Source organism: Chiloscyllium punctatum, chromosome 50 (genome assembly GCF_047496795.1).
Source record: "Chiloscyllium punctatum isolate Juve2018m chromosome 50, sChiPun1.3, whole genome shotgun sequence".
Lineage (NCBI taxonomy): Eukaryota > Metazoa > Chordata > Chondrichthyes > Orectolobiformes > Hemiscylliidae > Chiloscyllium > Chiloscyllium punctatum.
Genome location: NC_092788.1, coordinates 15,901,329 through 16,024,127, shown reverse-complemented (window position 1 = coordinate 16,024,127; position 122,799 = coordinate 15,901,329). Strand labels below are relative to the sequence as shown.

Sequence of the window (122,799 nt, the reverse complement as noted above, 5' to 3'; positions counted from 1 at the left end):
TGTGTGCGTGTGTGTGTGCCCCTCCCTCGCTGTGTGTGCACGCGTGTCCCTCCGTCTCTGTGTGTGTTTGTGTTTCCCTCCCTCGCTGTGTGTGTGTCCCTACCTCGCCGTGTGTGTTCGTGTCCCTCCCTCGCCGTGTGTGTTCTTGTCCCTTCCTTCACTGTGTGTGTATGTGTGTGTGTGCGCACGCGCGCCTATGTATGTCCCTCCCTTGCTGTGTGTGTGTGTTTGTGTGTGCACGCGCGCGTGTCCCTCAGTCGCTTTGCGTGTGTGTCCGTCCCTTTGTGTGTGCGTGTGTGCATGTCCCTCCCTTGCTCTCTCTCTATGTGTGTGTGTGTGTGCGCGCGTGTCCCTCAGTCGCTTTGTGTGTGTGTCTGTCCCTTGTGTGTGCGTGTGTGCGCGTGCATGTCCCTCCCTTGCTCTGTGTGTGTGTGTGTGTTTGTGTGTCCCCCTCAGTCGCTTTGCGTGTGTGTCAGTCCCTTTGTGTGTGTGCGCGTGTGTGCATGTCCCTCCCTTGCTCTGTGTATATATGTATGTGTGTGTGTATGTTTGCGTGTCCCTCCCTCGCTTTGCGTGTGTGTGTGTCCGTCCCTTGTGTGTGTGTGTGCATGTCCCTCCCTTGATCCGTGTTTGTGTATGTGTGCGTGTCCCTGCTTCACTTTTCGTGTGTGTCCATCCCTTGTGTATGTGTGCATGTCCCTCCCTTGCTCTGTGTTTCTGTATGTGTATATATGTGTGCGTGACCCTCCCTCGCTTTGTGTGTCCGTGTGTCCATCCCTTGTGTGTCTATGAGTGCATGTCTCCCCTTGCTGTGTGCGTGTGTCCTACCCTTGCCGTTTCTATGTGTGTCCCCTCGCTGTGCGTGTGTGTGCCCCCTCTCAATTTCTGTGTACATGCCCTCCCACTTGATATGTGTGTGTCCTTCCTTTGCTGTATGTGTGTGTGTGTCCCTCCCTCACTTCGTGTGTGTTTGGGTGTGTGTCCCTCCCTCACTGTGTGTCTGCGGGTAGCCCCTTCACTGTGTGTGTTTGTGTGTCACTCCCTCGCTGTGTGTTGGATGTCCCTCTCTCTCTGTATGTGCATGTGTCCCTCCTTGCTTTGTGTTTGCGTGTGTGTAAACCTGTGCGTGTCCCTCCCTCACTTTACGTGTCTCCTTCCCTTGTATGCATGTGTACATGTGTGCATGTCCCTCCCTTGCTCTGTGTTTGTTTGTGTATGTATGTATGCGTGTCACTCCCTCGCTTTGCGTGTGTGTCTGTCCCTTGTGTGTGAGTGTGTGACCAGCTTGCTGTGTGTGTGTGTCCTACCCTTGCCGTGCGCGCGTGTGTGTGTGTTTGTGTGTTTGTGTGTGCGTGTGTCCCTCCTTCGCTTTGAGTGTGTGTGTCCCCGTCCCTCACAATTTGTGTGTGTGTGTCCCTCCCTCGCTGTGTGGCTGCATGTATCCTCCTCGCTGTGTGTGTGTGTTTGCGTGTCCCTTCTTTGCTTTGCGTGTGTGTGTCCCTGTCCCTCGCTGTGTGTGAATCCCTCCGTCGCCGTGTGTCTGCGGGTAACTCCCTCACTGTGTGTGTTTGTATGTCGCTCCCTCGCTGTGTGTGCACGCGTCTGTCCCTTGCTCTGTGTTTATGTGTATGTGTGTGTGTGTGTGTGTATATCTGTGTGCATGTCCCTCCCTTGCTGTGTGTGTGTCCGTCCCTTGTGTGCATGTGTGCATGTCCCTCCCTTGCTCTGTGTTTGTGTGTGTATGTATGTGTGCGTGTCACTCCATCGCTTTGCGTGTGTCCGTCCCTTGTGTGTGTGAGTGTGACCAGCTTGCTGTGTGCGTGTGTACCACCCTTGCCCTGTCTGTGTGTGTCCTCTCTCGCTGTGTGTGTGTGTGTCCTCTCGATTTCTGTACACATTCCCTCCCCTCGACTTGTGCACATATCCCTCCCTTGCAGTGTATGTGCGTGTCCCTCCCTCACTGTGTCTGCGTGTATTCCCATTATCGTATGTGTGTGTGTTTGTCCCTTCCTCATTGTGTGTGCGTGTCTCTCCCTTGCTCTGTGTTTGTGTGTGTGTGTATGTGTGCGTGTCACTCCTTCACTGTGCGTGTGTGTGTCCCCGTCCCTCGCAGTGTGTAATGCCCCTCCCTTGCTGTGTGTCTGCGTGTATCACCCTCACTGTGTGTGTGTTTGCGTGTCGTCCTTCGCTTTGCGTGTGTGTCCCTGTCCCTCGCTGTGTGTGTCCCTCCCTCGCTGTGTGTCCGCTTGTATCCCCCTCACTGTGTACGTGCGTGTCCCTCCCTCGCTTTGCGTGTGTGTGCCCCCTCTCAATTTGTGTGCACATGCCCTCCCCCTCGCGGTGTGTGTGCTTGTCCTTCCTTCGCTGTGTGTGTCCATGCTCCCTCCCTCGCTGCGTGTGTCAGCGTGTCCCTCCCTCACTCTGTGTGTGTGTGTCCCTCCCTCACTGTGTGTGTGTCCCTTGCTCTCTGTGTATGTGCGCGTGCATGTCCTTCCCTCACTGTGTCTGTGTGGGTTTCCCTTCACTGCGTGTCCCTCCCTCGCTGTGTGTGTGGGTGTGTGTGTCCCTCCCTCGCTGTGTATGTGTGAGTTTCCCCCTTTCTCTGTGTGTGTATCCCTCTTGCTGTGCGAGTGTGTACTTGGCCTTCCCTCGTTGTGTGAGCATGTGTCTCCCCCCTCGCTGTGTATGCGCATGTCCCTCTCTTGCTCTCTGTGTGTTTGTGTTTGTCCCTCCCTCGCTGTGTATGCATGTCCCTCCCTGGCTGTGTGTGCGTGTCCCTCTCTCGCTGTGTGTGTCTGTATTTGTGTGCTCCCTCATGCACGTATCCCTCCCTCGCTGTGTGTGTGCGTGTGTGTCCCTCCCCTTGCTCTGTGTGTGTGTCCCTTTTGCTGTGCGTGTGTGTGCGTGGCCCTTCCTCGCTGTGTGTGCATGTGTCACCCCCTCGCTGTATCTGTGTGTGTGTGTGTGTGTGTGTGTGGTCGGTCCCACCCTCGCTCTCACTATGTGTACGTGTCCCTCCCTCACTGTGTATGTGTGAGTTTTCCCCCTTTCTCTGTGTGTGTGTGTGCGTGTGTCCCTCTTGCTGTGCGTGTGTGGGTGTGTGGGTGTGGCCCTCCCTCGCTCTGTGTGCATGTGTCGCTCCCTCGCTGTGTGTGTGCATGTCCCTCTCTTGCTCTGTGTGTGTGCGCATGCGCATGTCTCCCCCTGTCTGTGTGAGTGCGTGTCCCTCTCTCACTGTGTGTGTCTGTGTTTGTGTGCTTCCTTACACGCATGTCGCTCCCTCACTGTGTGTGCGTGTCTCTCCCTCGCTGTTGGTGTGTGTGTCCCTCCCTTGCTCTGTGTGTGTGTGTGTGTGTGTGTGTGTGTCCCTCTTGCTGTGCATGTGCGTGTGTGGCCCACCCTCGCTGAGTGTGCGGTGCCCCTCTCTTTTGGTGTGTGTGTGTGTGTGTGTTTGTGTGTGTCCATGTCCCTCACTGTCTGTGTGTATACGTGCCCCTCAAGCTGTGTGTCTGTGTTTGTGTGCTTGCGCATGTGTGTGTTCTTCCCTCACTGTGTACGTGTCCCCTCTTGCTGTGAATATGTGTATCCCTCTTGCCCTCTTGCAGTGTATGTGAGTGTCCTTCCCTCACTGTTTATGTATCAGTTTCCTGCCGTGTGTGTGTGTGTGTGTTACTCTTGCTGTGCGTGCGTGCGTGTGTGGCCCTCCCTTGCTGTGTGTGCATGTGTCCCCTTCTCGCTGTTTGTGCACGTGTCCCTCCCTCGCTGTGTGTGTGCGTGTCACACTCTCACTGTGTGTCTGTCTGTGTTTGTGTGCTTGCGCATGCGAGTGTCCCTCCCTCGCTGTGTGTGTCTCCCTCTTGCTGACTATGTGTGTCCCTCTTGGAGTGTATGTGAATGTCCCTCCCGCGCTGTGTGTGTGTGTATGCGTGTCACTTCCTCACTGTGCCTGTGTGTCCCTCCCACGCTGTGTGAGTGTTTGTGTCCCTCCCTCGCTGTGTGTCTGCGTGTATCCCCTTACCTGTGTGTATATGTGCATGTCCCTCCTTCGCTTTGTGTGTGTGTCACTCCCTCGAAGTGTGTATGTGTATATGTCCCCCTCCCTTGTTCTTTGTGCATGTCCCTCCCTCACTGTTTCAGTGTGTGTCCCCTCTCACTGTGTGTGTGTGCCCCATCTCACTTTCCATGCATATTTCCTCCCCCTCGCTATGTGTGTGCTTGTCCCTCTTTCCCTGTGTGTTTTCGTGTGTGTTTGTGTGTGTGTGTGTATGTCCCTCCCTCACTGTGCGTGTTTGTGTATGACCCTCCATCACTTTGTGTGTGTGTGTGTCCCTCACTTGCTCTGTGTGTATGTGCATGTCCTTCCCTCACTCGCTGTGTGTGTGTGTGTGTGTGTGTCTGTGTCCCTCCCTCGCTGTGTGTTTGTGTGTGTGTGTGTGTCCCTCCCTTGCTGTGTGCGTGTGTCCCTCTCTCGCTGTGTGTACATGTCCATCCCTTGCTGTGTGTGTACATGTGTGTGTGTACGTTCCTCCCTCGCTCTGTGTGTGTGTGTGTGTGTGTGTGTGTGTGTGTGTGTGTGTGTCTGTGTGTGTTTCACTCCCTCGCTGTTTGTGTGTCCCTCGCTCGCTGTGTGCGCGTGTCCCACCCTTGCCGTGTCTGTGTGTGTCCCCTCTCGCTGTGTGTGTGCGTGCCCCCTCTCAATTTCAGTGCACATGCCCTCCCCCTCGACGTGTGTGTGTGTCCCTCCCTTGCAGTGTATGTGCGTGTCCCTCCCTCACTGCGTGTCTGCGTGTCTCTTCCTCGTTGTGTGTGCGTATCCCTTTCTTGCTGTTTGTGTACGTGTCCCTCCCTCTGTGTATGTGTGTGTTTGTGTGTCTTTGCTGCATGTCTGTGCGTGTCCCTCCCTCGCTGTGTGTGTGTGCGTGTCCTCCTCGCTATGTGTGTGTGTGTCCCTCCCTCACTGTGTGTGTGCATGTCCATCCCTCGCTACGCGTGTGTGTGTCCCTCCCTCGATTTGCGTATGTCTCTGCTGGTATCCCCCTCACTGTGTGTGTGCGTGCATGTCCTTCCCTCGCTGTGTGTCTGCGTGTATCCCCCTCAATGTGTATGTCCTTTCCTCGCTGTGTATCTGCGTGTATCCCCCTCACTGTGCGTGTGTGCATGTCCTTTCCTCGCTGTGTGTCTGCGTACATCCCCCTCACTGTTTGTGTGTGTGCATGTCCTTCCCTCGCTGTGTGTCTGCGTGTATCCCCCTCACTGTGCGTGTGTGCATGTCATTCGCTCGCTGTGTGTCTGCGGGTATCTCCCTCACTGTGTGTGTTTGCGTGTCGCTCCCTTGGTGTGTGTGTGTGTGTGTGTGTGTGTGTGTGTGTGTGTGTCCTAAATTTGCACCATCAGTGGATTGGCCATCATAAATTGACTGTGGTATTCAGGACTGTGTGGTTTAAGTAAGTTCACCACGAGAAATGCAGGGTTTAATGTATAGGTAGAGGGGTTGGTCTGGGTAGGATGCTCTTCAGAGTTTTGGAATGGACTGGTTGGGCCGAATGGCCTGGTTGCACACGATGGCGATTCCATTGAGGTTATTGTCCAGCCCTATCAACCATCCCCGTCTCTTGCACCTGGCCTTATCCCCAATATTCTCCTTAACACTGTAATCTCCTCCAGACTCTAAAACACTCTTTGCCGATGTAACCTTCTCCAGTCCCTACAAAGATCGATATATCTGACACCTCTTCCTACTTTTCGAACCCTCCCTATAACTATTACCATTTGGTACAGCACTCCCAATCATTGTTCCCTCTTGAAACTCCCATAAACATTTGTATCTCTGAAAACTCATCTGGACTGTCTCAACTTCCCTTTGACAGTTACGTGCTGAGACCTCCTCTATTTCAGTGAAATAATTAAGTCTTGGCAACACTCACTGTTATAACCTCCCTCCAGCCTGACAGCATTGAGGATCTGTAGAAGGTCTTTTCAACCCGACAGCCATCTCTGTGTCTGTAATCTCCTCCACTCCCCATAATACATTCTCTCTTAGCTCCTCTGTAGTCCACTAAACACTCCCTAACACTGTCTGTATCAGTGTAACCTTCTCCAAAAACACAAACTTCCCTATCTGTGTAAATCCCTACACCAGTCCCGATCCCTCTAAGCTCCGTCTAACAATACAACCCTCCATGTCTGTGTATTCACCTTCAGTCCCTACTCACCTCCCTATCTGTGTAACCTTCTCCATGCATTTTTACTTCAGTCTCTTAAACTGTCCCTGTCAGTGTAACCTCTTCCAGATGCGAAAACTCTCCTCTTTTTGACTTACTCAGACCACACAACCCTCACTATCTATAACCTACTCCTGTCTGAGAAACCTACCTCTGCAAATTGCTCCAACTCTTCAACTCTCCATAAGCTCCTGCAGCTCTTACTTCCCTCCCTATCTACCAAATCTCTTCCATTCCCTAAACACCAACAGTCTGTGGAGACCCGACCACCATCCCTATCAGTGTAATCCTCTCAGGTCTCTGCAGTAATCCTGATCTGTCGAACTCACTCCATGCCTGTTCCTCTCCCAATCCAGTCCCTACAAAACTCACTATCTATTTAACACCCTCCTGTCACTATCACCCCCATGTCAATGTAAGCTCCTCCTGTGCCTCCACCATCTACCCATCTCCATAACCTTGTCCAGCTCTTACACCACTATCTGGTTAAACAACACCTTTCTCTACAACTTCCTCCTGTTTGTGCGATTCTCCCTTATCTGTGAAACTGTCTCTGACCAAAATTGTTATCCCACTCTCTGAAAGAAATCCAGATTCCACAGCCTCCATAACCCCCATAACGTAAGCCTCCCTATGTCTATAAACATCTTCAGTCACGACTACCCTGCATATCTCAGTTTGTTCTTCCAGTCAATACAAATATCTTTATCTCTGTAATCTGCTCAGCTCCCTAAAACACTCCCTGTCTGTGATCCAGCCCTGTCCTACAAACATCCTTATCCCTATAAACTTCTCTATCCCTCCCAACATTCCCATCTCCATGAACCCCTGTCAGCCCTACAGCTCTCCACATTTCTGTAACCTCCTGTGGGTCTATGGTCCTCCCTCCCTGTGAAACCACCTCCAGTCCCCACATCCCTCCCAATCCGGGTCCTCTGCTCCAGATCAGGCCATTGCTGTCTCTGTAAACACCTCCACTCCTGACAACTCTTCCCATTTGTGTAACTTCGTTCAGACCCCATACTCTCCAGCTTCCTGAATCCTCTTCATGCATTGCAACCAAAATCACATGTTTATGTAATATCCACCAGTGCTTACACCCTCCCCAACTCAGTAACCACTTACAGCCCTAACAAAACACCTAAACTGTGAAACCTCTCATTTCCCTACAATCTTCCCTCCCTCCCTCCCTCCTCAAAGGCTTCATCTCCATGAAACCTCACAATTACTGAAGCCTCCTTGTGGCACTGCAAACCTCCTAGTATCTGCAAAATCCTCCTGTCCTGATATTCCTCTCTATCTCTGTAACCCCCGCCACCCTCCAGTGCCCTTCTGGGGATCATGGCAGAGGAGGGAAGATTTGTAAAGTCCAAACCATCTTACGGTGGTAGAATCCTGGGAATTACAGATTTGGTCGAATGCCTGTGGTGTTGAGATTATGGGAGACGGCTCTAAAGACAGGATTTATGACTACTTGGAAAATGAGAGTTAAATTAGCCACAGTCAGTATGGGTTTGTGAGGGGTCAGGTCATACCTCACAAACCTTATTGAATTCTTTGAGGATATGGCAGAATATGTTGATGGCTCATTCAGGAAAGAAGGAAAACTGGGATACAGGGAAATCTGTCTGACTGGATACAGGATTGGATGGCGTAGAGAAGACAGAGGGTGACAGCAGATGGACAGTATTGAGCCTGGAGCTCAGTGACCAGTGGTGTTCTGTAATAATCGACTCTGGGATCCTGCTCTCTGTGATTTTTTGTAAATGACTTGGATGTGGATGTTGGAGAGTGGGTTAGTACGTTTGCCAATAACATGAAGGTTGGTGGAGTGGTGGGGAATGTGGAGGGCTGTTGTAGGTTGCAATGGGACATTGACAGGACGCTGAGCTGGGCTGGAAGTGACAGATTGAGTTCAATCTGGAAAAGTGTGAAGTGATTCATTCTGGAAGGTCGAATTTGATTACAGAATACAAGGTGAAAGGCAGAATGCTTGGCAGTGTGGAGGAACAGAGAGATCATGGGGTCCGTGTCCATAGATCCCTCAAAATCACCACACACGTTGGTAGGGTTGTTAAAAAGGCATATGTTGTGTTGGCTCCCCTTAGAAGGGGATTGACTGTAAGAGCCGTGAGGTTTTACCACATCTTTATAGCGTCCTGGTGAGACCACACTTGCAATATTGTGTTCAGTTCTGGTCCCCTGTTTACAGGGAGGATGTGCACATTTTAGAGAGTGTACACAGGAGATTTACCAAGATGCTGCCTGTAATGGAGGGCAGTTCTTACGATGAAAGATTGAGGGAGCTAAGGCTTTTTTCATTGGAGAAGGGGGCAGGGCGGCTTTGTGGAGGTGAACAAGATGATGAGAGGCACAGAGTGAGTGAATAGTCAGAGACTTTTCCTCCTATCGCATAAATGGCTATTACAAGGTGGCATAAAGTTTCAGGTGAATGGATATGGATAAGACGATAGAGAATGGTAGGTGTTTGGAATGCACTGCCAATGGTGGTAGTACAATTAGACACATCTGGGACATTTAATAGACTCTTGGACAGACACATGGATAATAGTAAAATGAAGGGTATGTAGGTTAGTTTGATCTTCCAGTTGGATAAAAGTTTGTCGTGAAATCATGGCCGAAGGGTCTTGGGTTGAACTGTTCTGTGTTGTGTGTTCTGTCTGGTAAACGGGGTAATAAGCTCAGATCAATGTAAAAGGTTATGGCATTCAGGAGGAGCTAGTGAACTGGATACAAAATTTGCTTGATGGTTGTTGACAGAGGGTGATGGGAGACATGTTGTTTTTTCTGACTGGAGGCATGTGACCAGCGGTGGAGTGGGTCCACTGGTGTTTGTCATTTGGATAAATGGTTTGGATGGGAATATTGGTTTCCTGGTAAGTAAGTTTTTTGGGTGACACTGAAATTGGTGGTAAAGTGGTCAGTGAAGAAAGTTATCTATGATACAACAGGATGAACAGTCCTGCTGGGATAGTGAGCTGAAGAATAGCAGATGGAGTTTAAGTAGATAAATTTGAGGTGCTCCATTTTGAAACAAACCAGGTTGGGGCCTGTACAGTTAATGTTCGGGCCCAGTGTAGGGTTTTCAGTCAGAGACCCAGGGATGCAGGTACACAGTTCTTTGTAAGTGGTTGTCACAGGTAGACAGGTTGGTGAAGCAGGCCTTTGGGATGGTTACCTTCATTGGGGAGAGCAATAAGAGTAAGAGTCGGGATGTCATGTTGTATCTGTAAAAGACATTGGTGGGGCCACCATTAAAACATTGTTGATCAGTGGGAAAAACTCATCTGGTTCACTCACCTCCTTTAGGGAAGGACATCAAATATTCTAACCTGGTCTGGCCGACATATGACTCCAGACCCACAACAATATGGCTGACTCTGAGCTACCCTCTCAGTAATTAGCAGAGGGGTCAAAGAATGTTGTTCCAGGCAGTGACACCCACATCCCATGAATGAATATATAAAAATACCGATGTCCCTCCCTACCTCTGCAAACACCTCCAGCTGCAGCAATCCGTCCTGGTTTGTAACACCCTGACCACTCTCTGTAACACTCTCACCACCTCCAGCACCTTCACCTCTCCCTGTTCCTATCGTGTCAATGAACCCTGACCATGGTTCCCCTTCCCCCAGCCCTCCTCCTGCTAGCAGACCCATTACAATCCATTAACATTTACGCCTAAAGCACACTCTCATTTCAGGATTTTAAGTACTTTTTGATGATCTTCTCAGCCTCATAATCTAGTATGATTCTTTTTGTTATGAGTGAGGGATCAGTGGGAATTTCTTGCTGAGGTTTTTACTATTTCAATCGAATGTCCTTTTGTTGTGTATTTTGCATTGTCCCTTCAAATGTTTTCCACTGTTCATTTACAGACACATATTTCAGTCTGTTTAGCCTGTTTACCTTGGTCAGTTCTCCTCTCAAACTCAAATTTCCTGAAGGATCTCTCCAGGTGACATTACTCATTCACTAAGTTTCTTTACACAGTCGCTCTGCGATAGTTATGTCCCTTAACAGTTGCACAATGTGTTTTTCAAAGAAACACTGAAAGAAAAATTAACCGAACTCCTCTTCCAATATCAATGTTGACCGTGTGATTGTCCCAGATTATACAAATATTGAGGTTTTCCAAAATTATCACAATGCCTTTGTTTAAAAATTCCAATGAGTTCCTGTTTAATGCAGTGGTGAGCAATGGAATGCTGTTCAGTGGCTAAAACTGTTCTGCTGTTTGTGTCCTTGGCAAGTAGTAGCCAGAATTTACATTCAGACTGACTCTACTTCATGATCTGCAGCCAAATGCTTTCTCTGTAATGCCTTTTTTTATCCATTATTGTTAGCGTTGCCCATTTTGCCTGAGTTTGCACAAGATTACGAACCACTGAATATTTTTGTTCTCCCTGGTGTCTAAATCTCTTTTATCTCTGTGTCACAAATCCATCGACCTTATTGCAGCAACGTTGTCCATTAAAAAAAAACATAATCTACTCTCTTCCACAATTTTCTGTCACAAATCTTTTTCCTGATGTACGATTTTAGTTAAACTCTGTCCCATCCTGTTCCTTTCTGCTTGTCTTCAGCCACATTCCCATTCTGTTCCATTGCTTCACCTTTTCCCTTTGGATTTGGAAAGCTCCTTTCACCTGCATCCTCTCTGTCAGTTTAATGCCCTGTCCATAAACCTACCGACATGATTGGCCAGGACACTGATCCCAGAACAATTCCAGGGGGACCATCCTCATAGATTTTTTAAAAAATCCGGTATGGGATGTGTGAGTCTCTGGATGACCAGCCTTTCTTGCCCAGTCCTAGAAGCCCTTGAACTGAGTAACTTGCTCGGCCATTTCAGAGGGTCATTGAGAGGCAAACCCTTTGCTGTGGGGATGTCGTGCAGACCACGTGAGGATGGGCAGATGTCCTTCTCTAAAGGACAAGGGTTTGGATTTGTTGTACATCAGTAATGGTTTCATACTTATTTGTGGATTGTTAATTATTATTTTTAAAATTATTGATTTCAAATGTCTCCTTTTCAGATGGTGAGATTCAATCCTGCCTCCCCTGAACATGAGCTGAGGTTTTGGATCCATTCTCTCGCAATAATACCACTAGGCCATTACTTCACCTGCTCACTGGGTGCTCATCCCTGAGCACTGATACCAGGGCATCATGAAGCTAAACCCATTCTTCCCACACAATTGTGTGATCCTGACATCTTCCAGCAACCTGGAACTATTACTTAATATCACTCCATTTTCCAGATCTCTGTGGAACTCAGTGCCATTCTCCATGTGTAACCCTCACTGCATCTGTTTAATTTCCCATTCTGTCTATTTCTCTGTCTCCTGTAGGTATTCAGGAAAGTCCTGACTCAATAGCCTTCCCAGCTGCTGGGTGGATCGTCCATCACCTCATTGAATGCAGTTGGTCTGCCAGAGAGAGACAAAGGGAAAGGAGATCTGGAGCCTTCAATAAATCCTGTAGTGAGGTAAGGTCACCCACAGTGCACAGAGCAAAGAGCAATGAGAGGGCTCCAAACATCTGTTAACACAACATGACATAGATACAGTGCTGGAGGGGAGTACAGTACACACACACACCCCAGGCTCAATCACCACCCCAATGTAAGTTCTGTTATATTAAAACTCACTACTCTGCAACAGTGTATCTATGGCATGTCTTGTGGTCCAGTGTCTTTCATAATTTTTAATTCCTATAACAGATCCTATCGCTGTAACCTTCTCCCTTCCCGATAGTCCCTCCACATATGTGAAATGTACTGCATTCCAGACTACCATCCCTATCCCTGTAACTTGGTTCAGTGTCTATAACATGCCTTACTTTGGTAGTCTCTTCCTCCAATAAGGTAAAAACAAGGACTGCAGATGCAAGAAACCAGAGTCTAGATTAGAGTGGTGCTGGAAAAGCACGGCAGGTCAGGCAGCATCCGAGGAGCAGGAAAATCGGTGTTTCGGGCAAAAGCCCTTCATCAGGAACAGAGGCCGGGAGCCTGCAGAGTGGGGAGATAAATGAGAGGGGGGTGGGGATGGGGAGAATGTAGCATAGAGTACAATAGGTGAATGGGGGTGGGGATGGGGGTGATAGGTCAGAGTGGAGGATGGGGGAAGGTAGCAAAGAGTACAATGGGTGAATAGGGGAGGGGATGGGGGTGATAGGTCAGAGAGGAGGGTGGGGGCAGGTAGCAAAGAGTACAATGGGTGAATGGGGGTGGGGATGGGGGTGATAGGTCAGAGAGGAGGGTGGGGGAAGGTAGCAAAGCGTACATTGGGTGAATGGGGGTGGGGATGGGGGTGATAGGTCAGAGAGGAGGGTGGGGGCAGGTAGCAAAGCGTACATTGGGTGAATAGGGGAGGGGATGGGGGTGATAGGTCAGAGAGGAGGGTGGGGGCAGGTAGCAAAGCGTACATTGGGTGAATAGGGGAGGGGATGGTGGTGATAGGTCAGAGAGGAGGGTGGGGGCAGGTAGCAAAGAGTACAATGGGTGAATGGGGGTGGGGATGGGGGTGATAGGTCAGAGAGGAGGGTGGGGGCAGGTAGCAAAGCGTACATTGGGTGAATAGGGGAGGGGATGGGGGTGATAGGTCAGAGAGGAGGGTGGGGGCAGGTAGCAAAGAGTACAATGGGTGAATGGGGGAGGGGATGGGGGTGATAGGTCAGAGAGGAGGGTGGGGGCAGGTAGCAAAGAGTACAATGGGTGAATGGGGGTGGGGATGGGGGTGATAGGTCAGAGAGGAGGGTGGGGGCAGGTAGCAAAGAGTACAATGGGTGAATGGGGGAGGGGATGGGGGTGATAGGTCAGAGAGGAGGGTGGGGGCAGGTAGCAAAGAGTACAATGGGTGAATGGGGGTGGGGATGGGGGTGATAGGTCAGAGAGGAGGGTGGGGGCAGGTAGCAAAGAGTACAATGGGTGAATGGGGGTGGGGATGGGGGTGATATGTCAGAGAGGAGGGTGGAGTGGATCGGTGGGAAGGGAGATAGGCCATTAGGACAGGTCATGGGGGCGGGGCTGAGCTGGAAGGCTGGAGGTGGGTGAGATGGGGGAAGGGGAAATGAGGAAACTGGTGAAGTCCACATTGATGCCCTGGGGTTGAAGTGTTCCGAGGCGGAAGGTGAGGCGTTCTTCCTCCAGGCGTCGGGTGGTGAGGGACCGGTGGTGGAGGAAGCCCAGGACCTGCATGTCCTCGGCAGAGTGGAAGGGGGAGTTGAAATGTTGGGTCACAAGGCAGTGGGGTTGATTGGTGCGGGTGTACCAGAGATGTTCCCTAAAGCGCTCTGCTAGGAGGTGTCCAGTCTCCCCAATGTTGAGGAGACCACATCGGGAGCAATGGATACAATAAATGATATGAGTGGATGTGCGGGCAAAACCTTGATGGATGTGGAAGGCTCCTTTAGGGCCTTGGATAGAGGTGAGGGGAGAGGTGTGGGCGCAGGTTTTGCAATTCCTGCAGTGGCAGGAGAAGGTGGCAGGAAGGGAGGGTGTGTTTTTGGGGGGTGTGGAACTGACCAGGTAGTCATGGAGGGAATGGTCTTTGTGGAAAGTGGAGAGGGGTGGGGAGGGAAATATATCCCTGGTGGTGGGGTCTTTTTGGAGGTGGCAGAAATGGCGGCGAATGATTTGGTTTATGCGAAGGTTGGTAGGGTGGAAGGTGAGCACCAGGGGCGTTCTGTCCTTGTTACGGTTGGAGGGGTGGGGTTTGAAGGCGGAGGTGCGGGATGTGGACGAGGTGCGTTGGAGGGCATCTTTTACCACGTGGGAAGGGAAATTCCGATCTCTAAAGAAGGAGGCTATCTGATGTGTTCTGTGGTGGAACTGGCCCTCCTGGGAGCAGGTACGGCAGAGGCGGAGGAATTGGGAATAGGGGTTGGGAATTTTGCAGGCGGTAGGGTGGGAAGATGTGTAAACTAGGTAGCTGTGGGAGTCGGTAGGTTTGTAAAAAATGTCGGTGTCAAGTCGGTTGTCATTAATGGGGATTGAGAGGTCCAGGAAGGGGAGGGAGGTATCAGAGATGGTCCAGATAAATTTAAGGTCAGGGTGGAATGTGTTGGTGAAGTTGATGAATTGCTCAAACTCCTCGAGGGAGCACAAGGTGGTGCCAATGCAGTCATCAATGTTGCGGAGGAAGACGTGGGGAGTGGTGCCATTGTAACTACGGAAGATGGACTGTTCTACATAGCCAACAAAGAGACAGGCATAGCTGGGACCCATACGGGAGCCCATAGCTACCCCTTTGGTCTGGAGGAAGTGGGAGGATTCGAAGGAAAAATTGTTAAGTGTGAGGACAAGTTCAGCCAAACAACTGACAGTGTTGGTGGAAGAGTACTGTTGTGGTCGTCGGGAGATGAAGAAACGGAGGGCCTCGAGGTCCTGGTCATGGTGGATGGAGGTGTCGAGGGATTGGATATCCATGGTGAAGATGAGGCGTTGGGGGCCAGGGAAATGGAAGTCTTGGATGAGTGGAGGGTGTGAGTGGTGTCTCAAACGAATGTGGGTAATTCCTGGACTGGGGAATAGGACAATGTCGAGGTAGGTAGACATGAGTTCGGTGGGGTAGGAGCATGCTGAGACAATGGGTCGGCCAGGGTGGTCAGGCTTGTGGATCTTGGGAAGGAGGTAGAACCGGGCGGTGGGGGATCCCGAACAATGAGGTTGGAAGCTGTGGGTGGGAGATCTCCTCCTGAGGTGATGAGGTTCTGTATGCTCTGGGAGATGACGGTTTGGTGGTGGGAGGTGGGTCATGGTAGAAGGGGGTGGTAGGAGGAGGTGTCTTTGAGTTGGCATCATGGCTTCAGCGGGGTAGAGGTCAGTGCACCAGACTCCCACTGCACCCCCTTTATCTGCTGGTTTGATGGTGAGGTCGGTATTGGAGCAGAGGAAGTGGAGGGCTGTACGTTGTGAGGGTGAGAGGTTGGAGTGGGGGAGGGGGGAGATAGGGTGAGGCGGTTAATGTCTCGGTGGAAGTTGGAAATGAAGAAATCGAAGGCGAGGTGTCCAGGTGGATGGAGTGTATTGGAGGGCGGCAAAGGGGTCCTCAGAAAATAGGCGGGAGTCTTCATTGTAAAAGTAAGCTCTGAGGTGGAGGTGGTGGAAGAAGTGTTCGATGTCACGGCGTGTATTAAATTCATTGATGTGTGGACGGAGGGGGATAAAGGTGAGGCCTTTGCTGAGGACTGATCATTCGTCCTCAGTGAGGGGGAGGTCCGGGGGAATGGTGAAAACTCGGCAGGACTGGGAGCTGGGACCAAGCGTAGGTGTGGAGCTGGGGGAGGCGACGGAGCCTGTAACTGGAGTGGGTGTGGTGTTAGGGGGAATCGGGATGGAGTCATGAGCAGGGGTGGGGTTCCCCTCAGGGTTCTGGGGGCAGGGATGATGACGGTGGGACCTGGGGGTGGTGTCAGCAGAATGCAGATGAGTGGCGTTGGTGAGGGTGGAAGTGGTGGCAAACACGGCAGTGGGGGGGGCGAGGAAGTCACTGAGTGTGTGACATCAGCGATGATGTGATGGGCGGAAATGATGTCACTTGTGGTGTATAAGGAATTGTGAGGGGTGGAACTGGCATTTACTTTATTTTAACCAATAATTTCCTGTCACAAATCTGTTTGACAATGTCGTATTTTAAATAAACTCAGTCCCTTACTGTTTCTGTTGGTCTTCATCCACATCTCCATGGTGTTCCAATATTTCAACCGTTCTCTTTGGACTTGGGAATTTCCATTCACCTCAGACCTGTCCCCCTCCTCATCTGTGTCCGTTTATCGCACACTGTATAATCCTGGTACCAGAGGAACCTATCCCAATAAAATAGCTCAGTCCTCCCTGAGTACTGGTAGCAGTGCTCACTGGTCAGAACCACTTCTGATGGTACCATTGTGTGATCCTGATACATTCCTGCACTCTGCTGATATCACTGTCTCTCTCCATGTGGTATCCCTCACTGTGTGGGTCTAATTGCTGCCTCTGTCAGTGTCTCTCGCTCTTACAGCTACTCCAGATCCTGAGCCAACAGCATTCTCCACTCAAGAGGGAAGCAACTGCACAGGCCATGGATGGAGACTGGGATTTTCCATATCTCTGTGGGACTCAGTGCCATTCTCCATGTGTAACCTTCGTTACAGCAGTGTAATTTACCATTCTGTCTATTTCCCTGTCTCCTGTTGGTATTCTTGATGTCCCTGACTCAGCAGAATTCCCAATTCCTGAATCGTCCATCACCATATTGAAGACAGTTGGTCAGCCAGAGAGAGATGGAGAGGGAGATCTGGAGCCTTCAGTAAATCCTGCAGCCGGTAAGATCACTCACAGTAAACAGCACAGGGAGGAGGTAGTGGACTTTAATTCAGACCCTGAGGGGATGATGTTGGAACAATGCTGGGCAAGGAACATGAGAAAATTCTCAGGCTTCATTATCACCATCTTGTCTGTAAATTCATCTGTTCCACAGAACCCTCCCTACGTCTGTCAGTTTCTCCATTGTCTGTTTCATTGATACCACTTCCCCTATCTCTATCAGCCCCTACAATCCTACCTATCCCTGTAAACTCCTCATATCAGTAAAACTCTCCAAGTTTCTGCCTTTGCCTTTAATCCCGGGTTCTGTCACATCTCTCCTTAACTGAAGAAAAACAACTCTTCAGTTCCTTAAGCCATCCTGGTCAGTGTAGTCCTTTCCAGACCTGAAAGACCTCCCTGCCTTTGTGACTTTTTTGAACTCCTACTATCTTCATGATCTCTGTGACCTTCCCCGTCACAACAACAAAAAAGCTCTGTACCTTAGTAACCTCCTCCAGCTGTGAGACTCCTCCTTGTCTCTGGGCACAGTGCAGAGTGACCCTGCTTCTCTCATAAATTAGTTTCTGCATTTCTTATGATGACTATGAACTCTTCCTGTCTCTAAAATGCACTCAGTCTCTGTAAACTCTGCTGGTCCCGATTGATGTAATTTCCTTCGGTAACTACAAACCTTTATAGCTTTAGTCTCCTCCAGACGCGACCACACAGTTTATTTTTATAACCTCTATGAGTGATAGAGTCATAGATGTGTACAGTATGGAAACAGACCCTTCAGTCCAACCCGTCCATGCCGACCAGATATCCCAGCCCAATCTCGTCCCACCTGCCAGCACCCGGCCCATATCCCTCCAAACCCTTCACATTCATATACCCATCCAAATGCCTCTTAAATGTTGCAATTGTACCATCCTCCACCACATCCTCTGGCAGCTCGTTCCATACACGTACCATCCTCTGCGTGAAAATGTTGCCCCTTAGGTCTCTTTTATATCTTTCCCCTCTCACCCTAAACCTGTGCCCTCTAGTTCTGAACTCCCTGACCCCAGGGAAAAGACTTTGTCTATTTATCCTATCCTATCCATGCCCCTCATAATTTTGTAAACCTTTGTAAGGTCACCCCTCAGCCTCCGACGCTCCAGGGAAAACCACCCCAGCCTGGTCAGCCTCTCCCTGTAGCTCAGATCCTCCAACCCTGGCAACATCCTTGTAAATCTTTTCTGAACCCTTTCAAGTTTCACAACATCTTTCCAATAGGAAGGGGACCAGAATTGCATACAATATTCCAACAGTGGCCAAACCAATGTGCTGTACAGCCACAACATGACCTCCCTTCTCCTGTACTTAATACTCTGACCAATAAAGGAAAGCATACCAAATTCCGCCTTCACTATCCTATCAACCTTCGACTCTACTTTCAAGGAGCTATGCACTTGCACTCCAAGGTCTCTTTGGTCAGCAATACTCCCTAGGACTTTACCATTACGTGGTAAAGTCCTGCTAAGACTTGCATTCCCAAAATGCCGCACATCGCATTTATCTCAAATAAACTCCATCTGCCAGTTAGCACATTGGCCCATCTGGTCCAGATCCTGTTGTCACCCTCTTCACTGTCCACTACACCTCCAATTTTGGTGTCATCTGTAAACTTATTAACTGTAACTCTTATGCTCGCATCCAAGTCATTAATGTAAATAACAAAAAGTAGAGGGCGCAGCACCGATCCTTGTGGCACTCCACTGGTCACAGGCCTCCAGTCTGAAAAACAACCCTCCACCACCACTCTCTGTCTTCTCCCTTTGAGCCAGTTCTGTATCCAAATGGCTACTTTTCCCTGTATTCCATGAGTTCTAACCTTGCTAATCAGCCTCCCATGGGGAACCTTGTCGAATGCCTCACTGAAGTCCATATAGATCACATCTATCATCTGCTCTCCTCAATATTCTTTGTTACTTCTTCAAAAAACTCAATAAAGTTTATGAGACATGATTTCCCACGCACAAAGCCATGTCGACTATTCCTAATCAGTCCTTGCCTTTCCAAATACATGTGCATTTTGTCCCTCAGGATTCCCTCCAACAACTTGCCCACCACTGAGTTCAGGCTCACCGGTCTATACTTCCCTAGCTTGACCTTACCACCCTTCTTAAACAGTGGCACCACGTTTGCCAACCTCCAGTCTTCTGGCACCTCACCTGTGATTATTGATGATACAAATTTCTCAGCAAGAGGCCCAGTAATCAGTTCTCTAGCTTCCTTCAGAGTTCCCGGGTACACCTGATCAGTTCCTGGGGGTTTATTCACCTTTTACCATTTCAAGACATCCAGCACTTCCTTCTCTGTATATCTGGATGTTTTGCAAGATGTCACCATCGATTTCCCTACAGTCTATATCTTCCATATGCATTTCCACAGTAAATACTGATGCAAAATATTCATTTAGTATATCCCCCATTTTCTGCGGCTCCACACAAAGGCCGCCTTACTGATCTTTGTGGGGCCCTATTCTCTCCCTAGTTACCCTTTTTTCCTTAATATATTTGTAAAATCCCTTTGCATTCTTCTTAATTCTATTTGTCAGACCTATCTCATGTCCACGTTTTGCCCTCCTGATTTCCCTCTTAAGTATATTCCTACTTCCTTTATACTCTTCTAAGGATTCACTCGATCTATCCTGTCTATACCTGACATATGCTTCCTGCTTTTTCTGAACCAAACACTCAATTTCTTTAGTCATCCAGAATTCCCAATAATTACCAGCCTTCCCTTTCACCCTGACAGGAATATACTTTCTCTGGACTCTTGTTATCTCATTTCTGAAGTCTTCTCATTTTCCAGCTGTCCCTTTCGCTGCGAACATCTGCCTCCAATCAGCTTTCAAAAGATCCTGTTTAATACCGTCAAAATTGGCCTTTCTCCAATTTAGAACTTCAAATTTAGATCTTGTCTATCCTTTTCCATCATTATTTTAAAACAAATTGAATTATGGTCGCTGTCCCCAAAGTGCTCCCCCACTGACACCTCAGTCACCTGCCCTGCCTTATTTCTGAAGAGTAGGTCAAGTTTTGCACCTTCTCGAGTAGGTACATCCACATACTGAATCAGAAAATTGTCTTGTACACACTTAAGAAATTCCTCTTCATCTAAACCTTTAACACTATGGCAGTCCCAGTCGATGTTTGGAAAGTGAAAATCCCCTACCATACCTACCCTATTATTCTTACAGATAGCTGAGATCTCCTTACAAGTTTGTTTGACAATTTCCTTTTGACTATTGGGGGGTCTGTAATACAATCCTAATAAACTGATCATCCCTTTCTTATTTCTCAGTTCCACCCAAATAACTTCCCTGGTTGTATTTCTGGGAATATCCTCCCTCAGCACAGCTGTAATGCTATCCCTTATCAAAAATGCCACTCCCCTCCTCTCTTGCCTCCCTTTCTATCCTTCCTGTAGCATTTGTAACGTGGAACATTAAGCTGCCAGTCCTGCCCATCCCTGAGCCATGTTTTTGTAATTGCAATGAGATCCCAGACCCATGTTCCTAACCATGCCCTGAGTTCATCTGCCTTCCCTGTTAGGCCCCTTGCATTGAAATAAATGCAGCTTAATTTATTAGTCCTACCTTGTCCCTACCTGTCCTGAATGTTTGACTCACTTCTGTTTTCAGCTGTACCCGTCTCAGATCAAACTCCCAAATCCTCCCTGTGATTGTTATCACGTCCCATCCCTGCATTCCTCCGAATCCCTGTAAAGTCCTCCCATTCCTAAAACCCGCCCTGTATCTGTCACCTGTCCTAGCTTCCACAACCCTCCCTATCTCTGTAAGACACCCCCGACACCCCTGTCCCAATTACTACAGCCCCCTGTATCACTAAATGCCAGTAGTCACTATAATATCAGAGTAAGGTGTGAAAGCAGGAATACAGTACTGGGTTAAATGATCAGTCGTGATCATATTGAATGGTGGGACCGACTCTGGTCAAATGGCCGATACCTGGTCTTCTTTCCTGTGCTTCTCTATAAACTTACTATCTATATAACCTCCTTCAGTCCCCACAGCCCTCCCTCTCTCCATAAACTCCTTCAGTCCCCACGACTCTTCCTATCCATGTAACCTGAATCATTCCCCACAAACCTCCCTAACTCCATAATCTCCAAAAAGCCCCACGACCCTCCCTATCTCCATAATCTCATTCTGACCCAACGACCCTCCCGTTCAGAGTAACCTCCTTCAATCCCCATGATCCTCCTGATCTGTGCAACCTCCTTCGGGCCCAACAGCCCTGTAGATCTCTTTGGCCCCTTTCAGGCCCGACATCACTCCCTATCTCCATAATGTTCTTCAGTCACCACTGCACTCTCTGTGTCCATAATCTAATACAGTCCCCACATCACTCCCTATCTCCATAATGTCCTTCAGTCCCCACGACCCTCCTTATTTCCAAAACATGTATTACCTGTTGAACCTGTAAGCTACCTTTGTCAGATTGATAAACATGAACTCCCATAACCCTTTCTGCTGCCAGTCTGAAACCAAATCGTGTTAACCTGATAGTAGGTCGGGAGCTGAAATATGTTTGAAAGTATATCTCAGTGAACAATAACTGGACCCTTAGAAACACTTTTAATAAAAAGAGAATGTGTTTTAACCTGTTGGATTTCATTTTTATTGGTGTGAATATCAATGGCAGAATAGATACGGTGTAGGAGCGGCTGTACCGAGGATATGGTTTATTTGAATTTTCAGAAACCTTCACACAAGTTTCACTAAAGGCTAAAGAGTAACTTGGTAGAGAATAGGGCACCTTAACTGTCAGGAGGTGGGTGAGATATTAGACAAAATAGTGTTGTTAGCATTTACTGTGGAGAAAGACAGGGAAGCTCGGGAACTTGGGGAAATAAATAGTGATGTCTTGGAAAGAATCCTCACCAGAGAAGAGAAAGTGCTGGAATCTTAAAACAAATAAAGGTAGATCAATCCTCAGTAGTTCATTGGGTCAATCCTAGAATATTAATGGAAGCTAGAGAAGAGATTTCAGTGTCTCTAACAGAGATACTTATACTATCAACAGACACAGTGAGGCACTGGAAGACTGGAGGTTGGCTAACGCTGTTTCATCACTGAAGGACTGCAGGGAAAAGCCAGGAAATGACAGCCCAGTGATGGGGAAGTTGTTGGATGAGATTCTGAGAGAAAGGAGCTCCTTACATTTACAAAGGCAATAGCTGATTCGAGATGGTCAGCATGGCTTTGTGAGTGGAAAACCATGTTTCACAAACCGGATTGACTCTTCAAGGAGGTGGCCAAAGATAGATGAAGGCAGAGCAGTCAAAGTTGTCCACATGGACTTTAGCATCTCGTCAAGAGGAAGGAGGAAGTTTACTTAAGGTTGAGGAAGCAAGGATCAGACAGGGCTCCAGAGAGTTGCATTGAGTGGCACGATGTCTCTGTGGTTAGCACTGCAACCTCATAGCGCCACGGACTCCATTTCGATTCCAGCCTCAGGCGACAGTCTGTGGGGAGTTTGCACATTCTTCCCATGTCTGCGTGGTTTTTCCTCCAGGTGCTCTGGTTTCCCACCACAGTCCAAAGATGTGCAGATTATGTGACTCAGCCATGCTAAATTACCCATAGTGTTCACGGATATGTAGGTGTGGTGCATAGGTCAAGGCAAATGGAGAGTAATAGGGTGGGGAATGGGGCTGGGTTGTTTACTGTTTGGAGGGTTGGTATGGAGGTGTTGGGCCAAATGGCCCATTTCCACACAGTAGGGATTCTCTGAAGGTACCAGGAAGGAACCATGGAATGGACTTAGGGCAACGAGAAGAGGACGTGAAAAAGCATTGTTGGGAAGAATGAAGGAAAACCGTAATGTATTCTCCACTTAATGGGAGCAACAAGAGCAAGGCCAGAGTGAGGATAGGGCCGGTCAGGGATAGTGGAAGGAACTTGTACCTGGAGTCACAGGAGGTAGGCAAGGTCCTTAATGAATACTATGCCTCAGTATTCACTGCTGAGAGGGACCTTGTCATTTGTGAGGACAGCCTGAAACAGGCTGATGTACGTGAACAGGTGGATGTTAAGAAGGAGGATGTGCTGAGAATTTTGTAATGGATGGATGCGTCCAAAGTTACCATACAAAGTGAGGGAATGGATTGCTGCGCACCTGGGTGATGACCTTTGCACCCTCACTGTCCACTGGAGTCGGACCAGATGATTGGAGGCAGGAAAATATTATTCCCTTGTTCAGAAAAGGGAATAGGGATGATCCTGGGAATTGCACACCTGTCAGTCTTATGTCTGTGGTGTGCAATTATTGGAGAGGACTCTGGGAGACAGGATTTATTATTCCTTGGGAAACCATAGTTTGATCAGAGACAGTCAGCATGGTTTTGTAAGGGGCAGGTCATGCCTTACAAGTCTTATTGAATCTTTTGAGAATGTGACGAAACACCTTTATGGCTCATTCAGAAAATACAGAGGCATGGGGTACAGGGAAACCTGTCTTTCTGGATACAGAATTACTGGCCCACAGAAGACAGAGGGCGATGATAGAAACCATTCATCCTGGAGCTCAGTGCCCAGTGGTTTTCTGCAGGGAGTGGTTACAGGACCTCTGCTCTTTGTGATTTTATGAATAAGTTGGATGTGTGAGCGGAAGAGTTGGTTAGTAAGTTTCCCAATGACACAAAGGTCGGTGGAGTTGTTGATAGTGTGGGGGGCTGTTGTCGGTTTCAATGGGACATTCACAAGATGCTGAGAAGTAGCAGATGGAGTTCAATCTGGAAAAGTGTGAAGTCATTCATTTTAAAAGCTTGAAGTTGAATGCAGAATTCCTGGTTAATGGTAGGATCCTTGGCAGTGTGAACGAACAGATTCATAGATCCCTCAAAGTTGCCAATCAGTGTTGCAGCTCGATAGAGCCCTGGTTAGACCCCATTTGGAATATTGTGTTCAGTTCTGGTCCCCTCATTACAGGAAGGATGTGGAAGCTTTAGAGAAGGTAAAGAGGAGATTTACCAGGATGCTGCCTGTACTGGAGAGCATGTCTTATGAAGAAAGGTTGAGGGAGCTAAGGCTTTTCTCATTGGAGTGAAGAAGGGTGAGGGGTGACATGGCAGAGGTGAACAAGGTGATGAGAGTCATAGATAGGGTCAATAGAGAGAGATTTTTTACCCTGACATAAATAGCTATTACAAGGGGGTATAATTTTCTGGTGATTAGCAGATGGTTAAGGGGAGATCTCTGAGGTAGGTTTGTTACATGTAGAGTGGTGTATGTGGAATGCACTGCCAGCGTTGGCAGTAAAATTAGATGCATTAGGGACATTTAATATACTTCTGGATAGGCACATGGATGATAATAAAATGAAGGGAATGGAAGTTAGAGTCATAGAGATGTACAACATGGGAACAGACACTTCAGTTCAACCCGTCCATGCCGACCACATATCCCAACCCAATCTAGTCCCACCTGCCAGCACCTCGTCCTAATCTCTCCAAAACCTTCATATTCATATACCCATCCAAATACCTCTTAAATGTTGCAATTGTACCAGCCTCCACCACTTCTTCTGGCAGCTCATTCCATACACGTACCACCTTCTGTGTGAAAAAGTTGCCCCTTAGGTCTCTTTTATATCTTTCACCTCTTATCCTAAACCTATGGACTTCCCAACCCCAGGGAAAATACTTTGTCTATTTACCCTATCCATGCCCTTCATAATTTTGTAAACCTCTATAAGGTCACCCCTCAGCCTCCGACACTCCAATGAAAAAAGCCCCAGCCAGTTCAGCCTCTCCCTATAGCTCAAATCCTCCAACCCTGGCAACATACTTGGAAATCTTTTCTGAACACTTTCATGTTTCCCAACATCTTTCCAATAGTAAGGAGACCAAAATTGCACGCAATATTACAACAGTGGCCTAACCAATGTGCTGTACAGTCTCAACATGACCTCCCAACTCCTGTATTCAACACTCAGACCAATAAACGAAAGCATACCAAACACCTTCTTCATTATCCTATCTACCTGCGACTCCACTTTCAAGGTGCTATGAACCTGAACCTCAAGGTCTCTTGGTTCAGCAACACTCCCTTGGACCTTACCATTAAATGTGTAAGTCCTGCTAAGAGGTGCTTTCCCAAAATGCGGCACCTCGCATTTATCTGAATTAAACTCTATCTGCCACTTTTTTTTAAACTTACTGTCGGATAAAAGATTGGCATATCATCATAGCCGAAGGGTATGGTAAACTGGGTAATAAGCTCAGATCAGTGTAAAAGGTTATGGCATTCAGGAGGAGCTAGTCAACCGGACAGAAAATTGGGCTTGATGGTAGGAGACTGAGGGTGGTGGGAGACATGTTGTTTTTCTGACTGGAGGCATGTGACCAGCGATGGAGTGGGTCCCCTGTTGTTTGTCATTTGGATAAATGGTTTGGATGGGAATATTGTTAAGTAAGTTAAATAAGTTTTTTGGGTGACACTGAAATTGGTGGTAAACTGGACAGTGAAGAAGGCTATCTATGATACAACAGGATGAACAGTACTGCTGAGATAGTGGGCTGAAGAATAGCAGATGGAGTTTAATTAGATAAATGTGAAGTGTGCCATTTTGGTGAAACAAACCAGGGTGGGACTTGTCCAGTTAATGTTAGAGCCCTGGGTCGTGTTGTCGATCAGTGACCCAGGTACACAGTTCTTTAAAAGTGGTGTCACAGATAGACAGGCTGGTGAAGAAGGCGTTTGGGATGGTTTCCTTCACTGGGCAGAGCATTGAGAGTAGGAGTTGGCACGTCATGTTGTATCTGTACAAGACATTGGTCAGGTCACCATAAAAGCATTGTTGATCAGTGGGAAGAACTCATCTGGTTCACTCACCTCCTTTTGTGTAGAACATCTGACATTCTAACTTGGCCTGGCTAACATGTGACTCCTGACCCACTACAACATGGCTGACTCTGAGCTGTCCTCTGTGTAATTAGCAGTGAGACCCACATCCCATGAATGAATAAATAAAAATACATATGTCCCTCACTATCTCTGCGAACACCTCCAGCTGCAGCAATCCGTACAGGCTTTGTAACACCGTTCAGTCCCTGACCACTCTCTGTAACACTCTCACCACCTCCAGCACCTTCACCTCTCCATGTTCGTATCGTGTCAATAAACCTTGACAACGATTCCCCTTCCCACTGCCCTCCTCCTGCGAGCAGACCCATTGCAATCCCTTTAAAACTTACTCTAAAACTCTCTCACTTCAGGATTTTCAGTACTTTTTGGTGATCTTCTCAGCCTCATAATCTAATATGATCCATCTTGTCCTGAGTGAGGGTCTGGTGGGAATTTCTTGCTGAGATTTTGTCTGTTTCAATGGAATGTTCTTTTGTTGAGTGATTTACACTGTTCCTTCAAACTGTCCATTTACAGGCACATATTTCAGTCTGTTTCGCCTCTTTGCCATGGTCAGTTCTCATCTCAAACACATGTAATTGGCTGTTTTTATTTTGAGTTGTAGCTTATACTTTCTGTGGTTCACTTTAAAACTTTATATTTCTTTAAACTGCACTTTATCACAATTTCCCCGAGGATCTCTCCAGGTGACATTACTCATTCACTAAGTTTCATCACACAACGGTCGCTCTGAGATAGTTATGTCCCAAGCCAGTTGCACAATTTGTTATTCAAAAAAAAACACCGAAAAAAAAATTTTCTGAACTCCTCTTCCAACATCACTGTTGTCAGTATGACTGTGCCAGATTATGTGAAAATTGAAGTTCCCCAAAATTATCACAATGCCTTTGTTAAAAAAAAATTCCAATGAGTTCCTGTTTAATGCAGTGATGAGCAATGGAATGCTGTTCGGTGGCCTAAAAACTGTTCTGCTGCTTGTGTCCTTTGCAAGTAGTAGCCAGAATTTACATTCAGACTGACTCTACTTCATGATCTGAGACCAGATGCTTTCTCTGTAAGGCCTTTCTTATCCATTATTGTTAGTGTTACCCATTTTGCCTGAGTTTGCACAAGGTGGTGAACCATTGAATATTTATGCCCACCTTTTGTTCGCCCTGTAACCACGTCTCTCTGGTGTCTAAACCTCTTTTATCTCTTTGTCACAAATCAATCTACCTTATTGAAGAGACATTATCCATTCCAAAAAAACATACTTTATTCTTTCCTACAATTTCCTGTCACAGACCTATTCCCTGATGTACATTCCCTGATGTAGTTACACTCTGTCCCATCCTGTTCCTTCCTGCTTGCCTTCAGTCACATTCCCATGCTGATCCCATACTTCACCTTTTCTCTTTGCATTTGGAAAGCTCGTTTCTCCTGAACCCTGTGCCAGCATCCTCTTTGTCAGTTTAAAACCCTGTCCCACAAACCTATCGACATGATTGGCCAGGACACTGGTTCCGGTACAGTTCCAGTGGGACCATCCTCATGGATTATTTATTAAATCAGGTATGGGATGTGGGTGTCTCTGGCTGACCAGCCTTTCTTGCCCAGCCCTAGCTGCCTTCGAGCTAAGTAACTTGCTCGGCCATTTCAGAGGGTAATTGAGAGTCAAACACTTTGCTGTGGGGATGTCGTGTCGACCTAGTGAGGATGAGCAGATGTCCTTATCTAAAGGACAAGTATTTGTTTTTTATTTGTACATCAGCAACGGTTTCATATTTATTTATGGATTGTCAATTCCTATTTTTAAAATTATTAATTTCAAACTCCTCCATTTCTGATGGTGGGATTCAAACCTTCTTCCCCTGAACATTAGCTGAGGTTTTGGATACATACTCTAGCAATAATAACACTCAGCCATCACTTCGCCTGCTCACTGGTTGCTCATCCCTGAGCACTGATACATGAAGCTAAACCCATTCTTCCAACATGATTGTGTGATCCTGTAGTCTTGCAGCACTCCAGTGATATCACTCAGTCTCTCTCCATGTGGTATCCCTCACTGTGTGGGTCTAATTGCTGCCTCTGTCAGCTCCTCCCGCTCTTCCAATTACTCCAGATCCTGAGCCAACAGAATACTCCACTCCAGAGAAGTGCAACAGCACAACCCAGGGATGGAGTGGGATTTTCCAGATATCTGTGGGGCTCATTTCCATTCTCCATGTGTAACCCTCACTGCATCAGTCTAATTTTCTATTCTGTCTATTTCTCTGTATCCTGTAGGTATTTAGGAAGTTCCTGACTCAGTAGACCTCCCAATTGCTGGGGGTCTCGTCCATCACCTCATTGAAGATGGTTGGTCAGCCAGAGAGACAAAGGGCAGGGAGATGTGGAGTCTTCAATAAATCCTGCAGTGAGGTAAGATCAATCAGAGTGCACAGAGCAGGGAGCAATGAGATGGCTCCATATATCGGCTAACAGGACATGATATAGATACAGTGCTGAATGGGGAGCACAGTACAGTACAGACACACCCCAGACTCAATCACCACCTCTACTTTAATTTACGTTGCACTGAGACAGCATGGCGAGTTCATAGTTATCAATCCAGGCCTGCGCTGTCTTAGTGAGCATCAGGACAACAAAGGGGAGAATAGGCCTCCGATGAGAGGTTGGGAATGCTGCCTGGGATCTTTCTGTTCTGTGTTCTCCCTCCATCACTGTGCAAAGACTCACGACTCTGCAACTTTGTGCCTATGGCATGGTTTGTGCACCAGTGTCTTCAGTAAGTTTTAACTCCTATAATAGTTCCTGTCCCTGTAACTACCTCCCTTCCCGATCGTCCTCCACATATTTGAAATGTACTGCATTCCAGACTACCATCCTTATTGCTGTAAATTGCTTCAGTGTCTACAACATGCTTTATTTCAGTACTGTAATCTTCTTTAACTGGATACAGAGTGATACAGCACGGAAACAGAACCTGTGGTACAACTCATCAATGCTCTCCATGTTTCCTATAATGAATGAGTCTCATTTGCCTGCGTTTGGCCCTTATCTCTTCAAACCTTCTCCCCTCCATGTACCTGCCCAAATGTCTTTTCCATGTTGTCATTGTTCTTGTTTCTCCCCTGTTCCCCTGGCAGTCCGTCCTGTCTGTGCACCATCCTCTGTGGATAATGTTGCCCCTCAGCTCCCTCTTTAAATCTTTGCTCTCTCATGTCCCGTTTGTACTCTCGAGTTTTGGACTCCCTTACCCTTGGCTATTCACCATTCTTAGGTCCAATCCTTGTGGCACTCCACTGGTCACAGACCCCCAGTCTGATAAGCAAACCTCCATCACCACCCTCTGCCTTCTACCTTTGAGCCAGTTCTGTATCCAAATACCAATCCTCCCTGTATTCTGTGAGATCGAATCTTGCTAATCAGTCTCCCATGGGGAACCTTGTCGAATGCCTTACTGAAGTCCATATAGATCACATCTACCGCTCAGCCCTCTTCAATCCTCTTTGATACTTCTTCAAAAAACTCAATCAAGTTTGTGAGACATGATCGCCCACGCATAAATCTCTATCTCTAATCAGTCTTTGCCTTTCCAAATACATGTACATCCTGTCGCTCAGGATTCCCTCCAACAACTTGCCCACAACCGACGTCAGGCTCACTGCTCTATAATTCTCTGGCTTGACCTTACCACCCTTCTTAAACAGTGGCACCACGTTAGCCGACCTCCAGTTTTCCGGCATCTCACCTGTGACTATCGATGATAAAAATATCTCAACAAAAGGCCCAGTAATCACTTCTCTAGCCTCCCACAGGGTTTGAGGGTACACATGATGAGGTCCTGGGAATTTATCCACCTTTATGCATTTCAACACATCCAGCACTTGCTCCTTTGTAATATGGACATTTTGCAAGGTGTCACCATCTATTTCCCTACATTCGTTATCTTCCATATCCTTTTCCACAGTAAAAACTGATGCAAAATATTTGTTTAGTATCTCTGTCTTTTAAACGTTGTAATTGTAACCACGTCCACCCTTCCTCAGGAAGTTCATTCCACAATCAAAACACCCTCTGTGTAACAATTTGCCCCCATGTCTTTTTTTTTGAACATCTCTCTATTCTGACCTGAAAAATGTGGTCCCTCCTGTTGAGACTCCCCCATCCTACGGAAAAGACAACTCGATCTATACCTCATTTTTAAAAAATAAACTTTTACAACATCACATCTCAAACTCCAGGCTTCAGTGAAAAAAGACTCAGCCTATCCAGCCATTTTTCAGAAATCAAGCCTTCCATATCCAACAATGTCCTGGTAAATCTCTGCTGAACCCCCTGCAGCTTAATAATATCCTCCCTATAACTGGGCGACCAGAACTCGACAGAGGAGTGCAGAAGATGCCTCATAAATGTCTGCACAATCTCAACATGACATCCCAAATCCTCCACTCAATGGACTGAGCAATAGTCAGGCATGCCATATCCTGCGGTTCCACACACCAATGGTCTCATTGATTTATAATGGACACTATTTTGTCTCGAGTTACTCTTTTATTCTTAATCTATTTATACAATCACTTTTGGATTCTCCTTCTCATTCTCTGCTGAGGCTATTTCATGTACCATTTCTGCATTCCTGATTTCTATCCAAAGTGTATTCCTAAAGTCCCTGTGATCCTCAGGGATTCCCTTGATCCATCTGGCTGTACCTGACATGTTGCCCCCTTTTCCTTGACCAGACCCTCAATAGACAGCCAGTGTTTCCGAATGCTGTCAGCATTGACCTGCACACAAACAGGAACATGCTGGCGCTGATCGCTCAGCTTATCTCACTTTTAAAATATTCTCACTTGCCCGACTTCCCTTTCCCTGCAAATAGACTCCCTCGTCACCCTTTGAGAGTTCCTGGCTAATATTATCAAGATGAGTCTGGCCCCATTTTATAACTTGAACCTGTGGACCAGCCCTGTCCTTTTCCATCGCTATTTTCAAACTAATAGACTTGAGTCACTTTGGCAAAATGCTTTCCTACTCACACCTCAGTCCCTTTCCCTAACTTGTTTCCCAAGGGGAGGTCAGGTTTTGCCCCTTTCTCTTTTCAGGCCATTTACATATTGATTGGGAGTTTTCTGGAAGACAATTACCAAATTCCTCCCTTGCAAACACTGAACACTGACAGTCTCAGTCTAGGATTGGAAAGTTTAAAAACCCCAAAGATAACAGCCCTATTATTATGATTGATATTTGAGATCTCCTGATATGTTTGTTCCTCAGTCTGCCACAGATTATTCGGGGTCAGTAGGACAATCGTGTCAGAGTGATGACCCATTCTTATTTCTCAGTTCCACTAACATAGTGTCACTGAGTGATCCCACAGGAATATCCTCTCTAGGTGCTGATGTAATGATTCATGCAATGAAAACCCACCACCACGCGTCCTCTCCTGCCTCCCCTTCGATGCTTCCTGTAGCATCTCCATCTTGAAACAATGAGCTGCCAGTCCTGCCCTCCCTCAGCAGTGTTTCTGTAATAACTATAATATCCCAGTCCCATGTTCCAATCCATGCCCTGAGTTCATCTTCCTTAGCTGGCAGGCCCCTTGCATTGAAATCAATGCAGTTTAATCACCAGTTCCCCCTCCCCCATTTCCTGCTATGGTCTCGCCTGCCTTGTCTGCGGAAATTGCTGTCTTTAACTTGTGTACCAAGCTCAATCTTCTTTCTGGCCTTATGACTGTTTAAGGTCCAACACCCTGCCAGATAAGATTATATCCTCTCAAGCAGCTCTAACAATTCGCCCCATCAGGATGTGGGTCCCCCTCCTGCTCCCAGTTCAGGTGCCTTCCCCACCCTGTCAACCTGTGCTGACACCTTCAGACATCCAGGGACTTGCCCACCAAGGTCCCGGTGTTACTCAGTTCTCCAGGAGGACCTACCCTTCATGATGTATACCATTCGTTTATGAGACTTCCCACAGTGCATTACCTCACAGTGATCAGAAGTAAACTCCATCTGCCCTTACTCAGAGTGTGTACAACTCTGAGTATGACTAACTTCATCCAGTCTCCCCAACCGTCCCTACCTCAAATTGTCGAGAGATAACCCTCCCTAATGCGTTAACCTCCTCCAGTCCCTCTCATGGACACCATCTATGTAAGCTTCTAATGTTCCTTTATATATTTTCCTCCTGTTCTAATAAACCCTTGTGAACTTTGTGAAATTGTCCAATCTCTGGAGTGCTCTGTATAATCAGCCTCACTGTGACTGGAATCTGGCTTCAATACCAGCCTTGGCCGACTGTCTGTGTGGACTTTGCATGTTCTCCCCCAGACTGTGTGGGTTGCTTCCAGGTGCTCTGGTTTCCTGCCACAGTCCAACATTTGCACGATACGTGGATGGGCCGTCATAAATTGACTGTAGTATTCAGGCAAGTGTGGTTTAGGTGAGTTCACCATGAGGAATGCAGGGTTTATTGGACAGGGAGAGGGATGGGTCTGGTTAGGATGCTCTTTAGAGAGGTTGTTTTGGACTTGTTGGGCCGAATGGCCTGTTTCCACACTGTGTGAAGATTCTATTCAGGTTATTGTCCAGTCCTGTAAACCATCCCTGTCTCTTGAACCTTGCCTCATCCCCAATACTCTCCTTATATGTGTAATCTCCAACAGTTTCTAAAACACTCCTTGGCGATGTCAGCTTCTCCAGTCCTTACCACGATCGATATGACTGTCACCTCCTCCTGCTTTTAGAACCTTCTCTATAAATATTGCCATTTGTTACATCACTCCCAATCACTGTCCCATCCTGAAAGCCCCAAAAACATTTATATCTCTGTCAACTCATCTGGACTGTCTGTACTTCCTTTTGACAGTCCCGTTCTGAGACTTTTTCTATATCAAAAAAGTCATTAAGTGTAGGTAACCCTTATTATTGTAACCTCCCTTCAGCCTTACAGCACTGAGGATCTGTAGAAGGTCTGTTCAAATCGACAGCCATCTCTGTGTCTGTAATCTCCTCCACTCCCCATAATACATTCTCTCTGAGCTCCTCTGTAGTCCATTCAACACTCTTTAACACTGTCTGTATCAGTGTAACCTTCTCCAACAACACAACCTTCCCTATCTGTGTAAATCCATACACCAGTCCCTATCCCTCTCAGCTCCGTCTAACAATACAACCCTCCATGCCTGTGTATTCACCTTCAGTCCCTACTCACCTCCCTATCTGTGTAACCTTCTCCATGCATTTTTGCTACAGTCTCTTCAACTGTCCCTGTCAGTGTACTATCTACCAGTCCCGAAAACTCCCCTCTCTTTAACTTTCTCCGGCCACACAACCCTCACTATCTGTGACCTACTCCTGTGGGAGAACCCTCCCTCTGTGAACTGCTCCAACTCTTCAACTCTCCATAAGCTCCTGCAGCTCTTACATAACCTCTTCCAGTCCCTAAAACGCCATCAGTCTGTGGAGACCCTACCACCATCCCTATCTGTGTTATCTTCTTAGGTCCCTGCAACACTCCCGATCTGTAGATCCCACTCCAATGCCTGTGCCTCTCCTGATCTTGTTCCTACAAGACTCATTAACAATGTAACATCCTCCCGTCACTATCACCCACCCTGTCAATGTAAGCTCCTCCTGTATCTCCAAACATTTACTCATCTCCATAACCTTCTCCAGCTCTTACCCCCATCTGTGTAAACATCACTCTCCACTCAAACCCTCCCTACTGCAGGAACTTCCTTCTATTTGTGCTATGCTCCCTTATCTGTGAAAATGTCTCCAACCAAACTTGCTACCCAATCTCTCAAAAAAGAATCCAGATTCCACAGCCTCCATGTCTAAATAACCCCGAGAACCTAAGCCTTCCTATCTCTATAAACATCTTCAGTCACGATGACCCTCCATATCCCTGTTTGTTTCACCAGATGATACAAACCTCTTTATCTCTGTAATCTGCTCAGCTCACTAAAACAGTCCCTGTCTGTGTAATCCAGCCCTGTCCTACAAACATCCTTATCCCTGTAAACTTCTCTATCCCTCCCAACGTTCCCATCTCCATGAACCCCTGTCAGCCCTACAGCTCTCCACATTTCTGTAACCTCCTGTGGCTCTATGGTCCTCCCTCCCTGTGAAACCACCTCCAGTCCCCCCATCCCTCCCAATCTGGGTCCTCTGCTCCAGATCAGACCATTGCTGTCTCTGTAAACACCTCCACTCCTGACCACTCTTCCCATTTGTGTAACCTCGTTCAGACCCCATACTCTCCAGCTTCCTGAATCCTCTTCCTGCCATTGCAATCAAAATCACATGTTTATGTAATATCCACCAGTGCTTAAACCTCCCCAACTCAGTAACCACTTGCAGCTCTAACAAAACACCTAAACAGTGAAACCTCTCATTTCCCTACAATCCTCCCTCCCTCCCTCCTCAAATGCCTTCATCACCATGAAACCTCACAATTACTGAAACCTCCTACTGTCTGCAAAATCCTCCTGTCCTGATATTCCTCTCTATCTCTGTAATCCCCACCACCCTCCAGTGCCCTTCTGGGGAACATGGCAGAGGAGAGAAGATTTGTAGCGTCTGGACCATATTACGGAGGTCGAATTCTGGAAATGACAGATTTGGTCTGATGTTTGTGTGGTGCAGATTATTGGTGAGGACTCTAAAGAAAGGAATTATGACTACTTGGAAAACCATAGTTAATTTAGTGACAGTCAGTATGGGTTTGTAAGGGGTCAGGTCATGCCTCACAAACCTTATTGAATTCTTTGAGGATATGACAGAATACGTTGATGGCTCATTCAGAAAAGAAGGATGATTGGGATACAGGGAAATCTGTCTGTCTGGATGCAGGATTGGATGGACCAGAGAAGACAGAGTATGGCGGCAGATGGACAGTATTGAGCCTGGAGCTCAGTGACCAGTGGGGTTCTGTAACAATCGGCTCTGGGACTCTGCTCTTTGTGGATTTTGTAAATGACTTGGATGTGGATGTTGGAGAGTGGGTTAGTAAGTTTGCCAATAACATGAAGGTTGGTGGAATGGTGGGTAATGTGGAGGGCTGTTGTAGGTTGTAATGGGACATTGACAGGACGCCGAGCTGGGCTGGAAGTGGCAAATGGAGTTCAATCTGGAAAAGTGTGAAGTGATTCATTCTGGAAGGTCAAACCTGAATATAGAATACAGCGTTAAAAGGCAAAATACTTGGCATTGTGGAGGAACAGAGAGATCATGGCGTCCATGTCCATAGATCCCTCAAAATCGCCACGCACATTGATAGGGTTGCTAAAAAGTCATATGTTGTGTTGGCCTTTCTCAGCAAGGGGATTGATTTCAAGAGCCGTGAGGTTTTACTGCATCTTTATAGCGACCTGGTGAGACCACACTTGGAATATTGTGTTCAGTTCTCATCCCATCTTTACAGGAAGGGTGTGCAAGTTTTAGAGAGCGTACACTGGAGATATACCAGGATGCTGCCTGGAATGGAGGGCATTTCTTATGGAGAAAGTTTGAGGGAGATAAGGCTTTTCTCATGGGAGAGAGGAAGGAGGTGGGGCGACCTGGGTAGAGGTGAACAAGATGATGAGAATCACACAGAGAGAGGGAATAGTGGGAAACTTTTTCTCCTATGGCATAAATGGCTGTTACAAGGCGGCATAATTTTAAGGTGATTGGAAGATGGATAAGAGGATCGAGATGGTAGGTGGTTGGATGGACTGTCAATGGTTCTAGTAAAATTAGACACATTCGGGACATCTAATAGACTCTTGAACAGACACATGAATAGTAGTAAAATGAAGGGTATGTAGGCTAGTTTGATTTTACAGTCGGATAAAAGGTTGGCATAGCATCATGGCCGAAGGGTCATGGGCTGAACTGTTCTGCGTTCTGTATTCTGTCTGGTAAACAGGGTAATAAGCTCAGATCAGTGAAAAAGGATATGGCATTCAGGAGGAGCTAGTCAACTGGATACAAAATTTCCTTGATGGTTGTAGACAGAGGGTGATGGGAGACCTGTTGTTTTTCTAACTGGAGACATGTGACCAGCGGTGGAGTGGGCCCACTGTTGTTTGTCATTTGGATAAATGGTTTGGTTGGGAATATTGGTTTCCTGCTAAGTAAGGTGTTTGGGTGACACTGAAATTGGTGGTAAACTGGACAGTGGAGAAGGTTATCTATGATACAACAGGATGGACAGTACTGCTGGGATAGTGGGCTGAAGAATAGCAGATGGAGTTTAATTAGATAAAGGTGGGGTGTTCCATTTTGGTGAAACAAACCAGGGTGGGACTTGTACAGTTAATGTTCAGGCCCTGGGTAGTGTTTTTAGTCAGAGATCCAGTGACCCAGGTAGACAGTTCTTTGAATGTGGTGTCACAGGTAGACAGGCTGGTGAAGCAGGCGTTTGAGGTGGTTACCTTCATTGGGGAGAGCATTAAGAGTAAGAGTTGGGATGTGATGTTGTATCTGTAAAAGACATTGGTGGGGCCACCATTAAAACATTGTTGATCAGTGGGAAGAACTCCTCAAGTCACTTACTTCCTTTGAGGAAGGGCATTAAATATTCTAACCTGGTCTGGCCAACATTTGACTCCAGACCCACAGCAATATGGCTGACTCTGAGCTACCCTCTGGGTAATTAGCAGTTGGGTCAAAGAATGTTAGCCCAGGCAGTGACACCCACATCCCAGGAATGAATAAATAAAAATCCATATATCCCTCCCTACCTCTGTAAACACATCCAGCTGCAGCAATCCATCTTGGCTTTGTAACACCGTTCAGACCCTGACCCCTCTCTGTAACACTCTCACCACCTCCAGCACCTTCACCTCTCCCTGTTCCCATTGTGTCAATAAACCCTGACCATGGCTCCCCTTCCCACTGCCCTCCTCCTTCTAGCATACCCTTTGCAATCTATTTAACATTTACTCCTAAAACACTCTATCACTTCAGGATTTCAAGTACTTTTTGGGGATCTTCTCAGCCTCATAATCTAGTATGGTCCCTTTTGTCCTGTGTGCGGGACCAGTGGGGATTTCTTGCTGAGGTTTTTACTGTTTCAATCGAATGTCCTTCTGTTGAGTGTTTTACACTGTTCCTTCAAATGATTTCCACTGTCCATTTACAGACACATGTTCCAGTCTGTTTAGCCTGTTTACCTTGGTCAGTTCTCCTCTCACACACATGTAATTGGCTATTTTTGTTTCTAGTTGTAGCTTGTCCTTTCTTTAAATCACTTTAAAACTTTATATTTCTATAAACTGCACTTTATCACAATTTCCCGAAGGATCTCTCCCGGTGACATTACTCATTCACTAAGTTTCATTACACGGTCGCTCTGCGATAGTTATGTCCCTTAACAGTTGCAAAATGTGTTTTTCAAAGAAACACTGAAAAAAAATTAACCGAACTCCTCTTCCAATATCAATGTTGACCGTGTGATTGTCACAGACTATACAAGTATTGAAGTATTCCAAAATTATCAAAATGCTTTTGTTAAAAAAATTGCAACGAGTCCCTGTGTAATGCAATGATGAGCAATGGCATACTGTTCAGTGGCTAAAACTGCTCTGCTGCTTGTGTCCTTGGCAAGTAGTAATTACATTCAGACTGACGCTACTTCATGATCTGCAGCCAAATGCTTTCTCTGTAATGCCTTTGTTATCCATTATTTTTTAGTGTTACCCATTTTTCCTGAGTTTCCGCAAGATTGTGAACCACTGAATATTTTTGTTCACCCTGTATCCATGTCTCCCTGGTGTCTAAATCTCTTTTATCTCTGTGTCACAAATCCATCGACCTTATTACAGTGATGTTGTCCATTAAAAAAACATAACTTACTCTTTCCCACAATTTTCTGTCACAAATCTTTTTGCTGATGTACAATTTTAGTTAAACTCTGTCCCTTCCTGTTCCTTTCTGATTGCCTTCAGCCACATCCCCATGCTGTTCCATTGCTTCACCTTTTCTCTTTGGATTTGGAAAGTTCCTTTCACTTGAACCCTGTCCCAGCATCCTCCCTCTCAGTTTAAAGCCCTGTCCATAAACCGACTGACATGATCGGCCAGGACACTGCTCCCAGCATGGTTCCAGTGGGAAAATCCTAATGGATTATGTATTAAATCAGGTCTGGGATGTGGGTGTCTCTGGCTGACCAGCCTTTCTTGCCCAGTCCTAGCTGCCCTTGAACTGAGTCACTTGCTTGGCCTTTGAAGATGGTAATTGGGAGGCAAATACTTTGCTGTGGCTATGTCGTGCAGACCACGTGAGGGTGGGCAGATGTCCTTTTCTGAATGACATAGCAGCCTGGGATACATTTCCCTGGGCACTGGGGATTTCTCCACCTTTATGCCTGTGAAAACATTTAATACCTCCTCCTTATTGATCTTAACATATTCTGGAACCTCAGCATCCCAAATGAAATCCCCGGCAATAATGTCTTTCTCCTGTGTGAATACAGATGGGAAGTATTCATTGAAGACCTCACCTGCTTCCTCTGGCTCTATTGTCCCTTTGGTTTCTCACAGGCCTCCCTCTTTCGCTGGGAATCCTCTGACTCTCACGATGCTGATAAATTACCTGTGGCTTTTCCACAATTGTATCTGCCAAATATATTTCATGACCATTGTTTGTCCCTCATTTTCCACAATCCCCTTGCACTCTCTATACTTGTGAAGGGCTTCACCTGATTTTATTGCACTGTATTTTCTTTATCAAACTCACGATATCACTTGATCAGTATCCCCTGGACTTGCTGCCTTTACTATTCACTCTTCAAGGAGCACGCTGCCCCTGCGGTCTCACTGCATCATTTTAAAATACTCCACTTTCCTAACATGGACCCAACTGCAGGGAGTTCCTCCCTGTCTCTGTTTGCCAGATCCTCTGTAATGATCGTGATACTGATAGGAGGCTCAGTTGTGAGGGGGACAGACAGGAGACTGTGTGGCTCCAGAAGAGACCACAGGATGGTGTGCTGCCTCCCAGGTACCAGGGTCAAGGATGTCTCTGAGTCGTTATTGAACATTATGAAGGGGGAGGGTGAACATCCAGAGGTCATTGTGAACATTGGTCCACATGACAGAGGTAGACAAAGGGATGGGGTCCTGTGAAATGAGTACAGGGAGTCAGGTGAGAAGTTAAAAAAAGCAGGATATTGACCTTAATGATCTTCAGATTACCCCCAGTGCCAAGTGCCAGTGAGGATAGAAATAGAAAGGTAGTCTGGATGGATGTGTGGCTGAGGAACTGGTATAGTGGGCAGGGTTTTCAGTTCATGGGTCATTGGGATCTCTTCTGGGGTAGAGGGGACCGGTACAAAGGGGATGGTTTGCACTTGAAGCAAAGGGGCACAAGTATCCCAGGGAGGAGATTAGCTAGTGTTACCCAGGAGGATTTAAACTAGTTTGGCAGGGAGTTGAGACTCTGAGTGAGAGAGGGACCATCGAAAAGTCAGGGGAAATACATCAGCATTCAAGAGCAAGTTACCTATTCAGGATATCCATGGGCACAGTCGAGGGAGGGAAAAGACATCTGGTTTTAAAGGGCATTTATTTCAACACACGAGGCCTGACTGGTAAGGCAGACGAGCTCAGAGCATGGATTAGCTCTGGGGACTGGGGTATTATAGCCATAACCGAAACATGGCTGAGAGAAGGGCAGGACTGGCAGCTCAGTGTTCCAGGATACAGAAACTACAGGCGTGATAGAAGGACAAGTAAGTGAGGAAGGGGAGTTGTCCTTTTGATTAGGAAGGACATAACAACTGTGCATCAAGACAATTCTGTTATGCAGTCATCAAATGAGGGCATAAATTTAAAAGTTATAAACAAAGAGGGGATGGTCAGTCTGCTGGGATCGTGTTCTAGACCCTCAAATAGCCAGCGGGGACGAGAGGAGTAAATGTGTAGTGAGTTTGCAGGTACCTATGAAAATAATAGAGTAGTATTGGATGGAGATTTTAACTGTCCCTGGATTGATTGGGTCACCCAGAGGGTAAAAGGCCCGCACTGTGTGGCATTTGTAAAATGTGTCCAAGAAAGTTTCCTAAACCAAGACGAAGAGGGCTCTATGCTACTCAGGCGGGTGCAACACTGGACCTCTCCTCAGACAACCAGGTCAGGCAAGTGACTGAAGTATCAGTCGGAGAGCACATTGCGTCCAGTCACCACAACTGTCTTTGTTTTAACATAGTTGTGGAAAAAGATCAGACAGGTTGACAGATTTACGTCTTAAACTGGAACTTAAGCCCATCCCCAAACCCGTTCAACACCGCCCCCCCCCGCCCGCCACACCCACCGTCCAATCCATGTCCACGCCGATGCCCCTGTAAGTGTTACCTCGGTAAGTGGATAGTGAAGAAGGTGTTGGTATGCTTTCCTTTATTGGTCAGAGCATTGATTATTGGAGTTTGGAGGTCATGTTGCAGCTGTACAGCACACTGGTTAGGGCACTTTTGGGATATTGCATGCAGTTCTGATCTTTTTCCTATTGGAAGGATGTTGTGAAACTTGAAAGTGTTCAGAAAAGTTTTACAAGGATGTTGCCAGGATTGGAGGATTTGAGCGATCGGGAGAGGCTGAAACGACTGAGACTGTTTTCCCTGGAGCGTCAGAGGCTAAGGGGTGACATTCCTGAGGTTTATAAAATCATGAGGGACATGGATAGGATAAACAGACAAGGTCTTTTCCCTGGGGTGGTGGAGACCAGAAATGGAGGGCGTAGGTTTAGGGTGAGAGATGAAAGATTTAAAAGGGACCTAAGGGGCAACCTTTTCACGCAGAGTGTGGTTATGTGTGGAATGTACTGCCAGAGGAAGTGGTGGAGGCTGGTATAATTGCAGCATTCAAAAAGCATCTGGATTGGTATATGAATAAATCCGGTTTATTGGGATATGGGCCAAGTGCTGGCAGATGGGACGAGATTAGGAAAGGATATCTGGTCGGCGTGGCCGAGTTGGACCGAAGGGTCCGTTTATGTGCTGTACGTCTCTAGGTCTCTCTGGCTCTAAATGGTTTCCACTGTTCATTTACAGCCTGACATTTCAGTCTGTTTCCCCTGTTTACTTTGGTCAGTTCTCTCTCAAAATCATATAATGGGCTTTGTTACTGATGCTCGGGTGTGCTTTATGGTCACTTTAAAATGTCATAATCTCTTTGAATTCCGGTATAATTTCTTGGAGGATCTCGGTGTGATATTACTCATTCACTCAGCTTCATCACCCAATAGTCTATCTGAGATAGTTACATCCCTAGCTATTTGCACAATGTGTTATTCAAAGAAACACTGACAAAAACATTCAAGGAGGATCTCAGATAATATCACTCTTGCCAATGTGTCTGTCCCAGATTAGACAAAGATTGAAGTCTTCAAAAATTATCACACCACCTTTGCTGCAATTTCTAATGAATTCCTGTTTAATGCAGGGATGAGCAATAAAACACTGCAAGGCAGCATCTCCGAGACACCCACACCTCTCAATCACACCGCCCCGTGGCCCAACATTTCAACTCGCCGCCCCACTCTGCCGAGGACATGGAGGTCCTGGGCCTCCTTCACCGCCGCTCCCTCACCACCAGACGCCTGGAGGAAGAACGCCTCATCTTCCACCTCGGAACACTTCAACCCCAGGGCATCAATGTGGACTTAAACAGCTTCCTCATTTCCCCTTCTCCCACCTCATCCTAGTTTCAAACTTCCAGCTCAGCACTGTCCCCTTGTCTTGTCCGGACTTGTCCTACCTGCCTAACTCCTTTTCCACCTATCCACTCCACCCTCTCCTCCCTGACCTATCACCTTCATCCTCTCCCCCACTCACCCATTGTGCTCTATGCTATTCTCTCCACACCCCCACCTTCCTCTAGCTTATCTCTCCAAGCTTCAGTCTCACTGCCTTTATTCCTGATGAAGGGCTTTTGCCCGAAACGTCGATTTCGAAGCTACTTGGATGCTGCCTGAACTGCTGTGCTCTTCCAGCACCACTAATCCAGAATCTGGTTTCCAGCATCTGCAGTCATTGTTTTTACCAGTTTAAAAACTGTTTTCCTGCTTGTGTTTTTGACATAGCACCCAGAATTTGCATTCAGGCTGATTCAGCTGCATAATCTGAGACCAAGTGCTTTCTCTGTAATGCCTTTGTTATCCATTAGTGTCAGGGTTCCCATCTTGCTTTTCCATTCTGCCTGAGATCCTGTAAGGTTGTTTACTGTTGAATATTTATGTTCCACCTTTTGTTCACCCTGTAATCACGTCTGTCTGGTGACTAAGTCTCATTTATCTGTGTCACAAGGCTATTACCTTAATGTAGATACTTTGTCCATTCCAAATCAAAACAACATTATAATTTCCTCTTCCCCACAATGTCCTGTCACAAAACAATTCATTGATGTACAGTTTTAGTTAAACTCTGTCCCTTCCTGTTCCTTTCTGCTTGTCTTCAGCCACATTCCCATGCTGTTCTGAGGCTTCACATTTTCTCTTTGGATTTGGAAAGCTCCTTTCACCTGAAGCCTGTCCCAGCTTCCTCCATGTCAGTTTAAAGCCCTGTCCATAAACTTACCGACATGATTGGCCAGGACACTGCTCCCAGCAGTGTTGATTTTAAATCACTCATGGGATGTTGCTGTCTCTGGCTGGCCAGCATCGCATGCCCACCCTGACCAGCCTTAGAGCTGAGTGACTTGCCAGATCATTACAGTGGGCATTTCAGCGTCGATCCCATTGCGCTGGGTCTGGATTCATATGTAGGCCAGACTGGCAGCCTAGAACAGATTTGCTTACTGAAAGGGTATTATTAAGCAGTTAGATGTGTATCCCTGACTCTGGCATTAAATTAGGAAAGGATATCTGGTCGGTGTTAAATTCTGGATGAACAGTCTAGTGAGAGTAACACGAGGTCATTGCCTGGTCTACTGATAGCTCCCTCATCCCTGAGTACTGATCCCAGTGCACCTTCTTCCTGACCGTGGTTTGATCCTGATACCTTCCTGCACTCTGGTGATATCACACAGTCTCTCTCCATGTGGTATCTGTCACTGTGAGGGTCTAATTGATGCCAGTGACTGCACCTTTTGCAGCTACTCCAGATCCTAAGCCAACAGAATTCTCCACTCCAGGGAGATGAGGCAACACAGACCAGGGATGGAGACAGGGATTTTCCAGATCTCTGTGGGACTTAGTGCCATTTTCCATGTGTAACCCTCACTGCATCAGTCTAATTTCCCATTCTGTCTGTTTCTCTATCTCCTGTAGATACTCAGGATGCTTTTGACTCAACAGAATTCCCAATTCCTGTCTCGTCCATCACCACACTGAAGATGGTTGGTCAGCCAGAGAGATGGAGAGTGAGAGCTGGAGCCTTCAGTAAATCCTGCAGCGAGGCAAGATAACTCACAGTGAACAGAGCAGAGTGGATTTAAGGGATCGAACTTTGGTCCAGAAGACATGACACAGATACAGTGTTGAAGGGTAAACACAGAGCATGATGGTCCCAGGCTCAAACCCCACCGTCTTGTTAATTTACATCTCTGCTGCAATACAGTAAGTTGACAGTTATCAATTCAGGCCTGTGCTGTCTTAGTGAGGATCAGTTCAACAGAGGGGAAAGCAGGCCTCCCTCAAGGAGATGGTATTGAAACCTGGGATCTTTCTGTTCTATCTTCCCTCCTCACGCTGTCTCTTGTCAAAGATAGAGTCATACAGCAAGGAAACATGCCTTTCGGTCTAACTTGTTTGTGCCAATATCGTGAATGCTTGTAATTCCCAGAAGTTTTCCTATTTCTGTAACCTCCACCACTCCCATATTCCCGCTGTATATTTGAAACCTACTCCGATGCTGACGACTCTCCCTGTATGTAAATTGCTCCAATGTCGATAACATGCCCAATCTCAGTAATCTCATCCTGCGCTCAGTACAATAATTCCCATTTCTATAGTTTTGCACAATACTTACAGTAACCCCGTCTCTGTAAAATCCTCCAGCCTGAAGCAAAATACCCACCTGTGTACTTTCCTCAAGCCCCAAGAAAACATGATATCACTGTAACCTTCTGCAGGTCCGATCACACTCCTGCCTCCTGGCCTATCGCACCACACGACCACAGTAACCTTCTCCCAACCCTAGTGACCTCCTTACCGATATGAATACCTCCAGACCTTTTTCAAGCCACAGCAGCACTCCACATCTCTGTTTGCTCGTCCACTCCCTACAGTCCTCCCAGCACCTCAAACACTCTCTCTTTGTGTAATTCTGCAATTTGGGGCAGCACGGTGGCTCAGTGATGAGCGATGGTGCCAGGGACCCAGGTTTGATTCTAGCGTTCGGTGACTGTCTGCCTGTGTAGAGTTTGCACCTTCTCCCTGTGTCTGCGTGAGTTTCCTCCAGGTGTTCCAGTTTCCTCCCACAGTCCAAAGATGTGCAGGTCAGGTGAATCGGCCATGCTAAATTGTTCATAGTGTTAGGTGCATTGTCGGAGAGAAGTGGGTCTGGGTGGATTACTCTTTAGAGAGTTGGTGTGGACATGTTGTGCCGAAGTACCTGTTCCCATGCTGTAGGGAATCTAATCTAAACTCTCCCTCTGCGTTCCATATTACTGCCCCTAAATATATCCATCTATCCATAATCAGCCCCAACCCCTTCAAACCTCCGAGTCTCTGTGAACTCCCACAGCTCCAACATCCCTCCTTAACTGTGTAACCTTTTCCATTCCTGAAACACTCTGAAAATGTGGGCATCCTACAAACCTCCCTATCTGCGTAATCCTCTCAGGACCCTGTAAAACTACCGATCTGTGGAACCAGCTCCAATGCTTGTGACTCTCCCGATCAGTTTCTATAAGACTTACTATCTCAGTAACATTCTCCCGTCACTATCACCCGCCCTGTCAGTGTAAGCTCCTCCGGTCCCCCTACCAATCTAATCATCTCCATAATCTTCTCCAGCTCTTACACCCCTATCTGTGTAAACGTTACACTCCTCTACAACCATCCCTAAATCAGAAACCTCCTCCAGTGTCTGTAATACTCCCTATCTGTGTTTGTGTCTCCAGGATGTATTGCTGTTCCTGTCTCTGTAAACTCTGACAGATTGTACAGCTGGCCGGTCCGTATACTTTCCAGAACCTCAGCATCTGACATCAACAAAAGTCTTCAGTAACTACAGCCTTCCATATCTCTGTTCTTTCCTCAATTCTATACAACTCTCCTAATCTCTGTAAGTAGCTCAATTCCATAAAATACCCCATGCCTGCGTAAACTGACCCAATCCGACAGTGAGAAGCCTCACTGACCTTTTGATCGCCTGTAGTCCCTTCAGATCTCCCTGTATCTTCTCTGACTCCATTGAATACAGCCCATCTCATGTTATAACTCCTCTAACTCATATGTTACTCCCCATCTCTGTGATATTCTTCAGTCACTGCAATTCTCATTCTTTATCTCCAGAGCTTCCAATCCCCTGATCGATGTAAGGTTATTGATCCCTTGCAGCATGTTTAACACCTGGAGCAGCCTCCAACTCCTCAACGCATCCTGTTGCTGTAACCTCCTCAAATACTACAGCTCACTGTCTTTGTAATATCTTCCAGTATCTGCAACCCTCTCGATTTTTGTAACCCCCACCAGAACAGCATTCCACATCTCTGTGTAACTGATGGGAATGCTGCAGACCTGCCTTCACAGTCCTCAGTAACTCTCTGAACTCCTGCAGCCCTACAACCCTCAGTATCTCTGGCTCCTCCAATCCCTACACTTCTCCCTGGCTGTTTGAACTGATCCAGCCCCTTCAACCCTCCCCTCCACTCTTGTCCATGTCAGTGTAATTCCCAGCACCAACAATCCTCCCAGTCTCTATAAACTCCTGCAGCTCCAACTACCACCCCAATCCGTGTAATCTTCAGTCCCTCCAGTCCTTCCTTTTTCTATAAACACCTGTAGCTCCAAATACCACCCCATCTGTCTACTCTCCAGTGCCTATAACCCTCCCTTTCTCTGAACATTTCTGTAGCTCCAACTACTACTGTGTAATCTCTAGTCCCTATATTCCTCCTGATCTCTGTAAATCCTTCAGAACTGATAATCCTGTAACTCCACTTGACATCTTTCAGCCCGACAACCACCTGATCTCTAACCACCAACAGTGATCTCAAACCACCGAACTCTGTAACATCCTCCAGTCTCTACAGCCCAGCTTTTCTCTCTTAGCTTGTCTGGTAACTGTATTCCCCTTCATCTCCGGTTACAGACCCTTGCTCAGTGAAACAATGTCTCAGTATCGAATCTGTAAGAACACAAGAATCTTTGGTGTATCAACAAATTTGACTCATTTTCTAAATTTTAACGACTGCAAGTTCAACCTCTCCACCTCTTCTCATCAATATCCCTCCATTTTGAAGACCAGCCTGGTGAACCTTTCTGCAGTTGATCTGAAACAAAGAGCTGACAGCAATAATCATGAAAGTGCTGGAATGTATCATAAACGATATGCCAGAAATACTAACTGCACACTTAGAAACTTATGGAATAAGCGCAGTCCATAAGACCATCATATATAGGGGTAGAATTAGACCATTCAATCCATCAGGTCAATTCCACTATTCGATTGTGTATGAATTGTTTCTCAACCCCATTCTCTCACTCCCTGTAACCCTTGATCTCTTTATTCATCCAGAACCTGCTTATCTCTGAGTAAGATACACTGAATCACTTAGCATCCACAGCCCCATGAGACAGTGAGTTCCACAGATCCATCACCCTCTGGCTGAATAAATACCTCCACATCTCTATTCTAAAGGGTGGTCCCTTCACTCTGAAGCTGTGCCCTTGGCCTCTGGTCTTTCCTGCTCGTTGAAACATCTTGCCCCCGTCCACTCCATCCAGGCCCCTCAGTTTTCTGTAAGTTTGAATGAGATTCTGCCGCCGCCTCTGAAACTTCAACAAGTGCAGACCCAGAGACTTCACCTGCTCCTCATATGACACAAATTCCATCCCTGAGATCTTTCTTGGAAACCCATTTCTCGTACCCCTTCACATCCTTTGTTCAGACTCTTAATGAATAACGTGTAGAGTGTAGTCCCAACACTGACCCCTGCGGAGCTCCCCCATCACCAGTTCCCATCGTGAAAAAGACCCCTTTCCTCACACTCTCTGCCTTGTGCCAATCAGACAAATCCTCTCTCCATGCTCAGCATGTTGTTCTGAAACGGAAATTTCATTTCACACCCACTGCTGGATTTATTTTTCTGTCTGGCTGTAAGCAGCAGAGTTTCACCATTACCTTCCCATCTGTAATTCCCTGGAGAAGGTGGTGGGGAGCTGCCTTCCTGACCCACTGCAGTCCTTTGGGTGTAGGGACAGACACAGTGCTGGGAGGATGGAGCATGGCCTGGAGGGCACCTTGGAAATGTTGGTGTTCCCGTGCACTTGGAGTTCCCCTCTTTCCAGGGTATAGTGGTTCCGGGTTTGTGAAGTGCTGTTGAAAGGGCCTTCCTGAGTGACCTCAGAGCTACTTGTAGATCTTTTATTCCTTCATTTATTCATGAAGATGAGCTTTGTTGGCTGGGCCAGCATTTATTGGTGATATGGAGTTGTCCCTGAGAAGGTGGTAGTGAGCTGCCTTCCTCAGCCACTGCACCAGCCGTTGGAACTGTTGTTATCCGTGTACCCTCCAGCAGGCGCTACAACACTCCTCATGTCTGTATCTGCAAACAGATAATGCACCTCTCCCTTTTATATCTCACATCCTCCCCGCCATGTAAATCTGACAGTTCCTCACAATATCTCACCTCCTCCATTCCCATCTGTTCTAGAGATCACTAAAATTACTTTATTCTTGTTTAAACTTCTGATCATCCAAAATCTCTCCCATTTTAAATGTGAAACCCCTTCAGTTTCTGTTACTCTCCATATAACTGCAATCACTGATAGCACAGGTTCCCTTCCTAAATCTCTAATTACAATGATTGCGTGTGCTAAAGTGGCACTTTTCTTCCTCCCTATCCATCTCAGGACTTCCAGCCCCTACAATCCCACTATTTGGAATGTTCCCAATCTCTGCACCTCCTCAAGTCCTGGGGGTCCTTGAAAATTACCAGTGCCCCAAAGGTTTATATTCCCCCCAGTTACTGCAAGTCTTCTCACTCTGTCACATCCAAGTCTCCATCCAAATCTCCAGGACCAGACAACACTTGCTGGCTCTCAATTTGCATTTGTTGAAGTCTACACATCTCTGTAAGCAGCTCAGAAAAAGTCACTTAGACTCTACAAAGCTCCGTCATGCACAAGCCACCATCTCTCTTTTCCCTTGCCTTCTTCAATGTCTGAAACTCTCACTGTATCTTCCAGTAACGTTCTTGAGTTGCTGCAGGTTTGCCTAGCTCCCCAGAATACCTGTTCCATCCCATATAGCACGCTCAATCACTGTAACACTCTCTGCTTTGTCTAGTCCTGCCTTTTCTAATGTTTTTCCAGGCACAACGGCGATCCTATAAGAGAGCAATACGGAATGGAATGTTATAAATTTCAGCTGAGGATTGAGGCCTATCGTTACCTGGGAGTCACAAAGGGAGGGAACCTGAGAGAGAGCAGCACAGAGCGGGAGAATATTAATCAGTAGCGAGGTTTGAGGCCGACGAGGACTTGGAGTTGGAGAAGCAGCAGAGCAGGAGGCTCGAAATTAACACCGAGTCACAGAGGGAGTGACCATGTGACGGAGCAACTTGGAGCAGGAGCATGAGGCTCACTCACACCTGGGAGTTACAGAGGCAGCAAAGTGGGAGGATATAAATCAACACTGAGGATCGAAGCCTAATTGTGCCTGGGAGTCACAGAGACAAGTGACCCTGTGAGGGAGCAAAGTGGAGTGGGAGCTGAAGGATTACACGTCCCTGGGAGTCACAGAGACAACTTTCTGCTGCTGGGACCTGCCTGCACTGAGTTTGAAAAAAGTGCAAGAGCCATCGCAGAAAAGGCTGTAATTTCATTGGCTGATAAATACACCGCTATTAGCGACAGTCAGTTAATTGCTATAATTTTTTTTCAACTTCTGAAATAAGGGTTGAACACAGAAATAAGAGGGAGAACTGAAATTGTGAGCAAATATAATAAATTAACCTCAGTAAGCCCAGTTGAATAAGGGACTTAACCATATTGTTATTTCCCGAATGCTAACTTCATTCTAAGTAATTAATTAAGTTACTCCAGACATGTTGCATTTTAAGACATGGCAAGACTTGTTTGTCGATGGAAAATGTGTTCTGTTACATTGGGAAGTCATAGCCCCTGCTTGTGTCCTAGATGGACACTTGGTCATGGAGTTCAGACAGTGACTAGAGACTCTATGGGACATCTGTTATGCTGAGAGTTAGGTGGATAGTACACACACACAGCAGATTACCCTGCAGACATGACAGCCTGGAAGAAGGAAGGGTCTGGGGGATGAGGCAACCAGAGAGAAACAATGAGGGAATACAAGAAAATCCTGGTATCTCCCTCCCAATTCAGTTTCCCAGTTTTGAAGCTGAGTACATTGTAGGCTGCTCAAGGGAGGGCAGTCAGAGCCATGTCTGTGGCACCACAAGCAGCCTGACTGTACAGGTGGGGAGGGAGAAGGAAGGAGGAGCAATAGTCACAGGGGAGACAGGAAAGTGAAGAAGGTGTCAGTGTGTCTGTAATTCAGGATAGTGGGGTTAAGAATGTCACTGTGTCTGCAGGACATTCGTCTGGGGAACAGTGAGCAGTCAAAGGCCATGTTCATGTTGGTAGGAATGACCTGGGTAGGAAGGGCGAAGTGGTCTGCGAGTCAGAAATTAGGGAGCAAGGTGGATGGTTAGCAAGCCGGTCCGCAAATGCAACAATCCCTGGAATACTCCAAGTGCCGTGTCCAAGTGAGAACAGGAATCGTGGTTTTAGGTAGATGAGAGTGTGACTGGAATGATGATTCAGCAGGAAGGGCTTCAGATTCCTGGGACATTGAGACTGGTTCTGGGGAAGGCAGCAGCTGTACCAGCTGGATGGGCTAACATGACAGAGCTGGGACTGAGTTCATTGTGCGGTGTTTGGGAGGGATTGAAAATAACTTGGTGTGTGCTTAGGATCCAAAATGGAATTGAAGAGGAGACTACCAGAATTCTCAAACTAATGTGAGATACAATTGGTACTAATTTACAACAAGTTTATCAGTGGAAGATGGAGTAAGAAAGAAAGCCTTAATCTGAGGTACTCTGCATGGACGTGAATACTCAGTGTGGGGAGTTCCAGATGCAGATTGGTGTGTGGAAATCTGATGGACTGATCATCGAGAGCTGGCTCAAGGAATGGCAGGACTGGGTGTTAAATAGTGCTGGGGAAAAGGGATTCTGAAATGATAGAAGTGAAGGGAAAAGATGAAGGTAGAAGTATTTGTTTTGATTAGTGTTAGTTAAGAGGTCCAAGAGAAAAATTAGATTAGATTACTTACACTGTGGAAACAGGCCCTTCGGCCCAACAAGTCCACACCGCCCCGCCGAAGCGCAACCCACACATACCCCTACATCTACCCCTTACCTAACACTACGGGCAATTTAGCATGGCCAATTCACCTAACTTGCACATATTTGGACTCTGGGAGGAAACCGGAGCACCCGGAGAAAACCCACGCAAACACGGAGAGAATGTGCAAACTCCACACAGTCAGTCGCCTGAGGCGGGAATTGAACCCAGGTCTCTGGCGCTGTGAGGCAGCAGTGCTAACCACTGTGCCACCGTGCCGCCCACAAAAAGAGGATCCGTCCGAGGACAGAATGAATTTGGCTGGAGCTACACAACAACAAGTGTACACTTACACTGTAAGGTACAGTCTGTCTGCCAGGAACCAAAGAACTGATGGAGAGAATAAATATGCAGGGTCATTTGAGAGCGATGACAATACTACAGATCGGTTATACTGAGAAACGTAATGTTGCCAGATATAGACAGAGATACTGTTGGTGAAAGGTCACGAGGGACAAGTGTTCCTGGATTACATGGAGGAGAACTCACTGCAGGAGTATGTATCCAGCCCAAGAGAGCATGTACTATTGGATCTGGTCCTTGGGAAAGAGGTGGGGCAAGTGGATCCAGTGTCGGTAGAGGATGGTTTTGGGGCACAGCGATCATTTTATTGTAAAGTTCAGGATGTTGTAGAGAATGACATGCAATAATTGTGACTGAGAAACATTAGTTGATTGAGAGCAGGCTTCAATGGGGCAAGAATGAAGCTGGGAAATTTTGAACAAGGCCAGTGAAATGGTAGCGTTAAATAGTGTGAACCAGGTCAGATTGAGCTGGGATTATGGAGATATGGCTGCAGTGTGACCAAGACAGACCTGGATAATCAAAAACTTTTCCCCATTTCTACAGGAAGGATAAACAGGACAACACAGTGAAGTAGCATTGCGTATAAAGGATGGGGTCAGTATTATTGTGATGCTAATCAATTCACACACTGCTCCTCCCTGCCCTCACCCCTCATCCCTACATATTAATCCTATCAGATATTGGTAACCTTTGCAAACTTCAGAAAATAGCACAGTATAGAGGAGATCACTCTGTCCACTGTCTGCATTGGACAAGATGTAATGTTGTTTTTTAAAGCCCTAGTTCTGTCTCCCCAGACAGTGTAGGACTTCAGGTGCAGATCCCGGCACCTTTTTAAAATGGTTTGAGAGTTTCTGCCTCTATACCACTTACATGTGTGACTCCCAGATCCCGACCATAAACTGCGTTAAATAACAACTTTCCTCATCAATTCTCTAATATTTCAACCAATTACATTAAATAATTTCCACTGATAACTGAGCTCTCCAACAGGTGCAAGGTATTCTCTCCCTTTCGATCCAGGATCCTGACAATATGTGCACCTCAATCTAATCTCCTATCAGCACCCTCCGTTCCAATCTTTACTCATAACTACACTTCCACTGTCACAGGGTGAAGAATCTCCTCTGTACCCTCTCCAGTCCAATCCCATCCTTCCATGTGATGGGGTGACCAGAACTGCACACAGTCCCCAAGCTCTGACTGAACTCATTCTTCATACAGTTCCTACATAAGCTTCCTGCTGTGAAACTCTGCCCTTTGGCTTACAGAGGAAATGATGACATTTGCTCCATTAACGAGATTTTTGGTGTTTCCAGCTACTTTCATTTATCTGCCCACACTGACCACGTTCTCATTTATTGCACATTCTCCTCTATTGCTGATGTCCCTAAATGCCTTGCCTTACACTTCTCTGGATTGTTTGCTTCATTCACCTGGACCCCATAATTTCTGTTTTTAAACAGTCTGCCATGGGATCTCTCTTCAAATCCAAGTAATTCACATGCAGTTACAGGTTAGTGCCTCAGACCGACAGTCAGATTAATTACACACGATCTTCCTTGACCAAATCCAGACCGACTGTCCTGGAGTCCCTGGGACTTCCTCAGTGACCGTTTATTCACTCTCAGAGTTCCAGCCTCGACCTCTTCACTCAGTCCCTTGCTCCACAGTAAACAAAGTTGCAGTATTAGCCATTTTCCTGTCCTCCGGCATCATTGCTGCAGGATTGGATAATGTAGGTAAATATAAGGCAGGGGATTTTCCCGACTCCTTTTAACAGTCTAGAACATTGTGTTACCCCTTTTTTGAGGATTTTAATCTACTGTATAATTCTCCACTCCAAGTTTGTTGCACCCAATATTTCATCCCTGTTTTGATTCAGACAGACAGAGGTCTAAACCATCTTATGATATGGTCAAGTATCATTTTAATCTGGTTTCATGGAGGGTTACTCTCCACCAGGTGAAGTGCATTTTCTCATGATACCATCCCCAATCTGCCTCATTAACTACCCTCCCTGCCCGCGTGGTCTTCCTCTCATCTGATACTAACACAATGATTTTTCCCCTTCGTCATAACAGCTGCCCTCTGACCAGGAGCCATCTTAAAAAAGTCATTTTACTCTTGAATTGTGAATCCGAAACTGGCCTGGACAAGGCAGAGGGGGTAAACCTGGGGCTCCCCATTGTGGACAAGCCCCTAGTCCTGGGGTATGACATGGTGCATGAGAGGGACATTATCTTCCTCCAGGGCTGGCAGGGGAAGCTGTGACACCAGACCCTTCCAGCTTGGTCCGAGGCTGACCCCTGGGTCAGTGTGATTCCAGCCTTCTGGGTGAATGCCCAGCAGTGTAGGAAGGAGGTCAGTGACCTCTTCCCCTCTACCAGGGTAAGTGGCACCATCCCCACTTCTCCCACCCTCAGTGAATACAGCACCTTCTCTCAGTCTCTCTCTAATCTCTTCTCTGCCCCTCTGCCCAACTCTGCCTGGTGTCTGTGCTGCCCACTCACTCAGTCAGAACCCCTCGACAACTTTCCCCCAACTGTCCCAGTACTAACAGCTGTACCAACCACTTCCATTTCACTAATCCTCCTTGGTAATTCTCACATTCCGGAAGGAACTATCCCACACTAGGGCACAAAGAGCTAAGAGGGATATGGGGCAGACTAACATTCATCTCCTCACCCCCTCACAGGGGAAGAATCCTGACCCCAACAACCATGAGAGGCTGACAGACCGTGTCCCAGCTCCCGAACTGGGATCGGAGACTCCCCCTGACTCCCTGTGCTGGGCACAGTGACTGACTGTGGACAATGATATCAAGCTTCCTGATTTATGTCTCTGCTAAACACCAAGACAATACAGCAGACAGGTGAGCCTGGTAGCTCTGGCTGAGGGGAAACGCTGCTAAAGGCAGGGTAAGGCAAGGCAATAATTTTGTGAGCATTGAAGTCAGTTCAAAGTGAGTGTGTACAAACATGGAGTGACCAGCTCAGAGGGACAGTACATGAGCTGGGTGTGTGTCCCCTGAGCACAGTGTCCTTGCAGCAGCATTGCAATGTGTGTTGTCAGCGCGCCCTGAGCTGCAGAATTGAATTACAGAAGCGTGGTGTCAGTGGGTCAGAGATGTGCTGGAATGGCATGGTGAGGCTGGCATGTGTCAGATGCCAGCATTGGTGGGTGTGGAGTACATGCAGCTTCTGTCAGTGCAGTTTCCCCCGAGACGTTGGTATCCAAGATAGAATGACGCAGGAGCGAGGGTCAAGATGGTGTCACCAGGTACCAGCTCAGACATTCATGTCAAATTCTCAATATTGAGTTTCCCCACGGTGGGGAAGGATATGAAGCTACAAGTTGATGAGGGGAGGGATCCACAATAATATGGCTGTTGGTAATCAGTAATCATTCAGTGAGCATCTCGCCACCCCCGGGCTCAAATCTTGACAAAAGGAATGGTCCAACACAGGAACAGGCCCTTCAGCCCAGCAGGCCCGCACTAACACAGGATGCCCTTCTAAAGTTAAAACAAAAGTTTTTGCTCGAATACCTCTATGTCATTCTATTCCCTACTTACTCATACTTGTGCCAAGATCCCTCTTAAACCTTGATATATTGACTTCTTCCCCTCTATCAGTGCATTCCAAGCACTTTCACATTCTGTCTGGAACAGCAAAAAAAACCTATCATATCTCCTGAACTTTCTCCTTTTTACCTAAAACCTACGGTCCTGAGTAATTGATATTCCTACTCTGGGAGGGGAGGGTGGGGGGGGGAACTGTCCTTCTATCTATGCCTCTGATAATTGTGTAAATATCTATCAGGTAGCCCCAAAGCCAATGATGCCCAGGTGCACACATACCACGTTTGTTCAATTTCTCCTTCTGGCTAATACCATCCAAACCAGACAACATCCTGGTAAAACGTTTCCATACACTCTCCAACACTTCAACATCGTTCTGCTGGTGTGGCAACCAGGACTGTACACGATATTCTAAATGTACCTCGAACTAAATTTCTCTACAGCTGCAATATGACCTGTTAATGTTCATACTGCATGCTCCGATGCCTGTCTGCAAGTTTGCCGTCAGTCGTCTTGATCACCCTATTCACCCGTGTTACCACTTTCAGGGAACTGTCGAACTGTATACCTAGATCCCTTCGGATGTTGATGCAGCCAGTAGTTTTTCCATCCACTTCATATTTCTCTCCTGCATTAGACCTTCTAAAACAGATCACATCGCAACTGCCCAGATAACGTTACACCTGTATTTTCTCTGTCCAAGACTGCAGCTGACAGTGGGAGGTATGTCGGTCTGTGATGGTTACTATACAGTGGGAGGTATGTCGGGGTGTGATGGTTACTGTACAGTGGGAAGTATGTCGGGGTGTGATGGTTACTGTACAGTGGGAGGTATGTCGGGGTGAAGATGGTTACTGTACAGTGGGAGGTATGTCAGGCCGTGATGGTTACTATACAGTGGGAGGAATGTCGGGGTGTGATGGTTACTGTACAGTGGGAGGTATGTCGGTCGGTGATGGTTACTATACAGTGGGAGGTATGTCGGGGTGTGATGGTTACTGTACAGTGGGAGGTATGTCGGTCGGTGATGGTTACTGTACAGTGGGAGGTATGTCGGGGTGTGATGGTTACTGTACAGTGGGAGGTATGTAGGGGTGTGATGGTTACTGTACAGAGGGAGGTATGTCGGGCCGTGATGGTTACTGTACAGTGGGAGGTATGTCGTGCCGTGATGGTTACTGTACAGTGGGAGATATTTTGGGCCGTGATGGTTACAGTACAGTGGGAGGTATGTCGGGGTGTGATGGTTACTGTACAGTGGGAGGTATGTCGGGGTGTGATGGTTACTGTACAGTGGGAGGTATGTCGGGGTGTGATGGTTACTGTACAGTGGGAGGTATGTAGGGGTGTGATGGTTACTGTACAGAGGGAGGTATGTCGGGCCGTGATGGTTACTGTACAGTGGGAGGTATGTCGTGCCGTGATGGTTACTGTACAGTGTGAGGTATGTCAGGGTGTGATAGTTACTGTACAGTGGGAGGTATGTCGGGGTCTGATGGTTACTGTACAGTGGGAGGTATGTCAGGCTGTGATGGTTACTGTACAGTGGGAGGTATGTCGGGGTCTGATGGTTACTGTACAGTGGGAGGTATGTCGGACCGTGATGGTTACTGTACAGTGGGAGGTATGTCAGGCTGTGGTGGTTACTGTACAGTGGGAGGTATGTCAGGCTGTAACGGTTACTGTACAATGGGAGGTATGTCGGGGTCTGATGGTTACTGTACAGTGGGAGGTATGTCGGACCGTGATGGTTACTGTACAGTGGGAGGTATGTCAGGCCGTGGTGGTTACTGTACAGTGGGAGGTATGTCGGGGTGTGATGGTTACTGTACAGAGGGAGGTATGTCGGACCGTGGTGGTTACTGTACAGTGGGAGGTATGTCGGGGTGTGATGGTTACTGTACCGTGGGAGGTATGTCGGGGTGTGATGGTTACTGTACAGTGGGAGGTATGTCGGGGTGTGATGGTTACTGTACAGTGGGAGGTATGTAGGGGTGTGATGGTTACTGTACAGTGGGAGGTATGTCGGGCCGTGATGGTTACTGTACAGTGGGAGGTATGTCAAGCCGTGGTGGTTACTGTACAGTGGGAGGTATGTCGGACTGTGGTGGTTGGTTACTGTACAGTGGGAGGTATGTCGGGGTGTGATGGTTACTGTACAGTGGGAGGTATGTCAGGCCGTGGTGGTTACTGTACAGTGGGAGGTATGTCGGGGTGTGATGGTTACTGTACAGTGGGAGGTATGTCGGGGTCTGATGGTTACTGTACAGTGGGAGGTATGTCGGGGTGTGATGGTTACTGTACAGTGGGAGGTATGTCGTGGTGTGATGGTTACTGTACAGTGGGAGGTATGTCGGACCGTGGTGGTTACTGTACAGTGGGATGTATGTCGGGGTGTGATGGTTACTGTACAGTGGGAGGCATGTCGGACCGTGGTGGTTACTGTACAGTGGGAGGTATGTCGGGGTGTGATGGTTACTGTACAGAGGGAGGTAAGTCGGGGTGTGATGGTTACTGTACAGTGGGAGGTATGTCGGGGTGTGATGGTTACTGTACAGTGGGAGGTATGTCGGGGTGTGATGGTTACTGTACAGTGGGAGGTATGTCGGGGTCTGATGGTTACTGTACAGTGGGAGGTATGTCGTGGTGTGATGGTTACTGTACAGTGGGAGGTATGTGGGGGTGTGATGGTTACTGTACAGTGGGAGGTATGTCGGGGTGTGATGGTTACTGTACAGTGGGAGGTATGTCGTGGTGTGATGGTTACTGTACAGTGGGAGGTATGTCGGGGTCTGATGGTTACTGTACAGTGGGAGGTATGTCGGGGTCTGATGGTTACTGTACAGTGGGAGGTATGTCGGACCGTGGTGGTTACTGTACAGTGGGATGTATGTCGGGGTCTGATGGTTACTGTACAGTGGGAGGTATGTCGGACCGTGGTGGTTACTGTACAGTGGGATGTATGTCGGGGTGTGATGGTTACTGTACAGTGGGAGGCATGTCGGACCGTGGTGGTTACTGTACAGTGGGAGATATTTTGGGCCGTGATGGTTACTGTACAGTGGGAGGTATGTCGGGGTGTGATGGTTACTGTACAGTGGGAGGTATGTCGGGCTGTGATGGTTACTGTACAGTGGGAGGTATGTCGGGGTGTGATGGTTACTGTACAGTGGGAGGTATGTCGGACCGTGATGGTTACTGTACAGTGGGAGGTATGTCGGGGTGTGATGGTTACTGTACAGTGGGAGGTATGTCGGGGTGTGATGGATAATGTACAGTAGGAGGTATGTCGGGGTGTGATGGTTAATGTACATTGGGAGGTATGTCGTGCCGTGATGGTTACTGTACAGTGGGAGATATTTTGGGCCGTGATGGTTACTGTACAGTGGGAGGTATGTCGGGGTGTGATGGTTACTGTACAGTGGGAGGTATGTCGGGGTGTGATGGTTACTGTACAGTGGGAGGTATGTCGGGGTCTGATGGTTACTGTACAGTGGGAGGTATGTCGGGGTCTGATGGTTACTGTACAGTGGGAGGTATGTCGGACCGTGGTGGTTACTGTACAGTGGGAGGTATGTCGGACCGTGGTGGTTACTGTACAGTGGGAGATATGTCGGGGTGTGATGGTTACTGTACAGTGGGAGGTATGTCGGGGTGTGATGGTTACTGTACAGTGGGAGGTATGTCGGACCGTGATGGTTACTGTACAGTGGGAGGTATGTCGGGGTGTGATGGTTACTGTACAGTGGGAGGTATGTCGGGGTGTGATGGTTACTGTACAGTGGGAGGTATGTCGGGGTGTGATGGTTACTGTACAGTGGGAGGTATGTAGGGGTGTGATGGTTACTGTACAGTGGGAGTTATGTCGGGCCGTGATGGTTACTGTACAGTGGGAGGTATGTCGGGGTCTGATGGTTACTGTACAGTGGGAGGTATGTCGGGGTGTGATGGTTACTGTACAGTGGGAGGTATGTCGGGGTGTGATGGTTACTGTACAGTGGGAGGTATGTCGGGGTCTGATGGTTACTGTACAGTGGGAGGTATGTCGGGGTCTGATGGTTACTGTACAGTGGGAGGTATGTCGGACCGTGGTGGTTACTGTACAGTGGGAGGTATGTCGGGGTGTGATGGTTACTGTACAGTGGGAGGTATGTCGGGGTGTGATGGTTACTGTACAGAGGGAGGTATGTCGGGGTGTGATGGTTACTGTACAGTGGGAGGTATGTCTGGGTGTGATGGTTACTGTACAGTGGGAGGTATGTCGGACCGTGATGGTTACTGTACAGTGGGAGGTATGTCTGGGTGTGATGGTTACTGTACAGTGGGAGGTATGTCGGGGTGTGATGGTTACTGTACAGTGGGAGGTATGTCGGGGTGTGATGGTTAATGTACAGTGGGAGGTATGTCGGGGTGTGATGGTTAATGTACAGTGGGAGGTATGTCGGGGTGTGATAGTTACTGTACAGTGGGAGGTATGTAGGGGTGTGATGGTTACTGTACAGAGGGAGGTATGTCGGGCCGTGATGGTTACTGTACAGTGGGAGGTATGTCGTCCCGTGATGGTTACTGTACAGTGGGAGATATTTTGGGCCGTGATGGTTACTGTACAGTGGGAGGTATGTCGGGGTGTGATGGTTACTGTACAGTGGGAGGTATGTCGGACCGTGGTGGTTACTGTACAGTGGGAGGTATGTCGGGGTGTGATGGTTACTGTACAGTGGGAGGTATGTCGGGGTGTGATGGTTACTGTACAGTGGGAGGTATGTCGGGGTCTGATGGTTACTGTACAGTGGGAGGTATGTCGGACCGTGGTGGTTACTGTACAGTGGGAGGTATGCCGGGGTGTGATGGTTACTGTACAGTGGGAGGTATGTCGGGGTGTGATCGTTACTGTACAGTGGGAGGTATGTCGGGGTGTGATGGTTACTGTACAGTGGGAGGTATGTCGGACCGTGATGGTTACTGTACAGTGGGAGGTATATCGGACCGTGGTGGTTACTGTACAGTGGGAGGTATGTCGGGGTGTGATGGTTACTGTACAGTGGGAGGTATGTCGGGGTGTGATGGTTACTGTACAGTGGGAGGTATGTCGGACCGTGATAGTTACTGTACAGTGGGAGGTATGTCGGGGTGTGATGGTTACTGTCAAGTGGGAGGTATGTCGGGGTGTGATGGTTACTGTACAGTGGGATGTATGTCGGGGTGTGATGGTTACTGTACAGTGGGAGGTATGTCGGGGTGTGATGGTTACTGTACAGTGGGAGGTATGTCGGGGTGTGATGGTTACTGTACAGTGGGAGGTATGTCGGGGTGTGATGGTTACTGTACAGTGGGAGGTATGTCGGGCCGTGATGGTTACTGTACAGTGGGAGGTATGTCAGGCTGTGATGGTTACTGTACAGTGGGAGGTATGTCGGGGTCTGATGGTTACTGTACAGTGGGAGGTATGTCGGACCGTGATGGTTACTGTACAGTGGGAGGTATGTCAGGCTGTGGTGGTTACTGTACAGTGGGAGGTATGTCAGGCTGTAACGGTTACTGTACAATGGGAGGTATGTCGGGGTCTGATGGTTACTGTACAGTGGGAGGTATGTCGGACCGTGATGGTTACTGTACAGTGGGAGGTATGTCGGGGTGTGATGGTTACTGTACAGTGGGAGGTATGTCTGGGTGTGATGGTTACTGTACAGTGGGAGGTATGTCGGGGTGTGATGGTTACTGTACAGTGGGAGGTATGTCGGGCCGTGATGGTTACTGTACAGTGGGAGGTATGTCAGGCCGTGGTGGTTACTGTACAGTGGGAGGTGTGTCGGACTGTGGTGGTTGTTTACTGTACAGTGGGAGGTATGTCGGGGTGTGATGGTTACTGTACAGTGGGAGGTATGTCGGGGTGTGATGGTTACTGTACAGTGGGAGGTATGTCAGGCCGTGGTGGTTACTGTACAGTGGGAGGTATGTCGGGGTGTGATGGTTACTGTACAGTGGGAGGTATGTCGGACCGTGGTGGTTACTGTACAGTGGGAGGTATGTCGGGGTGTGATGGTTACTGTACAGTGGGAGGTATGTCGGGGTGTGATGGTTACTGTACAGTGGGAGGTATGTCGGGGTGTGATGGTTACTGTACAGTGGGAGGTATGTCGGGGTGTGATGGTTACTGTACAGTGGGAGGTATGTCGGGGTGTGATGGTTACTGTACAGTGGGAGGTATGTCGGGGTCTGATGGTTACTGTACAGTGGGAGGTATGTCGGACCGTGGTGGTTACTGTACAGTGGGATGTATGTCGGGGTGTGATGGTTACTGTACAGTGGGAGGTATGTCGGGGTGTGATGGTTACTGTACAGTGGGAGGTATGTCGGACCGTGGTGGTTACTGTACAGTGGGATGTATGTCGGGGTGTGATGGTTACTGTACAGTGGGAGGTATGTCGGGGTGTGATGGTTACTGTACAGTGGGAGGTATGTCGGGGTGTGATGGTTACTGTACAGTGGGAGGCATGTCGGACCGTGGTGGTTACTGTACAGTGGGAGATATTTTGGGCCGTGATGGTTACTGTACAGTGGGAGGTATGTCGGGGTGTGATGGTTACTGTACAGTGGGAGGTATGTCGGGGTGTGATGGTTACTGTACAGTGGGAGGTATGTCGGGGTGTGATGGTTAATGTACAGTAGGAGGTATGTCGTGCCGCGATGGTTACTGTACAGTGGGAGATATTTTGGGCCGTGATGGTTACTGTACAGTGGGACGTATGTCGGGGTGTGATGGTTACTGTACAGTGGGAGGTATGTTGGGGTGTGATGGTTACTGTACAGTGGGAGGTATGTCGGGGTGTGATGGTTACTGTACAGTGGGAGGTATGTCGGGGTGTGATGGTTACTGTACAGTTGGAGGTATGTCGGGGTGTGATGGTTACTGTACAGTGGGAGGTATGTCGGGGTCTGATGGTTACTGTACAGTGGGAGGTATGTCGGGGTCTGATGGTTACTGTACAGTGGGAGGTATGTCGGACCGTGGTGGTTACTGTACAGTGGGAGGTATGTCGGACCGTGGTGGTTACTGTTCAGTGGGAGGTATGTCGGGGTGTGATGTTTACTGTACAGTGGGAGGTATGTCGGGGTGTGATGGTTACTGTACAGTGGGAGGTATGTTGGGTCGTGACGGTTACTGTACAGTGGGAGGTATGTCGGGGTGTGATGGTTACTGTACAGTGGGAGGTATGTCGGGGTGTGATGGTTACTGTACAGTGGGAGGTATGTCGGACCGTGATGGTTACTGTACAGTGGGAGGTATGTCGGGGTGTGATGGTTAATGTACAGTGGGAGGTATGTCGGGGTGTGATGGTTAATGTACAGTGGGAGGTATGTCGGGGTGTGATGGTTACTGTACAGTGGGAGGTATGTAGGGGTGTGATGGTTACTGTACAGTGGGAGGTATGTCGGGCCGTGATGGTTACTGTACAGTGGGAGGTATGTCGGTGTCTGATGGTTACTGTACAGTGGGAGGTATGTCGGGGTGTGATGGTTACTGTACAGTGGGAGGTATGTCGGGGTGTGATGGTTACTGTACAGTGGGAGGTATGTCGGGGTCTGATGGTTACTGTACAGTGGGAGGTATGTCGGGGTCTGATGGTTACTGTACAGTGGGAGGTATGTCGGACCGTGGTGGTTACTGTACAGTGGGAGGTATGTCGGACCGTGGTGGTTACTGTACAGTGGGAGGTATGTCGGGGTGTGATGGTTACTGTACAGTGGGAGGTATGTCGGGGTGTGATGGTTACTGTACAGTGGGAGGTATGTCGGACCGTGATGGTTACTGTACAGTGGGAGGTATGTCTGGGTGTGATGGTTACTGTACAGTGGGAGGTATGTCGGGGTGTGATGGTTAATGTACAGTGGGAGGTATGTCGGGGTGTGATGGTTAATGTACAGTGGGAGGTATGTCGGGGTGTGATAGTTACTGTACAGTGGGAGGTATGTAGGGGTGTGATGGTTACTGTACAGAGGGAGGTATGTCGGGCCGTGATGGTTACTGTACAGTGGGAGGTATGTCGTCCCGTGATGGTTACTGTACAGTGGGAGATATTTTGGGCCGTGATGGTTACTGTACAGTGGGAGGTATGTCGGGGTGTGATGGTTACTGTACAGTGGGAGGTATGTCGGACCGTGGTGGTTACTGTACAGTGGGAGGTATGTCGGGGTGTGATGGTTACTGTACAGTGGGAGGTATGTCGGGGTGTGATGGTTACTGTACAGTGGGAGGTATGTCGGGGTCTGATGGTTACTGTACAGTGGGAGGTATGTCGGACCGTGGTGGTTACTGTACAGTGGGAGGTATGTCGGGGTGTGATGGTTACTGTACAGTGGGAGGTATGTCGGGGTGTGATCGTTACTGTACAGTGGGAGGTATGTCGGGGTGTGATGGTTACTGTACAGTTGGAGGTATGTCGGACCGTGATGGTTACTGTACAGTGGGAGGTATATCGGACCGTGGTGGTTACTGTACAGTGGGAGGTATGTCGGGGTGTGATGGTTACTGTACAGTGGGAGGTATGTCGGGGTGTGATGGTTACTGTACAGTGGGAGGTATGTCGGGGTGTGATGGTTACTGTCAAGTGGGAGGTATGTCGGGGTGTGATGGTTACTGTACAGTGGGAGGTATGTCGGGGTGTGATGGTTACTGTACAGTGGGAGGTATGTCGGGGTGTGATGGTTACTGTACAGTGGGAGGTATGTCGGGGTCTGATGGTTACTGTACAGTGGGAGGTATGTCGGGGTGTGATGGTTACTGTACAGTGGGAGGTATGTCGGGCCGTGATGGTTACTGTACAGTGGGAGGTATGTCGGACCGTGATGGTTACTGTACAGTGGGAGGTATGTCGGGGTGTGATGGTTACTGTCAAGTGGGAGGTATGTCGGGGTGTGATGGTTACTGTACAGTGGGAGGTATGTCGGGGTGTGATGGTTACTGTCAAGTGGGAGGTATGTCGGGGTGTGATGGTTACTGTACAGTGGGAGGTATGTCGGGGTGTGATGGTTACTGTACAGTGGGAGGTATGTCGGGCCGTGATGGTTACTGTACAGTGGGAGGTATGTCAGGCTGTGATGGTTACTGTACAGTGGGAGGTATGTCGGGGTCTGATGGTTACTGTACAGTGGGAGGTATGTCGGACCGTGATGGTTACTGTACAGTGGGAGGTATGTCAGGCTGTGGTGGTTACTGTACAGTGGGAGGTATGTCAGGCTGTAATGGTTACTGTACAGTGGGAGGTATGTCAGGCTGTCGTGGTTACTGTACAGTGGGAGGTATGTCAGGCTGTAATGGTTACTGTACAATGGGAGGTATGTCGGGGTGTGATGGTTACTATACAGTGGGAGGTATGTCGGGGTGTGATGGTTACTGTACAGTGGGAGGTATGTCGGGGTCTGATGGTTGCTGTACAGTGGGAGGTATGTCGGACCGTGGTGGTTACTGTACAGTGGGAGGTATGTCGGGGTGTGATGGTTACTGTACAGTGGGCGGTATGTCGGGGTGTGATGGTTACTGTACAGTGGGAGGTATGTCGGGGTGTGATGGTTACTGTACAGTGGGAGGTATGTCGGACCGTGATGGTTACTGTACAGTGGGAGGTATGTCGGGGTGTGATGGTTACTGTACAGTGGGAGGTATGTCGGGGTGTGATGGTTACTGTACAGTGGGAGGTATGTCGGGCCGTGATGGTTACTGTACAGTGGGAGGTATGTCGGGGTGTGATGGTTACTGTACAGTGGGAGGTATGTCGGACCGTGGTGGTTAATGTACAATGGGAGGTATGTCGGGTTGTGATGGTTACTGTACAGTGGGAGGTATGTAGGGGTGTGATGGTTACTGTACAGAGGGAGGTATGTCAGGCCGTGATGGTTACTGTACAGTGGGAGGTATGTCGTGCCGTGATGGTTACTGTACAGTGGGAGATATTTTGGGCCGTGATGGTTACTGTACAGTGGGAGGTATGTCAGGCTGTGATGGTTACCTCCCACTGTACAGTATGTCGGGGGGTGATGGTTACTGTACAGTGGGAGGTGTGTCGGGGTGTGATGGTTACTGTACAGTGGGAGGTATGTCGGGGTCTGATGGTTACTGTACAATGGGAGGTATGTCGGACCGTGGTGGTTACTGTACAGTGGGAGGTATGTCGGGGTGTGATGGTTACTGTACAGTGGGAGGTATGTCGGGGTGTGATGGTTACTGTACAGTGGGAGGTATGTCGTGGTGTGATGGTTACTGTACAGTGGGAGGTATGTCGGGGTGTGATGGTTACTGTACAGTGGGAGGTATGGCGGACCGTGGTGGTTACTGTACAGTGGGAGGTATGTCGGACCGTGGTGGTTACTGTACAGTGGGAGGTATGTCGGGGTGTGATGGTTACTGTACAGTGGGAGGTATGTCGGGGTGTGATGGTTACTGTACAGTGGGAGGTATGTCGGGGTGTGATGGTTACTGTCAAGTGGGAGGTATGTCGGGGTGTGATGGTTACTGTACAGTGGGAGGTATGTCGGGGTGTGATGGTTATGTCAAGTGGGAGGTATGTCGGGGTGTGATGGTTACTGTACAGTGGGAGGTATGTCGGGGTGTGATGGTTACTGTACAGTGGGAGGTATGTCTGGGTGTGATGGTTACTGTACAGTGGGAGGTATGTCGGGCCGTGATGGTTACTGTACAGTGGGAGGTATGTCAGGCTGTGATGGTTACTGTACAGTGGGAGGTATGTCGGGGTCTGATGGTTACTGTACAGTGGGAGGTATGTCGGGGTGTGATGGTTACTGTACAGTGGGAGGTATGTCAGGCCGTGGTGGTTACTGTACAGTGGGAGGTATGTCAGGCTGTAATGGTTACTGTACAGTGGGAGGTATGTCGGGGTGTGATGGTTACTGTACAGTGGGAGGTATGTCGGGGTGTGATGGTTACTGTACAGTGGGAGGTATGTCGGGGTCTGATGGTTACTGTACAGTGGGAGGTATGTCGGACCGTGGTGGTTACTGTACAGTGGGAGGTATGTCGGGGTGTGATGGTTACTGTACAGTGGGAGGTATGTCGGGGTGTGATGGTTACTGTACAGTGGGAGGTATGTCGGGGTGTGATGGTTACTGTACAGTGGGAGGTATGTCAGACCGTGATGGTTACTGTACAGTGGGAGGTATGTCGGGGTGTGATGGTTACTGTACAGTGGGAGGTATGTCGGGCCGTGATGGTTACTGTACAGTGGGAGGTATGTCGGGGTGTGATGGTTACTGTACAGTGGGAGGTATGTCGGGCCGTGATGGTTACTGTACAGTGGGAGGTATGTCGTGGTGTGATGGTTACTGTACAGTGGGAGGTATGTCAGGCTGTGATGGTTACCTCCCACTGTACAGTATGTCGGGGTGTGATGGTTACTGTACAGTGGGAGGTATGTCGGGGTCTGATGGTTACTGTACAGTGGGAGTTATGTCGGACCGTGGTGGTTACTGTACAGTGGGAGGTATGTCGGGGTGTGATGGTTACTGTACAGTGGGAGGTATGTGGGGGTGTGATGGTTACTGTACAGTGGGAGGTATGTCGGGGTGTGATGGTTACTGTACAGTGGGAGGTATGTCGGGCCATGATGGTTACTGTACAGTGGGAGGTATGTCGGGGTGTGATGGTTACTGTACAGTGGGAGGTATGTCGGGGTGTGATGGTTACTGTACAGTGGGAGGTATGTCGGGGTGTGATGGTTACTGTACAGTGGGAGGTATGTCGGGCCGTGATGGTTACTGTACAGTGGGAGGTATGTCGGACCGTGATGGTTACTGTACAGTGGGAGGTATGTCAGGCCGTGATGGTTACTGTACAGTGGGAGGTATGTCAGGCCGTGGTGGTTACTGTACAGTGGGAGGTATGTCGGCGTGTGATGGTTACTGTAGAGTGGGAGGTATGTCGGGGTGTGATGGTTACTGTACAGTGGGAGGTATGTCGGGGTGTGATGGTTACTGTACAGTGGGAGGTATGTCGGACCGTGATGGTTACTGTACAGTGGGAGGTATGTCGGGGTGTGATGGTTACTGTACAGTGGGAGGTATGTCGGGGTGTGATGGTTACTGTACAGTGGGAGGTATGTCGGACCGTGGTGGTTAATGTACAATGGGAGGTATGTCGGGTTGTGATGGTTACTGTACAGTGGGAGGTATGTAGGGGTGTGATGGTTACTGTACAGAGGGAGGTATGTCAGGCCGTGATGGTTACTGTACAGTGGGAGGTATGTCGTGCCGTGATGGTTACTGTACAGTGGGAGATATTTTGGGCCGTGATGGTTACTGTACAGTGGGAGGTATGTCAGGCTGTGATGGTTACCTCCCACTGTACAGTATGTCGGGGGGTGATGGTTACTGTACAGTGGGAGGTGTGTCGGGGTGTGATGGTTACTGTACAGTGGGAGGTATGCCGTGGTCTGATGGTTACTGTACAGTGGGAGGTATGTCGGACCGTGGTGGTTACTGTACAGTGGGAGGTATGTCGGGGTGTGATGGTTACTGTACAGTGGGAGGTATGTCGGGGTGTGATGGTTACTGTACAGTGGGAGGTATGTCGGGGTGTGATGGTTACTGTACAGTGGGAGGTATGGCGGACCGTGGTGGTTACTGTACAGTGGGAGGTATGTCGGGGTGTGATGGTTACTGTACAGTGGGGTGTATGTCGGGGTGTGATGGTTACTGTACAGTGGGAGGTATGTCGGGGTGTGATGGTTACTGTACAGTGGGAGGTATGTCGGGGTGTGATGGTTACTGTACAGTGGGAGGTATGTCGGGGTGTGATGGTTACTGCACAGTGGGAGGTATGTCGGGGTGTGATGGTTACTGTCAAGTGGGAGGTATGTCGGGGTGTGATGGTTACTGTACAGTGGGAGGTATGTCGGGGTGTGATGGTTATGTCAAGTGGGAGGTATGTCGGGGTGTGATGGTTACTGTACAGTGGGAGGTATGTCTGGGTGTGATGGTTACTGTACAGTGGGAGGTATGTCGGGCCGTGATGGTTACTGTACAGTGGGAGGTATGTCAGGCTGTGATGGTTACTGTACAGTGGGAGGTATGTCGGGGGCTGATGGTTACTGTACAGTGGGAGGTATGTCGGGGTGTGATGGTTACTGTACAGGGGGAGGTATGTCGGGGTGTGATGGTTACTGTACAGTGGGAGGTATGTCAGGCCGTGGTGGTTACTGTACAGTGGGAGGTATGTCAGGGTCTGATGGTTACTGTACAGTGGGAGGTATGTCGGGGTCTGATGGTTACTGTACAGTGGGAGGTATGTCGGGGTGTGATGGTTACTGTACAGTGGGAGGTATGTCGGGGTGTGATGGTTACTGTACAGTGGGAGGTATGTCAGGCCGTGGTGGTTACTGTACAGTGGGAGGTATGTCAGGGTCTGATGGTTACTGTACAGTGGGAGGTATGTCGGGGTCTGATGGTTACTGTACAGTGGGAGGTATGTCGGACCGTGGTGGTTACTGTACAGTGGGAGGTATGTCGGGGTGTGATGGTTACTGTACAGTGGGAGGTATGTCGGGGTGTGATGGTTACTGTACAGTGGGAGGTATGTCGGGGTGTGATGGTTACTGTACAGTGGGAGGTATGTCGGACCGTGATGGTTACTGTACAGTGGGAGGTATGTCGGGGTGTGATGGTTACTGTACAGTGGGAGGTATGTCGGGCCGTGATGGTTACTGTACAGTGGGAGGTATGTCGGGGTGTGATGGTTACTGTACAGTGGGAGGTATGTCGGGCCGTGATGGTTACTGTACAGTGGGAGGTATGTCGTGGTGTGATGGTTACTGTACAGTGGGAGGTATGTCAGGCTGTGATAGTTACCTCCCACTGTACAGTATGTCGGGGTGTGATGGTTACTGTACAGTGGGAGGTATGTCGGGGTCTGATGGTTACTGTACAGTGGGAGTTATGTCGGACCGTGGTGCTTACTGTACAGTGGGAGGTATGTCGGGGTGTGATGGTTACTGTACAGTGGGAGGTATGTGGGGGTGTGATGGTTACTGTACAGTGGGAGGTATGTCGGGGTGTGATGGTTACTGTACAGTGGGAGGTATGTCGGGGTGTGATGGTTACTGTACAGTGGGAGGTATGTCGGGGTGTGATGGTTACTGTACAGTGGGAGGTATGTCGGGCCGTGATGGTTACTGTACAGTGGGAGGTATGTCGGACCGTGATGGTTACTGTACAGTGGGAGGTATGTCAGGCCGTGATGGTTACTGTACAGTGGGAGGTATGTCAGGCCGTGGTGGTTACTGTACAGTGGGAGGTATGTCGGACCGTGATGGTTACTGTACAGTGGGAGGTATGTCAGGCCGTGGTGGTTACTGTACAGTGGGAGGTATGTCAGGCTGTAATGGTTACTGTACAGTGGGAGGTATGTCGGGGTGTGATGGTTACTGTACAGTGGGAGGTATGTCGGGGTGTGATGGTTACTGTACAGTGGGAGGTATGTCGGGGTGTGATGGTTACTGTACAGTGGGAGGTATGTCGGGGTCTGATGGTTACTGTACAGTGGGAGGTATGTCGGACCGTGGTGGTTACTGTACAGTGGGGGGTATGTCGGGGTGTGATGGTTACTGTACAGTGGGAGGTATGTCGGGGTGTGATGGTTACTGTACAGTGGGAGGTATGTCGGGGTGTGATGGTTACTGTACAGTGGGAGGTATGTCGGACCGTGATGGTTACTTTACAGTGGGAGGTATGTCGGGGTGTGATGGTTACTGTACAGTGGGAGGTATGTCGGGCCGTGATGGTTACTGTACAGTGGGAGGTATGTCGGGGTGTGATGGTTACTGTACAGTGGGAGGTATGTCGGGCCGTGATGGTTACTGTACAGTGGGAGGTATGTCGTGGTGTGATGGTTACTGTACAGTGGGAGGTATGTCAGGCTGTGATGGTTACCTCCCACTGTACAGTATGTCGGGGTGTGATGGTTACTGTACAGTGGGAGGTATGTCGGGGTCTGATGGTTACTGTACAGTGGGAGTTATGTCGGACCGTGGTGGTTACTGTACAGTGGGAGGTATGTCGGGGTGTGATGGTTACTGTACAGTGGGAGGTATGTGGGGGTGTGATGGTTACTGTACAGTGGGAGGTATGTCGGGGTGTGATGGTTACTGTACAGTGGGAGGTATGTCGGGGTGTGATGGTTACTGTACAGTGGGAGGTATGTCGGGGTGTGATGGTTACTGTACAGTGGGAGGTATGTCGGGGTGTGATTGTTACTGTACAGTGGGAGGTATGTCGGGGTGTGATGGTTACTGTACAGTGGGAGGTATGTCGGGGTGTGATGGTTACTGTACAGTGGGAGGTATGTCGGGCCGTGATGGTTACTGTACAGTGGGAGGTATGTCGGACCGTGATGGTTACTGTACAGTGGGAGGTATGTCAGGCCGTGATGGTTACTGTACAGTGGGAGGTATGTCAGGCCGTGGTGGTTACTGTACAGTGGGAGGTATGTCGGCGTGTGATGGTTACTGTAGAGTGGGAGGTATGTCGGGGTGTGATGGTTACTGTACAGTGGGAGGTATGTCGGGGTGTGATGGTTACTGTACAGTGGGAGGTATGTCGGACCGTGATGGTTACTGTACAGTGGGAGGTATGTCGGGGTGTGATGGTTACTGTACAGTGGGAGGTATGTCGGGGTGTGATGGTTACTGTACAGTGGGAGGTATGTCGGGCCGTGATGGTTACTGTACAGTGGGAGGTATGTCGGGGTGTGATGGTTACTGTACAGTGGGAGGTATGTCGGACCGTGGTGGTTAATGTACAATGGGAGGTATGTCGGGTTGTGATGGTTACTGTACAGTGGGAGGTATGTAGGGGTGTGATGGTTACTGTACAGAGGGAGGTATGTCAGGCCGTGATGGTTACTGTACAGTGGGAGGTATGTCGTGCCGTGATGGTTACTGTACAGTGGGAGATATTTTGGGCCGTGATGGTTACTGTACAGTGGGAGGTATGTCAGGCTGTGATGGTTACCTCCCACTGTACAGTATGTCGGGGGGTGATGGTTACTGTACAGTGGGAGGTGTGTCGGGGTGTGATGGTTACTGTACAGTGGGAGGTATGCCGTGGTCTGATGGTTACTGTACAGTGGGAGGTATGTCGGACCGTGGTGGTTACTGTACAGTGGGAGGTATGTCGGGGTGTGATGGTTACTGTACAGTGGGAGGTATGTCGGGGTGTGATGGTTACTGTACAGTGGGAGGTATGTCGGGGTGTGATGGTTACTGTACAGTGGGAGGTATGTCGGGGTGTGATGGTTACTGTACAGTGGGAGGTATGGCGGACCGTGGTGGTTACTGTACAGTGGGAGGTATGTCGGACCGTGGTGGTTACTGTACAGTGGGAGGTATGTCGGGGTGTGATGGTTACTGTACAGTGGGAGGTATGTCGGGGTGTGATGGTTACTGCACAGTGGGAGGTATGTCGGGGTGTGATGGTTATGTCAAGTGGGAGGTATGTCGGGGTGTGATGGTTACTGTACAGTGGGAGGTATGTCGGGGTGTGATGGTTATGTCAAGTGGGAGGTATGTCGGGGTGTGATGGTTACTGTACAGTGGGAGGTATGTCTGGGTGTGATGGTTACTGTACAGTGGGAGGTATGTCGGGCCGTGATGGTTACTGTACAGTGGGAGGTATGTCAGGCTGTGATGGTTACTGTACAGTGGGAGGTATGTCGGGGTCTGATGGTTACTGTACAGTGGGAGGTATGTCGGGGTGTGATGGTTACTGTACAGTGGGAGGTATGTCAGGCCGTGGTGGTTACTGTACAGTGGGAGGTATGTCAGGGTCTGATGGTTACTGTACAGTGGGAGGTATGTCGGGGTCTGATGGTTACTGTACAGTGGGAGGTATGTCGGACCGTGGTGGTTACTGTACAGTGGGAGGTATGTCGGGGTGTGATGGTTACTGTACAGTGGGAGGTATGTCGGGGTGTGATGGTTACTGTACAGTGGGAGGTATGTCGGGGTGTGATGGTTACTGTACAGTGGGAGGTATGTCGGACCGTGATGGTTACTGTACAGTGGGAGGTATGTCGGGCCGTGATGGTTACTGTACAGTGGGAGGTATGTCGGGGTGTGATGGTTACTGTACAGTGGGAGGTATGTCGGGCCGTGATGGTTACTGTACAGTGGGAGGTATGTCGTGGTGTGATGGTTACTGTACAGTGGGAGGTATGTCAGGCTGTGATGGTTACCTCCCACTGTACAGTATGTCGGGGTGTGATGGTTACTGTACAGTGGGAGGTATGTCGGGGTCTGATGGTTACTGTACAGTGGGAGTTATGTCGGACCGTGGTGCTTACTGTACAGTGGGAGGTATGTCGGGGTGTGATGGTTACTGTACAGTGGGAGGTATGTGGGGGTGTGATGGTTACTGTACAGTGGGAGGTATGTCGGGGTGTGATGGTTACTGTACAGTGGGAGGTATGTCGGGGTGTGATGGTTACTGTACAGTGGGAGGTATGTCGGGGTGTGATGGTTACTGTACAGTGGGAGGTATGTCGGGGTGTGATGGTTACTGTACAGTGGGAGGTATGTCGGGGTGTGACGGTTACTGTACAGTGGTAGGTATGTCGTGGTGTGATGGTTACTGTACAGTGGGAGGTATGTCGGGCCGTGATGGTTACTGTACAGTGGGAGGTATGTCGGACCGTGATGGTTACTGTACAGTGGGAGGTATGTCAGGCCGTGATGGTTACTGTACAGTGGGAGGTATGTCAGGCCGTGGTGGTTACTGTACAGTGGGAGGTATGTCGGCGTGTGATGGTTACTGTACAGTGGAAGGTATGTCGGGGTCTGATGGTTACTGTACAGTGGGCGGTATGTCGGACCGTGGTGGTTACTGCACAGTGGGAGGTATGTCGGGCCGTGGTGGTTACTGTACAGTGGGAGGTATGTGGGGGTGTGATGGTTACTGTACAGTGTGAGGTATGTCGGGGTGTGATGGTTACTGTACAGTGGGAGGTATGTCGGGGTGTGATGGTTACTGTACAGTGGGAGGTATGTCGGGGTGTGATGGTTACTGTACAGTGGGAGGTATGTAGGGGTGTGATGGTTACTGTATAGTGGGAGGTATGTCGGGCCGTGATGGTTACTGTACAGTGGGAGGTATGTCGGGGTGTGATGGTTACTGTACAGTGGGAGGTATGTAGGGGTGTGATGGTTACTGTACAGTGGGAGGTATGTCGCGGTGTGATGGTTACTGTACAGTGGGAGGTATGTCGGGGTGTGATGGTTACTGTATAGTGGGAGGTATGTCGGGCCGTGATGGTTACTGTACAGTGGGAGGAATGTCGGGGTGTGATGGTTACTGTCAAGTGGGAGGTATGTCGGTGTGTGATGGTTACTGTCAAGTGGCAGGTATGTCGGGGTGTGATGGTTACTGTACAGTGGGAGGTATGTCGGACCGTGATGGTTACTGTACAGTGGGAGGTATGTCGGGGTGTGATGGTTACTGTACAGTGGGATGTATGTCGGGGTGTGATGGTTACTGTACAGTGGGAGGTATGTCGGGGTGTGATGGTTACTGTACAGTGGGAGGTATGTCGGGGTGTGATGGTAACTGTACAATGGGAGGTATGTCGGGGTCTGATGGTTACTGTACAGTGGGAGGTATGTCGGACCGTGATGGTTACTGTATAGTGGGAGGTATGTCAGGCTGTGGTGGTTACTGTACAGTGGGAGGTATGTCAGGCTGTGGTGGTTACTGTACTGTGGGAGGTATGTCGGGGTGTGATGGTTACTGTACAGTGGGAGGTATGTCGGGGTGTGATTGTTACTGTCAAGTGGGAGGTATGTCGGGGTGTGATGGTTACTGTACAGTGGGAGGTATGTCGGGGTGTGATGGTTACTGTACAGTGGGAGGTAGGTCAGACAATGATGGTTACTGTACAGTGGGAGGAATGTCGGGATGTGATGGTTACTGTACAGTGGGAGGTATGTCGGGGTCTGATGGTTACTGTGCAGTGGGAGGTATGCCGGACCGTGATGGTTACTGTACAGTGGGAGGTATGTCGGACCGTGATGGTTACTGTACAGTGGGAGGTATGTCGGGGTGTGATGTTTACTGTACAGTGGGAGGTATGTCGGGGTGTGATGGTTACTGTACAGTGGGAGGTATGTCGGGGTGTGATGGTTACTGTACAGTGGGAGGTATGTAGGGGTGTGATGGTTACTGTACAGAGGGAGGTATGTCGGGCCGTGATGGTTACTGTACAGTGGGAGATATTTCGGGCCGTGATGGTTACTGTACAGTGGGAGGTATGTCAGGGTGTGATGGTTACTGTCCAGTGGGAGGTATGTCGGGGTGTGATGGTTACTGTACAGTGGGAGGTATGTCGGGGTGTGATGGTTACTGTGCAGTGGGAGATATTTCGGGCCGTGATGGTTACTGTACAGTGGGAGGTATGTCAGGGTGTGATGGTTACTGTCCAGTGGGAGGTATGTCGGGGTGTGATGGTTACTGTACAGTGGGAGTTATGTCGGGGTGTGATGGTTCCTGTGCAGTGGGACATATTTCGGGCCGTGATGGTTACTGTACAGTGGGAGGTATGTCAGGGTGTGATGGTTACTGTCCAGTGGGAGGTATGTCGGGGTGTGATGGTTACTGTACAGTGGGAGGTATGTCGGGGTGTGATGGTTACTGTACAGTGGGAGGTATGTCAGGGTGTGATGGTTACTGTCCAGTGGGAGGTATGTCGGGGTGTGATGGTTACTGTACAGTGGGAGGTATGTCGGGGTGTGATGGTTACTGTACAGTGGGAGGTATGTCGGGGTGTGATGGTTACTGTACAATGGGAGGTATGTCGGGGTGTGATGGTTACTGTACAGTGGGAGGTATGTCGGGGTGTGATGGTTACTGTACAATGGGAGGTGTGTCGGGGTGTGATGGTTACTGTACAGTGGGAGGTATGTCGGACCGTGATGGTTACTGTACAGTGGGAGGTATGTCAGGCTGTGGTGGTTACTGTACAGTGGGAGGTATGTCAGGCTGTGGTGGTTACTGTACAGTGGGAGGTATGTCAGGCTGTGATGGTTACTGTACAGTGGGAGGTATGTCGTGCCGTGATGGTTACTGTGCAATGGGAGGTATGTCGGGGTCTGATGGTTACTGTACAGTGGGAGGTATGTCGGGCTGTGATGGTTACTGTACAGTGGGAGGTATGTCGGGGTGTGATGGTTACTGTACAGTGGGAGGTATGTCGGGGTGTGATGGTTACTGTACAGTGGGAGGTCTGTCTGACCGTGAGGTTGTAGACTGTATGTGCTGTACGGGGCATGATTCTGCTGCTGCTGATGGCCCTCTGCCCCTCATGGCCGCATCATCATTAATTATTCAATCTGTTTAAATTCTGTCCCATTCAGTATTCAAGGGGCTACATATCATGGCGAGGAGGGTCTGCCAAATGTGAAGGTAGCCCTTGCTCCCCATTGTGCAGTGACCATTCTGACTGATATTTGAGATGGAGAGGTGTATCTGCAGCAGGCAGATCGGTGATGATGTGATCAATTATATGTTTCCCTTTTATTGATTCCACCATAACCTGCTGCAGAGCAGTCTAGCAAACACAGGATTCAGCACGATCATTAGATTTGATCCCTTTCAGGATGGGAACAGGCCTTTCAGCTCAACCAATCCACACCGACCTTCCAAAGGAGCAGGAGTCTCTGACTAATGCACTGAACATTATGGGCAGTTTAACATGACCAATTCAACTGAGGTGCATATCTTTGGACTGTGGGAGAAAGCCCACGCAGGCAGAGGGAGAATTTGCAAACTCCACACACGCATTTGCCGGAGGCTGGAATCGAACCTGGGACCCTGATGTTGTGAGGCAGCAGTGCTAGCCACTGAGCCACCACGCCACCCTATATTGACTATATACAAAAGAGCTGTCCCCCTTTGCCTGGCTGTCTCCTGTCAGTGGGACAGAACCTACCAGAGAGGGTGGTGATGTTGCCTGGGACATAGTGCTGTTCACAGAATCCTGCTTTACAGACAATATCTGACTGTTGCTTGATTAGTCCATGGGAAATATATACCTGGTCTCTTTCACATTTTCTGTAATGAAGAGTTAATATCACTTTATTTCTTACATATTTTAAAATAAACTAACCATCATTGTTTTTCAGTTGAAAACAATTGAAGTGAACAATAATTGAAATACCAGAGCGCACACCTAACTATTACACAATTCAGTAACTATAGTAAACAGCCGATTCATGTACAGATCAGTGAATGCACCATCTTGCAAGCAGCAAAGCTGTTGAAATGTCTTTGATGAAAAGCCTGAATTCAGACACAGTGTTATTGGGTCTCACCAGGACCTCCAAAACACTGGCCGTCTCCAAAATCTGACAAAGAGCATCCAAACTGGAGCTGGGCGATTGCACACACACTCCCTCAGAATAGACTGGTTAAAGGTCCACCTGAACAACAGGGAGATGTGTGTGGGGCAGACTGGTCAATGGACTAGCACATGGCACTGGTCCAGATGCAGTTCAATATTTATAACAATGACCTATAAACAGCCATATCTTGCAAGTATATCTCTTCTTGCGTGCCACCTAAACTCTGTAATTCTGCACCTTGGACCCGATCCTGAATGAAGGTGTTATAAAGGTGATGGGCTCCTGCAGCACATGGCATCTTATATTGAATCCCTCATAAACGATGTCCAGTGTATGTTAGCTCTACAATGTCAGTGTCTAAACAGAATTGTGCAGCTCCATTGATGGCCAGCGTGATCCCAGCCCAACAACCTTGTGTGTGACTTGAGCTGGAAATCTCTGTGTAAATGTTTGCACCATTGTTCTAAACATTAACAGCAAAGTCTCTTTACTAAAGGTCCGATATCCTTTCATAATACCAACTTATAGTTTGTCCAACAAGCACAAAATCCACCCATTTATTCAGTACACTGTTATAACAACAATATGATGAAAACTCACAGTAAGTAGCAATGAAATGATGAGTCTCATTGCCACACCCAAGAACAAATTATAATTAAGTACAAGAACTTAGAAAATATACGATTATTTTCCCTTGTATTAATATTGTTAACTAATAGTCGATTCTCCTGCTCCTCAGATGCTGCCTGAAGGTCTGAGTTTTTTTTCAGAATCACACTTTTTGACTCTGATCTCTAGCATCTGCAGTCCTCACTTTCTCCCTGCTAATATTCACTTATAATAATTTTGGTGGCAACAATGTCACTGTGTGTTTAAACAGTTCCAGTCAGATATGAGTACGTTTTCAGTTGCTTCTGTCTATCTCAAAGCTCAGTAAAGTGGGATGACAATGCCAGTGTCTGTGATGTTCGGTATGTAGGCCATGCCTCTGAGAGACTGACAGATTGTTTCAAACAGCATATCCCTTCAGCTGTTCACAACATGCAATGTACTGCCTGGACCAACTAGCCTGAGCTCACAAAACCCAAAACACAGTGTGCAGTAATGAACAGGTTGAGTCAAAAAGTTTCTGTTAATTTATTCATGAAATGTGATTTGTACGGCATTTATTGATAGATAGGGAACTTAAAACAGTGACACTGAAGGATCGGCAATATACTTCCCAATCAGGATGGTAGATGGCTTGGGACAGAATGCGAACATGGTGGGGGTCCCGTGTTTCTGCTTCCCTTGTCCTTCTCGATGGTCGGGGGTTTCAGAGGTCCGTTGTAAGGAGCCTTGGTAAATTTCTGCAGAGCACTGAGTAGATGGCAGGTATTGCTGCTACTGAATGTCAGTGGATGAGGGGTGAAGCTGCACTCACACAGGCAAATGGAAGTATTTAATCACACACACACATTCAACATGTGTCTTAGCAAGAGGTGACAGGCTTTCGGAAATTTTGAGGTGAGTTATTCCTGCACAGTTTCTAGTCCCTGACATATTCTTGTAGCCAATGAAGTCATGTGTGTCAAAAAGTGGCGTTGGAAAATCAAAACAGGTCAGGCAGCATCTGAGGTACAGGAGAAGTCAATGTTTTAGCATAAGCCCTTCACAGGAATAGGTAATGAAATCATATGGTCAATCCAGTTCAGGTTAACGATAATCCCCACGATATTGTTTGGTGTGTGTTCAGTGATGGTGGTGGAATTGAACGTTAGAGGATGTGGTTCAATTTTCCATTGATATCAGGAATCGTTGTCTGGCACATGTGTAATGGAAATGGTTTTATCACTGTTAAGCACACACCTGCATATCTCCAGGTTCTGTTACATTTGGACAAGGACTGCTTCAGTATCTGAGTAAATCATGAATGGTGTTGAACACTGTCCAATCATTGGCAAACATCCTCACTTGTGATTTTACAGTCATTTATGAAGCAGCTGAAAATTATAGGGCCGAGGGCAGAGAGCACTCTTATAGCTCACTGATGCTGTCCCTCTCTCTGAGCAAGGAAGCTTGCTTCTCGTTCCACCTGCTCCAAAGGTGTTTACCAACATATCTTAATGGAATAATATTAAAATATCACAGAGCTGCGTGAGGATTTGGTTAGCTCAATCAGTTGAATGGTTGGTTTATAATGCAGATTAATGCCAACAGTGTGGGTTCAATTCCTTGGACTGAACTAAGGACTAAAGGACTGTCCTACTCAATCTCTCCCTTACTTGAGGTATGATAACTGTCCAGTTCAACTGCCGCCAGTTGTCTCTATCATCCTGTAGGAGTATGGTGTCCTACCTTTACATTTCTGGTCTACAGGCTTACCCAGAAACCCCGTCCCTGGGGAACTTCGGTGAAGCTGAGATGGCTGCTCTCCACCAACCCCAGCCACCTTCCTTTGTACCAGGTATAACTCATGCCAGTGCAGACGATTCCTATTTGCTCCAGGTTTGCCGTTAATCCTGGATATGACATTTGGACAAATGCAGTTATGATCATGTAAAAAGTGCAGCAACTGTCACCTCACCTCTCAAATTCAGCTGTGTGTTCTCTTGTTGTATATCATTAAACCAAGGCTTCAATGAGCCCAAGGGATAAGAGACCAAACTGAGCTTTAGCGAGCAGGTTAGTACTGAGGAAGTGCTGCTTGACCCCACTGTGGGTGACATCTGCCATTCCTTTATTAATGACAGGGATTCGAGCAATGGGGTATTCACTGATTGTCTGATATTGTGTGTGTGTGTGTGTGTGTGTGTACAGAACACACCCGGATAGTTTCTAACATTGTCAGGTAGGTCCCAGTGCTGTATCCCAGCAGGAACAGCCGGAATGGAATGTTATCATGGCCCATAGCCTTTGCATTCTCCAATCCCTCCAGCTGTTTGTAGATACCACACAAAGTGAGTCGGATTAGCTGAAGACTGCCATCTGGAGGAGACTAAACTAGATCATCCCATCGATATTTCTGTCTGAACATTGCTGTAAATGTTTCAGCTTTAGATTTCTATTGTTGTGCTAAGCCCTTCCATCATTCAGGAAGGTGGTATTGGTGGATTCTTCTCCTCCAGTGAGTTGTGTGATTGTCCACCACCACTCACCCGGATTGTAGAGATTAGGTCTGATTCACTGGTTACATCTGTGTCTCATTTGCTATTTATACCATGTGATGAGTAAGTGGCCCAATTTAGTAACTTCATCTCATTCTGAGGTGTATTTGGTGCTACTATAGTCAGGCCTTCCTGTTTTCTCCATTTATCAAGGGTGTATCCCTGGCTTGACGGCCAGGATAACGTGAAGTATATGCCAGGCAGTGATAGTGAAAATTATACTGGAGTACAATTCTGCTGCTGTTGGTAATGACCCGAACCACCTCACACAGGCCAGTGCAAAATTCCAAAATCTATTGGAAATCTGCCCCGTTGAGCACAGTGATGGTGTCACATATACACAGGGGTCTTCACAATGTAAAAGTGGAAAATGTCTCCAAAAATACTGTGTGCGGTAGTTCACCGTTCCCAATACGGTCATTGAACAATGTGTTTGCAGCCAGTAGGTTGGTGATGGTGAGGTCAAGGATGTTTCTCCCTATCAGTCGTTCCCCCCGACCCGGTGCAGACGCAGTGAAGCAGTTGTGTCCTTTTGAACTCGACCACCTCGATCAGTAATGTTGCTGCTGAGCTTCTCTTGGTGTTGGGTTTGAAATGGCCCACCCAGTAAACATTCTCCAGCTCTGTCAGTCTCTGTGCTTCCTCCAAGTGTTGTTCAATGTAGAGGGACACTGAGGCAGGGGAGTCAGCAGGTGGTTTCTGTGTCAGTGTTTGATCGGACACCGTGAGGCTGAGGGAGGGGGGTCAGCAGGAGGTTTCTGTGTCAGTGTTTGATCTGACATAAGAGCTTCAAACCTCCTCAATACCTACCCCCTTCGCTATCTCTCTTTCCTTCCCCAAACCCTACGTTCCTCTCTATCTCTATGACCTCTTCCAAACCTTCCACCCATCCCATCTATATAACTTCCTCCAGCCCCTACTGCCTTTGCTATCTCTAAAGCACCCTCCATGCACTGTACCCCTTGTATATCTCTCTAACTTCCTCCAAACCCGACACCCCTCCCTAACTCCTTAACCCTTTCCAAATACTGCACCCTTTCCTAGCTCTATAAACTCCTCCAATCACTACTCCCTTCCCTATCTCTTCAACCTACTCTAGCCCCTGCACCACACTCTATTTCCTTAACCCATTCTAAACCCTGCTCTCCTCCCTATATTTCTGAACCCTCTAAACCCTATACTTCTCCCTACTTACTCAACCCCACCAAACCCTTTCCCTATCTATCTAATCACATCCAATCCCTACACCCTTCCCTATCTCACTAACCTGTTCCAAACCCTATGCTACTCCATATCTCTCTCAAACCCTGCACGCCTCCCTATCTCTCTAACCCCTCCAAACCTACACATTTCCCTATCCGTCTAACCCCCTCCAATCCGTAACCCTTCTCTATCTCTCCAACCTCCTTCAAACCCTATACTACTCCACAACTCTCTCAAACCCTGCACGCTTCCCTATCCCTCTAATCCACTCCAAACCCTACACCCCTCCCTATATCTCTAAGACCCGCCCAAATCATATACTACTCCCTATTTCTCTCACCCGCTCATACTACCCGCTAATGTTTTATCACGCATCATATTTACGCTTCTACTTCCGTTTTAAGTTTAGCCCAACACATATGGTAGTTGCCTCCATTGACCTGTTCAATTTGTACCTGCTTTAAGCTTCTCTTTCCGATTTAATTCCCTTCTTACTGCAGAAACTGACTCCATAATGACTAATAATGCATCACCACCTCCTCCTTTACCCCTCTCCTGTGCTGCCTATAGTTCTTGCACCGCAGAATATTCAGTTGTCAGCCCTGACCTCCCTCAAGCACATCTCTGTAATGGCAAAAATGTCACAATTCCACGTGTCACTGCGTTCCCTTATCACATCTGTCTGTCCGATAACATAGCCAACATTAAGGGAAAGCACATCCAGCCTGGAATATATCACCTAGAATACTCTGTACTTCGGAGTTCTTCAGTCATTGACTGCTCGTTATCAAGCTGCCTATTTCATGAACCAAAACTCTGGGACTGAATGAATATTTGTTGAATAGGAATTTTGTTTTCAGTAAATGTATTTATCAAATGCAACTTTCCAGAACTGAATGGTCAGCTCTAAATACAGCGAGTTTCTGCTGATTAATTGCCTGCTCAGTGTGCAGAGGGGACAGCCCTTTGTAATGGAGAAAGTGAGACCTGGAGATGCTGGTGATCAGAGTCAAAAAGTGTGGCGCTGGAAAAGCACAACATATCAGGTGCATTTGAGGAGCAGGAGAGTCAAAGCTTTGGGCATCAGCCTTTCATCAGGAAGGCATTGGTGCCTACCCATGTTTTCCATTCCATGATTAACAGGTTATAGGGAACCATATGTGTTCAGGAAAGCAGCACTGTATAGAGCCCGGAAATGGAAAGCAGTCAATCAGATCGTTGGACAGTGAGTAGACATGGTGAGGTGAAGTACAGACTGATTGAAATACACACACAGGGATAGATAAATCTCCTAGGGGAGATGGGATCCACCCTTGCTTACAACAGGAAGAGAGGGAAGAGATTACTGCACCTTTGGAGATGATCTTTGCATCCTCACTCTCCATTGGAGTCGTGCCAGATGATTGGAGGGAGGCAAATGTTACTCCCTTGTTCAGGAAATGGAATAAAGTTAATCCAGAGAATTACAGACCAGTCAGTTTGCATCAGCATTGGGCAAAGGTTTGGAGAGGATTCTGAGAGACAGAATTTATGATTACTTGTAAATCATAGTTTGGTTAGAAATAGTCAGCATGGCTTTGTGAGGGGCAGGTCATGCCTCACAAACCTTACTGAATTCTTTGAGGATGAGATCAAACACATTGAAGAAGTGAGAGTAGTGGATGTGGAGTACATGGTTTTTAATCAGGCGTTTGATAAATTTCCCCATGGTAGGTTCATTCAGAAAGTAAGGACGCATCAGATACAGGGAAACCGGCCTGTCTTGATGCAGAATAGACTGGTCCATAGAAGTCAGAGGGGGATGGTAAATGGCAAGTATTCAGTCTGGAGCTCGGTGACCATTGGTGCTCCATTGGGATCGGTTCTGGGGCCTCTGCTGATTGTGATATTTATAAATGACTTCGATGAGGAAGAGGGAAGGTGGATTAGTAAGTTTTTAAAATTAACAAAGTATGGTGGAATTGTGGGTAGTGTGGAGGGGTATTGTAGTTTGCACAGGACATTGACAGGATGCTGAACTGGGCTGATAAGAGACAGTTGGAGTTTAACCTGGAAAATTGTGAAGCAATTCAGTTTGGAAGGTCAAATTTAAATGCATAATACACGGTTAAATGTAGGATTCATACATTGTGGAGTAACAGTGGGATCTGATGATCCATGTCATAGCTCCCACAAAGTTGCCACCCAAGTTGATAAGGTTCTTAAGAAGCCGGATGATGTTTTCATTAGCATGGGGGTTGAGTTTAAGTCGTGAGGTTATGCTGCAGCTCTATGGAACCCTGGTGAGATCACACTTAGAATGTTGCATTCCGTACTGGTCGCCTCATTATATGAAAGATGTGGAAGCATTAGTGAGTGTACTGAGGAAATGTATCAGGACGCTGCTTGGACTGGAGGGCAGGTCTTGCAAAGAAAATTCAGGGAACTAGGTTTTTTTCTCGTTGGAACGAAAAAGAATGGAACATGACTTGATAGAGGTGGACAAGATGATTAGAGGCATAGATAGAGTGGATAGCCAGAAACTTTCACCCAGGACGGAAATGGCTATGATGAGGGGGCATGATTTTAAGGTAATTGGAGGAATATTTATGGGAGATGTCCGAGGTAGGTTCTTTATGCAGAGAGTGTGGGTGTGTGGATAGGCACATGAATGATCGTATAATGAAAGGTATGTAGGTTAGTCTGATCTTAGAACAGGATAAAATGTCGGCAGGACGTCAAGGGCTGAAGGGCCTGTACTATGATTCCTGTTTCACCAAGCTTGTAGGTTCTCAATTCTTGAGTGTGTGAGGGAGTGATGTGTGTGAGATCAGGAAGCTTTGACGAGGTGTTAGGTCAAAACTTACATTTACGTTGTGCATTGTTACAGTCACCTGAGTGCCAGTACAATATGTGTATGTAACCACACACCAAACAGAATCCGCCAAGTTCAGTTATTAACGTGCTTCTTGGCCTGCCATTTCCTGCTGTTTTCTTCAGATATATTCTGTTTGGTGAACCGTGTATTAATCTCTGGCCATCCACAGAGATGTAAAATTTCATTTTGATACTGGTGATAATGAAGGTGACATTTATTGGGTATGGTTTCAGAGGTTTCTTTGTGAGACTCAAGACAGTGCATCAGACTGTCAACTTTTTAACGTCTTTTCCCAGCATCCGGTCCAGGGTGTAGAAATATGGGGTTTGGGAGGTAGGCCAGGTGTCAGCCCCATCAGGAAGTTGTGCGGTGTGATTCTGACACTGCATGGCGACACATCTGCCCACTGGGCCAGGCTCTGACTGAAGATGGTTTTTTAAAACCTGGTTGCTGGTCAGCCATTGATATTTAATTTGGATATTATTTGTAGCTACACTGAGACCAGTGATAGTCTGTTAGCGAGCTCCCACCTTTCCCAGGGTGGATTCCAAATCATTTGTTGTGAAGAAATGTTTGACTAACCTGCCCTGACCAAGGTTAGAAACTCTTTGCACAGATTTAGGAGCAGGTCAGTGTGTCACTCAGCATCACATGCAACTGTGAATTCCAGGAACACTGTAAATGATTCCAAATCTTTTGGAAGCCATTTTGTAGCGTAGCTCATTGCAAGGTGTTGAGTTTACTGACCCGAACAATAATCAACTGTTAGCTATGTTTCGTGAATTGGGCAAAAATGAGATATGAAGTATGATTATTCAACTGAACTATAATCTCTGAAAACAATTAGGTCGATTCTGTATTTATGGGAGTAATGTATAAACTCCTATCAATTTTTTGTAACGCAAAAATAAAGAATGCACATTTTATTTTACTTCGAATAAAGAACATGGTACGTAACTGTTATGATCAGAATTATACATTCAATGTCAGGATTCAAAACCATGCATTGCCACTCCAACATTTTGAAAATGGTCGGCTTCTGAATGATTACATGTTCGGAGTGAGTAAACGATTGGACAATCAAATAGAATTAGCGTTCTTATACATTTATATATAATCAATCAGTTAAATTTCTCAGTGAAATGTACGAGCTTCAGCTAATAGCCAGCCATTTAGAAATAGCAATAATTGAACATGCACTGTGAATGATGACATTATCAAATTTTAGCGAACAATAATTTGAAAACTTCCGATTTTTAGAAAGATTGCGACTTAATATGAAATGTGGACAGTGAAAAAAAAATGGACATATTTTGGCGTGAGGGAAAAGTCAGACCTTTTCAAAGAGATACGTGCCAAAGCAATGAGATATTTGTTTTCATTATCAGAACATAACATTTAAAATATTCATGTTCTGAGAAATAAATAGACTACATAATGAGACTGACCTTGCAATATTTGCATTTTAAATGTTTATCCTGAACCAAATAATCAGATATTTGCGAGCACTTAAAACAGGAAATAATCCGATACTAACTTTTATTTGCATCAGACACATGGTAGAGTATAAGCCTTTAAAGTACAGGAGGAGGCCATTAGCCACTGTGTGTGCACCAGCTCCAGTAATGTTTCCCAAGCACCTTCCATTTGCCAGCCCTATCTCTGTAGCCCATTAAATTTATAATTTACAAATAAATATCCAATTCTTTATTGAATCGTCATCTACAACTCTCCCAGGCAGTCTAATCCAAATCCTAACAACTCTCTCAATAAAGAAGTATTGATGTATCTCAGTCCCAGCTCTTTTGCTGACCATTTTGAAATTAGAACTCCTTGATGCTGTAATGCCAACTAACAGAAACAGAGTTTTCTGTTTTACTCTGCAACTTTCTTCAAACTTTACAAGTTCACATCTCTGTCTGTTCTGCTCCAGGAAGAATAAGCCTTGCAAGAACTGTAACAAACACTACATCGGAAAAACAGGCAGAAAACGAGCCACCTGGATGCATGAACAACAACTAACCAGAATAAAGACATGACCCACGATCACTAGGTCCTTACAAACGGATGAGGAAGTATATCATTTTGACTGCGTCTGCACATCCATCTAGGACCAGGCAAAGAAAGACACGCAGGAGAATTCCTAGAAGCATGGAAATCCAACCGGAACTCTATCAACAAACAAATCGATTTTGATTCCATCGAACACTCTCTGAGGAAAAGGACCAGGCATGAAATCACCAATACTGGAAATTACATCACTGACTCAAAGAAACCTAAACACTTAAAAAGCAAGTGGGACATAAAACTAGCATTTCATCAGAGACTCACTGATAATGTTCAGTAGGAGAGTGATGAACCATCGGAAAATGAACTCTCCAACTCAAACTGACATCCAGAAGAAATGTAATTTCTCTCGTCCTTTCTTTAACTAAATCCTTCATTCCAGTTATCATTCTGATTATTTATAAAGTTATTGGTATTCTTCTGCAAAGTAATATGGAGTCTGTCAGATTGTGTGTGTGTGAGTGCGTGTGTGTGAGAGAGAGAGAGACAGAACAATCCTCAGTAATCTCTGAATTACTCCCCGTGCCATATGGAAAAGAGGTAAGGATTAGGATGGCGGTATAGTTTAACATGTTGTTAAAAAGCTAGTTCAGGGTTGATCGTTTCAGATTTTTGGATTATTGGAAAATCTTCCAGGTCTGGTGGGACCTGTACAAAAAAGACAGATTGCTGGAGGAGCAACAACATCCTTTTGGGGGGCTTTGCTAGTGCATGTCGAATGGATTTAAACTAATAAACCAGGAGTTTGGTAACCAAAGCAGCGGGTCAGAAACTGAGTAGAAGGTTGAGATGAATAGCACATCAGGCATGTCCAGTCTAATGACCATGCTGAGGGAAGGAATCCTATCAGTTCACATTGTGAGATGGAAGTTGGAATAAATGATAGAGATGAGGCTCAGGTTTATCAACGATTCACAAATGAGGATGGAGAGTATGGGGTATGTGAGGGATTGAGGTGTGAGAGATCAGGAAGACAGTGCACAAGAAAATATTAAAGGGTATATATTGAAGGGATGGAGTGGAGTGGGGAATGCTGTGATAAATAACTGGCAGCAAAACACATGAAAACTTGCTTTTTATCAAAGTGAATATCTGTTAATAATAAAATATGGTGTTATTATTATTATAAATAATTTGTATTTATGGTGAATATGGTGTTCTTCAGGGATCAATTCAGGGACCTCTGCTCGTTGTAACATTTATAAATGACTTAGATGAGGAAGTGGAAGGGTGGGTTAGGACGTTTGCTGATATCACGAAGGTTTGTAGACTAATACATAGTGTGGGGGGCTGTTGTAAGTTGCAACGGGATATTGACATAATGCCGAGCTGGGCTAAGAAGCGGCAGATGAAGTTCAAATTGGAAAAGTGTGAAGTGATTATTTTTGTAAGTTTGAATTTGAATTTGAATGCAGGGTTATAGGCAGAATTCTTTCCAGTGTGGAGTAATAGAGGGATCTTGGTGTCCATATCCTTACATCCTTCAAAGTTGTGGCCTAAATTGACCGGGTTGTTAAGAAGGCGAATGGTGTTAGCGTTCATTAACAGGGTGATTGATTTTAAGAGCTGTGAGGTTATGCTGCAGCTCTATAGAGCCCTGGTTAGACCACACTTGACATATTGGGTCCAATTTTGGTCATCCAATTAAAGGAAAGATACGGAAAATTTCGAAAGGGTGTAGAGGAAATTTACCAGAATGCTGCCTGGACTGGAGGGTAGGTCTTATGAAGAAAGGTTGACAGTTAGGGCTTTTAACATTGGTGTGAAGAAGGATGAGAGGTGACTTGATAGAGATAAACAAGATGGTGAGAGGCATATATATATATATATATATATATATATATATATATATTGGATAGCCAGAGGCTTTTTCCAAGTCAGAAATGGCTATCACGATGGGGCATCATTTGAAGTGAGGTTTCGAGGAGATCTCAGAGGTCAGATCCTTACACAGAGAGTGGTGGGTGCGTGAAATGCACTGCCAGCAGTGGGATTTAGTCAGGTATATTAGGGACATGTAAGTTACTCTTACATAGGCACATGGGAGGATAGTACAATGTAGAGTATGTAGTCTAGTCTGATCGGAGAGTAGGATAAAAGATCGGTGGAACATCGAGGGCTGATGGGCCTGTACTGTGCTGTACTGTTCTATGTTGTATCTTCTATGAAACTATTTCAAGGGGGGTAGATGGAGTTTGACCCCTCAGAGACGTGAGGGCTATGAGGAATCGGGCATTAAAGAGGATTTGAGAACTAGAGCAGATCAACAATGACCTTAGTGAAGAGCAAGGCAGGATTGGCGTTTGAACGATTTGTTCCTGTTTCTGATGTTCTCCCATTCTGTTATTGAAAAGTTAGTGGGTGTGATTTTCCGGTACGTCTGTTGTTGAATATTGCAGTTAAGGACACCAGAGGACTCTGTGAGAAATCACTAGGTGAGGTCTGGGGTCTGTATTCACAGTGAATCTGGGTCTACAACATGAACAACAAATGGTGCACAAGTTGCAGAGGGGGAAGCTCTGTATAGAGAGATGCGGTGCCTCTTTCATACGCAACCTGGATTTTCCAATTATATTTTCCAAATCTCCTAAACCGTGTGGGACAGACTTGAGGGGCTGAACAGTCTCTTCTGTTTCTGTGCACCATGTTATAGCAGTAAGCAGCTTCCAACTGCTCCTGTCTAGCAGGTCTAAGGGGCTGAATGGAACACAGGAACATGGGACTGAGGAGCAGGAGTGGGCCATTAGACACTTTGACCCTTCTCCACCAGGCACCTACTGTGATTGATCAGGTTGTGGTCGCAACCCCACTTTCCTGTCTGTATCCCATTATCCGTGGCTCACTGCTCTGCCAAATATTTACCTAACAAAGCTTTCAATAAACGTAAAAAAAAGGAATGTCAAACTTCCGGGGAAGAGAATTCCCACTTGAAAGGCCCTTTTAGAATTTTTCCCCATCCCTCTTATAGAATCAAAGAGTCATACAGCATGGAAACAGATCCTTTATTCCAGTTTGCCCACATCGGCCAGATATCTCAATCTGGTCTAGTCCCATCTGCCATCATATGCCTCATGTCCCTCTGAACCATTCCTATTCATGGACCTATTCCGATATATTTTAAATGTGTAATTGTACCCGCTTTCAACATTTTCTCTGACAGCACTTTCTGTACACGCATCACCTTTGGCATGAAAATGTAACTCCTAAGGTCGGCTCTAAACCTTTCCCCCAGACCTTCAACCTATACCGTCAATAACTGCACTCCCCTAACCCTGGGAAAAAGACCTTGGCCATTCAGACTATCCATGCCCCTCAAGGTTTTATAAGCCACTTCATGTCACCATTCACCCTCCTCCTGTCCAGGGGAAAAGCCTCAACCTGTTCATCTTCTCCCTGAATCTCAACTCCCCCGCCCCCCCAACCCCCCACCCCCAGTATCGAAAAATCCTTGTAAATCATTTCAGCGTCCTCTCAACATCCTCCCATCAGCAGAGCCAACATGGTGCGCAGTATTCTTAACGTGGCCTCACCTGCGTCCTGTACAGGGGTAACATGCCACATCAACTCCTCTGCTCAATGTTTTGACCAATTAAGGCAAGCATGTCAAACGTGTTGTTCACCATCCTGTCTACCTGTGACACCACTTTCAAGGAACTGTCAACCTGCACCTGTAGGTCTCTTTGTTCAGTAACATTCCCGAGGGCACGACCCTGCTTTAATTTACCAAAATGTAAAACCTCACAAATATCTAAATTAAACTTATCTGCCAGTCCTTGGCCCTTTGATGGTCAAGGATGCCGCTGTACTGTAAGATAATGTTCTTCACTGTCCGCTACACCACTCTGTTGATGTTATCTGCAAACTTATTAACAATGCCTCTGATATTCACATCCAAATTATTTATCTGCATGATGAAAAGCAGTGAGCTCAGCAGTGATTCTTTCAGGACACCCCTGGCCACATTCCTCCAGTCTGGAAAACAATCCTTTACCTTCAAGACAATTTTGTATTTAATTGGTTAACGTTCCCTGAATTCCATGTGACCTAACCTTAGTAATCTGTTAGAATGAGGAACCTCATTAAATGCCTAGCTGTAGCCAGTGTAAACAATGTACATCAGACTACCTTCTTCAACCTTCTTTGTCACGTCTTCAAAATACTCAATCACATTAATGATACTTGATTTACATGGCACAAAGCCAAGTTGACTGCCCCAAACCAGTCATTGTCTTTCTAAATGCATGTAAAACATATCCCTCAAAAACTCCTCCAACAACCTACACTATGCTGACGTTAGGCTCACTGAGTTGATAGTTAACTGTGTTTTTAGATCACTGTTTCCTTTTCTAGTCCCACTCTTCTACTGGTCCCAAAATTTTCAATTATTACTAGGTCAATGAAATGGCCAATGATACAGATCTCAGAGTGTGTCAGGGTCAGTGTTAGGAACAAGTCAGGCAGATTTCTTTCATCTGCTAAAACAACATGTTTATGACTAAAACAATGTTACTCAAACTATGATCGAAAGAAGAATGATGAGTGGGTATTGAAAACATGTACATTAATTTTTCCCTTTGAAAAATACTGAGGAACACACACACACACACGTTTGATGAAGAAACAACCTGGAAATCAAAATCTCTGCGATGTTAACTTGAAAGAACGTTGTCCAAATATTATTGGAACTCATGACAAAAGGCAAAATGAGAGTTTGGCCCAAATGTTATTCTACTTGTAGCGTCAGAGAGTCCTACAACATGAAGACAGGCGCTTTGCCCCAAATTAGCCTATGTTGACCTTAATGTCCATCCACGCTAAACCCATTTCCCTGCACTTGGCCCATATGTTTCTGAACCTTTCCTCTCCATGTTCTTGTTCAATTGCCTTTTAAATATTGTTAATGTAAATGTCTCAACCACTGACAGCTCATTCCACAGAGGGTGCATATCACCCTCTGTGAAACATATCCCCTTCTTGGTCTCTTTTATTATTTCCCCTCTAACCTTTAGCTGATGCACTCTAGTCCTCGATTCCAAAACTCCGGGAAAAAAGACTGTGTTCATTCACCATATCCGTTCCTCCCATTATCTTGTCCCTTTCCTCACCATCAGTCCCCCTCAGTCTCCTATGCTCTAAAGAAAAATGTCATTGCTTCTCCAACCTCTCCCTGTAAATCAGACTGTTGGGTCATTTGAACATCCTTGTAAATTTCGTCTGCAATCTTTCCAGTTTAATAACATCCTTCTGATAGCAATGTGACCAAAACTGAACACAACAATGCAAGTGCGGCCTCAGCAACATCCTGAAACTTGCAACAGAACTTCCCAACTTTCACACTCAATGCCCTGACTGATGAATGCCAGTGTGCAAAAAACAATTTCACTCAACTGTCTGCCTGTGACTTTACTTTCAGAGAACCATGCACCTGTACTCTGTCCCTCTGTTCCACTACACCATTTAACTCCCTGCAATTCACCACGAAATTCCTGCCTTGATTTGACTTGACAAAATGCAAAACACACATTTGTCTGTATTAAACTACATTTTCCCATTTTTCGGCCCACTTCCCCAGCTAATCAAGGTCCTGCTACAATTTCTGAAAACTTCCCTCACTGTCATCAGCAAATTCTCTTAGGCTTACTGGTCTATAGTGCCCAGTTATTCCTTTCCTTCCCTTCTTGAATAAGGGAACAACATTCGCTACCCTCCAGTCTTTTGGGACCCCACCTGTAGCTAGCGATGATGCAAAAATATTAGCCAGAGTCCCTGTAGTTTCTTCTCTAGCCTCCTGCTGTGTTCTTTGACGTATATGATCAGAACCAGGAGATTTCTCCACCTTTCTACATTGTAATACCTGTACATCCAACACCTCCACTACTATGATGACTGTCCCCAAAGATATCACCATTAACTTCCATAAGCTCCCACATCAAGTCTTCATGTATTTATCTATGATAAATACAGAGGAGAAATATTAATTAAGAACCTTCAGAATTTCCTGCAGTTCTGCATATACATATCCACTTTGGTCCTTGAGGGGTCGTATTCTCACCATAGTTATTCTCTTTTCTTTAATGTATGTAAACAACCTCTTTGGATTCATCCTGATCTTCTCAGCCAAGGTTATCTCGTGCCCCCTTCTCACCCTCCTGATTTCCTTCTTCAGTAAACTCCTGTGTTCCCTGTATATGTCCAGGGATTCCTTTGATCCCATCTGCCTGCACCTCACCCACGCCTCCTTCTTTTGGTTAAAGCCTCAATATCTCTTGTCATCCAGTGTTTCCTCTTCATGCCAACTTTGCCCGTCACCCTCACGGGAGCATATAGACCTTGAACTCTTGTTATCTCATTTTTAAATGCCCCCCCCCCCCCAGTTGCTGGAGGTCTGTCTGCCTGCAAACAAACTACTCCAATTAGCCCCTGCAAGTGTCTGTCTAATTCTATCAAAATTCACCTTGCCTCAAGTTAGATCTTGCAGCTGTGGACCAGTTTGTCCCTCTCCATAACTATTATAAAATTAATAGAACAATGGTAACTGGTCTCAAAGTGCTCCCCCACTGTCACCTCAATCACCTGTCCTGCTCTATTTCCCAAGAGTAGGTCGAGTTTTGCCCCTCCCCAAGTAGGCTCCTCTACATACTGCTGGGGGAAATTTCCCTGAACACACTTAATACGTCCACCCAATCGAAGACCTTAATTCTGTGTCAGTCCCAGTCTATGTTAGGAAAGTTAAAATCTCCTGCAATGACAATCCTACTGACCTTGCAAGTCTCCCCAGTCACTCCACATATTTTTCTTCCTCGAATTCCCATTGACTATTTGGGGGCCTATAGTACAACCCCAATAATGTCACCATTCCATTCTCAATTCTTAGTTCCACCCACAAAGCTTCACTGGAAGATCCTTCAGTTATTTTATATCTGGTCACTGCTGTGATACTCACCTTAATCAAAAATGCAACTCCCCCTCTGCTCCTTACATCACCACTCTCCTGCCTAAAGTAGCTGTACCCTGGTACATTAAGCTGCCAGTCCTGTCACTCCCTTTGCCCTGTTTGTGTAATGGCTACGATATCCCAGTCCCACGTACCTATCCCCGCCCTGAGTTTATCAGCCTTAGCTGTCAGCCATCTTGCATTGAAACAGATGCAACTTAATCCAACAGATTCCTTGCCCTCTGTCGTGTTCCAGCCTGACCTGTCTCTTCACTTTACTGTTTCTGATTACCGTATCTCCTTCCATCCTCGCACTTTTCTCCCTACTGTTGAGGATCCCACTCTCAATAGCATCCCCAGCCCCAGTCAATCAAGTTTAAACCCTCCCTTGTAACACCAGCAAACTTGCCTGGCAACATATTGGACACCCTCTAGTTCAGGTATAACCAGTCCCTCTTGAACAGGTTACCTCTGCCCCACCAATGATCTACAAATCTGAATTTCTGCCTGCTGCACCAATTCTTTAGCCACACATTCATCTGCTCTGTCCTCCTGTCCTTACCGTCACTAGCATGTAGCACTGGAAGTAAACCGGATATTACCAATGTCATGGGCATGGCTTTTATCTATTTTTCCTAGTTCTCCACAATCACTCTGCAGGACCTCATCCCTATTTCTACCTCTGTCATTTGTACCAACGTGCACAATGACCTCTGGCTGCTGCCCCTCCCCCTTGAGAACGATTTGCAGCCGCTCTGAGACATCCTGGACCCTGGCATTTGTGAGGTTACACACAATCCCACAATCCTGGGTTCCCATTTGCAGTCACATAATCTCCTGTCTGTCTGACACCATCCCCCAACCCCACCACCACCACCACCAAACTATCGAATCTTAATAAGTATTTCTGAAGTTATTCTGCTCACACAAGCTTCTGAAAATGTGATTCCTTCCCGGAGCAGATGAAATTGGCTGAATTCCCTTTCCTTCAAGCAGTGGGGAGATTTAAATGAATCCTCAACCGGACTCCTCTGTGAGTGATAAAACCGACTATGTTTTTGTTTTTTGCTCGCACACATTGCTGTGATGAGGGACAGGGAAAGAGAAAGGGAGGAACAAGCTGTTTCTTCTCAGATGGGTTACATTTTTCCATCTCTAAATTGATTCAGAGATGTTGTCAGGACGCAAACTGGACCATATGAGCTCTCCTTGAACATTGTTTGACTGATATGACGCCATCATATTCCCTGCTCCATGCAGGTACATCTATGGTGCTGTCATACACAGAATCATTTCATTAACAAATAATTACCCTACTTGATCTGAAGATGTGTTTATATGTGTCTGCGTAATATAAAAAAATAAAACGTTTAATATCTTCACAATATCTGCATTAAAATGAATATGTTTTATTCTTAAAGAAATACAGAGATTGCTAGAAATGCTCAGCACGTCAGGCAGCATGTCTGAAGAGAAATGAGAGTTAACCTTTCTGGTCCAGTGACCCTGCCTCAGAATCTGTCTTATTCTTAAATTACATCCCCACTTTTATTCTCCCACACAAGAGGAAATATCTATCAGGTATTCACTAGCTGCACGCACCTCATGATTGTATATGATCAATAAGAACATCTCTCGTTCTCAGGCCTAAAGTGGTAATCCTTCATAAAATAATGCCTTCATCCCAAGGCTGAGTAAAGAAAAGTATCTTTGTAATGTTTGAAAACAACTTCGCTTTTTTTCAGTTGTGGGGATCATAACTTCAAACTTTACGTCAGATGTGGTCTCCGCAATGCCTTTTACAGATGCAGGGAAATATTGCTAAGTTCAAACCCGATACCCATTGCACGAAACAGCATCATTCCGTTTCCCTTCCAAATCAATTGACGCATCTTCACAGTAACTTGATGTGATTCATCTACTAAGACACACAAATCCCTGTATACCACCAAGTTCTGCATTCTCTCTCCATTTAAATTATTTACTGCTGTTTTGTTAATTCCCCAAAAAACAAAGTTCCAGTCACCCACATTGTACTGCTTTGTTTTTGCTGCAGGTTTACTCACTGCCCTCCCCTGTCTGTATCCCATTGCAGAAGCTCTGCTTCCACTTGACTCCTTATTGACTGTTTGTCCTGGTGTATGAACAAACTGAGCTCCAGTTCATTCAGCCCCATCATCCAAGGCATAAACCTAGATTATAAACTGTTGATAAACTCACACTGATCCCTGAGGAATTCCACTAGTTGCAACTTTCCAAGCTGAAACTTATCTCTACTCTGTATTTCTAGCTAGTTAGCCAGGGCTTCCCTGTTCCTGTGTAGCTGCCCAGAAAGGTTGTATAGCCTCTTCCTGTGCAATGTAACTTAGTCAATGGGTTGAATGAATATATTCTATTCCTGTGTAACTCCATTGAGAGGCAGAATGGTCTCCTCCTCTGTGATTATAATGCATTTGACTGGCTGAAAGGGGCCTACCTCTCTCTCTCTCTGTAACAGCTTCGAGAGGAGAATGGGAGGACCACATGTGGGATAAGAGCAGCACTTGGCCAATCGACCCCTCCAGCCTGCTGCTCAGTTTAGAAACATCATGGCTGGACTGACTGTAGCTGAACACCCCTTTCCTGTCTGTTCTCAATAAACATTGATTCTGCGTCCCTTCAAAGATCAGTCAAGATCAGCCTTGAGTATTTTCAATGACCCAGTCTTCACTGTTCCCTGAGTATGACAGCGCCACAGTTTGCACAGTCTGAAGGAGAACAGAACAACGTTATCTCAAAAGTTAATGGGAGACTCTTTAATTTTAAAGTGTGTTAACCTCACAGAAAGTCGCCCCCTATTCTGAGAAATAACAGCACAACAAATGTGAACAGACGTAGACCAATCAGCTCCTCAAACATATCCCATAATCGCTTTGACTGTTCAGTAAAGTAATTATCAAGCTCAGCCTCCATTGCACACTCCAAAAAATATTCCTTTCATCTGAAGTCCACACAGCATAGGAAATTGAAATAAGATCATTTGGCCCATCAGCTCGACTTTGCTGTTCGGACCTGCCTGACATGTTTCTCAACACAATTCCCCTGCATCGTCAATGTAACTCTGGACCCATGTTTTCATCAAAAATAATATATCTCTGTATTAAAGACATGACTGTACCTGTGTCTCAGTATAGATGTGTGTTTGTGTGTGCGTCTGTTTCTGTGTTTATCTGTTTAATAGCAGGATACAGGGTGGTGGAGGAGGGTTATGTGTGCGTGTTTTGTGTATATCTGTTTAATGCAGGACACGGGGTGGTGGTGGAGGATTATGTGTGTGTGTGTTCCTGTGTATAACTGTTGGTGACAGGTTTATGGTGGAGGGTTTGTGTGTGTTTTATTGTGAAAATCAGTTTAATGGCAGGAGACAGGGTAGTGGTGGACGGTTGTGTGAGTGTGTGTGTTTCGGTGTATGTCTGCTTTATGGCAGGAGACATGGTGGAGGTGGAGGGTTGTTTTCAAACTGGAAACCTTGGACCAGATGTGATTCACAAGAAAAAGTGTTGGATCCTCTTTTGTTTGACATTTATATCAATAACTTGGATGAGAATTGTAGAAGACATGATTAGCAAATTTACAGCTGACATCAAGATTGGTTGTATCGTGGACAATGTTGACTTAACGATTTACAGTCAGTGATTATAACGATACCTTGATCAGTTGAATATATGATTCGTAGACCTGTACAGCAGGGAAACAGTCCTTCTGACTCATCCAAGTCGGCCAGATATTCTGGATTAATCTTGTCCCATTTTCCAACATTTGTCCCACATCCCTCTGAACCATTCCTATTTATATACCCATGCCTTTTAAATGTGGTAATTGCACCATCCTTCACAACTTCCTCTGGCAACTCATTCCGTACATACACTACACTTGCGTGAAAAAGTTCACTCTTGGTCTCTCTTCAATCTTTCTCTTCCCACCTTAAACCTATGCCCATTAGTTTTGGTCTTCCTATCTCTGGGAGATAGACCGAGACTATTTACCCTTCCCATGATTGTATAAACCTCTAGAAGGTATAAATGCGACTCCAATCAACACGAATGATTGTGTTTTCAGTCATCGTGGGCCTAAATTCTGAAATTCAATAAGGACACCTCTTCTTTATCCATCAAGTCACAATACAAAAATCATTTTAATCCAACTTGTTCAGACATATAATGAAAGATCTCTTTCGGATTTGAACCTAGAGCCTCAGAGGTAGGGGCACTACCACTACTCAACAATAGCCTCGAAAGCTGCAACATGATTGTCCTGCGTGCTTGTTCATCAGCCTGTTCTGACATGCTGTGACACACCTTCACAACAGGTAGGACATGAATCTAGATCATCTGATCCAGAGATTGTGACATTAAAATAGGTTCATGGTCTGAAATCAAATCCAGAACTCTGGCATAAGGCCAGGGGCATTTCCCACCACACAAGACTTAAACCATGCCCAGAATTTGGATCATATTTTAAGTGTCAGCTTTCAGCTCTGCATGCATTTTTAAAGTTCTGATTAACTTGACTGAAAGATACAGGCAACAGTTCTCATTGTTAAACAAATAAAAGGTATTAGACTCAACTACAGGATGATATTTCATGCTCTCTGCTATCGAGATAAACTATGAACATCTTGAATTGCTTGGCTATGATTTTCAGCTTAAATGGTGATTATCGGTAGTCTGCAATATTATGGAAAGAAATCGTGCAGGCACGCTCTGAAGTACCTCAAATAGATATCAATACCGAACACCAGAGATGAGGAAAGAGGCCAATTTCATAGAGTCATAGAGTCATAGAGATGTACAGCACGGAAACAAACACTTTGATCCAACTCGTCCATGCCGACCAGATATTTCAACCCAATCCAGTCCCAAATGCCAGCAGTCGGCCCATACCCCTCCATACACTTTCTATACATATACCCATCCAAATGCCTCTTAAATGTTGCAATTATACCAGCCTCCACCACTTCCTCTGGCAGCTCATTCCATACACGTACCACCCTCTGCGTGAAAAGGTTGCCCCTTAGGTCTCTTTTATATCTTTCCCCTCTCACCCTAAACCTATGCCCTCTAGTTCTGGACCCCCCGACCCCAGGGAAAAGTCTTTGTCGATTTATCCTATCCATGCCTCTCTTAATTTTGTAAACCTCTATAAGATCTCCTCTCAGCCTCCGACTCCCCAGGGAAAACTGCCCCAAACTATTCAGCCTCTCTCTGCAGCTCAGATCCTCCAACCCTGGCAACATCCTTGTAAATCTCTGTAACAGCCTTGAAGGTGGATAGAGAGAACAACATATGGGGTAGAGGCAGCAGTATATCTCTGTCACAGCATCGTGGGTGGATTGAGAGAACAACAGATGGGGTAGAGGCAGCGGTAAATCTCTGTAACAGACCCGAGGGTGGATTGAGAGAACAACAGATGGGTTAGGGGCAGCGGTATATCTCTGTAACAGCATCGAGGGGTGGATTGAGAAAACAACAGATGGGATAGGGGCAGCGGTATATCTCTGTAACAGCCCCAAGGGTGGATTGAGGGAACAATACATGGGGTAGGGGCAGCAGATGGTCATTCGGCTGCACCATTCAGAATGCTCATGGCTGATCCGATTGTGTCTGACCATCCATCTCCTGTCTCTTCCCAATAAACATTGACTCTCCTATCCGGCAAAGATCAGTCGAGCTCAACCTTGAATATCTTCAATAACCAAGTCGTTACTGCTCCCTGAGGCTGAGGACACCACAGAGAGCACAATACAATTACATTGCGAGACCCGTTATTTTAAACTGTGTTAACCCAACATCAAATCACCACCACTTTACAGCTAAAAAGGTACAGTAATTAGGAATAGACAGACGCCATTCCACACTCCCAACCTGTCCCACATTCCCACTGTCTCTTTCCGATCAAATACTTATCAAATCCAGCCTCTGCTGCTGTCTCAGAAAGAGAATACCTAATAGCATCACACCACATGAGAATTAGAAAAGGAGCAGAACCCATTAGACCCATCATGTCTGATATTCCGTTCATTAATTTCTTATTTGTTCCTCAACATCATTCTTCTGTCTTTTGCCTAGAATTGTTGATCCCCTTATAAATAAAAAAACGATCTATTTGTGTCTTAATGAGACAAGTGTCTGTGTGTGTGTCCATCTGCTTGTTAGATGAGTATTTGTTTGCCTACGTCTGTCTGTGTATCCGCCTGTGTATTTCACTCCGTGTTTGTTTCTATTGTGTGTGACTGTATATGTTTTTGTGTGCTTGTATGGGTGTGTATGCTTTTCTCCTTGTACACATTGTACATGTTAGTATATTGGGGTATTTATCAATATTTCTATATAATTCTATGCCTGCATCTCTGTGCAGTGAGGTATCTCTTTTTCTTTGAGACAGAGCTGACACTGGAACTGCCAGTGGGTTTAAAGTGAGAATTGCCCTTCGCTGATCTTTGCTCCTTACTCGGTTGGTGGGACGTAGATATTTCGGAATCTCCACACAAGTCATCCCGGTCCTCTTTGGCTCCTACCAAGATCTTCCCCACATGGCGTGGGGAGGGGAGAGTGAACAGATGTCAGGCACCCCACCACCTGGGATGGCCTTTTTCTGTCCTATTCCAGGCTGATTCTCCTGGATTGGGAGAAGGGGAGGGAGGGTGTGAGGGTGGCCCTGCTGTTAGAGCTTGTACGGGTGGGTGCCATGGTGAGAAGTCGTGAGTGAGTCAGTTTACAGTGTTATATCCACGTTGTGTTATTAGTGTGGAGGCTATTGCATAAGTGACGGAGAAAGTGAGTGAATGAAGTTGCTGAATTCAATAGCGAGAGTGTTAGTGCCTGAGCTTATTTGGAGATAGAGCTAGAGCCTTGTTCGGGGGTAGGTGCTATAACAGGTATACAGTGAGTATGAGGGAGCAGACAGAATACAGTGACACTTATCCTGGCAGAGCGGGGTAGGTTATTAATGCTTATGCTTTATTGTTGGATATTCAGATCATCCCAGCGTCTAGATGAGCCTCGTCGAATGTCTTGTCCATGTCTATCAATAACGACACAGACCAAGTCCCTCAACTTTCACGGAATCAGTTTAGGTAGAGCGTACAAATAGCAAGGAGAAGCAAACACTGATGTTTTATGTATCTGAACCAAAACGGTAGCAGAAAATCTGAACATCATGTGCTCTGGAAATTACACATGCAAGTATTGTGAATACTGCAGTCTTATTGGATGGTCTCAAGTTGTATCTAAACTGCGTTAACTAAACGATTGCTAATGCTGTGAAAAATAAATACCATAAGTGTATATCAGATGGGTTGAAGTGTATGTTGTGAACCAAACTAGATAGCAGGTTATTTCGGAGTTGGTGTTGTGTGGTAAGAAATACTAATTACTAACCTTAGTCTGAAACAGCTTTTGAGGAATAGTGACGTTAATGAGGTGCATTTTACATGGCGTCCGCAGACAATATCAAATGTGTGAACATTCTGGTCAAATATCATGGAGGCCTGGAGGGTAGAGGGTCAAGCTCACTCCAGTAAATTGGGAAAGTACAATATAACATTCAGTGGGAGACAAGCAATGGTTGTTCGAGTCATAGAGCACACGAGCACGGACACAGGTCCTTCAGCTCAAAGTGGACCATTCTGAACAAAATGTCCTCTCACGCCAACCCATTTCCCTGCCGTTGCCCTTTATCCTTCTAATCCTTTCCTCTCCATGTATTTGTACAAATGCTTTTTACGTGTTGTTAATGTATCCACCTCAACCACTTCCCCTGGCAGCTCATTCCATATGTATACCAAGATGTGTGTTAAGATCATTGCTCTTCAGTTTCCCTTTTATTCTTACCTTCTGACCTTAGACTGATGCCCTCGAGTCCGTGATTGCTGTCCTGGGTAGAAAAGACTGGGTGCATTCACTCCATCCATGCCTCCTGTGATCTTTTAAGCGTCTATAAGATACCGCTCAGTCTCATATACTCTAAAGTAAAAAGTTCTCGCTTGTCCAACCTCTCCCCATAATGCAGACCATTAAGACCTTGGCAACATTCTTGTAATTTCTTCTGCACTCTTTCCAGTATAATAACATCCTTCCTATAGCAAAGTGAACAAAACTGATCATGACGCTTCAAATAATGCCTTACCAGCGTCCTGTTTAACTGCAATGTAACTCCTCAACCTCAATACTCAGTGCTCTGACTGATGAAGGCCAGTGTACTAAAGCCTTCTTCACTGCCCTGTCTACCTGTGAATCAACTTTCAGAGCACCGTGCACCTGAACACCAAGGTTCCTCTCCTTCACTACACTCCTGAAGGCCCAACCATTCACCATGAAACTCCAACCTTGACTCGACTTTGTAAAATGCAAGTACTTACACCGATCTGTATTAAACTGCATTTTCCATTTCTCAGTCCACTTCTCCAGCTGTTCAAGGTACTGCTGAAATTTCTGAAATTCCGAATAACCTTCCCCACTCTCCATGATGCTGCCTATTTTAGTGTCATCATTAAACTTGCAAATCATGCCTGTGCATTCTCATCTAGATCATAGATCTATGTCATAGGTAAATTATATATATATAGATATAAAACATATTACATACATCTATGATCTAGATGAGAGAATATAAATATAATATACACACATATATATAGAAACAAACAATGTCCCCAGCACCAACCCCTGAGGTATTCCACTATTCACAGGCCTCCAGTCCAACAAGCATCTTTCCTATATTACCCTCTGCTTCCTACCACCAAGTCAACTGTGTATCTAATCTACCAGCTCCCCCTGGATTCCAGGTGATCAAACATTCCAGAGGAGCTGATCTTCTGTAACCTTGTCAAAGGCTTTACTGAAATCTATGTAGGCTATGTATACCATTCTGCCCTCATCACTGTTCCTTGTCACTTCATCAAAGCACTGTAACAAGTTTGAGAGCCATGATCTCTCATGCACAAAAGCCTTGCTGACAGCTACTAATCAAACCCTGTCTCTCAAGTGCATGTACAGAGGAACCACGATTGTCCAAATATCAATTATCCGAAATTTGGATTATCCAAAGAGGACCTCAAGGTCTCGATAGAAACATTATGTCTTTCAACCCTTTTGTTTGTAGGTACAATGATTTTTTTTAAATTGTCTTACTAAAATACTGCCAAGAACAGTCCAGGCACCGTCTCCAAAAGACTGATCTCCCACCTTCTCTCTCTCTCTCACCCCACACTTTCCCTGAAGTTCTACACAGAGGTTCACCCTAAATCCCCCTTCTCCATATAACTGCGCCAACATTGTCCTGTACACAGCAAAGGTGGAACTTGCCAAAACGCGCGTGCGCATGTGTGTGTGTGTGTGTGTGTGTGTGTGTGTGTGTGTGTGTGTGTGCTATTTGAAGACTTACCCCACAAAGACAGCAGCAACAGCAGTTCTGTTGGCGTACAGTCGCCTGCCCAATTGGAGGCGGTTGGGGTTGCGGACGGGAGTCCGAAGGTGAGTGAGGATGGTTGGGGATGTGGGGTTTGGGAGTGCGGGGTTGGGGGCACAGGGTTACAGGTGTGCGGGGGTGTGGATGGGGTTTGGACGATGGGTGGGGATGTTTGGTTATGCGGGGTTAGGGGACCGATGTTAGTGTTGCAGGGTTAGGAACGGGCATGGGCAGACGGGTATGGCGTTGGACAGGGTTCTGGGCTGATGGGGGGCAGGATTGGTGTGGGAGCAGTCAGGGTTGGGGCGGGCGTGGACAGGTGGTGGCACGGAGTGGGAGTAGATTAGGATGTTGGCGGGCAAGTGGGGGTGTGAGATCAGGCGGTTTGGGGGTGCGTGGCGGCAGACAGGGACGTGGGGTGGGCGTGGAAGGGTTTGGGGTGGGCGGGGCACATATGGGGCAAGGTGGGAGCGGGGTGGGAGCTGACGTGGCGTGGGGTCTCACGCGCCGATTGCTTTTGCCTTGTCTTCTGAATGGGGAGCAGACTTCACAGTAAACTTCAAGTCCCAGAGTAGATCAATTCACCAAATAATCAATTATCTGAATGAAATAGTGCTCCGTCCATCTCAATTGGACAATCGAGGTTACTTTGTATATCTTATCTCAGTATCTTCTCAAGTCATTACCTACTACAGATGTTAATTCTACCAGTCTATAGTTCCCAGGTTTAACTTTGTCGTCCTCCTTGAATAGGGGCACAGCATTCGCTATCCTCCAGTCCACCGGTACCTCACCAGTTGGCCAGCAAAGTTGGAAAAGTACCAACCAGGGCTCCAGTAATTTCTTCTCTGTCCTCCTGCAGAGTTCCTGAATATATCTGGGCAGGATGAGGAGATTTATTGAAGTACTGCAAAGTCGGAAAATGTGTCTCTTTCTTGAACTTAAAAACACCGCAGAGTGAGCAAGTGACTTAATGATGGTTAAAATAACAAATGAAAGATTATATTAATCATAGGAAGTGACTTCAGAAGAATTCCAGAAATTGTGGAAACCTGAGAATTCTCAGAAATTGATGATCCAGAAAAGGAGGGCCATGAAACTGATAAGGAAATCTAAAAGCGAACATGCATGCTAACACACACGAACACAAAGACTGCATCAATCTACTATCTATATTTCAAAGGAAACAAAATAAAAGCATTGTCAAATGTGGAAATTTGTAATCGGGAGAGGAGAGTTTATTGTGGAGAACAAGGAAATGGCCAAGAAAATAACCAGTAACTTTGCATCTGTCTTCTTGGAGGAAGATCCATAAAATCACCCAAAAAACCAAGTGATCAGATGGAGCTTATGGAACTAAAGACATAAAGTCAATTTATATCAGTGACAGGGTAGTACTTGACAATGTAACTAAATTGAGCATTGCAATGTCTGACAAAACAGACTTACTTTGCATCAAAATGTCAGAAATAAGGCACCAATGTAAGTATTAAATATGTTCCAAGCACATTAGATGAATGGAAGGGATCCAAGTAAATATTTGTGATTCCGAGGAGCTGGTGTTGGATTGGGGTCAACAAAGTTAAAAATCACACAACTCAAGGTTTTAGTCCAACAGGTTTAATTGGAAGCACAAGCTTTCAAAGTGCACAACCACCTGATGAAGAAGCAGCACTTCGAAACCTAATACTAGCGAATAAACCTTTTGGACTGTAAGCTGGTTTTGTGTGATTTTTAACGTTATCATTTATGGTTACCATAGATGGTGGAGATGAGAGTGTGGAGGAAAGAGTTGGCCGGGTGGTTGGCAGTGAGGAGGAAGGCCTTTTGTTGCAGGAAGATGCAGACGAAACGGTCAGAAGTGCAGATCGATGGCAGATGGAATGTAACGCTGATAAATATGAGTTGATGCACTTTGGGCGAAGGGACCAGACAGGGGAGGACTCAATGAATGGCAGCACACTAGGAATCTCAGAGGGTGCTTTTCCTCACATCCCTGAATGTAAGTGGACAGGTTAATAGTCGAGATAAAAAGGCTTAGGAGTCGTAGACATAGATTATAAGAGTTATACAGTGGCTTGTTTCTGGCAAAATGGTATGCAGTATACAGTTCTGGATATCACATCATGAAAGGATGTCATTACACTGAGGCGGTGGGGTTTGGTGGGGATTCACCAGAATGTTCCCTGGGTTGGAGCGTATCAGCTATGGAGAGAGGCTGGATAAGCTCGTGTTGTTTTCTTTGGAGCAGAGAAGGCTGAGGGGACGTGATTCAGAAGGATAAGATTACGAGGGGCATGGACAGATGGATAGACAGCAACTGTTCCGTTTAGTCAAGAACAAAGGAACAAGTGAAGTGCTTGAGGTTTAGAGAGAATTTAAAGATATTTTGTCAACCAGAAAATGTTGGGGTCCAGAAGAGACAGAATGGTTGTTACGGGTAACTCCACAACAAATATAAAGTACTTGGACGAGTTTTTGCAGTGGCATAACATGCCAGGTTCTGGGCCTCTTGTCAGAAAGTGGGACTGTGTTTCTGTGATTGTATGATTATGGAATGCTCATCATTAAACTGTTTAAGACAGAAATTGATGCTTTTCCAAAGAGAATATCAATGAGAGTTATACGAGTGAACTGTAATAGCTTCTAAAGATATGCCAGTGTGAAAGGTAAGATAAAGCAATTGCAGCTCAGTACAGTCTGACCCAGAGAATGGAGAATGGAGAACAGGGAAATGGCAGAACTATGAAGCAACTACTTCATTCTGTCTTCGCAGAAGATACCACAGCAAAAAACAAGCTTCCCAGCAATACCATGAAACTTTAGTCTGGTGAGAAAAAGAGAATAGAATGAAATTAGCAACTAAACAGTTCAAGAGAAAGTATTCTAACAGAACATAATGGGCATAGACAAAGTCAACATAGATTTATGAAAAGGGAATCATATTTGAGAAAGTGAATTTTAGCCAAATTATGGAGAAGCTATCAATGCATTACGATTGGATTTTCAGAAAGATTTTTAATAAAGCCCCAAGCCTGTTGTGCAATTTAAATCCTATGGGACTGGGGCTAATATATGGTCATGGTTTTAGAACGGGAGAGCTGGCTGGGGACAGTGAGTCGGAATAAAACTTTTTTTAGAGTGGAAGGCTTGGAGGATATAGCAAGGATCGGGGTTTGGGACCAGATATTCCCAATACACATCATATCTTTGATTGAGGGGCTCAAATGCAATATTCACAAGTCTGCTGATGGCATTAAACGATGTTGGATTGTGAGTGGGTGAGCAGGATGTCAAAAAGCTCCAAGGTGATTGAGACAACTGGAGTGACTGGGCAACTACGTGGCAGATGGACAGCAATGGGGGGAGATGTGACGTTGTGCACTTTGTTGGGAACAATAGAATGCCAGCCGATCAATTGAAAATGGATTGTTTGAAAAATGTTGATCTATAAAGGAACTAAAGCTGCATTTTTGTTTCCTTCTGCGCTGACCTGTGAAGGCCATGCTGGGCTGTGAGTTCTGCAATCAGAAGTCAATACTGGGAATGGCACTGACACACTGACCAGTGTACACAGACCCACCAAGTGGGTAGCTGTAACATTGAAAAGGAGTTGGATCTTCTTGATCATCAGTCACTGAAAGCAATATTGCAGGAACAGAAAGCAGTTTGTAAGATAAATAGCCCATTGACCTTCATTTCAGGAGTATTTGAGTATAGGAATAATGGTGTCTTACTGCAGCTGTACAGGCCCTTGGTGAGACCCCATCTCGAACATTGTGCAGTATTTTGTGCGGTTTTACTCTCCTTACAAATCTGACATTGAGGGAGAGCAGTGAAGGATGACCGGACTGATCTCTGGGAAGACAGGCTTGTTGTGCGATCAGAGTTTGAGGCGACTGGGCCAGTATTCCATGGGGTTGAGGAAAATGAGTGGTGATCTCAGTGAAATATACAAAACTCTGACAGGGTGAGACAGATTGGAAGCAGGGATAATAATTCTCCTGACTGGGACGTCAAAGAACAAGGAGCCACAACGTTAGGTACAGACAGGCCACTCTGCATTGAGATGAGAATAAATATCTTCACTCAGAGACTGCTGAACTTGGTCAATTTTCTGACACATAAGGCTGTGGAAGCCAAGACACTGAATATAAATGAGGATTTCTTGAAATTAAAGTTATAGACAGAGAGCAGGAGTATCGTGTGAAGATAGAGAATCAGATATCATTCCATGTTTTTCTCCAATAACACAGTAGTTGTATTCCTGTGGAACACCGTGTTGTAGAAAATCATGTAATATCAATAATGTGGTCTATGGGAAAAAGTGGGGAAGGGGCAAAACCCTCCCCCCAAAAAATAAATCAGTAAAAACCAAAAATTTAAGTTAATCTAACACACACGAGCATAGTCTAAGAAAATGTTTAAATCATATATTGTAATGAAACAATGCTGTAAATGTTGCACTTTCACCCTAATGTCACTGACTACAGCACTGTACCTTTCACCAAGCTCTTCACCAGAAAGCGCGTGAGCCGACTGACCACATGATGCTGACATGGAATTCTGGTTTGAAATAAATGTCCATCTAAATGTAGACGACAATTCCTAGTTTCAGTCTCAGTTTCAAGGCTTGCAGAGGATTACATTCCTGCTTTAGTGAACACACTGAGTGTGCATTTTACAGACAGAGGATCTTGAGGCTGGGTTTTACTATTCAGCTGGTGCCGGGGATGGAATTGTGTTACAGTGAATGGGAGATCTCTTTATAAAGAGAATGCACAATTCACGAATTGTGATGCAGACAAGTTGTGTTCAATAAACATGCGCTATCGGAGTACTGCCTGTATATTGAAGGGAGGATCAAAATCGATGGACCAAAGCAACTGCTGCAGTTCCCATTTTATATATCCGGATGTTTAAACATGTTAAATGATATGAACACTGTACGGGGCAAATCGCACTGAGGAGATTTTCTCCACTATCTAGAATGGGGGATGCTCAATGGGTTGAATGACCTCCTCCCTTCCCGATGTTTCTGTGCAGTCTGTGGGATAGCTCTGCAAGTCGTGTCACAAGCTCTCAGGCGTTCGAAAGGAGGACTCTGCGGGGACGTCAGGACTGTGTTTCCAATTCCCATTTCCAACAACAAGGCTGAGACCGTTTGTTCTGACCCGGCTTATCCTTTAAGAATGATGAGCAGTTTGATACAATTGAGTGTCTTGTTTGGAAGTTTCAGAGACCATTGAAGAGTGTATCACATGTCTGTGTCTCTGGAGTCACTTTTCGGCCAGACCAGGAAAGCACGATAGATTCACTTCCTGAAACTACACTTGGGAAGGAAAATGGTAATCATAATTGACATTGGCTTCAAAGTCACTATTCCTGACACCAGATTTTAGAGCTCGATATTTTATTAATTGTTTTTAACTTCCACCAGCTGCCAGAGCATGAGCCTGATCTGGATTAGTAATCCAGTGACATTTCCACAACAGCACCATCGCGACATGGGGACCTATCAGAAACCACACTGAGGTGGTTATTCCTGTGCTGCTTGACAACTCTTTCAAAAAGTACTCCCACTGATGTGACGATCATGATCGAACTGAAGGGGTGGTAATTGGACAGATTGTAGTTATTCCCTCTTAGCGGACAGGATATAGTTGAGTAATTATTCACATTGCCAGGGAGATGTCAGAGTTGGAGCTGCAATGAAACAGCTTCCCCAGGGACACGGCTTGTTGTGCAGCCCAAGTCTTCAGTCCTATTGCAGGAATGGTGTCAGGGGCCATTGCCATTGGATCATCCACTCAACACTCCAGGCTGAGGATGGTTTAGACACTATATCCTTGTCTTTTACACTGATGTATAGAGCAGTTCCATTATTTAGGATGGAGATACTTGTGGAGTACTCTCCTCCAGTAAGTTGTTTCATAGTCCATTGACATTTATAATTGGATATTGCAGGACTGCAAAACTTAGATCTGATCTGTTGGTCTTTAGATAATTTTGTCCTCTCTATCAGATGTTAATCCTGCTATTTGGAATGTAACTGGTCAAGTACCATAGCTTTAATGGTTTGTCATCAGGGTTAGGTTCTGACTCTGGTATGTTCACCCACGCGCCTTACTGAACCATGGATCAGTTTGATGTTAATGGTAGATTGAGAGATTATCCCAGGGAAAAAAGTTACAGATTGTGATTGAACACAACTCTGCTGCTGCTGCTGCTGTGATCCACATCATCACCTGAAAGCCCAGTTTGACCTGCAATATCTGTAATTCAATTCTACTGACTGTCCCCCAATTCACACCACGACCCATTCACCCATCAGCACTGTACTCAGTGATCTAACCTGGTTTCTAATGTGGTGGCATTTTCATTTTCATATTTTCATTCTGTAAGGATCTCTCCATGGTGTCACGCTTCCAATTTGTCACATTACTTAAATTCTTTAACATATTCATGTGAATCTTTTTCATTCCCGCAATGACATCTTCTATATTTAAAGTGAATGTGTTTCCCTCTGTTTCTCTCCCTGACCATTATTAAGAGCTCTGCAGTGCCCGTGATGCAGCCTTATGCACGTTCAGGTCCAATGAATCTGTGAACCTGGTGTTATTGTTCACTTCCCTGGTACCCAGTGCTCAGTATTGGACAGAGCTTTTGAGCAACTTTAACAGACATCTGTGGAACGAGTTCAAAAACAGACATAGCTGAAAAAAACTAAGTAGGTCTGGCCGCATCTTGTGGAATGAAAGCAGAGTTCATCTTTCAGGTCCAGTTTCTCCAGAAATATTTGTGTTTTTATTTTCAGTATCCATAATTATTTGTTTATTTGAAAATTTGTGCTGTGCCTATTCAACCCTGGAGAAACTCAGCAGGTCTGGCAGAATCTTCAGGGACAGAGAAACCGAGTTAGGCTTTCAAGTCCAGTGTGACACTTCTTCATAACTGAAAGGTATTGGAAAATGTGATGTTTAATCCCTTGACAGAGGTGGGGGAGTGGGTGATGCATAAAAGAGAGTGTGGCAAAAGATAAATAGGCTTTTAACAGTGGTGAACGAGAGGATGGTGTGAAAGATGCAAATTGGGGGAAAGGGGTTCTCTCTATTGAGTGCAAGATAAAGAAGTTACAACCACACAACGTCATAGCCAGACTTGGAGAGAGAATGTATGAAAATGGAGAACAGTCATAATGGGGTCAGGCTGTGAAGTTATCGAATTGAATATTAACCTCTACAGGCTGTAACGTACCAAAGTGTAAAGTGAGGTATTATTCGAGCTTGGGTTGTTCTTCACTGGAACATTGCAGCAGCTCAGGATCGAAACGTTAGCATGAGAGCAAGGTAGGTTATTGAAATTGGAAGCAATGAGGTGGTCAGGGTTATTCTTCTAGACAGAGTGGGAGTGTTCCTCAAAACCGTTTCTGTTTTGTCTCCCCGGTGTGAAGGATACTGCATTGTGAGCAGCAATGACAGGATTTTTTAGATTAGATTCGATTCAGCCCAACAAGTCCATACCGACCCTCTGAAGAGTTATCCACCCAGACCCATTTCGCTCTAATGGATCGAACACTATGGGCAATTTAGCACGGCCAATTCACCTGTCGTGCACATCTTTGGATTGTGTGAGGAAAACGGAGCACCCGGAGGAAACCCACGCAGACACAGGGAGAACGTGCAAACTCCACACAGTTCCCCGAGACTCTAAATGAACCCGGGTACCTGGTGCTCTGAGGCAGCAGTGCTAACCACTGAGCCACCGTGCCGACCTCCAACTGTGTGGAGACTAATTTGAAACAGTACAAGTGAATGAGAGTGCAGTGGGGGCGGCAATGTGGGAGATAGGTCAGTCACAGCATAAGGCCCTGTCCATCATAGTTAGGAGATTTCTGGTTTGAAGGAAAAGTGCTCACGTCAGAGGCATCTCACTTGAATATGACATCATCAATTAGAATCATAAGAGATGGAGAAACTGGGAGAAAGAAGTCACCCTCCGCTGATCATATGTTCAGCCACATGCAGAAGTTCCCTCTGAATGATTGAAAAGAACCAGACATTAAATGGAGGAGTTCTGACTCACATCTGGTCAGAAGCGTGATGTGAATAGAAACCCAGAGGAAATTCAGTAGGTATACATGGACAGACGTTCAAGCAGATATCCCATTATGCTCAGCAATTATTTGTTTCTGCTCAAAAAGAAGGACTTGATAAGGAGATGAACCACCCATGGTTGACTAAAGCTCTCAAAGATACTATTCAATCACAAATTGATGAGCATTGATATCGGGCCAGATTTAGGATGTTTATTTCAGGGACAACTGGCAGATGCTAGGCATGAATTTCAGCTGTGCTTCCTGAATTATCCCAGAAACCCCTGCCATTGCTGTTCCATCTACTTCCCTGTTCGTCTCCCCTTCCTGATTCCGGGTTCTCCCTCTCCAATTACAAAGCATATTCTCTCACATTATTGTCCCTACCCACATCACCTTAAGCTCTTTGATCCAGTCTACCTTCCCTGCACTAGCATTAAGGTGCATTTTGTGCTGCCGCTTTTCCTCTGGTCTCAGTGTGGCTCGGCCTCTCCATTAACGCTGTTTTACAACTTCCACTCACATCTCACTCTGGAAAGTTTCCTTCTTGGAGTAAACCTTATTGAAAACACCTCTCCCCCTTGACCCTGAATTCACACAGTGATCCAAATTTCAAAAAGTATACTCAGTCTACATTTCACTCTGCTAAAAGTAACTGCATTCTTACCGTGTGGTATAAGAATTCCCTTTATTGCATAGATCTGGCCAGAGTCACGTTTTCACTGTCGAGATCATCACCCCCTTTAGACAAAGGAATTCAGGTGTTTGATGCCTTTTTGGCACTAGTAAGAATTTCCTGCTGCCTTGGTATTGTAACATGGAGAAAAACAAATCACAGTATGAGGTTTGGGCTGAGTATTGTTTACATATCATTTTTAATCTGTATAGGTTAGATGGTTTTTTGAAGTTGGCTATGTGGGTCGGCACATCATCGAAGGCCGAAGGGCCTATACTGTAGGCCCTTCATGTTCTAGGTAATATTGATGAAAAGGAGGTCATCTGGAAAGTAATTGTACAGGAATATGCATAGAAACGAGAAGCCGATGTGGGCTATTTGGCCCCTCGCGTTCTGACATTCAACAAGATCATGACTGACTCCTTTCCAATTTGTATCCAACATTCTCCTCTACCCTTGAAAATGCTTGATCCCCTTATTAACGGGAATATGAATACATGCCCCCCACACTTACATTAATGCAAATAATCCATCTCCATTACATTTTTATGGTTTGACAAACGCAATGAGGAGGTCAGATGAACAAGATGAAGCAAATGTCTGAGATGAGGAATTGCAAAATCGTCCAAGAGAAGAAAGAAAATAAAATTAGCGATGACAGAGTTATATAAAGCATTGCAATCTGCTGCGTGCACTTCTGCTTTATTTGCAAAACGTTTTATGCAGGCAACGTCACAGAATTGTATCAGTTATTGTGTGCAATATTGAATATCAATGTAGATGTTAATGTTTCAGCTGTATCAGGCACTGGGTGTTGGCAAGTTCAGTTGCCGAGATAGCTAGTCTATCAAACAGAATGATACAAATAGCATGTGTTTAATTCCTGCTCTCACTTGATAGTTTAATTGAGTATAACATATCTGCGGAGTAGCTGAAAGAGAAGCATCTAGGAACTATTTTTGGGATAATGAGCTTTAACCAGTGCAGTGCCACAAGGATCAGTGCTGGGGCCGGAATTATTAACCGCACAATGAGTTGGGTGATAGATATGAAAGTACTACCTCCATAATTGTGAGTAACACAAACAGAAGTGGGAAGGCAAATGGTGAGGATGATGCAAGGAGTTTATCATGAGATAGAAAAAAATAAGGTGACTGCACCAAAAGTTGGCATCTGACATATAGCGTTGGAAAGCTTGTACTGGTTAACTTTGTCAGGTAAAATAGAAGAGTGAATCTAATTTACAAGAGAAAAGATTCAGGAATTTCAAGCCCTCGGCTTGACAGTTAAAAAGTTGGCATGCAATTCAGCAATTATAGGAAATTCGAACGCACTAATAGCAGTTATTTCAAATGTGGTGGTGTATAATTATCATTCTAAACATGTACACGTTTCTATGCAGACTGAACGTGCAAAAATGTGAACGGTTCTGGTCTAATTTTCAAAGGAAATATGTAGAGGAGATAACAGACATATTGGTAGCAGATGGGAGAAACTCCACAGAATTAATCCTGAGAATTGAGGTATTTTCTTATGGAGTGAGCTTGAGAAGCTTCGTCAAAATCACATTAGAGTTTGGAACAATGAGAGGAGATCTCAATGAAAACAAAATCAGATTGTCAGTCGGCTTGACAGGCTCATTGCCAACAAGGTTGGGTCCATTTGTGGGAGAGTCCAGGACCAAAGGGTATAGCCTCAGTCAAAGAGAGCATATATTTATGAGGGAGGTGAGGAGTGCCTTCTCTGTCAGAGGGTTACTGAATGATAGGCCTGTTGAAACCCTGTCGCTAAGTCTAATCAAAGCAGGTAGTGGACAGATTTCTAAGCAGTGAGTGAATCAAGAGCTATGGGGATAAGGCAAGAAGGCGGATTTGAGGATCATCAATCAGCCATGATGGTAATGAATTGTGGAGCAGACTTGATTTGTTGAATAGACTATGTTAGCTTAAGGTCTGATAAACATCCTGTTGGATCCTGACAGATTAGCTGTGGATAGAACACTTCGACTTGCGTATAACATGCAAACTTATAGTTCATTTGTTAAACATGAGGGATCACCCATTCAAATCAGCAATTAACTTTCCTTTCTGCAGGTGGTTGTATTTTGGATTACTCTAGCTGAAAATTTAGTGGAAGCAGAGACCCTAAACACCTTTTCAGGCAGGAGTAGATAGGTTCTAGGTTAGGAAAGGGTTGAACAGATTTGCAGATTAGTTGGGAATGCAGTTTCAATGCTATAATCAGCTCAGCGTGACCTTATTCAATCAGGGTAAGCACAAGGAGCTGAATGGCTTGCTCCCAGTTCGGCTGCCTCTGTTTGCACATTCTTTGACATAGTGTTTAAAAAATCGTAGACAACTCATCCATGATATCAAAAGATAAATAGTAATGTTAAAACTATAGGTGGAGCCACCAATAATTTACATCCTCATTTTCATATGCACATTGTGAATATTATACAGTACTTTATAAATCCATTCCTCTCTCCTGAGCACACTCATGTAAACAAGGCCAGCTTATCACCTTTTCACAAAGGATAGCCTGAATATGTGAAGTTTCAACTGAGTAAACTTCCTCCGGCAGCATACAAGGTATTTGCATACTTACAAAAACGACTGACCAAATCTGCAGATAGGATTCAAAATGTAAACTCACGAATTCCTGCATAACTGTAGTCCAGCATCCTTACTGAAATGTTCAATACCACTCATCCCCACCCCCATCTCTGCACACATACAATGAGGGAGCTGTGCTCTGCATCTTACACAGGCCAAGCAATTGTTTTGGTGATCAATCTTTTGGAGGCTGTAACATTGTTTAATTTGCGAAGTACTTATTCTAAGTATCATATCAATGATAGAATTAGTGACATGCTCTATTTTTTATAAATTCATTTCTATTTTTGCTTTCTGCTCCATAGATCATTCCTGCATTAATCAATACTGACTGTTCTGTTATAACACAGGAGCCCATATCATCAATCTCTGCTGTGATCTCCCACATGTACTGACTTTATTCCTCTCCCAGCTTTTACCTGAGCCTGAACAAGTTTGTGTACAATCTCAGCATTCTATTATAAAGTGTATTGAGTTTCTTCCTAATTTTCCTATCTGTCACCAAAATTTTCTCCATTTCCCAGCTCGATTGAAGCCTCGATATGCATCCCTGCCTTAGACACTTTGCTTCTGAAAACTTCATCCATGTCTCGGTCTGCTCCAGTCTAAACTATTCTAATAATCGTCTCATTGGCGTCTCACTTCATACTCTCCATGAACCTCAGTTTATCCTCAACTCTGCTGCTTGTCCATCAACTCACTCGGAGTCTAATTCACTTATCACCCCTATAATCATTGACCTACAGTGGCTTCTGGTATGATAATATCTCATTTTAAAGTTCTCATTCTCATCAGTGTCTCTCTCTGGCATCACTTCTCCAATGCATACCATTCCTCAAGTCATTTCTCATAGATCCCTCAAATTTGTTTTCCCTTCCAGAATTGTGCTTAAAATGAATGTGTTTCTCTCTGTTTCCCTCCTTGACCATGATTTGAGCCCCTGTACAGTTGATGGTACTGTGTCATTGATTGTATTTTCATTCACTTCCCAATGCGTCACACGTGAAGCTCCCTGTCAGACAGGGATGTCTTCAACTTTGACTCATTACTTTCACAATTATTCTTTGTCAATCCATTGAATCTCAATGTTATTCATTGTCAGCTGATCATAATTGATTCCACATAGGAAAACCCCTTGGAGGTTTGAGAAGAATCAGGCATGATTTACAGACTTTTGGTCTGCAGGTACAAGAAGTGGTTAGGAAGGCAAATGTAATCTCCTCCTTCATGGCTAAAGAGGTTGAGATTATAAACAGAGAGGTAATGTTGCAGCTGTACAAGGTGCTGGTGAGATCACATCTGCAGTACTAAATGCAGTTTTTGTCTCCGTACTTAAGAAAGGATGTACAGGCACTGGAGGAGGTGCAGAGGAGGTTGTTTCCAGCGTTGAGGAGGGCTGATTCATGAGGCGTGGCTGAGTAGATTGGGATTATATTAGTTAGAATTCAGAATAATGGGGGGATCTTATAGAAACATATAAAATAATGAAGGGAATGGATCAGATAGAAATAGACAACATGTTTTCACAGATGTGTGAAGCTAGGATAAGAGGGCACAGCTGCAAGAGGAAGCAGATTTAGGCTTGAATTGAGATAGAATGTCTTCATCCAGAGGGTTGTTAATCTGTGGAATTCTTTGCCCAGTGAAGTAATTGACGCTATTCAGGAAACTGTTTTAAAGTAAGGTATATGTTTTTCTAAAAATGGAAAAAAAATAACGGATACAGTGAGAGGTTGAGTAAGTGGAGCTGAGTCCACAAAAAGATCAGCCATAATCTTATTGAATGATGGAGCAGGGTTAAAGGGCTGGACGGCCTACTCCTGCTCCTAGTTCTTATGTTATAGTCAATAGCGTGAGCACTTGTTGCTAACAATGAGCTGGAAAATAGACTGAAAGGAATTTCAGTTGATAACGTTGGCAGATATTTAATTAACATTTCACATAGATCAAACATGTTGGGGAGACGATGGCCTTGTAGTGTTATCGCTAGATCGTTAATCCATAGATCCCGATAACGTTCTGGGATCCGAGTTCAAATCCTGACACGGCAGATGGTGATAGTTCATTTCAATAAAAACAATCTAGAATTTAGAATCTCATGATGACCATTAATCCATTGTCAACTTTTAGCAAACCTCTCTGGATCACTAAAGCCCTTTCGCGAAGGAATCTGCCATCCTTATCTGGTCTGGCCTACATGTGACTCCATCCCATTGCAATATGGTTGACTCATAACTGCTCTCTGTGCAATTAGGGATCGGCAACTAATGCTGACCTAGCCAATGATTCCCTAATTCCGTGAACAAATTTAAAAACCATCAAAAAGGAATTGATGAGATGGTAAACTTTGTATGATTAGCAAATATTGTCAGGGTGAGTACCCAATGAAAACAAAGGCGCACAAATGATGAAAACTGCTGCTAGACCAGAGGTTTGGGACAATATTTTTCGAGCCCACAAGCTGAAAGACATAAAGCGAATAAAGTTGGGGATAATTGATTTAGGAAGGTCAATTGTTGCAAACATCAAAAAGGAATTGATGAGATGGTAAACTTTGTATGATTAGCAAATATAGTCAGGGTGAGTACCCAATGAAAACAAAGGCGCACAAATGATGAAAACGGCTGGTAGATCAGAAGTTTGGGACTACATTTTTAGAGACCACAAGCTGAAAGACGTAAAGCGAATAAAATTTGGGACAATTGATTTTGGAAGGTCAATTGTTGAAAAGTATAAACAAAAACAGCACGAGGCTGCATGTGGAAATAAAAATAATAATAAAAATATAGTTAAAACCTTTTTTGGAACAATTGGAAGATGACATAGGGAAATTCCACACAGGAAAAACGGAAACTTTCAAATAACTCAAACAACTATGTCATATTAGTTGTGACACCGTTTCGACAGAGAATATCCCAAAGGATGTCAGGCCTTACTTCAGGACAACCCCTTTGATAAAGGAAATGATTACGGATAAACTATCCACCAAAACCTAGTGGTCTATTTCCTGGATTTCGAAACAATGTACTCCAGACATATTCTTGGCATTTGTTGAAATATCACTGCAGTCCAAGGGAATTTCAGTGGATTCAAAAGTCTTACTGTGATGCCTGTCTTCAAGTCGGGAGAAATGCAGAAACCAGGAAAATAACGGCCAGGTAGCCTTGTCTATTATTAGGAAACTGCTCATGTCCATTATAGTGTGATTTACGATAATTTAATGGAATCAAAGAGACTCAATAGTTTTATCTGAAAAGGAGAAGCAGTGATAATAAAAGTGAACCCTTAGATTGTGTAATTAGATTTGGTAAGCATTTTATAAAGAACCATATAAAGCGTATATTGCACAAGTTAGGAACTTGTGGGTTATTATTCAGAGATTGAACATTTGTGAAGACACAAAGAAGTGAGTCTTGATGAACATGTCTCTGTGAGTTCAGAGAGACATAATAAGTGGAGTGTCACAAATGTCAGCCCTTGGACTCCCAGTTGCTTATTCTCTGTATTAAAGTTGTTTTTGTTGGGGGGGGGGGTGTAGAATGCAATCAATGCATATTTTATGATGGTAAAGATAGGTTGGAGTGCATGGTGTGATAAGGATGTAAGAAATCTGCACTGTGTAATTGGAAGATAGAGTTAATTTTAATAAAGTGTGTGATCAAGCACTTCAGAAGGAATAGCAAAAAAATGGTTATTTATATGGAGGGAGACTGTGAAAACAAAAGACCAGCGCAGAGAGATTTGGGTGTTGTTGTGCGTGCAAGGTCTGAGGAACCATAAGGATTGATCATTTTCCAGGACCGGATCATGTGTATGCCAGGGCATTGTGGAAGGAAAGATATGTAGGTTCGAGAGTTGGGCTGAGAGTTGCAAATGGAGTTCAATCCTGTCAAATGCGAGGTCATGCTTTTTGGAAGATCAAATTCAAGAGCGAATTATACAGTAAGTTGAAATATCCAGCGGAAAATTAATATACAGAGAGATCTCTGAGTGTTCAAGTTCTTTGATCCCTGAAGGTGGCAATTCAGGTCAATAGATTTGTCAAGAAAACATATGAAATGTTTTCCTTCATCGAACTAGGTATTGAGTACAGGATTTGTCAGGTCATGTTACAGTTCAATAAGACTATGGTTCAGCATTATATCTGGTACATTTCTGGTCGCCCACATTACCAAAACGATGTGGATGATTTGGAGAGAGGACAGAAGGGGTTCACTAGGATATTACCTGATATGGAGAGTGCATGCTATGAAAAAAAGTTGAGTAGATTAGGATTATTTTCATTCGAAAGACAGAGGTCAGGGAGGGGGAATCAGAATGAGGTCTACAAAATCATGAGCGGTATAGATAGGGTGGATAGCAAGAAGATTTTATTTTCCCCAGAGTGGCGTACTGAATTTCTAGTGGCCACGAGTTCAACGTGAGATTGGATATGTTGATGGAAGGTATATGTGGTAAATTCATTATGCAGAGGGTGGGGGTGCCTGGAACGCGTTGCCAGTAGTGGTGTTAGTGGTGGACACAATAGCATCATTTAAGATCTATCTAGACAAATATATGAACGGGCAGGGAGCAAAGGGATACAGATCCTTAGAAAGTATGCTTTGATAGAAGAACTGGATCGGCACAGGCTTGGAGGAATGAAGGGCCTGTTCCTGTGCTGAAATAGTCTTCGTTATTTTTCTTTGCTCTTTGTTCTTTTAAACTATGGGAACCCAGCAAATCTAGTTGAATCATTTATACACACAAGTGAAGTACTGGGGGGTGGCTAATGCTGCACCTTTAGAAAGGCCGGAAGGAAAAGCATGGAAACGATAGACTGTGTGTCTGACATTGGTGATGAGTAAGTTGTTGGAAGAGATTCTGAAAGATAAGATTTACATGCATGGAGAGAGAAGGGCTGATTTGAGTTGGTCAGAAAGATTTTGTAGGAGAGTAATCATCTCTTATAAACATGATTTTAATTTGTTTTATATGAAGTAAACACAAAGATTGTAGCAGAATGGTAGATGTTGTTTAAATGAACATTAGCGAAGCCTTTGATAAGGTTCTGCATGGCAGACCAATTAATAAAGCTAGAGCACATGGGATTGCGGGTAAGCTTGACAACTGGTTGTAAATTCAGTTTTACAGAAGGAGACAGAATAGAGTGTTTTGATTTTGCCTGGAAGCTTATAACAAGCAGTGTTCCACCGGGATCAATACTGGATGGACTTTCGTTTGTCATTGATGTAAAAGGTTAGGATGATAATATCAAAGGCATGGTTGGTACGTTTACAGATGACACTAAAAGTGCGGTTATATTGGGCAGTGAGACCTGTTGTCCGCGATTGCAAAGAGATATTGTACAATTATGTCAATGGATTGAGGAGTGACAGATGGAGATTAGATAAACTAAATGTGAGGTACTGCATTTTGGTAAAATAAACAAGTGCATGACGTAAAACAAATAATTATACGGTCCAAGGCAGTACTTCAGGCCATAGAGATCGAGGGATTTTGGTACATAATTCTTTGAACTTTGTATCACACGTGGAAAAAGTATTTTAGAAGGCATTTAGCACGTTTGCCTTCGTCACTCAAACGTTTCACTATAGGTGTCGGTATTTAATATTGAGGTTGTACAAGACATTGACAAGGCCTCTTTTGGAGTACTTGGTCCAGTTCTGATCACTCAGTCAGGGGAAGGGTATTATTAAGCTTGTTAGAGTTAAAAATTATTTAGCAGAATGTTACTAAGAACGGAGGGATTGGGGTATAAGGAGAGATTGGATTGAATCTTATTTCCTTGGAGGGCAGAAAATCCAAGGGTTACATGATAAAATCATCAGGGATATTGATAAGGTGAATGGCATGTTTCTGTTCCTTCGGACGGAGAAATTCAAAACCAGCGAGAATATTTTAAAGTAAGAAGAGAAAAATTTCAAAAGTACATGCGGGGTAATTTGTTCTTACATAGAGATATTAGTGTGTGTAATGCACTTTCAAAGGAAGTGGCGCGTGCAGGTACAGTTACAACATTTAAAAGATGTTTGGGTAGGTACAAAAATAGGAAAGGTTTGGAGGGATATGGGCCAAACGCAGGCTGGTAGTATTAGTTGAACAAAAGGTGTGGTTCCATGATGTTCTATTCTGTGACTATGATCCTTTTACCTTTTATAAAAAGAAGTTAATGACTTTCTAATATCTGTGTCAAAGTGAATACTTATTCTTAAAATGAATTCCCTAGTTTTAGTCTCCCAAACAAGAGGAAATGTCCATCAGGTATTCACCTGATGCACGGTTTTCAAGATCTTGTTTATTACAATAGCAAGAACACTTCCACTGAGACCTAAAATGCATAGCTTTCATAATACAAAGCCTTTAACTCACAAACAATAAAGTGAAGGATCTTTGGAAGTTTCTAAATGAAATGAATCTATTTTTCCAGAAACCAAAAGCACGTTGGATAACAGATATAAACCGATCCCTGGAGCATTCCACTGGTTTCGGTTTTTCAACCTGAAAATCAATATAAAATTCTACACACAACTTCATGTTGTAAATCAGGAACAAAAACAGAATTTCCTGGAAAATCTCAGCAGATATGACAACTTCTGTGAAGAGAAATCAAAGTTAACATTTTGGGTCTGAATGGTGCCCTTACTCAGTTTGAATCTTTCTTTTTGTCAGTTTAGGATTCAAAACATTTTACATTGCATCAGGTGTGATCTCAGCGATGCCCTGTACGAATGCAGTAAAACATTCCTACGATTAAACCCGATACCCTTAGCAGCATCATTCCATTTACATTCCTAATCATTTGCTACACATGGTGACTAACTTTACATGATTCATGCGACACGACTCACAAATCCTTGTGTGTCACTGAGTTCTGAAATCTCTCACCATTTAAACAGTTAGTGATTTTATATCCTTCTTCCAAAACACCCACTCTCATAATCCACATTAAACAGTTTCTGCTGAAGATTTTCGCACTAAACCACCCCTGTCTGTATCCCATTGCTGACTCCCTGCGTCCAGTTGACGAAGCATTGTATGACTATCTTGATAAATTAGCTCATATAGCTTCAATCCATCGGGTCATCCAAATAACTGTAACTAGTGGAGTAACTCAGAGATTAATATATATCTGTTTTACAACCTGCATACCAATATTAATCTCGAAGCACTACTTCCTGTTATATTCAGGAGGCTGCTGTGAATGCTCAGCACCGAAGGCAGTTTGTATGGCCTCGTCCTGTGCTGTGTAGTGTGTACTGGATGGCTGAATACCATCACCTCATTTCTGTCTAACTCCTTAGATGGGCATAATGGTCTCCCGCTATCTTATTGCCTTCCTGGCTGAATGTGGTCTTTCTCTCCCTCTGTAACAGCATTGAGGAGTGGATTGAGAGAACAACACAGGAGATAGGATTATTAGTTGGCCAATCGCCCCCTCAGGCGTGCTGCAACATTCAGAATGCTCTTGGCTGATATGATTGTGTGTGAGCATCCTTTTCCTGTCTGTTCCCAATAAACACTGACTCTGTTGTCTATCAATGGTCAGTTCAGCTCAGTCTTGAATACTTTCAATAACCCAGTCTTCACTGTTCCCTGGGAATGTGAAAATCGACAAGAAGAAAAAAATATCCTTAACTCAGTCTTAATTAGAAGGCGCTTATTTTATAATATATTTGATCAGATTAGTTTAAATTAGAGTGAATTAAACTCCCTACAGTGTGGAAACAGATCCTTTGGCCCAACCAGTCCATACCGACCTTCTGAAGAGTAACCCACCCAGACCCATTTCCCTCTGACGAATGCACCTAACACTATGGGCAATTTAACATAGCCAATTCACTTGACCTGCACATCTTTGGACTGTGGGAGAAACCGGAGCACCCCGAGGAAACCCACGCAGACACAGGGAGAACGTGCAAAATGTGCAAACCTCACAATAAATTCACCACTGCTTTTGAGGAACAGGAAATGACAATAATTAGGATTAGACATAAAACATTCAGCTTCCAAACATGCCCCACTTTACCACTGACTATAATTTGGTTTATTATCTATCAAAGCCAGTCTGCACAGCACCCTCAGAAAGTCATTTCCAGATATCAAAGTATCATAAGAAACGAAAACAGAATTAGCTCCATCGAATCTGCTCTGCTGCTTGATCTTGGATGGTTTGTTTACTCAACCACATACTCCTCACTCCTCCCAATTACCCTTGATTCACTTATTAATCAAAGGTTTACCAAATTCTATCTCAAAGACGCTACTGTGTTACTGTGTTTGCATGTTTGTTCATATATGAGTGTCTGTATGTGTGTTTGTGCATGTGTCTGTTGTAGATTTAAGGGATTATTTTATCCTGTACTCTTTTAAATGTAAGTTTTCAGGCAGAGTTACCGAGCAATCTTCCAGAGCAACTAGAGTAAATAGTTTGTGGGACCTTAGTTTTTTACAAGTTGGAACAATAGAAGCAGCCTCAATGAGTACAGTCAATGTCTCAAAGAAGGGGGGCGTATAGTCGGCAGTTTGGCGCAGTTGTAGCCGGGATCTCACCAGGGTTGTACACTGTACTACATGTCGCTTGCTGCTACTCTCTTTGAATGTTCCTTTCTGGGTTGCAGGAATTGCATGTCCTGCAGTTTGTCTTTCTGAATTTTGTGCCCAGAGTGTGTTTATGAGCTGTTCCCACATTGGAACAGTTACTGTTTAGTAGTAAAATGATTTACTGAGTTTCGTTAAGATTTCCAATAGAGTAGAGTTATTCCATATTCATCTTTCTTTGATTATATTTATACTATAGTGTTCAAATAAACTGTGATTTGCGTAACTTCAATTAGTTTGATCAACTGAATTGGATCTGGAACACGGCACCTTATGTTTAAAATAAGAAAACATTAGGGTCCAGGCTAACTTCTTAATCTATTTTGAGAGTTCTGCTCTGTCCTGAAACACTGTGTAATGGGACCTCTCTTGTTTTGGGGACAGGCGATTAATTGAAATGGGGAATAACGCCTTGTTTCCTCGTATGTTTAAAATGATGTAATATAATCCTCTGCTGGTTCACCAACTCCACTTTGCAAGCAGTAGGCTTCATAGAATCCATTTAGTTTGTAATTCATTCCCTCGAGTTCACACTGACCAGCCATAGAGTGTCCCACAATCATTCCCATCCCTTTAACCCTGTGTTTCACATGGCTAATCTATCTAAGCTGCACACCCCTAAGCATTATGGACTACTTAGCACGGCCAATCTATCTAACCTCACATCTTTGAACTACAGGGGGAAAGTAGAGAACTCCTCGTTTGCTTGAGAATGTATCAATAACTGTGAATCACCCACATTCATGCTTCAAAGAATAGCCTTGGCAACAGAGAGGAGTTTATCTGATCCCTTGCAATGCTGTCCCTGAGATATTAGAGAAGGAGGTGGACATCACTAGCATTGACCTGCTGGCACCATTGGGTCATTAAGAATGCTTTCGCACTTATCATTTGTCAGAGTGTAGAGCAAATAAAATGCAAGTAGCAGAACGTGCAGAACGTGCAATCAAATTATCTCATCTTCTTCCACAATGGTTCAATTATAGACGTCTGAAGACAAATGCTGTGGAGCACAGACATTTCTCCATATGATCCTCAGTACAATTGCAATCTCTCCACACCAGTCGAAAGAGAGAGAGAGAGAGAGAGAGAGAGAGAGACAGAGACAGAGACAGAGAGACAGAGAGACAGAGAGTCTGTGTCTGCGTCTGTGTGTCTGTGACTGAGTCTGTCTGTCTATCAGTGTACTGTTGATGTTGGTGTCAGTTTGTATGATGCTGTGACCTGCTGCCCTCCCTCCTACCAGACGGTTTTCACCCTCCGCCACTGTCTGTGCAATGGAGTGGAAAGGCCAGCAGAGTGTGGAATTCCATCACTTTAACCAACACACGGACGACCAGACCATTCCCACACAGAGGTACACCCACACACACTAATACACACAGTTACATGCACTATTACATACACGAAGATGCAGACATACAAATAAATACACACACACAGATACACTGACATTAGACAAACATGGGATTCAGTCGGTATATCTCTTTCTCTGTGGCAAATTCTCGCTATTTCACCCACTCTGTATGGTGTCCAATATTATTTCTATTTCTCTGTTTGCAGTATGTCAGTTTTCTTCTCTGGTTCTTTGGGATGTGTGTTGTCATTTCTGACGCTCCTTAGGTATCAGTGTACACCTTGATCACATCAGTGAGTCTGTCAGTATTTCAATTGTTCTGTAGGGGAAAGTAAAGACTGCAGATGCTGGAGATCAAAACCGAGAGTGTGGTGCTGGAAAAGCACAGCAGGTCAGGCAGCATCCGAAGACAAGGAGAATTAGCATTGTAGGCATAAGCCCTTAATCAGCCCTGTGTATAATCCCGATTCTGGCCTGATTTACTGTGCTTTTCCATCACCAACTCTCCGCTTTGATCTCCAGCATCTGCAGTCC

General features: G+C 45.9%; 1 long non-coding RNA gene across 2 annotated transcripts; it reads left to right on the top strand.

Moving 5' to 3' along the window:
- Positions 1 to 16,427: 16,427 nt before the first annotated feature.
- On the top strand, positions 16,428 to 84,961 carry LOC140470137 (uncharacterized). Of its 2 annotated transcripts, none has more exons than XR_011956396.1 (4): positions 16,428 to 16,550; positions 27,740 to 27,874; positions 42,712 to 42,999; positions 84,407 to 84,961. It is a non-coding gene; the product is annotated as an uncharacterized lncRNA (long non-coding RNA). The 2 variants fall into 2 exon arrangements; XR_011956397.1 differs by lacking the exon at positions 84,407 to 84,961 and adding an exon at positions 47,926 to 48,924.
- Positions 84,962 to 122,799: the final 37,838 nt, after the last annotated feature.